Source organism: Ascidia mentula, chromosome 5 (assembly GCF_947561715.1).
Source record: "Ascidia mentula chromosome 5, kaAscMent1.1, whole genome shotgun sequence".
Taxonomy (NCBI): Eukaryota; Metazoa; Chordata; class Ascidiacea; order Phlebobranchia; family Ascidiidae; genus Ascidia; species Ascidia mentula.
The window spans coordinates 1,352,038-1,475,972 of NC_138570.1; the positions used below are offsets into that span (position 1 = coordinate 1,352,038).

The 123,935-nt window shown below is 40.1% G+C and overlaps 6 protein-coding genes across 8 annotated transcripts; 2 read left to right on the forward strand and 4 right to left on the reverse strand.

The window, feature by feature from the left end:
* Positions 1–1,077: 1,077 nt before the first annotated feature.
* On the forward strand, positions 1,078–45,904 carry LOC145901596 (A disintegrin and metalloproteinase with thrombospondin motifs 9-like). The gene is made up of 40 exons (XM_082989332.1): positions 1,078–1,684; positions 2,535–3,043; positions 7,842–8,025; positions 12,303–12,763; positions 16,886–16,975; positions 20,607–20,731; positions 24,714–24,754; positions 26,849–26,954; positions 27,543–27,692; positions 29,690–29,831; positions 32,044–32,160; positions 32,523–32,668; positions 33,744–33,807; positions 33,991–34,128; positions 34,244–34,381; positions 34,673–34,889; positions 35,030–35,220; positions 35,408–35,551; positions 35,682–35,788; positions 35,945–36,020; positions 36,143–36,298; positions 36,495–36,659; positions 36,827–36,991; positions 37,197–37,440; positions 37,622–37,782; positions 37,977–38,150; positions 38,361–38,939; positions 39,173–39,328; positions 39,441–39,617; positions 40,290–40,466; positions 40,602–40,772; positions 41,223–41,405; positions 41,638–41,823; positions 41,953–42,189; positions 42,312–42,406; positions 42,557–42,690; positions 43,486–43,577; positions 43,785–43,889; positions 44,154–44,253; positions 44,436–45,904. The coding sequence occupies exons 1-39, from the start codon at positions 1,468–1,470 to the stop codon at positions 44,244–44,246; spliced, it is 6,813 nt and encodes a 2,270-aa protein (XP_082845458.1). The 5' UTR covers positions 1,078–1,467; the 3' UTR covers positions 44,247–44,253; positions 44,436–45,904.
* A 168-nt stretch (positions 45,905–46,072) lies between these two features.
* LOC145901595 (dynein axonemal heavy chain 6-like) lies at positions 46,073–91,974 on the reverse strand. Its single transcript, XM_082989331.1, has 81 exons — positions 91,757–91,974; positions 91,264–91,445; positions 90,630–90,827; positions 89,924–90,093; positions 89,208–89,405; positions 88,737–88,881; positions 88,243–88,439; positions 87,810–87,933; positions 87,500–87,600; positions 87,061–87,190; positions 86,340–86,397; positions 85,921–86,056; positions 85,277–85,451; positions 84,678–84,805; positions 84,277–84,421; positions 83,712–83,966; positions 83,267–83,416; positions 82,805–82,933; positions 82,550–82,705; positions 82,220–82,321; positions 82,053–82,152; positions 81,575–81,717; positions 81,175–81,267; positions 80,987–81,106; positions 80,490–80,653; positions 80,018–80,192; positions 79,352–79,538; positions 78,613–78,749; positions 77,847–78,077; positions 77,309–77,512; positions 76,919–77,064; positions 76,445–76,676; positions 76,163–76,300; positions 75,785–75,940; positions 75,174–75,317; positions 74,638–74,795; positions 74,184–74,298; positions 73,835–73,996; positions 73,127–73,311; positions 72,738–72,855; positions 72,349–72,492; positions 71,902–72,103; positions 71,242–71,409; positions 70,961–71,109; positions 70,474–70,614; positions 70,043–70,252; positions 69,521–69,649; positions 69,238–69,338; positions 69,048–69,158; positions 68,516–68,747; positions 68,135–68,310; positions 67,736–67,843; positions 67,375–67,518; positions 67,040–67,166; positions 66,697–66,846; positions 66,268–66,480; positions 65,619–65,795; positions 65,179–65,370; positions 64,893–65,006; positions 64,468–64,626; positions 63,948–64,123; positions 63,714–63,879; positions 63,476–63,604; positions 63,223–63,338; positions 62,691–62,888; positions 62,280–62,451; positions 61,712–61,918; positions 61,276–61,416; positions 60,691–60,828; positions 60,101–60,317; positions 59,523–59,643; positions 58,972–59,077; positions 58,447–58,593; positions 57,193–57,401; positions 56,645–56,816; positions 56,055–56,245; positions 55,684–55,846; positions 55,215–55,368; positions 47,206–47,369; positions 46,856–47,078; positions 46,073–46,465 (listed from the first exon to the last, which is right to left on the reverse strand). Exons 1-81 carry the CDS (start codon positions 91,872–91,874, stop codon positions 46,362–46,364), a joined length of 12,666 nt encoding a protein of 4,221 aa, XP_082845457.1. The 5' UTR covers positions 91,875–91,974; the 3' UTR covers positions 46,073–46,361.
* Positions 91,975–93,135: 1,161 nt separating this feature from the next.
* On the forward strand, positions 93,136–97,674 carry LOC145901614 (dynein axonemal heavy chain 12-like). The gene is made up of 13 exons (XM_082989356.1): positions 93,136–93,425; positions 93,542–93,615; positions 93,747–93,911; positions 94,146–94,254; positions 94,459–94,617; positions 94,974–95,109; positions 95,363–95,537; positions 95,696–95,863; positions 96,097–96,202; positions 96,279–96,418; positions 96,558–96,666; positions 96,864–97,017; positions 97,105–97,674. Exons 1-13 carry the CDS (start codon positions 93,204–93,206, stop codon positions 97,248–97,250), a joined length of 1,863 nt encoding a protein of 620 aa, XP_082845482.1. The 5' UTR covers positions 93,136–93,203; the 3' UTR covers positions 97,251–97,674.
* A 146-nt stretch (positions 97,675–97,820) lies between these two features.
* Positions 97,821–103,008, reverse strand: LOC145901622 (microtubule-associated protein RP/EB family member 1-like). 2 transcript variants are annotated; one of them, XM_082989369.1, is made up of 8 exons: positions 102,778–103,008; positions 102,087–102,193; positions 101,849–101,941; positions 101,591–101,702; positions 101,223–101,315; positions 100,635–100,774; positions 100,147–100,317; positions 97,821–99,116 (listed from the first exon to the last, which is right to left on the reverse strand). In XM_082989369.1, the coding sequence occupies exons 1-8, from the start codon at positions 102,944–102,946 to the stop codon at positions 99,048–99,050; spliced, it is 954 nt and encodes a 317-aa protein (XP_082845495.1). In that variant the 5' UTR covers positions 102,947–103,008; the 3' UTR covers positions 97,821–99,047. The 2 variants fall into 2 exon arrangements, with proteins under 2 accessions (XP_082845495.1, XP_082845496.1); XM_082989370.1 differs by lacking the exon at positions 101,223–101,315.
* A 506-nt stretch (positions 103,009–103,514) lies between these two features.
* Positions 103,515–110,478, reverse strand: LOC145901605 (NACHT, LRR and PYD domains-containing protein 14-like). 2 transcript variants are annotated; one of them, XM_082989346.1, is made up of 16 exons: positions 110,217–110,478; positions 110,105–110,164; positions 109,815–109,886; positions 109,508–109,558; positions 109,191–109,286; positions 108,435–108,482; positions 107,655–108,046; positions 107,162–107,422; positions 106,433–106,800; positions 106,034–106,172; positions 105,728–105,864; positions 105,467–105,605; positions 105,065–105,166; positions 104,494–104,754; positions 104,053–104,214; positions 103,515–103,888 (listed from the first exon to the last, which is right to left on the reverse strand). In XM_082989346.1, exons 1-16 carry the CDS (start codon positions 110,290–110,292, stop codon positions 103,769–103,771), a joined length of 2,484 nt encoding a protein of 827 aa, XP_082845472.1. In that variant the 5' UTR covers positions 110,293–110,478; the 3' UTR covers positions 103,515–103,768. The 2 variants fall into 2 exon arrangements, with proteins under 2 accessions (XP_082845472.1, XP_082845471.1); XM_082989345.1 differs by having other exon boundaries at positions 110,090–110,164.
* A 589-nt stretch (positions 110,479–111,067) lies between these two features.
* LOC145901611 (rho GTPase-activating protein 39-like) lies at positions 111,068–119,016 on the reverse strand. The gene is made up of 15 exons (XM_082989353.1): positions 118,891–119,016; positions 118,580–118,705; positions 117,966–118,136; positions 117,180–117,224; positions 116,331–116,451; positions 115,549–115,963; positions 115,247–115,419; positions 114,817–114,934; positions 114,291–114,473; positions 113,572–113,645; positions 113,291–113,400; positions 112,870–112,959; positions 112,592–112,683; positions 112,278–112,447; positions 111,068–112,010 (listed from the first exon to the last, which is right to left on the reverse strand). The coding sequence occupies exons 1-15, from the start codon at positions 118,902–118,904 to the stop codon at positions 111,816–111,818; spliced, it is 2,097 nt and encodes a 698-aa protein (XP_082845479.1). The 5' UTR covers positions 118,905–119,016; the 3' UTR covers positions 111,068–111,815.
* Positions 119,017–123,935: the final 4,919 nt, after the last annotated feature.

Below are 123,935 nucleotides of genomic sequence, written 5' to 3' on the forward strand. Positions count from 1 at the left end.
CTGTTTAACGCCAACCTTCTGTTTGCCTTCCATCATCGGTCACTAATTACGCTTATCTCTCTATGACGTATTATTTGACCATTGTTTACGCAACAATTGACATTTAAAAGCACACAACACTTACTTTGCTGGGAGAATTCGCGTTTTATGTGGTTAGTGCTATAAAATGTGCATAACGTAACACTAAAACCAATGGTTTCAAGACAAAAAGGATTTCAAATATCCGCCCTGGATTGCACAAGAAACGCTGCATTGCATATAAATCAATGTGACTTTGGTCAGAGCAATAAACACAAAAACAATGTCTCAAAAATGAGGACCCAATTCACCGAATTCGCATAGTGTACGAGGTAACGAGAAAATATCTTGTTTTCGCCAACTTCGCGATAAATATGTCGTTTCTGCAAGTTTGCAAATATTTCGAGTTAAACTTTATGATCTTGCTTGCGATGATAGTTTTATGGGGGGGCGTTTATGAGAACGGCTTCGCGCGTCTCCGGTGCGCAATCCACAACACGGGCTGCTATGACAACGTATAAAGCTAAATTCATTTTACCTAGATCTTTTAACATTAGAAGACCATTAAACAGTTTGGCCTCTATGATTTCAGATAAGACATTTTTTTTAAATATGAACACTATTTTGGGGCTTTTTGGCGAAATTACAGGAAATCGGTTTTGAAATGATAAATTGAAGCGTGGTGTTGCTCAGGGTGTTTAGGGGGTCTTTTTTAACTTCTGTTCTTCAGTCTTGAGCCCAGAGGAGTATTTTTGTGCAACGCAACCAATTTAACCAGGAAAGTTGTGACTCGAGAACAGCGGGAGGAAAAAATTAAACAAAATATTGATATTCGTGTCACTCGCCTTTAGAGAAATGCCTCAACGAACAACTTGCCTGGGGAGAAAATGAATGCGTTTTGTGCAACTTGGCTTCGGTGGCGAAAATTCGAAAACAGAGACGAATAGTGGCGTTACAATGCCGAAACGCCCGTCGCTGTCAAAGGAATACCTAATTTGAAGGCATTAATTTGGAATTTTGAAAAATAACGTTGTTTTGCATTTCATGCAGATCGGGAAATAGGGTTGGTTTGAGGCTGATGAGCTATACGGTCTTATCTGAAAGCACTGGCCATTAGCGGACTAAGACTTCAACCGCACTTGGAGGAGTGACCACGTTTTATCAACCCTGAAGTGTCTGAGGAGGTGATAAGATCGTTTGCAAACGGGGAACAGGATTATTACACTTCACCCTACCTCCATTCTTATCGGGAAATGTAATAGAATGATCCTAGTTACCAGTTCTGACCAGATAGTATCTCGAATTCGGCCCGAAATACATCACGTACAAACGAACGAAGACGACACATCCTGCTAATAGCACCCGGGACGCAGCAATCAAGACCCGTTAGGGCAGATCAGGTTTTATCGGATATTCACACCGACAGTCAGCGTCGCATTTACCGCCGAAATGTTCAAGTCTCCCGGAAGAAGGAAAATGAAGAGATTCGCAATAACACCAGAATGCACCACGGTGCTTGGATTATTATCCCTATGTATGTTCACTGTATCCACGCACGCGACACTCGTGCAAAGACTGGACGCCGAAGGGCCGATTGACGCCGTGGCGCCGGTTTTGGACTCCGTTAAGATCGAACGAACCACGGGGAAGCAGGCAGCGATAACAGGTAGGATTTGGTTGATGCGCTTTGTGTCCCACAGTGACGACACAATGGATTATTGTGACGCATTTATGGGTGGAGGACGGTCAGGGGGCGACACCGCCTTCTGCACGTTCTGTATTGCATTGTTCTGAGAATCAAATGTTGGATCATAAACCATGCAAGTCACGTGATGCCATGGGAAAGTTTATTTTGGTTTCACTTTGATTTGAAAATATGGATATTTATTCATAAAACCGAACAATTGTACCGCATTCGAAAACTCATTCCCTTAAAAGAGGAAAATATGCGCTGAGATTTGAAGGTGAACGTTTTTGTAAAATCGTTGTTGCTGGCGGCGCTCGACGTCCAGGCGTTGCCCTGGACTTCGATGAGAAAATAAGAGAATCGCGAAGTAGGTGTTCGTGAAAGTCGATCCCCCACTTCCTAACCGAACGCTCGACGGGTCGCAATTACATCACGTGATCGGTGGGGGTGGCGGTCAATTGCGGGTTGTCTACCTGGAAATTTAATTTCTGAACCCGACAGCGAGGCAGGGTGAGGGATGAGGTTGAGCCACACACAACCTGGCACGAGCACAAACTCTCACGTAGTTCTGCACCTGCAATATGTGACCTTGAGCGTTTGACCGATGACCTTGACTTTTTACACAATACAGAGAAAACTTTCTCAATGAAACGAAACCAGATAAAATGTTTATTTTAATTGTGGTGCAATTGGAGGTTTGCCTCTTTGTTAGATGACAATGAATCAAGAATAAGTCTTTGTTTTCGTTCTGATTAACAAACGAATGTTTTACTTTTTGAACATCGTTTGTTGTCCCGTTCGATAACAAAGAGGTATTGTTTCGTCACAGAAAATCTGGCGCACGGTTTCCACGACAACGAACTGGTCGTTCCAATTCGACTCCATCACGTGACAGGGCATCCGGTCCACCACGGACGTCACTTCCGGCGGCGCGCTAGGGAGGACCACCCCAAGCGCCACCGAAGGAGGAGAGACCTCCACGACGACACAGAACCAAACCATTATGACGTCATGCGTCGCGCGCTTTTGGATATTATTCCAGAAAGATTCGCCAACGTATCAGTCAACGGTGAAGATGACGTCATGACTGATGACGAAGAACACTTGGATCACAGATTCGCCAACTTTTCGCTCCAAGCATTCGGGGAGAAGTTCCACCTGCATCTCACTCCATACGAGGAGTTCATCGCTCCCAACTACACCCTCCATTACATGGGGGATGCGGAGAAGGAGGGGTTCAAGGGGGCGTACCTGGACGTACCGCGTCATTGTTTTTACTCCGGTCACGTGAACGGCAACCCCGAGCACAGGGCAGTGGTGTCAGTGTGCAAAGGACTGGTAAGTGCTTGGTCTTAATGTATTTGTAACTTCTTGCATTTTTGTGGCAGTGTCTTTTCCTAAGAGAATTGATCCTTATTTGTAAACTTTCTTATCTACATTCTTAGTTATCTACATTTAATTGCTAAAAGTGCGAGGAGACAAAATTAAACGGGTTTTGCAAAGTCTTTTCAGCCTAAGCTTTATGCGGTTGGTACGGCCAGTATAAATGAACTATAGGATTTAAAACGTCTGCTTTTGTTGGTGTAAAAATAGTTGCAACCACTCGGAAACAAGACAGGTGTTGAAACTAATGTGCGAATGTCTGTTGAAAATGTATGCAGGAGAAGTGTGGCTGGGCTTTGTGCGATCCGCCATTCGATCGCTTTGACCAGCTGTGCTTTCAGTCTTGTTGTGGTTTTCGTATGAGACAGACGCAATTTAGGCATTCTCGTTCTGGAACGTGTCGCGCGATTGAAGCTGTTCGGCATTTTTTCGCGTTGTCGCTTAGAGATCCATTGTTAGAGATGTGTCTACGATGCGTACTTGTTATTTTTTCCGCCGCGCGAAAATTTTTAACAACAAGTTGCATGTTCGGAATTTAATATCAAAACCAGTCGTCCCGTTGTCTATATTCATCCGCGCGGCAAATTACAACGCCGGGACAGAAGTTCGTATCAGTCCGACAACGGACAAAAGATGTTTTATTCCGGCGCTCAGTGAAGCGTGAAGCGTCGGAAACTCTTGCAAACAGGAAAGCATTCTTCTTCTGTCGCTTCTTGGTGGCGCGCATTCTTTATCCATTGTTTCGACGTTCGATATCTTGACAGGCGCCCGAAGGAGATCTTCGTTTGTGATTGCGGTGGTTTAACGTAAGACGTTTCGCCGACAAACCGCTTTTACTGTGATTTGATTTTAGAATGTTCAAACTTGGTGTTTGCGATTAACGAGGATGACGAGCAAATGAATCGATAATAAAGGTTTAAAACTTTTTTGGTTTGAAAGGCGACGGGCACTGAATAAATGACTCTCTAATAAATGATTTTTGCGCAAAAATATAACAGACAGTTTGGTAAATGATAAAATGACTTAAATATCGACAGCATGCACGGTCATCGCATGCATCCAAGTCTTGACCAACAAGTAGCAGCCACCAATCCCCCCCTAGAAGCCACGTGCGCCCTTAAAATGACCCCAGTGCCACATCGTACGTCGGCCAATTGCAGGAGAAATCGCGCGAGCAGAAAAAGACTTCGGCGCGCGCGCGCCTGTTCCGTATGTGTGTTTATTTTCAATGAACCGGACGTGCTTTCTTCTAACGAGGGCAACGCGTAGCCGCGGGCCCTGCAGTAATTCTGCGCCCACCGCCTTTTATTCTTACCCGGTGCACCAGTTTTGATGACGTATTGCTGGAGGAATTTGCACGTTGCCGGCTCCGTAGTGTCCGGCTCATGGGATTTGGTCGCTCAGATTGACGGATTAGCCGGACAAGGAAACGGAAAGTGTTTCGTTTTTGGCACATTACCTAAGACGTTTTTTGCGTGAAAACAACGGTCGTTTTCGTAGAACGGACATTTCAACGCGAGTGGCCGAGAGTTTCGGAATTACAAATGACATTTTTCGCCCATTGTATTTGACCGTTGTGTGTTGCTAAACAACTGTAAGAAAAAAAACAATCAGGATCTTCCGACGCTTAACTTTATAAGTTTACACGCAGCACCGTTAGCAAATTTCATTGACAACTTCCCACTCACAATTTCCACATGACAAGTTATCTTAGTTTAAACAAACATAAAAATAGATTTGCCTCCCATCGCAACTGTAACAACAAAATCGCAGAGTATTTTCTCTTCTCCTGGCCACGCGAGAATTCCAAAGTTGAGAGATGGATTTGTTCAAATAGAGTTCTGGTCTTCAATGTCGGTAGCCACTCTATAAATCGCCTCACGCCTCAGAATGTAAATGTCACAACCCGTTTAGCAAAGATACGTCGCGAATACCTAGTGTTTTCCGGCATTGTGCGTCACATTCGGCGTCCATTGTCCATGGCAATCTTTTGGTTTGTGAGTTGAAAGTTTCCTACCATTGGTTTCTGTTATATTTAAACTGGCAACTTAACGCAGCTTTGGCGTTTTCATTGCGTGGTCTTGGCTATAACAGACGAACAACGGAAAACAATGCCAACTGTTTACTTTTCGAATGCTGTCTTTGTTCTCTGTCAACAATTGCCATTTATCTGTTAATGGAGTGCAGGCAAACTGTACACTTGCATATTTATGTTGCATTTCCACTCAAAACTAAAACGTGAAAGATAAAACAATGACAGAAGTTGTAGTCGTTGATTTTTGCAAAGTGGGTCGTTAGCATCCGAACATTTGTTACAGGCTAACCGAGCAAGCTCCGAATTGACCGTTAATCTTCCTACTGCGGTTTAGCAAATATCGGAAATCTGCCGCAAAAGGCAGCGTCGCGTAAATTCGTAAATCCGGCTTGTGGCCGCAAAATCGCACGGTAACCGCTCGCATTCTTACGGGCTTGTATCGCGGTTAGGTGACGAGATATTTGCTTATACAAGTTGTTGGTAGCTTTTCCATACTGTTTTTGCAAGGTTTTTCATTACATCCCAAAACAACCAATGGTTATATTGTTCAAATCGTCAACCATTGGTAATGGTGGTCGAGTTAATTGACTGCGCTTTCATGTTTAAGGTTGCGGCAAGACTGTTTATTGTGGAAAAGGTCAGACGCATATGATGTGGCAGAAGCAATTATCTCAATTCAATAGCAACTTATTTGAAAAGTTTTAATATTTGGCAGAATTTCCAATTTTAAATGAAAAATGTGAATGTTCTCTGTTGCTTGGTAAAGGTGTCTGTCGATATAACGTAATAATAACCGTGTTTGCGTAAGTGACGTCATGCCTCGATTGAAAGTCTTCCGCCCCCAATAACGATAACACGATCAAATTACTCCGCCCTTTGGCAATTGGATTCAAATTTTTGGCTCGCCCAAATGGTGCAATTTCTTGTAGCAAAGAAAACGTTTGATCTCCGTGGTTCTTGATTAAAGTGATGTGGAATATTCAAATCGCGTAAAATAAGGATTCTGAAATTGCGCAATATGTGGAGAAAGGGGCTGACTGCCGCAATCTCTTTGATTTTAAAACGTAAATGCTGGTCTGGTCGACGTATATTCGGTTTAAAATGTTTTTATGAAAGCCCCCGGGTAGATTAATATCTTTGTGGTTGCATTTTACACACGCTAAAGATGGACCCCCACCCTCTTGGGTTCCGTTTCACTGCATTATGAGGTGGGCGTTGTTTCGACTTTGCAACGACTTTCACTTGTTTAACGGCCAGGTGTCGTTCGACGCCCGCGTACAAGGAATCTCGCAACTATTTTACAACAACCCGCTCCGGGGGGGTGTGTGGTCTTGTGCAATGGGGTCCGCGGAGAAGCGTAGAGGGGTTTCTTATCTTGCTCAGCATCGCGCAGATAAGAAACCGCCCACAAGACCGCAAAATTCGACGGAAACGCTCCATAATCCGTTTAGCGACGAAAACATTCGAATACGCCAAGTTCTCTTAACAGATGGCGGACGGGGTAAGACCAGCTCTAAACCCCATCCCCCCAAAACTCGCGACATGCGCACATTCCAGAACTGTCGGGGTCCATTTGAAACGGTCACGCTCCCGCCACGCCGGTTATGAACGCACAAGGAGGCATTGTGACGAAACAAGGCTTGTAACACGATTGCAAATGAAAACAGTGAGCAACAAGTTGCAAGGGTATCTTTATATCCCCATCTGTGGTTGGTTGATCGTTGCGGTATTGGGATGAGGAAACGGGGGAGTTATGACGTGTTTTAACTTGAATATGTATTAAATCGACTTTGCAAGTGTGTGTTTGCATTTTGTTGCTGTGTTTTGTTTCTTTGGAGAATGTTTAGGTGCATTTTCGAAGCAAATATAGGACATGTGATCTCTTTTGCCAAAAACCATGCCCTCAAACTTCAGTTTAAGTTAATACAGCAACGGATTTACATAAGGCTAATCCATTATCATACAACAAATTTAACATAAATATTTACATTATTACCCATGGTCTCGTTTGTTTGATGGAACGTAACAGACATGTTTATAAAATGCGTGAACGCCAATGACACCTTCTCGTTTCGCTATTTACGCGACCTTGCTTGACCTCTGGAAGGTTGTCACTAAGTCGGTTGTAACTGGGTTGGATGGCATTTTTTAAATCTAGATAAAAATTTCTGCTTTTGTGTAAAACATAAATATCACAAAACGGTATTTGGTCAAAATTAAATGTCACAAATGCAAAAAGTTGATTGTTGTTTTTGATTTGTTCTGAAACGGAAACTTTGAGAAGTCAAAGCTAACCTAACTTGTCACACACCGTTTCATCAGAATAGTGTGATTGATCGTCCATTACGACGTCACAATGGCTACATTGTTATCCGACAATGCCAACGTCCAGTATAGGGGTTAAAGGGACTCTGGGGTAAACCATCCATTGGACCCAGGGGTTACCAATTAGGGGATAAAGCGCTGGCGGCTGATGTCAATAAAGCAAATTCTTCCTTTGCCTGAACAGTGACGTGTGTTTCTATGACGTAAACGCAAATTGGTTGATATCTGATTGTGTGTGGGGAAACCTGATATCCATTTGTATTAGGTTTGGAAAAACTGAAAATCTTCACTAATTCGGTTTAAGATTCACGGAGTTTGTCTGAGATAGAATTCGGATTATATTGGTAAATTTATGGCGAAACGTTTGTTACCATTGTTCTGTTTGTTTTACAGTTTGGAGCTTTCCGAACCGCCACCTCCGATTATCTTATTCAACCGGAACGGACGTTCAGTGACGTCAGCAAAGACGTCACAGAAGAAGATGGGGAGGAGGAGGAAGGGACGAAGCCCCACCGGATATTTAAGCGCAGCTCGCGGACATCTGAAAACAAGGGTCGCGAACTTTGCGCTTCCACGGGTAAGTTCTTCCATTAAGAATTCTTCATCGTTTAACTGAGAAGAAAGCGCGAAAATTATGAATGGAAACAGAACGTCGGTCGTGTGATGATCGCTCTGTAGATTCGAAGCCGGCGCTGAGTTGTATCTCACTGACAGACACACACGTTTGTGACATCACAATGCAAACACCGCGACGTCGCCTTCCCAGCTGCGTGATCGCGCCGTTTTGTTCCGTGTTACGTCACATAGTTGTCTTTGTTTTGTCACAGTTAGGAACGGTGTGATTGTGTTTTAAACTCGCACAATGTCAAGCCTGTCTGATGAATTGATGACACGTGGTTTAATGTTGGAGAGTTAATGAATTGCTTGATATTTTATGAAGCTCCTCGCCGAGGTTTTAGTAATTTTGCTTTTCAGTGAGGAATAGTTCACATACCACCACGCACTAACTCAAATTACATTCTTACACCTTCAGTTAATGAGACATTTCGCCTCAATAAACTGCACACAAAGTTCAAGCAACCCCCATGAATGAAGCCGTTTACTCGGTGGCTGCGGTGAAGGCAAAGCAAATATGTTAGACCGGCAGCATTCACATGTCGGGTCGGTATATAAATACACATCGTCGTATGAATGTAAATATTGAACTGGCGTTATGTGTGGAGACCACAAGAGTTTGTCAAACTGGAGTTCCTGCTTCGAGACGCACACAAGGCCATCTTTGTACCGACTTCCTTATTTGAGGCGATGAATTTGGGATAATTGCCGGTCACAAATTACAGCTTAAAGTCATAATTTCCTCCGCTAAATTACATCGTTGTCGGGTGGGAAAGACAGGTTGAGTGTTCTGAGGTGCACGAGGCCTTCAGGAGTGTGGTATAGTTATACGTAATACATGCTTTAAGTTGGTCCTTTTGCATTTTCGTAACCTGTCTTCAAATTAAGCCCGTTGATTTTGCGATTTTTAGTAAAAATCTTCTTGGACAAATTCTTGAAAACACCAACGCTTTACTGTAAGATGGCTAACGAAATTTTGTTAATTTTGATGTTCTCAAATGATTATTCTGACAATTAACCAACTTTTTTCGCATACTGTGAATGGCGAATCAGGGCAAGAAACACGAGTATTTAGTTTGAGATTCGACGCAACGCAAACCCGAGAAGACAGCAATAATGACGTAGAGTATTTCACAAAACCTCAAGTTCCCCAGGCATCTTGCCGACTTTTATCAGAAGTTTTTTCCCTTCTTCGTCCATCATTCAAGGCGCTTGGTTTCCGCAGTTTTGCTGAAATTCAAGAGATGTCCTTACTTTTTGGGTTCGCCTGTAAACAAAGCCACAATGTCACAGACCCACAGCCAGTCTCGGGAAGCCGTCAACAGAACGAGGCGATTTTCACGCTGACTGAACATTTCCCCGCAATTTAATTGTCTTGGCTGAATGGCCAGGTGAAAATTTGCCTGCGCACCTGACCCTCGAGACTCTACACATGGCAATGTTCAGACCGAAAACAATTCTACTGATGGTTCAATTCATTTTGGCGCTTTGGCATTGCAGTCGTTTTGTGTCGATATAGGGTTTGTAACTTTTTATATGGGATAATTCTCTATTAACATTAATGGGATTGCATTGCGTAACCTCAAAATATTCTAGATTTTGTGGTTTGTTTTTTAATCATTTACAGTGCAATAGACTCATTGTCTGCTAAATTTGGATCAACTAAAGTAGATTTTCCAATCAAATTCGACCCCGTATAGTATTGTCAGGCAGAATGCCACCTATGTCGAAAGCGGAAATTGAATATGGCCATTATTTTACACCCGACACGCCTAACAACCCAATAGCCTCGTCTTGACCCTTACATCTCCAGTATAGTGAGCGCTATCTGCCCAGTTTTGATCCATTCTAATCCCCCGCCGTGGAAATGACCTCTGCCGGTTCTCGGTGCGTGGACGGAGCGTTGACGGCCCATCTTGCTTCCACGTGTTGGAACCCAAGGTCAAATCGTGGCCTGGAAGGTCAGAATGTGGCACGACATTGGAAAGAAGTTGCGTCAAATTCGGTAACCAGGTCCCCATAAAGTAAACACGTGACAAAACTGTGACGTCGAACAGAAATTGGAGTTTCGGTGAAAACGCACAAGTTTTGGGTGGTCCGTTCTTTCACCATCGTTTACATCCAATATTTCCGTTCCAGAAACAGCGATTTAACATTTGAGCACAAATAAGCGTTTTTAGATTATTACATTGGTCGCGAGTATTCACCCTGTGCTATACATATGGCTTTTGAATGCAGTGTTGAGCCAATGGTGAATTTGTGTGAAATACGACCGTGCAGGTTCAACGAGCCGCGAAGCAGTTTACAACCGTTCTCGATCTTTGTTCTGTCATAAACAAGCCCATTGTTCTTCATTTTCATTGTCTTTATTGGCATCCTCCCCCCATTGAAATCTTTTCCCATCTATCACAACTATATTTCCGGGTGGACAATTGTCATCCGACAAGAATCGCTTGATATTCGAATAACCGATTGTCTTCTCATTATTACGCCGCCCACAGAGCATTGTAAGCAAACAATCGTACGCTGTCCAGAGAGACGACATTCTGGAATGTTTTTGCTTCTTTACTTGCTCGCAAACCACTTGAGGGACCGTTCTTGTCGCTTTGAGGTGAAACAAGACAGATCTCTCCTTTGCTGACCGGTTACCGTGCGATTTACGACCACCCACTGTCACGTTCGGCAGTTTGTGGTAAACTGCGGTCAGGATTGACGCGGTTTAAATGTATTGTTTGGTTTATTGAAGGTTTACACCCCTTATTGGACTCCCGCTTGCATTGCCTTTGTGACGTAACAAAATCCTTTGTGTGCCAGTGTTTGGTTTGGTTATGAGTGCGTGGTAGAAATTTGCTTGGCTTGTTCTGTGGTCAATATTATCCTACTAAATCATTTGCAATTGGCATTTAAGAGGCACAAAATACTTTCACAATTTCAGTGGTATTTTGCTAAATCAAAAATTAATTGCCACGGTAGCATTGGCACTGGCTCCTCAACCAGAAACAGACCGGCAGGCAAGAACATGTTCTTCTTGAGGGAATGTGCGCCACAGTAAAAACCGCCAGAAACACCTTAAGCACCACTTAACGTGGAGCAAGACTGGCGACGACAACACCAAGAATGACGACACGAACAAAAACAAACAAACAAAGTGGTGACTGGAACGGCGTATCGAGGGTACTTGATGAGGTAAACGGGTCGACTCGATGCGGCTCCAACAGCTCAACACGCATCGGGTCAACTTGTTTACATTGCACTTGCATGGCTGCTTTCATCTTCCCCGCTTAACATAATTTCAGCTTTGATGTTGCCCGCCTGACTGGAAACCGCGGTTTAAGTGGAAGATCTGGGGGCCAACCAAACCCCCGAGTAATGGGTGACGCCCCCAGGCCCTCTTGGGGTCCTTTACAAATTGTGGAGGGGCGAATTTAAGCGGTTTCCCCTTTTCATTCTGCGGCAGATTTGGGTAAAACGACACTTTCTCTACAGAGGGTTTATGCACTGAATAATAACAAGGCGGAAATTTTGGAAGTAATTGTTCGAGACAATGTTTACATAATTTTTTTAATTCTTGCCTTCAACTGTTGAAATATGTTGTTTTTTGGAATAGCAGCATGTTTATTCAGTGGAAAACTGTTTTTCTGATACGTAATAGCATATAAATGCGACTACAGCTTATCGTAAAATGCGAATTAAGTCGATGTTAAACTCGCTCGAGCGTTTCTGAAATGAGCATCAAATTAATCTGTTTGAATAGTTGACACGCAATAAAGTCCATTGTTTGACTTTTCCGGTTTCAATTGCCTTGTTTATTGCGTCATAAACCTGTATTGTGGCGTCCTGCTGTTTGTCAGCGTTAAACAAAGTCTTTCGACGTCACAAAAAGTATGGAAATTGTTACGACACAAACACTCTTTGCTGTATTTGATTATGCCACGATTGTGACGTATCGCGGAGGGTATGTTACGTCATAGCAATATAAAACCACACAAGAAAAGCAAGGAGAAATTTTGTTCAAACTATTTCATTGTTTGGAAACAACTTTCCCAACATTTGTAGAATCTATGTAACTTTCATCAACTAAACAATGTTAACCTGAAAGTTTGCCTTCTTCGGTCCACACACACGGTCACGCATTACATTAGGGTTGGTTGTCCATATAAATTAAGTTTTGTTTACTGGTCTGTGACTGTGACTGTAACTGTCTTCAACATATTTCATCAAATGAAACTTTTTGTTCAGACTCAAAAAGCGAAGAATTACTCGGCAACAACGGGGATTCACCCGATGCGAGACCATCACACGGTTTCGATGACGAAGTCATTCACAAACTTCAACAACAAGCAAAATCGTCGCGAAAACTGACGTCACAATGGCAACGTGCCCGCCTTCTAACCGACCTACGAAGATCACGTGATCGCGAAGCGTCCAGGACACGCCTTATAACCATGACAACCACGGACGCATCAACTCGATTCGATCTGTTACGAAAAATCGCTCTCATGAAATCCGCAAGATTCCGTCGCTCTCTGCCCGATTCCGAGCCGCTGGACCGTGACGTCACGAGCGATGACGCGACACGTTCGCGCACGAAGAGATACCTTTCCTACCCGCGCAACGTGGAGGTGATGGTCACCGCCGACAACACAATGCTGCATTCACACGATGACGTGGAACATTACGTTCTCACGTTGATGGCAATAGTGAGTATTTGGTGTTAAGAATAACTTTGCTTTTGTGTGGTTAAAATATGTTTTTCTGATTCGTTGTGTAGATAGAGGCGAGTGGGGCTGTATGCGCAAATTTTAAAATGCGCAAAGAATATTATTGCGAGAATTGCATTATCATGCGAATTTATAATGCCGACATTTCCGGCGCTTGGTCGTGGGTCGTGGGCATAACATAATTAAAAGCTAAACCAAGCATATGTTTGGTATGGCATCTCTTGCTATATAGGTGAAAGGCCCCAAGCTCAGTGTTTCCGATAGAGATTTGAATCCTCAATCTTTCGATATTGGGACAAGTTGTTCCTCGCACGCTCAAACATCCTTAACACGACTTACCACGTGTTCAACGCCTTGCCATATTTGTCTTATCCGTTATCTCTTCAAAAATCTAATTTTGCAAACTCATCGTTTCCTGCCAACGCAAAACTCCCAGGTTATCGAATTATTCCGGAACGATGGCAGATGTCATCACGTGACTGGTAACAACCGGCAGTCTTTTCTACAAGCGATTAGTCGCTTTTCGTGGAATCGACGCTCGAATCCAGATCTGATACACCGCATACTCCTGTCGTTATTACTGGAAACGTGAAGCCCAGAGCACAATGCAGCTGGGTGTAGTTCCGTGCCGCAGTCTGTCACTCACGGTGTGCGGTTATGACTGGTTTTGCTTATCGGTGTAAGCCGGTACGATATTGGTTCGCGCCTCCAACCGACGACCGACTGTAAGCGTACCGATGATAAATTGGTAACACGCTGGAGGTCAAGTTCAAGGTTACGAGCGCAATGGGCAACGAAACGTGAAGGAATATTGAAAAACAACATTAAATTATTTTATGTCGTAAAAACGTTTATGTTAAATAGACAAAGTTTTGTCTGAAATGGATTCTAACAGTTTTCGGATTACCATTTTCGTTATCGCCCATCAAATAAAATCCGAAAATTGGTCAAATTAAATCCAAACTGTGGTGTTTAAAAATCTAAAACGAACCGGAAACATTTAAAATAGCTCCATCGGGTCCGCGTGCCTGTTTTACTGCCCGTAAAATTGTTTGATTTCCAAATCGCGATAAGAATTTGTCGAATGATTGACGTCTATTTACAACCGCAGGCCAGGGAGTCGTAAAAATCTCGAACGCGTCCGGACGTTAGGTCTGTAGAAACGTTTTGACGATAACGATCGACCTTTAACCTTTCTGCAAAATAGAATCGCACGCGCGAATTATTGTGACGTAACAATGAAGTTGAATATGACGTCTCGAGGTTCGTGTTGCAAATTCGCGGTTTCCTGTTCACGTGCATCCTCTTGCTCCGGATCTTGGGGTGCGGGCCATGTTTGGCTCCAAAACATGGCATCTGGAACCCGAGGAAAGGTCTGTAGCAGTCCACACACAAATATGGAGGGCGGTTGGTAAAAAGTCACCTCGGATGATTTCTACACTATACTTGACACCCCTTCAAGCCAGAAAGCTCCCGACCAAATACAAGAGGGGCACTTGACAATCACCGCGTTCCAAAGAAACACTTGTGTGATTATTACGTCACTGTAGTCGCCTTGCTCACTTGGCATTCCTGAGACTTCTTAGAAGCTAGTTGAAAGTGCATTACGTAATGCACTGTTGCGAAGTTGCAAGAGGAAATGCAACGTTTTCACCATAAACTCGGGAGCGGGTTTCCCTTGTTACGTCATAAACCACTTGTGATTGTTTTGTGTTCGATTTGATTATTGAGCAAACAATCATTGGTTACAGGAATGGGGGGTAATGACACTGTTTCGCGTTGAACTTTGGGCTCGGTACGCGGGTGGTCTTTGAGGTTCAACGGTTGTTAACTTTTATTGATGTTTTATCGCAATATTTCGTGCTATTGTGTCGACGATGGAGGGCAATTTCCGTCTTCTGTTATTTGCTTTCTCATCTGCTGGGGTTGGGATCGTCAGGGTTGGACCCTCGGTAATCCAGGCAAAAATACTCCAACTATGATCTACGCTTTAATACATCACCACCTATCGTTAACATGTAACATAAAATGTTTCAATCTCTTGCCCGTTTGATATTTGAATAAAGCACATTTCGACTTTATAAACTTCAAATCACATCGAAGATACGTATTTTCGCTACCATCGCGGGTCGCCTTTATGACGACACACACGGGTTGTTAACAGGGTTCTGCGGTCGACTCCGCATGAAGTCATGCAGCAATGCCCCAGACGAAACTGAATCCCTGGACGATCATTCGTCGGTTAAGCGTAAGAATCCGAAATAACCACACTTCTACATATATTCAACCTTTCACTGCATCGATAAAAGTTGCCGCCTGGCCACAACTTCCCCCGCCCCTACTCTGCTCAGTGAACCGTGACGTGCGCACTGGGCCGTGCCACGCAGACGAGTGGTTCGAGATTCTCGTTCGATTGTGCGAAATCACACGCGTGTATCCGGTGCAGATGACGAAACCCAGAGCTCCCGAAGGGTGATTTGTTCTCACTGCATTTTACTTTACGTCATATTCTTGACTCGTGTTTTTTCCTCTGTGTCTTAATGTGAGGCAACGTGGGAACAGGGTCGCAAACTTGCGTTACGACAATAATTCTTCCTACAGGTTGCTTAGCCAGGGTTTATATGGTTGGTTTGTATATACACGCAATTTGTCCCTCAACTAAACATTCAGCAAAAACTCCCTACTTATTGTGTTCATGGTGCGGCCGGTTTTCTGCCTGTTTATGTCACAAATGAAACAGCGCGTGTCGCCTTCCTTCGACTCCCCTGCTCCCCAACTTTCGACCCGAACTTTTCAGACCAGATGCCCCCGTAACGCCCTCTTCCCAACACCTGTGGTTTCTTAACGCTCCAATTCTTAGGGACAGTGGAATCGGAAGCGACCTGTTTTCCAGGTTTCATCTTCTGCTTGAACATGTTTCCTTACCGGGATCATTGTTCGCAGTCGGTTGATCGCGTGTAAGATATGAGATGTCCTGTCTTCCGTATCATGTTTGTTTATCGCGCAAAACTGAGTTTGTGAAAAGTCTCTCATTTCCTTCCGGGATGATAACTTTGTAATGAAGCGTTCGGAATATCGTGTTCCTTTGGTTGAACACTTGTCAATGACCCGAACAAGAACGCAACTGTTATGGGGCAAAACGTTTTATTCAACTTCGAAATTATACCACGGTCACATTGACGTATACATGGTTTTTTTTTCCGAAATTTCTGCGTTGTAATAATGCTCTGAGGTTAGCACTTACTGTCAAACATACCCATTGTAAAAGATCAAGTTTGCGAACCGACATGTTTGCGTTTTGTGCCAATAGACACGAGGAAAAGTTACATTATTTGTTGAACCACCACCTGCATATCTAGTTGTCAAACTGTGGAAATACAGGTTTTCTTTACAATGAAATGTTGTAGTTCTGCCGCCGGTGGTCTCAGAAATTTGTGTTGTAGCAATTTGAATGATGTTTCCACCGCATCCGACATTTCTGTGGCAACCAGACTTCACGTACGCCACATTTTTCGCTAAATGTTGAAATTAAATGAAAAAAATTCACGTATTTCAAGTCACCAAAAAATTACAGCGCATTCAGCTGAAAATTTCGAAATTCTCAGCTATTTTGACGAAACTAAATGTTTTGGAAGTGATTCGTCCTGTTTGCATTTAATTCTTTTGTGGTGAAATCCCCGCTACCGTAACATGATACGAAGTTTTCCGATTAAGACCGACGTTTCCCGAACGCCTTTCAGTTGATTCACTGCCCTCTGTGTTGCGACACAATGCGCCTTATCCAATGTCAAGTGTTTGTGACGAGTTTTTGAATGGAATTGTTTGATTGTTTTGGGAAGTGCGGGAAAACAGGAAGTAGGTAATCTGAGGATGGGAATTTTATTTCCGCAGTTCCTTCATTTCCTCAATGTTGTTTGTTTTGATTTTCGCATTCCGGAACTTTTGTTTCAAAATGCGACTTTCTTACACTGTTAAGGATATTCCAAGTACTTTATCTCGCATTTTAAAGTCTTAAATCTACAAATATCGACAACGATTAGTGGCGTGCTTGGAAAAAAATATATTTGAAGTAATTCCTTTTACATTTTGTTTTTCGCGCAGGTCAACCACGTTTATCACGACCCAAGCATTGAGAATCTGATCAACATTGTTCTTGTCAAGCTTGTTATAGTGGGCGATTCTCAAATTGAGGTAAAGATATAGTTTATATTTTTTTATATAGATTGCCCCGACGTTTTTTTGACTGATATACAATTTTAAATTAACTGTCCTATGTTGGGCGCCAGTACAGGAAGTAGATATATTGCCATATGTATAAAAAGAGGTGTGCTGTGTTGTTCTTAACAACTATAACATTTTTATCTCAACCGGTTCTCAACCGCAGTAATTTAAAGAAACTGCCGCAACAGACTCTCTAAAAATCGACTCTTAATACCGACTGAGAATGTGCATAGAATCCCACTTAGCGATATTCGGTAACAATTTAAACCACCCGGATTGAGACGATTCGTTCCTGAAAACAAAGTCGGGGGGCAAGTGTCGATTTATGGCGGGGGCGCCCTTTTCTCACGGGGGTGCAGGCACTAGACCTTGACCAGGGTTGCAAAGCTATCGCAATTTCACCTTTTGGTACAAAAATAGATTCAATTCAACACACGAAATGGGTGGAAATTACTCATATAGCCACAGAATACCGACTTAGGCATTTACGATATTCCCATAATCTTCCTATATTCTGCATAAAATATAATCTTAGACTTGTTTTTTTAATGTTACGAAATTCAATTGTTTTATTTGATTGCGTTCACCATCAATGTAACATAGCCTAATACTACAAACCTACTACAAACACTAAAACGATTATTTAGCCGTCGCATCATCGATCATATTTCATATCAAAACTACTACCTATCGAACTTTGACGCATATTTGAAAACTTTGACCATGGTTCGTCATTCCAGCCAAAATATTTCGAGCTGTAACCTGGGGTTAAAACAACTTCAAGAAGCGCTTGACCTTCCGTTACTCCGGGTCATATCGTTCTATCGCAAAATAAAGTCGGGTTTCTTTGTATCTTGTTCCAAATCACGTGTGTTCTGGTACTCAAAGTCCAGGTGTGGTTTTCATCAACCCTGACCTTCGGTGACCTTCAGTGACCTCGTGATGGGTTGTGGGTCCGCAAATCTCAGTCTGATGTCACTGTTGGCTTTGACAAGAACTATGAAACTTTGTAGAAATGCAATGAAACACTTCTCTATAATGGATACTTTTCATGTGTAAGCTTAATATTGGTATATATTGTAATGAACAATCGTAAAGCATGTGCATTTTCTACTTGATAATTAAATTATACAATGAACAGTGGAGGTTTGCGTTTAACTTGTTATATCTCCATAAATATAAATAGTTATATCGCCATGAATAACGTTATATGTGGTCGATTCGCACCTACTCTAAAATATTCAACCCCTTGAAAATAGTTCCATCTTTAAATCCCTCCCCGAGTATTCCATTTCACTCGGCAACTTCTGACCCACTTGAGACAATACTCGAGACAAGTTTTAATCGTATTTACATAGTCGTCAGCATGGGATTACTCCCCTCGTGTTGAAACGGGACCAGATAGCACAGACACAGTTGCCTGTCGTCCCCAAACCTCCATATATAGTAGGACTGAGGTGAATTTTCCATCACCCTCAACGATCCCAGCCCCAGAGTGAAAGGGGGTCAGGTTACCACTGCTGCTAAGTGGGATCTTGGTGTAAAATTCATGCGGTCTTGTTTATTTAAGCCATCCAATTTAGGCGGCTGCGGTATTAGCGCGTGTTGAAAACTGTAACAAATCAACCAATCGGGTTCCCGCCAAATTTGACATCCTTCAACTGATCTTGCAAAGTTTGAAAAAAAATGAATTGAACGGAATTTGCCACCGGACTGAAAATATTTAGCTGCCGTACCCGCTTTGCGCTATTTCGTACACGGTAAAATTCATGGGTTTATTACATTGGTTTTAATACATTTGACTTCACAACAAAGGGAGTAATTTGTTTTAAAATTGAAAAAAGGTTATGTAAATGTCACTGAAGAGTTTGGTGGCTGTAACACAGATCACATCCCATAAATACCTATATCTTGACATTTTTGATTTAAGTTTTTTGTTAACTCCCATTCAAAAAGTAACCTGGAAAACGATAGGAAAGATAATAACTCAAAAATTGTATCGATCGACCTTTGACCTAACCGGTGTGAATTGTGCAAAGAAGTCGTCGAATCCGTTCCGCCCAATATTTTACCCACCCACGTGTATTTACACTGGCATTCAATCCACCAAACTCCCTCAACCGCAAAGCGTGAAGGTAAACCCGTATTAGGCCTTTAATTCCACTGCGTGGGTTGTTTGCTGGGGGTTTAGAGCCCCCTAGCTCCCAAATCCGGTCTGCAAACGCCCGATTATTCCACCGAGCCGTCAACGATTGTGACGTCACAATTCTGAAAGCGCGATGTTCCATAGTCGTTCTTTATGGTGAAAACACTGCCTACTGCGTCAAAAATCGCGCCAAGGTATTTGTCATGCGCTTAGAATTCACAATGGAATTGTTCCATCTCGTTCATGAGAATTACCGAACGATGCCATTCACATGAGAACTGTGACATCACAGAGGTAGCATTCTTTGAATCTCTTCTCACGCAATAAGTGGCCGCTTGAGTTCAATTCGTCTTGTGTTGTTGTCATGAAGTTCTAGTGCTTGAGTCGCACTTTTGGATTACTTAACTGAATTACTAATTGCTGTTGTGGCTGCGTTTAAGTGGCAACAATGAACATCAAAAACGTCTTAAAATTCTGTCGCAACCAAACTAACTTACATTAAACCAGATTGCTGCGCCAGACGGTACGCTAAATCCATCGCACGTTAAACTTTACCACTCGATTAAAGAGTGTGGTTCCATGAAACCAGCCATAGTTGCCAAAGTAAAAGTTAAACAACCAGCATTGTTTCATCATAGTCAATTCAGAAAAAAATCACTGCCCGATTTTGGATGTAAAGGATAATAAAAACTATATACTGGGTCTATATAACCATGCTACTCTGTCGAAACATCTATAGAGTTGCTTGTTTGATTGATGTTGTCAGCTTTACAGAGAATGCAAGATTCTGGTGTGCAACATTTTGTAGGCGTAGGTAATTGAGTGTGGTCGGCTTTTCACGAATGCACATGTTGTCTTTACTATACGCCCCCAAACAAATTAGGTTCACAACAAATAGTTTAATTAGAATTTTTCGACCACCTCCTGTAGCACGTGGAATTGTTCGTGAACGTGCGCACTTAAAGCGATTTGTAACATTAACCACAATTAACCTTATGGTTACGACCAGACCTTATCAGAATCCGCTTAAGCTCGACAACCAATTTCCTTCTTTTAATGTGTTTGGCAAGCCTTGTAATGGTTAGGACTTCTCAGAAACGCTTTCTTTGTGGTAGGAAGCTATTATGGTTTATTGCAAGAGATGTTTGCGTAGCTGTTTAAAGTGGATACCCGGGAATAGCAATATCCGATTCTCGTCTTTGATGTATAATAGCTTAAATTAAGTAATAATAGCTTAAATTAAGTATCAAATCAAAAACGATTCACAAACCGCTTAAAAAAATTCATTTTAGCTTTCATCTATCGTTCACTTTTTTGTTTTACATTGTCTTTGATTTTCAAATCGATGTCTTTAATGGGTGAATATTTGCTAAAACATCAACTGAGCTGTCTGCATGATCGGCATTTAACCTCACAATAAAATATAATGGGTAAATTGTGGTTTTATTTGCGCAGAATGGACCTGAGGTTGCGAGAAATGCCCACGTTTGCTTGAGGAACTTCTGCAAGTGGCAATATTCGCAGAACAACCCTGACGATTCGAATCCAAATCACCACGATACAGCCGTCCTTATCACTGGGTAAGTGTGGAAATTCTCTGGTGCTTTTTGTGCGTCCAGAAATGAACTGGTTTGAACGAGAGCATGTTAAGATATCGGCAGGAATTGGCTTTACATATTTGCTTCGTCTTTCGTACCGTGCAAAACCCAATTTACAAATTGCCGGCTCATATGCAGATACAACCAATTAGATGACTTCTCAGTACCGAAATGTCGCTTGGCAATCAGAATTAATTTTCATCTAGCAAAATTGCCCTATTAGAAAATTTAGTGGTACGACGACGTAATTATTACGTTAATCATACTTCAATCAAATTTCTACACCTTATTGGTACCCTGAACCGTCGTATCGTGCCTGTCACAAATTATATTAAATCTCAATCTAGTCAACCCTCCCTGGTTAATTCGGAATGAATGACGTTGTTTTTGGAAATGTAATACTTTATTTCTGGATTGTTTCTTAAATGCGACCAAATAAGGCAAAATAATATTCGTTTATCGCAGTGATTCCCAACCTTTTTGTGGTTGCGTACCACTTGGAGGTAAAACAATTTCGACGCGTACCACCTAGTTGAGTGTTACAAAGTAACCTGGGGGATGAAATAACGAACACTTTGAGATCACTTACGATTTCTTAATTTGCAAATTGCGAAAAGGTGCTCGCGTACAACCGGTTGGGAAACACTGGTTTGTCGCATCTGCAATTAACGGCTGTAACTGCTGTTATCGTCAAGATACCAAATATTCAAGCAATGTTATAAGGTTTTCAAACTCCAGCGGCAACAGTCATTAGTTCCATAAACTGCAATCCGTCTTGTTGAAATCGATTCAAGTTCTCTTTTCCTACCTAACTTCAGACTAAAGACACGGTTTTCAGTTTACACAGAAGCGTTGCTAACGACCCAACTTGGGCGTCTCGCGGCCCGAACGCGGTTATTAATCTAATTTATTACTGAGATTCTTGTTCGAGTCACGTTTCCTAGCCAAACCCCAAGATCACGTGTCCAATAAAAAGCGTTTCCGTGTTTTCGAACGCGCGATCGCGTCGGTAATTGTTACGTTCACAAACGCCGCCTGTATTTGCTAGAACTTGTTGTAAACGTGTGCAGTCATTTGTGAAGAACAAAAACGATTTATGTGAAAAGATGTTTCCAGTGCGTCCACGCGACAACAGTCATTACATTGTCTTGTTCCCACCAAGCCTTGACGTTTGAATAGAAAAGTTTACTTAGATCGCAGTGTTGGTTAAAAGTAGCGTTATCGTTCCGAAATGTCAATATCAGGTTGTCAACTTTTATGATATCATTGTGCAAGTAAAACCAATGGCTTTAAAGCTTGTTTCAGTTTTCCGGTAAGGTTGTGTTTTACATTGTAACGTTGACAGTTGTGTTGTAAGAGGCCAACAGCGACACGACTAAAATCGCTTTCAACCTTAGCTGGTATTACCCAATAAAGACCGTAAAGACGTATTCAAATTGTATACATAAGCCCTATCCATCACAAGACTATTGCCCCACGGTACTCGACTCCATGATAGATCGGAGCCTTCTATAACCTTAAGCCAGCCTTATCTCGGGTGAATTGTTGACCTAAAGCGACGCCGAACAAGGCAATAAAGTGTTGAACGAGGGAATACAGGATCAGACTTAAGTTTGGAGCGTCGCGTCATGGTCGGCATCGCCGTCGCGTTCGAAACCCCATGTTTGTAATGTCGCGGTTTGATCTTCCGGTGGGGTTTGTTAAATCACAATCGGTTATTGGTGTGAGGGAAGGGGGGTGTTGGCCCGCCGGTTTGTTTGATAAATTTGATTTCTTTTGTTGCGGTTTTGTTGTTATATTTTAGGTGGTTAATTCTGTAAGAAAAAAATTGAATAGGAAGAACGACTGAACAAAATTTACTAATTTATCTTCATAAATTTCTTCGCCAAGTGTGCTCATTCATCAGGCAATTTCCATTCTCAGATTAAACGCAATAATTTGTCAATTTTAGCAAGCGCAGTGCACTCTTTTTTGTTTTCCCTTCCAATCCATAAGCGGTTTGCTTGTGCTCTCGACCCCGGTAAACTTGATAGGAGAAATTGTTGCAAAAATAAAGGAATTCAAAACACGCCTACGTCACTCTTCTTACATTGCTTTTGAAATGATACAAGAAGTATTTGGGAATTATGGGATCGGGCGGCTTTGCATCCCTTCCCATATAAACCACCGGTAATTTAATCGTATGATCCTCGACCGATTGAACATTCCTTCACGTTATTCGTCGGCGTAAAACAAGGAACATGCCGGCGGTTTAGCGGGATTCGGCGGTTACACACGATCTTCGTGTTTTCGGCCTTCGTGGAATACGCAGCGGTTTGTTATTGAGTCGAAAACATATCGTTCGGTGGAATTCTGTGTCGATATTTTGTCGGTTGGGGATGGCAAAAAATTGGTGTTTAGGTCGCAACGTTACTAAAACAACTCGAAATTTGGTCATTGTTGCAATAATGTTCATAGATGGAGATGAACCAGTTAAAAAATGTCAGTAAAGAAAGAAAACTATTCAAAAAATAAACAAAAAACAGTTTTGCCATGTTTCCAAAAAGCTCAATTACTCACCTAAACTTCAGTAAAAGATTGCCAAAAACAAAACGATACGATCCCATTATGAAAAGATCGCGGTTTTTGGGATCGGATTAGACCTCCATGCCCGCCACCCCTCGCTATTATCGAACATTCCGCAGAGTTTTGAGAAAGTGAATTTTTCGGGGTCGCGCTCAAGTTAATTCGCCGCTCTGCGTAAACAAAGCATTGTTCTATGGAAGCGCGCCATTGTTACGTGGCAAGCCGCGAATTAAGATAACTTAAATCTCCGCTTTGATCTGAGGCTAAATGGGAAGATGAGGGGGACTTTGAAATGTTGTTTTTAGTTGATCTTATCTGAAATGTTCGGCTCGTACCGACCTGTATAGTGCATTAGAATGCAAGAGTTTTGCAATTGTTACTTTATCTAGCGCCACAGTATCGCCACAAATTCGACACGGTTTGGCGATCACAATACAACGAGCATTTTCAGTTCTTATTTAAATATAATCTTTGAAAACATTTGTATTGTTATAAGAATAAGAATTGCTTTTCCGGAAGATTTCCCGGTATTTTTCAAACGTTGAAAACAAAACATTTTTGTTGATTGTAACCAATATTGACAAGGAATGTATAGCATGTGCCCTCTGCATTGTAGCAACGTTAGAAACAGCCAACCTTAAGTCATGAAACCCCACTATGCAACCCGCCTCTACACACCCATGAATCACACAGCTTTCAGTTACAGCAACACAAAACCGGGTGAGCTTCTTGGGTCAACAACCTTGCAGGCCCCACCCATTGTCTTGGGTGCAAACGAAAAATTCTGGAAATAACTCTGCGAACTTCTACTGTTTGTGATGAACAAACAATGGAACATCTGTGACGAAACACGCACGATTTGTGACGTTTCGGTGGCTTGTTTGTGTTGTCAAGCCATATGCCTTCCACGGTAGTCACAGCGATTGTTCGTGTGCGTTGTGACGTCACAATCCTTTATTGTTGTAAAGCGGCGTGTTTGGGTTTAAATGTTCAATTTGGCATTTAAAGGTTGCTTGGCGCCGTTGGTGGCAAATCCAAATCCAACTTTTGAAAAAAGATTTTCGCTGAAGCGACTGCTAAGAGAAAAAAGTATAATGTACCTCTGTCTGCCACGTAAAATACTGCGAGCTACGTGGGAATCGTTGCGGTGTCTGGCTTGCAACACTTCGCTAATCAAATTTGCGGCCGTCTTTGATGCTTCAAGCGAACTCGCTCATCCACGAAATGAAAGCGACAGTGATATTTTCAACAGAACATGGTTTGTTGTGACTGCAGACGAACGGAAGCCTTTTATGACGCCCCACTTTTGTTGGCGATATATTTTTAGAACAAAGAATATCCAATGAAACCTTTACACCTCATAAAATTATTGTTCGTAACGTTTTTTTGTGTTTTTCAGGCAGGACATCTGTAGATCGACTTCGGCTTGCGATACCTTGGGTAAGTCGAATTGCTGTTTGTTTCCTTTTGGCAAAAATTTTGATTTATTTGTTGTTACGTCACAAATAATCTAATATTGGGAATTAAATTTCCAGCAATGAAATTAATCTTTTTCCCTAATTATGTCTTAACTGAATTCTATTTTGTACCAAAATGTGCTGTGTTTTTATGCACAGTACCTAAAAATTATTATCAAGATATGTATCAAGATAAAGGCACCGAAAACTGTTAGTTCCAAATAAGTTGCCCGTAAAGTTTGAACTCCAGGATTTAAGTCAACATGGTTTCACCTTCCTCATGATTCGGGTGATTCCCCAACATTCCGTTTTCTGGTTAAAAGCAAACAACGAATAATTTTTAAAGTTTAATGATACGATGCCCAATCAAAATGGTGGGAACCGTTTGACCTTGACGGGCGTGCAAGGTCAAAGACGGCCAGAATCGCTGGGTTTTCAGCTTGTAATTATGACGCGACAACGACACATTTGTGACGTCACGAAAGGGAAACCGCACGTTGGGCAAATCGCGTTGCGACGTTTAGCGTCGTCTCGATGCCTTAATAAGTAGTTTGGAATGGGCGACGCCTTCCTGTGTTGTGTTTTGGGGGAAATGCTGATTGGTCGGTTTCGAGGCAATTGTGAGCGCACAATGACACGAAAATGACCGAGTTCGACTTTTCAAAGGAACAGCAAACAACCAATTACCAAACATACGCACATGGCGCAATGGACTTTCGGGAAAAGTAGCTTCTTTCTAAAGAAATTTTCTAAAGAAAACGCTTTATGCATTTTTACATGCAAGTTTTGGTTAATTGCAAAAATGCAATTGATTTGAAAATTGCATCAATAAAGCTAAGGGTCACTACAAATAAATAACAACAGTAACACACATTGTTCCAAAAATCAAAGATTCTTTGAAATAAAAAAATCACTCGTCAAATAAATATTTAAGGAAACACTGAAACATGCAGTTGCCCCCGTTTCGAAGCTCGTTTCCGGACAAAATTAAAATAAACGAACCCAAACTAATCCAAAACCTTATTTTGATGAGTTTGATGGATTGGCTCTGGGTACCGTTTACCCAACCGACCCAATTCACCCAGGGTTTTGGGGGCTAACCCGGGTTAAATTTCTACCCTAAAACCCAACCTAATCTTATACAAACACAATGTGACGAGTTTACGATGTCACAAATCCGATTTACCGACGTTTTTCACGTCAAACTAACAGCGGTGATCAATGGCTTCAGCCTAAATTACAACTTATCTTCTCCTAACAGGATTTTAAGGCTTTTCGAGCTTTGTAGTAAAACGTTTTCTGACAAAGCATCACAAATCATAGCAATTTTTGCTGTTTTAAGTCAGTATGTGTTTAAATTTGGTCGACAAGTTGCATTATTGCTTGCTGCTTGTGAAATATGGCACTTAATTTTGTGCAGATTGTCTTACGTTCGTTATCACTATGACAACAAGAGGTGTAAAGCACATTTTAAATATTGAAAGATTTGTGTCATACGAAACACCACAAGCCCCTTGGAGTTTAGCAAATTTAAAGTTTCGTGCCAAGATTTTTACGCATTCTAACCACATTCGGCTCCGTGCCAAATCCGTCAAGTTGGTCAAATTCGAACAAAAGCATTCTTTTATATTGTCAGTTTGCATTGTTACCTAACACCTGTGTGATAGAGTTGAGTTACACGTTGGCATTGTTCCCTACCTCGATGCAAGAGGTCAGAGGTCAAATTTATGTCTCACTTAGGGTCTAAGTCTTCCGATAAACCCTCCAACCCCCAGTAAATGTTTAAAGTTTAATCGCAAACTAAAACACAAGAACAAGTTCACTGTCCTTTAATATATGCTCCTAAATTGTTTATAATCGAACTACCAATCATACGCGATTGTTCAGCAAATTAATATTATTACTTTAAACTGACCTTTGAACCCACCTGACATTTTCTCGCCTTTTCACCCTCGATCTTAAGTAACCTCTTGCCCATTGTGCCGCAACAATGGTGTTAAGTTACTCATAAACGAATTGCAACCACAAAGGCGTGATCCTGAGAAAATCAGATTAAGAGGACGATTTGTGTCTGCAGGACTCGCGGAACTCGGTACGATGTGCGATCTTAAAAGAAGTTGCTCCATTAACGAAGATAATGGTCTCAGCACAGCCTTCACCATCGCTCACGAAATCGGCCACGAGTAAGTGCGATCATGCAAGTTGGTGAAAACTGGGCATTGTTTGCTATTTGCATGTCCGCCTCCGATTTTAACAAAATGTCACCTTGACAACAACATTTTGGTGTGTGGACGTCATTATTCAATGCACGCCTGCCGATTTATCCGAGGATCCTATGCCTATTTCCACTCAACTGTACTTCAGTACATTATATTTATTACTTACACTTTTTATCTGCGTTTTTGTCATACTTTGCTGCAACAATAACACCATTTCTATTTCATGCATGAATGACTTATGTTTTTGGCTTGTTTTAACCGCATGGTGGCGTGCAGATTCAGCATGGTGCATGACGATGACGTCAAGTGCAATGTGACGTCACAAAGGTGAGAGACTGTGATATCATTAAACGTATTTTTGCGTCAGGTGTGCATGGTTTGTGTTCCTTCTAATCCTTTGTTTTGTCATAAAACCTGCACTGCTATATTTTAGAATTGGTAGAGACGGAAACGAAGTGTGGCTGTTAATCTTAACCAACTGCGTCTGTCTCTTTTCTTTGTTCATGGAAGAGCCTTAAATGTTACGTCATAATGACACATCCTTTACTACAGATTCAACGCACCCCACGACAACAATGAAAAATGCTTGGACGCTAGAGGGCGCGCTGTCGAGTTGAACGTCATGTCGCCAACCCTGGATCACAACGCTCGTCCATGGTCATGGTCAAAGTGCAGTGCCAAGTACATCACGAGCTTCTTGGAGTAAGTACTGGCATCCTTTCTTGGTTTTATTTTGACTTTAAATTATCAAGAATTTGGCAGACGGCCTATTGTCCATGCGAGTGTAAAGTGGACAAAAATGTTTTTAATCATAGTTTATGGACTAACGTTTTTTGCAATAGTTAACGTTTGAAAGTTGCAGCTACAAAGATAAAAAAACGTGTGCTAAAATAAGATTAAACTGTCGAATGAACAGCGTTTTCAAACAACCTGAATTTATACCAACTGGGGGGCCAGATTGGATGATCAAATGGGATAGATTTGGTCCGCAGGCCCAAGTCAGCTTTATCCGTATTTCTCGGGGGTTTATCTAAAGCCCGAATGTTCTTAGGGATTTAAATTTCCCCAGTACAAAGGTTGGGGACCAATCACATTCAAAAACATTTTTCTTTTACGTAAAAGAGAAGATTTACATGATAAGAGTCTTAACTGCTCTCTGTGGGTGCGGTTGCGCAGCTAGTCAAACAGCTTTAACGATTACGTCATTCACACACAATAACGTCATCCATTTTTTTTTAAATAGCGTCAAAACAGTACCTCAAGTAATTTCTTAACATGACAAGAAGTAGTATTTGGCAGAACATTACCATTTAATATTTTTTCTCGTTGGGACGAGTCACTAAGTTTACTGTTTCCATAATTGAATGTGGGTTAAGCGACACGTTGTCAACGCCCGTCGTATTTCAAACTGCAGCGGCAAAGCGAGCAAGTGGCGCCTTCGTAATGCAGCAGTAGCGCAGCATTAACATTCCTGCCTTTGATCATCGTCGGAAAAGCTGGTCGCCCCCTTGCTTCTCTACATTACTTAACTTGTTCCGCTCCAACGGTGGCTTAAAATTTCCTTTCCCGCATCCCTACCGCTGAGGATAAAGTGTTTCGACACGTGCTCTGTTAAGCAAAAGTGGCGCCGTTGTCTTTGTGTTGCGGTGTGTCAAATTGTTGCTTTACTGTGTTGTACACAATAGCGGCCTAAATTTCGCTGCCTTCTTCTAATAGCGGGTTACCTGTTCCAATTGGTTAATTGCCGCAAGCATTGCTTTTAATACGGGTTAGATGTAAACTGAATGTTTTAATGTGAAAGTGGCAATTTGAGTCCTTTTAGTTTAACGTGGGCGAACGATTTGCCACACTTGGTTAATGTAAGTATCGTCGTACCGAGCGCGGTCACCGGCATATGTGGACGACTTGGTCCTCTCTGTGCAACCGATTTATCTTCATAACAAACGCGGTTCCGCCCTGCTGATGCAAGCCTTTGACGGGATTTTGCGCTTTGCATTACAACCGGTCAAAGAAGTTAGAACAAAAACAAGGGGATTCGAACTTTCCACACGTGCTGTGAAGGTCGTTCCAAGGTCACTTTCATCATCCGCTGTCTGTCTTCGTAAACCTCTTTAATTTGGCCCGAAAAGAGCGAGCGTTTATTTACGTGACTGATTTATGGCAAGCACTCAGCCATTGGTGGCACTTGCCACGCCATGTGACACCCTGGCATGCGTGTCACTGTTGTCCTTTGCATGCCACATACCTCGCCTGTCTCCAAGGTAACGAGTGACGAGCTCACTGTAAATAAACAGCAGCAGCAAGCGGTAACCGGAGCAACGCACGAGGCTAGGAATAACGATAACAACTTGACTGATGGGATTCGGGGGCTCGTGTTAAAACGAGGATTACTTTCTTCAAACGATCCTTTGTGTGTTTCTTCTTCCTTGATTGGAATAAGTGCGTTTTTAGGGTAAAAAGGTACAATTTCTTGTTGCCCAAATGCGCTTACGTCACCGTACGACTTCAAACAAATTTCCGGCCAATTTTTACTCCTCTACTTATACTATGTTACGATCTTTGGTTCTGCCACTTTGCGTACGACTGTATAACGCAATGTGATTGTCAATGATTCTGTCACCATGGGTTTCTTGTCACCATCACTTGCATGACAAGTTTGCAATTGGATATTGTGATTAACAAAGTGTATATTGTTTCAGCAACGGCAACGGTCAGTGTCTGTTGGACAATCCGCCACAACGTGTCCTCCCCCTCCCAATAGAAGAACCTGGCGAGGTTTTCGACGCCAACGATCAATGCAGCTTTGTTTACGGCAAAGGAGTGACGTACTGCAACTTTATGGTGAGAAAAAACATAAGAAATTAGGTTTATCTTGAAAATGGATTATAATTACTTACACACAAACCAGGTCTGTTTAATTCTTACGGATTATTTTAATTCGATTCTATGAAACAAGCGGAAATCAATTAGATAAATTTGCTCGACATAATCTTGCACTATTTTTATACAAAAATGCGTTACCTCCGGTTTACCCTCCTCACCGGGGGCGTAAAAAATCGAAAGGAAAATCATTGTTGTCGATTCGCTGCACGCAAAATCAAGCTTAGCAGCCCCGAAAACGTGCAATTTGCACAATTTTTACTCCATACGGCACAGCTGTAACAACACTTCTCCGCCCGACCTAAAATTATAAGTGTTTACAAAAGTGAGGACAACGCTCTGTGGCCGCGGCCCAATGTTGCATTTAGGGGCCGCCAAATTGTGGCCCGTTGACCCCGTATCGGCGCCGCCGTCTCCTGATTGTACTGATAACATTGTGTCGGGTTATTTCGTGGTCGAAGGTTTATTGTTTTTTGGCTGTTTTCACCAAAACCGACGTTTTTGATTCAACCATTTTTCGTGTTCCTTAAAACCGACGAAACCTTACCTCCCCCCTCCCCCTCTCCCTGCACTTAGAATAGAGAAAAAATACGGCGATGCCGCAACATACATGCAATGCAGAAATGATTAGAAATGTTTTTGACAAACATGTCATATGTCATAACTAATTGTTTTTTCTTGTGTCATTCGCGTTGTTTAACAAACAAGGTGGTCCTCAAAGCGTCTTATCACATTTTCGCAGATAAGCAGGCAATAGTACATAAGAGGCATATCGGCAACATTGACACGTCCATTAGCGGTACGCCCCTTTATCCTTCCCCCCCAATCCACCAGCTGCCAAAATACAACAATGACGTAATGTTCGAGCTCAATTATGACAGCACAACGCGACATCTTTCGACGCTGGTTTTCATTACAAAGCGTGTGTTCTATAACGCGATTCATAACGATTGGTGCGAATCCTTTGAAGATTTACGCCAACGCATGTGAATTCTATTAACCGCGACTTGAACAGGAAGCGTGAGAGTTTTGGAAAGCTCTCGCGTTTCTTCGCGATTTCAAACAAACGTCGCGGTCTGTTTAACTTCTAATAGAGAGATTGATCAGCATGTTGTGATCTAACAATGGAGGTAAAGTTGGACGGGGGATGCTGGCTTAGGTGGAAAAAACTACACGAGAAAGTCAATTTTATTCGAGCGTGCAAACTTGAATACGGAGACCAAAGTTTGCATTTAATTATTATCCACCACAAGGTCATCTGACCATATTTGGCAAAGTCGCTTCGTTGCGTAACTGTCATTGACGAGAAAATGTTGTGATATCTTGGTTGTAACGAATCCCATCACGACACAGCACGCAATGTTGTGCTCCCAATAGAACAACAGAATGCAGTTTAGAGACGCAATTGCAATGTTGATTGGGCTTTTGCATGTTTAACTTGACTTTTTGCCAGTTCTCTATTAAGGAAATCTTGTTGCTATTCCACAAAGAACTGGATTAAAGTATTCGATTGCAACCCCCTTGTCTGTGAAACACAAGCCAGTAAGGCAATGCGTTGCAACGGACGATGTTAAGCCTTTAATTTGTCTGTCTGTCTGGCTTCGTGTTGAAAGATAAAATAGTATTTGACCGAATCTTGGAAGACGTGAAAATAGTGGTAGTTTAGTCGACAACGTTTTGTCCGAGGTAATTTCAAAAGATAAATCATGTTTTCCCCCAAAACACTTCATGTGTCTGCAATACTTCTGAACAATTGATTAAAACAGATTTGAGATATTACATATGCGCAAAAGAACCATAATAATCAATGAAAGCTGGGGACAGGTGTACACAGTTCGAAACAGGGTGTACACCTGTCTGCAGCATTCATAGATTTGTGATACTTATTCAACTGAGTAATGATTCTTCGACGCATAACAGGAAAATACTACTACACCAGGAAAATACTACTAGATTTCTATGTCACATAGGCTTATATGTGGAACAAGTTTGGAAAAAACTTTGTGACCCGGTGTAAAAGTATCTTCCCGCATAACACGATCCCTTTTATACTTTCAGTAATTTATGGTACACTATGTTGGACAGACTGACTGTTTAAAAACCTTTTTCGTTTTATCAGGTGCTGGTTTTAGACTTGTATTTTTCGGATAATTTTATACCCCTTTGTTCATAGTTCCAGAACTCGTGCGCTCGATTGTGGTGCGTGAGCCAGAACATCAGTCATGGATGCAGGACTCCCCATGTACCGTGGGCGGATGGGACGAGATGCGGAGACCGGAGCAAGAGGATGGTGAGTTGATGAGGATCATTATAAGGTGTTTAGGGAGCGGATGCTTCATTACCCTTGGGTTTTATTGATTGTGACACTTGGTTATCCTGCCCACATGGAACATTTTACCTGTTTCAATGAAAACTGTGTGATTCCTACACAAAGGAGAAGCAGCTTGAGTTGCAAGCGATACGACAATGGTTTCTGCAGTTTTGATTTATTTATTAATTTCAGTAAAAGTTTTTCAGAAACTTCTGCTTGAATAAATCAAGTGTTTTTTTAAAACGAAATGTGTTTTGTTAATTTTTTCACCCAAATTCTCATATTTTTTATTTAGCAACAATGAACTTATCTTGAATGCCAACAAATTTGTATTTTAACAGTGGTGCCAACAAGGAAAGTGCGTCCCCGAAAACCGCCAGAGGGTCCCGGTAGACGGGAGTTGGGGGGAATGGAGTCGGTTCGGAGAATGTTCCAGAACTTGCGGAGGAGGAATAAAAAGCGCCACCAGAGCCTGCGACAATCCAAAGTATGTGTGACGTAACAATGCAACACTTGTCAAAAGTAGAATAACTCACAAAGTCCTAAACATTGACAAGAAAAGTGTCCCAATATTATCAAAATATTCGTTTATTAAATAAGAAAAATAATGGCTCAGATCCAGTTTGGCTGCAATACCGTGGGGCGCGATGACAGATTTCAAAATTGACTTGCTGGTAGATAAATGGCAATTTCTAAGGAACCTTCAGGTCATCCAAAATGTCATTTCATATTCACACCTGCTGCGGAGAATTTCACTCGCCGTTACATCCTTCTTTGAAGTAAATTCACCAACACGTATTGTGTGGGAAAGGTCTTGATATATTTACAGCCCAAATGTGGCCGTGATATTAAGCACGTTTAAATCCACCTTTGCTGTCACATTGAACATTTCTCTTTCTCTGTTCGGTTGATTAACACCTGCCCGGAAACCAAGTAGATTTCCTGAAGCATTCGATCAGCCCCAACTAACCGCATTCTCAATCGATACCTCCCATTCATTACTCCGAACAGCGGCGTCCTTTCATGTGGCGAACAATCACACTTGTGACGTCACAAACACAATTCACCGCCAATCGACATTATGGCGTAACGCCGCTAAGCGCTCAGCACGAATAATGACGTTGAAAAAAGCGCGGTTTTGTGGATTTCCGTTGAAACACTTCAAGTTGAAGTGATGAGTGGTCGATCTTGAGGTGGTAAAACCACTTGTCGAAAGTCTTGAGTAGATTTCGGGAAGATGTCATCGTTCAAACTGATACCACCGAGCGCCGGATTATTAAACACACTTTCAATTGTAAAAAATTCAAACGGAATAACGCTATATGATAATAACAATGATAATTACATTTTATAAATGGAGTCTGTTGATATGACGACAAAATTATGTTGATTTAAATTATTGACAAAACTGCTGAATTTTGGTTTCAACTATTGTGATTTTGATGTTACGAACAATAACAGAGAAAGGTTCATAGGGTTTTTAACTGGCATTCTGGGGAGCTGTGAGTGGTTCTGGTTGGATTTTAGTCCAAGGTTCACATTGTAACTTTATTTATTTTTAGGCCTCAGTATGGAGGAAGATATTGCACTGGAAAACGAAAGAAGTTTCGTCCTTGCAACTTTCAGGTAAAACTGGAAAGTGACCACGTTTTTAGCTAAAACTCCTGTTTTTATTAAAAGTTAAACTGAATGAAGGTGTTTTTTGAGAACATCAACAACTTACTTTTATTTAATATTGATTGTTATATATTTATTACGTACGACCAATTCCCGTTGTAACTAAAACTAAAACAAGTTAACTTTATTTAGGAATGTCCTGACGACCGCGATTTTCGTGCCGAACAGTGCGCAGCTTACAACAACTGGGCTAGGCACCATAGACATCGTATACGGGGGGTGGCCCCCAACGCCAAATGGATTCCAAAATACGACGGGATTCTGTTGCAGGTAAAGTGTCACGTGTTCACAATAAACGCTAAACTACGATCATAAGGTTACAAGCTTCAGGAAACTTTTGGATTTCTTTCACATATAACCAGCTTCACGGTGTGCGTTTATGTAGGATCGTTGCAAGCTGATCTGTCAAGTGCAGTCCGAGGATCAATACGCTGTACCCTGGTATGTTCTCAAGCCTAAAGTCATCAACGGAACTCCATGCGGACCCGATACAACTGATATTTGTGTGGAAGGAATATGTAAAGTAAGTTGTTATGTCACATAAAATACATTTTTCTTCAATGCTTCTGCTCCGTATCTGTTGTAATTTTGATATGAACAGAAATGTAAAATTTAGAACATTTGCAACCATTGGTTGAACTTGTTCAAATCAAATTGATAGGAAATTAAATGACTTATTATGAAAAAAAAAGTTACTCCTGATGCAAGCGAAAACCTCCAGGCCAATTAGTTACATTTTTATGTTTAAAATAAAATCACCGAATACTTTTCAAAAACATCAGTTTCTACATCAACTTTCACTTGACCTTGACAGAGAGCTGGATGCGACCACGTGCTTAATTCTCGAACGAATGTCGACGATTGTGGGGTTTGTAATGGCGACAACAGTGCGTGCAGAACGGTGCAGGGCAGTTACAATGCAGGTTACAACATTGGTTACAACCAAGTTGTGGTCATACCTGCCGGAGCCAACAACATCATCATCACACAGAGATCATACACTGGTGACCCCGACGACTACAATTACCTTGGTAAATTAAATAGTGACACAAAGTTTTATTTTAAACATTTTTCCCAATTGTTGGAATGAATCACTCGCAACAGTAACTTCTCTATTTGTCGTGACGTCCTCGAGCTGCTTGTGGTTGAAACCTGATCGTCACTTTTTCAGCTCTTCGTGACGCACACGGCAACTACTTGTTGAACGGGAACCGCAGCGTGATGAAAAACAAGCACCGCATCCACCAGAGGTCGCGCGGGAGCACTAGAAAATATATTTACTTGTGTGACTACAGTGGTACGGATCGGGTGACTGAATCTGTCAACTGCACGAACGCGATTGGAATGGACATTATTGTAGAAGTAAGAAATTGGGGTTATTCTTAACATTTTTTGGTATATGTGTAGGTAGGTTTTTAACACCAGCTCACAGGATAAACTGTTATTTAGCTTGTAAGCTTTAATGTGAAACAAAGGTTACTTTTTGGGGAAAATCGGTCTCTCTTTATAGATTATCAATAAACTTATTGCGACGTTTTCACCCCTGTAGGTTTTATCCGCTGGGGACCTAATGCCACCTCACATAAGCTACAAGTACAACGTCCCAGTGACCGACAGGCTGACGTACAGATGGGATGCAAACGGACCGTGGAGTCCATGCAGCAGGGTCTGCAACGGGAAGACGAAGGCAAAGGTAAAGAACTTTTTCAACCAGCATTGTTTGTTCAAGTCGAAATTACATTGGTAAAAGCTGTTGTGGTTTTTAACCATTCTGGCTATTATCTGATTGTAATTCGATTGTGATTTCATTTTTGTTTCTGTAGATTCAGTGTGTACGATCAGACAACCAGATTGTGTCGGACAGACGATGCCAGCATATCGCCAAACCAAATTCTAATATAAGAACTTGCAACGCCAGATGCCAACTAAAGTATGTTCCAACTAGATTAGATGGCTGTATCATATTTATAATATGTTATTCTGTATTTTTATGTAATGTATTGGTTAACCACAAAATTCACCAAATTGTAACTATTTGTGCAAAAAATGTTTGCAAATTTAGCTTAATTTTCTGATGTATTTTTAGCTGGCATCCGAAACCTTCGGATTGTTCTGTGCGTTGCGGGACTGGAATAAAAAAACTTGACTTTCAATGCCGGAAGGTAAGTCCAATTATAGTAAAAAGTAATGGTTTGGAGAATAAATCGTGCCTTTATGCAATATTTTGCAGCACAGTAGATTGTAAAATGGGTTAAAGTTTCTTTTTACAAAATTTTGTCTTTAGGTTTCCAACATCCCGAGCAGTAGCGTTCCCAAGACGTACAGCCGCAAGGTGGAGGTAGTGAGCGACTCGATGTGCACTCAACCGAAACCACGTGGTGTGGTTGTGTGTGAAGGGGAATGTCTTGAAACCGCCTGGCAATACGGGGAGTGGAGCCAGGTAGGCGGAACAGCCGTTGTACCTAAATATCAACGTAGTTGGTGAATTGTAAAAGTTAAAGGAAATGTGGCTAAAAAAATTAAAGAGTAGTTGTAAGGTTTTTGGTATTTAAGATATGTAATCAACTCAAACGTCCATACGACAGGAAAGAATTGGCGATACCACCACATTATACTCATACCTCATAACATTTCAGTGTTCCCGGAGTTGTGGTGGTGGAATCCAGACAAGATCGGCAAATTGTAGCGACAGTAAAGGTCGTCAGTTGCCAGACTCCGAGTGTAATGAAAGGGACAGGTCTGCTTCGAGGACTTGCAACAACCTCGCCTGTCCACAATGGGTCGCATCCGCATTCTCACCGGTAAGTGGTGGCTTGTGGCGGAGGTTGTGGGTTCAAATCCCAGTGCCGCTAGATATTTATTATGTAAAGCATTCCGTGTTTCTGCAACAAAATGTATTACTAGTTGTCAATTTGAAAAAATATTTTTTTTTAAACCGTTAAACATACTGCCACTTTTATCAATACAGTGCATGGTGACATGTGGCACTGGCATACGACAAAGGCGTGTCTGGTGCAGTGCCAGAGGCACAGTGCGACCGGATGGCGAATGCCACAGACGAAGAAGACCATCGACAACCACGATATGCAGGGAAAGGACTTGTGCCAAATGGCAATATGAGGCCTGGGGACCTGTAAGTTATTCTCTTTTGTAACAAATGCACTTTATGCAAATGCTAACTTGTTACTGGTCTAAAGAATCATGAAAAATGATCCCCATTCTTTGAAAGAAACAGAAATAAACACGAGAATGCAAAAATAATTAATATGTTCACCGCTTGAACTGATTAGTTTATAAATTCAACAGCTTTTGTAACGTTATTCTTACTTCACAAACAGTGTTCTGTGACGTGCGGTTCCGGCACCTCTGTTCGTCTGTACAATTGCGTTGGTCCTACCGGACGCAAAGTGGATGACGACAATTGCGAAACTGCCCTCTTGCTGAAGGATACGCGCCCCTGCTTGACGTCACGAAAGTGTGACGTCACTGGCGGTATTTCAAGGACGTACAATAACGACAATAGTCCGTCGGTTGTCATGCGAGGAATGGCGGAAAGGAATTTGTACAGAACAACCACTGGAGGTCAGTAATCTATTTTTTGCTTTGACGAAGATATTTCGACACAATGTTTTGAAAACAAGCGTCCCAAATTAAAATGACTTATAGGTTGCGAGACCGTCATAGAATCAGAAAATGTATCTCAATGTGCATAGACATAATTTAATACGTGGACAAATCCATTAAAACACTTTTGAATTTCCAGGTTTCACAACGACTTTACTTCCGCCACCAGTACCCACCCTCGCAACGACGACGCCCCGATCAGCGCGTTCAGGTTACCGGGGCAACCGATACGAGAACGGCATGATGGTGGTAAACCGAAACCGCATGGGGGCGTCGTGGAGGACGGGATCCTGGACACCAGTAAGTAAATTGTATACCTTTAACATTGTGTCAAAACCTTTGAAATGCGAGTTTTTAGCAGCCTGAAATAAAGACCTAAAGCAAATGCGGTACGATGTAATAGTTGTCTAAAACTTGACCAAACAAACACGTGCTAAAAAGTTAAAAACTCCACACAAACGTAACTGCCATTTACATCCATGTGCTTTTTTCAGTGTTCTGCCTCGTGTGGCATCGGCTACAGGGAAAAGTACGTCAGTTGTCGTTACCGGCTGGGATCCACGGAAGCCGATGAGTCAATATGTGATCCTGCAGAAAGACCCGCGTCAAGGGAAAGTTGTGAACTCAGATCTTGCTTCGGGGTTTGGAGAACAGGTTCCTGGACGCAGGTAAAATGTCGATGTTAAGTCATCAACCAACTGCAGTAAATCTTTTGTTGTTTTTCAGTTGTGTTTGCACTCTGTCATGGCCATAATTTTCTTTTAAATAAACAGTGCCGGAAATAATTTTGGGTAGACAAAGTAAAAGTCGTTTTAATCTTCATATTCCGGTTAACCGATTTGTGTGTACACAAGGCTTAATTCAAACTTTTCTTTCAGTGTTCGAAAACTTGTGGGGAGGGAACCCGTACACGTCACGTGAGATGTGCCTACGAAGGTCTTTACTATGACGACGACCTGTATTGTCCGAACGACCCGCGTCCCTTGAAATGGGAAGTGTGCCAAGTTCAACCTTGCGCTACAACAGCAACATCGACAAGAACAATGCCTACAACTACTACAACAAGACCTACAACAACAACCACTACAACAAGACCTACAACAACAACCACTACAACAAGACCTACAACAACAACAACTACAACAAGACCTACAACAACAACCACCACAACAAGACCTACAACAACAACCACTACAACAAGATCTACAACAACAACCACATTGACAACTACATCCACGACAACAACAGCAACGGAACGTCCGACAACCACAACTCCTTCCATTACAATAACAGCAAGAACAACAACACAACGGACAACAGAAACCTCCCCACCAGTACATGTCGACGTGATCAAATCACGCAAGTCGTATGACGCAACGAACACTGTGGTTCGTGGAAGCGCAGAGGAAGGAGAAAGAAGATCTAACGGAAGATGGATATCTGGGACGTGGTCACATGTAAGTTTGGGATTTTTAAACATTTCTGTTTGTGTGGTTGGAACAATATTGTCGTTTCTTGTCGGCATGGTAGGTTCTTGAAACCTGAATGTAACCATGGCCTCGTAAACAAAAGATAAAAATACAATCAAGAAGATTTAAATTGCTCACAAATAATTGTGTTGTCTTGAAATCCTGGTGTGATACAGAACACCCTAAATATTAATAAACCTCACACGGTTTTATGTCGACAGTGTTCGTCAACGTGTGGCGGAGGTACAAGGAAGAGGGTCGTGGTGTGCCAATCGTTGTCAAACAACGCTACATGCGGAGACAGGGAAAAACCCCTCAGCATCGAACCTTGCGAATCTGATCCCTGTCCAAGATGGAAGGTCGCTTCCTGGTCAAAGGTGAGCAATGACGTCATGACTCATGACGTAAAACAGTACGTCATTCCGGTGTTAAAGTTCATTGAGTCGATTTTAATTCTCCAATAACAATCTGTTGATTGTGACGTCACAGTGTTCTCGCTCTTGCAACGGCGGACAGAGGAGCCGATTGGTTTTCTGCGTCATGGCTGACAATCGACACACGTACAACCACCGTTGTGACGTCATGATGAAACCTCTCGACTTGAATGTTTGCAACCAGAGATCGTGTCCAAACCACCACAGGTGGCGCAAGGGAGCTTGGGGCGCGGTACGAAAATTTGACTACGAAGTTTATGAGTCATCGTTTTTATATTGACGTGGTGGAGTGACGTAGGCAGTAGTGACGTAATTCGGGGTTAGGCTTCACCTTCGCGTGGTGAAAACCGAAAGGTTAAGGGTTCGAATCCCAGTGGTCGTTGGTTGGTAAATTGTTCACAATTTTTCTCAACTTCTTTAAACCAGCACGCTCAGTCGAAAGCACACGTGAAATATGCCATCTTTAGATTTGCACACTTATATTTTATTATCGGAACAAAACTATATGCTGTGATTTCATACAATATGATGTTCGGTGTTTTGTGCGTTTATGTTTCGTTGTGTTACATTCCATGTTTTTACTCACAATATTTATCGTACTTGAAACTTAATATAATTGTATCATAGAAACAACTACAAATGTATAGTTTGCTTATCACCACCTGGATATCTCTTGACGCTACATGGACAGATTAAATTCTTTACCCTCTTTCAGTCGTGAACAATCATCGCAAAACCCCATAGACTTGTTGCTACCGCAAAATTTATTTGCGAAAACTCACTGGGCAAAATACTCGCGAAAACAAATTTATAATTCTAGAAAACGAAAATGACCGCAATTGAAAATTATTTATTCTGTATGCCATTGTTTTATTACTCAACAAACATCAATGTTACGTCACAGTGCTCTGTAACGTGCGGACGAGGAGCGAAAAGAAGGCAAGTCGACTGTGTGGGTCCGGATGGAAGAGTAGTTCCAGACGCACAGTGCGCCTCCTTGCGGCGAGGAAAACCGCGCGAAGTTCGTCGATGCGTGAAGCAACGAAGGTGTCCGCGGTGGAAGGTCTCACGGTGGAGCAAGGTGAAACATTTAACCTTGAAACATGAGAAATCGTTGTACAATGTGATACGCTTTATTTTTCGCCTTTCGAAATCGTACAATAATTCGACAATGTTCCCATTATTTCGTAACAATCGAAACGCTTGTTCTTTGCAGTGTTCTTCGAGCTGTGGCGAAGGCGTCCAACGTCGACGTGTAAAATGTCGATACAAACGGAAGGTCGTCAACACAATGCTTTGTGGCGTCACAAGCAAGCCAGATCTCGTCATGAGGTGCAACGTCACTGATTGTCCGTCGTTCGAGTGGACGTTTGAGGACTGGAGTCAGGTGGGATATTAAGTGTAGTTATTGTTTTTTAACATAAAAATATTTTAAACAGGATTGCTCTTTTGACATTAATTAACGTTTTGGGACAATCTTTGGATGTTGTTTGTTATTCGAATTTAGTAAATCTGTCTCTGTTCCCTGACAATTTATCACAATGTGTAAAAAGTTTTATTATCAAAGAATCATTCATGCAAACACAAATCCTTCCATTTGAGCAAATTATCATCGACACTATAAAGTTGATTAACAATTCTAAACCTGCAAATAAACAGTGGCCATCTGTCTGCAGCTTACACAATTCATATTATTGGCTCCACTTTGCTTATCTGCAAATAATTATTTTGTTATGATAGGGTTTGCAAAATAAACGACTAATATATGCATTATATTCCTCAAAGTTCAAAGGTTATTATGGTCAAGTTCAATCTCAATATTAAAAAAATATTTAAGTGTTCGAAATCTTGCGGGGAAGGAATTACGACTCGAAGGATCACGTGCCGAAGAACTCCAGACATGCGATTGGTCGATCCGAGGTATTGTGACCCCGCTCAGAAGCCAGATCAACCAATCACAAGACGAGAATGCAACAGAGGGCCATGCACAGCCCGATGGAATGTCAGCCCCTGGTCAGAGGTGGGAAAGAAATCAACGATTCCTACTCATTTGGATTGAATAAATATACCAGCAATTTAATCAGCTGCTCGTTTTTAATCCAAAATAATACACTTGTATTAAAAATTCATTTTTACCCAATCATTGTGATTTTTGTCTGATATTCAGATATTTTCGCGAAACCATGAACCAGTGCAATGCAACCTAAAAAAATGAAAACCCGAAACCCTATTTTTAACTTCCTTGTTTTCAGTGTTCGAGATCATGCGGGCCGGGCATCCAACGTCGCAACGTCACGTGTTCTTACGTTGACCCGAAGACGTATCGACAGCGCGAGGCAATCACGTGTGACCACGGGAGGAAACCTTACGGAATGAGGGATTGCGATCGGGGAAATTGCGGATCAACCGTCTTGTGGCGGATCGGATCCTGGTCTCAGGTAATTACCGCGAAATGGAACATTTGTTCCTCATATTCCCTGATTATCGGTGCTTTTTTAGGCATTAAAACGGCAACCTTTAAATGAACACTAGCATTTATTTTACCTAAACCATCAACTATTTGTTAGTGTTCGGCAACCTGTGGCAAGGGGACTCTCGTGCGCAGCGTAGTGTGCACAGACCGCGCCACCTTGGCACCGCTAGCTGACGCTGTTTGTGAAGCTATCCCGTCTTTTCCACCGGAGAGAGTTAGGACTTGCGAAATCGAACCATGCCTTCCTACGTCATGTCGACACTTGAAGGCGCAACAGAGCATCGACCGTGACGCCGAATATTACTTGAAGATTCAGGATCAAATGAAAAAGGTAAAGGTTGCTTACTTACAATGTTGAAAATAGCAGGTCGTATTGTAAATGTATTTTTGAAAACTAATAACGATTGCATACGAAGAAAACGGCAAATTAATGTCCAATAAAATTACATTCAGATTTACTGCAAGGGCATGCGTACCTCTCATCCGACCGAGTACCTCACGCTTCCAGCAGGAGCGGAAGAAAACTTCTCCGAAATCTACGGATACAGGTAGAAACAAAACATTACGTTATGTCCAAAGTCAAATCATTGTTGCCTTAAGACCTGCTGACTAGAAAACTTGTTACAGAGTTAGAGATCCAATTTTTTTAATCGTTTTGCTGCGTTAGTTCAGGTCATTGCAACTTCCTTGCTTTTCAGGTTGATAAACGCCGACACATGTCCCAATAACGGTTCCAGGAACGATTCCTGTGCTTGCCACCACGATCGACCTGACGCCGGCAAAACCCAATTCAGCAAAGTTCGATTTGATGTCGACGCAATGAGGATTATAGGTACAATTTATCCTGACAAATAAAGTTGGAAATTGAAATGTTGCTTTCAAGCCACTTGCACAACTCTGTGTTTACTGGTGTTGCAAAACTTGTGCTTCTTGTTGATCAGAATTGTTCTTCTGGCACTCAAGTTTCTAGTGTTTATTTGAAACCGACGTTTCGTCTGCCATCCGGCGAGACTTCCTCAGGGTTATGTTAGCAATATAGCAGTATATTTCTGCTTCTTGTTTTAAAAACATTTTTAACTGACTAATTTTGCTGAAATAGCACAGCTCACCTCAAACAAACTTTATTTCACCGTAATTGAATGAAATTCTTGCATTTTAGTGTATAAATATTCTGCAAGAGGTATTCTAACGAACAACCTTTTCTTAACTTAACATTTACTGCAATATAGCAAGGGTATTTCGTAAAAGTAGTAGCTTTTGTCTCTGCTTCTGGCTGCATAATGGCGGCAAACCATTTCGCTTGGTCGTGAATGTAGCAAGGTGACAAACGTCACACTAGTTGCAATGACCTAAATCCTTGGCGTCATTTACTTTTATGACCTGGATTAAACGGCCTTGTTGACCTGGATTAAGGGCTTAACTTTTTTGACAGGAGATTATCAAATTTACCTTTGTGATTGTTTCAGGTTTTGTCAAAAGCTAGTAATATTTTTCCTATGGTGGTCGTTGCTTTGCTTTTAACATACTATTTAGTCCAGGTTGGCATGTTGTATTTTGGTTACACAGTACATTTTTTCGTACTTTTGGTGTCATTCCACTGTAAATTAAATCGATATTTTTCTTTCAGCAAATGATTTCTCTTTCGCTTCGACAGTGTATGGGTTGAATGTAGCTTTTGGCGTTGCAGGGGATTGCTACAGCCGAGTTAATTGCCCACAGGTAACTATATAAATACATAAATACATATATACGCTTACCCTCGAAACTACCCTTATATATATTGATAGTTTACACAATTTTACTGTTGACAATGTTTTAATAAAACAATGAACAAAACGTGCTCTTTTGAAGTCGATCGGACAACCGTATTTGTACTTGGATATTATTTTCGCATATGCACAAATTTGACCTTACATGTTTTTCAAGGGCAAGTTCCGGGTAAATTTGGAAGGAACCGGTTTCGTTGTCAGTCCGTACACTACGTGGCGCTCTTACGGACGACAGTCGGTCAGAAGGACGCATAAAAGTCATGTAAGTGAAAAACCCTCTACCTTGAAAACATCACTTTTAATATAGAGCTCAAAAATTCCTCAGTCAGATGGAAATACAAAATACAATTACAATTTCTTTTTGGGGCATCAAAGTGTTTCGCTTAGTTTGTGTTTGAGAAGATGATGCTCGACTTGTAATCAACACGAATTTACGTAAAATGTTGTGAACTAAATGCTATCAGTGCTGTGTGGCTGTCAACTAAATGCACCTAACTTACAGTTTTATTTGTATTTGTTTCTTCAGAGTGGAGACGTTGTGCATGGCACATGTGGTGGCTACTGCAGTAGTTGCCTACCTGATCCCAAATATGGGTTTCTGCTTGCGCACGACACCTAGTGGCGTGGTAAGTTATCAAACTTACACTTTTTGGTCGTTTAATCGTATTGTGTGACACTCTCTAATTGGAAACCCCAAATTGTGTGACAACTTCGTCAATTGGCAAAAATTCTTGGAAATAAGTTGGTGGTGAAAGGCACACAGTTGCACGCAACAAAATTTATTGATAAATGTTTTTTTTTTTTGCAGAACCATCGAAAGGTTTTCAAGCTTACCTCAAACGTACAAACGTCAAAACTTTATTTTTCATTTTTCCTGCTATAATTATTATTATTATTTTTTTTCTTAGTTTTTTTGTTTATTTTAGAACAACTGTTTGTTTCATTTATACGTCATAAAGTATTTAAATTTTTGTGCCATTTTTATATATGTTCCAATCAAACCGCCAGATGTCGCTGTGCACAATCGTTTTCCTCCACTTTATTTTTCTCGAATCTCGTCGCGGACCAAAGCGGTTCGCCATTTTTGTATGATGTCACAATAGAAAATTGTCACGTGATTGCACTAATCGATCCGTCGCTTAGAAAATCGTGAATTTTACAAAATTTGTTATTTTGGAAGTCTTACGTTTGCCCGATGATGAACAGTATGTTTTGCCATTGTTTTGCAACAAATTGTGGCTGTTACGTCATACTATCGAGTGACGTGAAATTTGAAGTTTATATTTATTCGTCGCAAAGTATTTTTACATCAGTATTTATTATTCCCTTTTCATAAGTTTAAACCACATAGACGTCATTATTACGTCACAACCCCCTGAAGAATACAGACAATGACCTGAAACCGCTCCTTGCCACAAAGTATTTTTGACCACTTAACCTCGGGTGGTCGCTGTTTTCAGGGCTCGCGTCGTTTCGCCGTTTTACTTTTGCGAATCACGTGGTACGATGCGCACGACTGCCTCCCGCGTCACGTGACACACACATACACTTGCCTCTGTGTTTGGCGCCAACCTCCATTGCCAACCGCCCGTTGTCCCACAGACCGTGCCTTAGTACCGACATGCAGTACCTGAAATGCGGGGTTCCTCTCAGCTGTCTAAATTTTATGCTCTCGCCTTTTTGTGCGTTGATATAATATCTCTGTGCGTTAACTAGTCTAATTTCATCTTGCATTTTGGGCTCATGCAGCTCGCCTTGGAATATGTAAATTGCCAATAATGAAGCAATTAAAGTTTCAAATTACGTGAAACCACATAAATCGTCAATGTCACAATTTGCGTTCCCGAACTAGGCAAGTGGTTGTGGCCCAAACCTCCTTCCATAAACTCTGCCTCCCTTAGATCAAAGCTGTTGTATTTTGCCATAATCAGCATCCAACTATAATCACCTCACCTCTGTTTGTGTCGCCTGCGTTCATCTTTCTTTGACCGTTCTCGTTACTTTGTTCGTCGATACTACGCGTTTCGGCTGCTTCGCATAGAAATCATTTTATTCAAGGGCAGGTCCCTGCGCTCATCCGACAGCGCGGTCGCTGTTCCATCTAGTACGCTTCACTCCCCTTTGCCTGTTGCTTTTTGCTCTCGCGTATTGAAAGTTTCGCCAAAAATCTTGTAGTTTCTCAATGACGTCACAATTGTCTTGACATTGTGACGTCGCGCGGCGCTTTAACTTATTAGTGACGTGCTGTTGTTGTCGTATCTGTGATGACGTTTCAACTGTTGCACAATTTACGTCGATTTGTAATAAACAGAACAAAATGTTATTCCCCGCGTGTTGGTTTCGGAATATTGGAGTGTGAAGGTTGCGTGGGTAAGTGACGTTTTTCTATTTTACTTTGAAAAGCTGTTAACAACTTCACTGCAATGCGGTTTGAATATGCAAAAATTGGTTTATATGCGTTTATTATAGTTGTACAAAAACACAACGTCAAAACGAAATACATGTTTCTCGAACTTGGATATAAAAATATGTTCTGAATAAAATAAGGTATAATTTTGACGTCACCTTTACCTTGCGCAAAGGATTGAACCTAAAATAAACATCGAAATTTGGAATATTTGCTTCAATCGCGTTAAAAAATGAACTGAGCACAAAATACCTATGATATATTTACAATGACGTAAGAAACAAAGGCACAAAAACGATTAAACTTTATCACACATGGGGATTTTCCCTAATCGGCCAGACCACAGAGCAGTGCGGATCCTCTGGATATCCAGAAGTCCGGATGTTGTTGGGTTGGGAGATGCACGGACACCACAAAGTTGGTGGAATGTCCTGAAAAAAAAACGCATAAAGTTGAATGCTAATAATTATCCAAAGAAAGCTGGTTTATGTTGGTAATTAGCAATCTAGTTCACTGATAATTGAGCTATGATTGTCCAAAGAAAATCTATTTATGGTTCCTGAATAGATTTTACACAACAACAAATTTGCAACCACCCGATTTGAAAATTAGGACCTTCAAGTTTCTCAGTTTCGCACTAAACTTTTCTGCTCCACATTTTCGGAGGGAATACGTTGAGCCATTATGTTTTTATGGACATTTATTGGTAAACTAGATTTCTGGGGAATATTATTAGTACATTTGAAGTTTGCATTACCCCAAAACAATTAAATTGTTTCTTATCTGCCAAATTTTTCGATCTTAAGACAACGGGAACCAACCTGTGGTGGAGAGAACCCCTGCTCTTGCTCCTGTCTTGTAGAGAGGACACTGGTAATCCTCAACCGGAGAAGCGAAATCCATCTTCGGTTCCATGTGGAGGAGCGGCATCCTCTCATTCATCACTCGATCCCTCTCTGACGTCATCAACATCGTCTCCGTATCGAAGCGGAACGCATCAGTGAAGAGTCCGTGAACCACCACGCCATCCGTGATTTCCGGGAGCTGGAAATAAGATAAATATCATGAGGACAATGTTAACTGTCCCAAAGCTTGTTTGCAATAAAAAAAGTGATTCAGCCAGTGGTCACCCAACGGTCAATTAATATTCCATAAACGTTTTATCATCAACCTCTTTATCAGCTTCCGGTTCCTCTCCAAAAGCAACTTGTTGAAGTTCTTCATGATATTCTCCCTGATCTCGGAAGATGGAAAGAGGATGGAAATGGAAACTGAGGCGATCAATCGGATAATCGTAAGTTCTTGCGTGGTTTTGAAGCGCACCGGTTAAGAAACCTGCAAAAACATACAGGATCCTTTTTATCGGATTTTGGCAAAAACAAAAATAGGCATAATTTGGCATATTTGATCGGATTTTTTCAGATTTAAACCGGTCAGAACCGGTTTGGGTGGCTACTGGAACCTCCAAACCGGTTTAATCCAGTTTTTGAAACGCAAAACTTTTGGCCGATTTCCGGAAAAACACCAAGACTATAGCCTTTCCTTTTTATCGGATTTTGGCAAAAACAAAAATAGGCATAATTTGGCCTATTTGATCGGATTTTTTCAGATTTAAACCGGTCAGAACCGGTTTGGGTGGCTACTGGAACCTCCAAACCGGTTTAATCCAGTTTTTGAAACGCAAAACTTTGGGCCGATTTCCGGAAAAACACCAAGACTAGCCTTTCCTTTTTATCGGATTTTGGCAAAAACAAAAATAGGCATAATTTGGCATATTTGATCGGATTTTTTCAGATTTAATCCGGTCAGAACCGGTTTGGGTGGCTACTGGAACCTCCAAACCGGTTTAATCCAGTTTTTGAAACGCAAAACTTTTGGCCGATTTCCGGAAAAACACCAAGACTATAGCCTTTCCTTTTTATCGGATTTTGGCAAAAACAAAAATAGGCATAATTTGGCATATTTGATCGGATTTTTTCAGATTTAAACCGGTCAGAACCGGTTTGGGTGGCTACTGGAACCTCCAAACCGGTCTAATCCAGTTTTTGAAACAAAAAACTTTGGGCCGATTTCCGGAAAAACACCAAGACTATAGCCTTTCCTTTTTATCGGATTTTGGCAAAAACAAAAATAGGCATAATTTGGCATATTTGATCGGATTTTTTCAGATTTAAACCGGTCAGAACCGGTTTGGGTGGCTACTGGAACCTCCAAACCGGTTTAATCCAGTTTTTGAAACGCAAAACTTTTGGCCGATTTCCGGAATAACACCAAGACTGTAGCCTTTCCTTTTTATCGGATTTTGGCAAAAACAAAAATAGGCATAATTTGGCATATTTGATCGGATTTTTTCAGATTTAAACCGGTCAGAACCGGTTTGGGTGGCTACTGGAACCTCCAAACCGGTTTAATCCAGTTTTTGAAACGCAAAACTTTTGGCCGATTTCCGGAAAAACACCAAGACTATAGCCTTTCCTTTTTATCGGATTTTGGCAAAAACAAAAATAGGCATAATTTGGCGTATTTGATCGGACTTTTTTCAGATTTAAACCGGTCAGAACCGGTTTGGGTGGCTACTGGAACCTCCAAACCGGTTTAATCCAGTTTTTGAAACGCAAAACTTTTGGCCGATTTTCGGAAAAACACCAAGACTATAGCCTTTCCTTTTTATCGGATTTTGGCAAAAACAAAAATAGGCATAATTTGGCATATTTGATCGGATTTTTTCAGATTTAAACCGGTCAGAACCGGTTTGGGTGGCTACTGGAACCTCCAAACCGGTTTAATCCAGTTTTTGAAACGCAAAACTTTTGGCCGATTTTCGGAAAAACACCAAGACTATAGCCTTTCCTTTTTATCGGATTTTGGCAAAAACAAAAATAGGCATAATTTGGCATATTTGATCGGATTTTTTCAGATTTAAACCGGTCAGAACCGGTTTGGGTGGCTACTGGAACCTCCAAACCGGTTTAATCCAGTTTTTGAAACGCAAAACTTTTGGCCGATTTCCGGAATAACACCAAGACTGTAGCCTTTCCTTTTTATCGGATTTTGGCAAAAACAAAAATAGGCATAATTTGGCATATTTGATCGGATTTTTTCAGATTTAAACCGGTCAGAACCGGTTTGGGTGGCTACTGGAACCTCCAAACCGGTTTAATCCAGTTTTTGAAACAAAAAACTTTGGGCCGATTTCCGGAAAAACACCAAGACTATAGCCTTTCCTTTTTATCGGATTTTGGCAAAAACAAAAATAGGCATAATTTGGCATATTTGATCGGATTTTTTCAGATTTAAACCGGTCAGAACCGGTTTGGGTGGCTACTGGAACCTCCAAACCGGTTTAATCCAGTTTTTGAAACGCAAAACTTTTGGCCGATTTCCGGAAAAACACCAAGACTATAGCCTTTCCTTTTTATCGGATTTTGGCAAAAACAAAAATAGGCATAATTTGGCATATTTGATCGGATTTTTTCAGATTTAATCCGGTCAGAACCGGTTTGGGTGGCTACTGGAACCTCCAAACCGGTTTAATCCAGTTTTTGAAACGCAAAACTTTTGGCCGATTTCTGGAAAAACACCAAGACTATAGCCTTTCCTTTTTATCGGATTTTGGCAAAAACAAAAATAGGCATAATTTGGCATATTTGATCGGATTTTTTCAGATTTAAACCGGTCAGAACCGGTTTGGGTGGCTACTGGAACCTCCAAACCGGTTTAATCCAGTTTTTGAAACGCAAAACTTTTGGCCGATTTCCGGAAAAACACCAAGACTATAGCCTTTCCTTTTTATCGGATTTTGGCAAAAACAAAAATAGGCATAATTTGGCGTATTTGATCGGACTTTTTTCAGATTTAAACCGGTCAGAACCGGTTTGGGTGGCTACTGGAACCTCCAAACCGGTTTAATCCAGTTTTTGAAACGCAAAACTTTTGGCCGATTTCCGGAAAAACACCAAGACTATAGCCTTTCCTTTTTATCGGATTTTGGCAAAAACAAAAATAGGCATAATTTGGCATATTTGATCGGATTTTTCCGATTTAAACCGGTCAGAACCGGTTTGGGTGGCTACTGGAACCTCCAAACCGGTTTAAACCAGTTTTTGAAACGCAAAACTTTGGGCCGATTTCCGGAGAAACACCAAGACTATAGCCTTTCCTTTTTATCGGATTTTGGCAAAAACAAAAATAGGCATAATTTGGCATATTTGATCGGATTTTTTCAGATTTAATCCGGTCAGAACCGGTTTGGGTGGATATTGGAACCTCCAAACCGGTTTAATCCAGTTTTTGAAACGCAAAACTTTTGGCCGATTTCCGGAAAAACACCAAGACTATAGCCTTTCCTTTTTATCGGATTTTGGCAAAAACAAAAATAGGCATAATTTGGCCTATTTGATCGGATTTTTTCAGATTTAAACCGGTCAGAACCGGTTTGGGTGGCTACTGGAACCTCCAAACCGGTTTAATCCAGTTTTTGAAACAAAAAACTTTGGGCCGATTTCCGGAAAAACACCAAGACTATAGCCTTTCCTTTTTATCGGATTTTGGTAAAAACAAAAATAGGCATAATTTGGCATATTTGATCGGATTTTTTCAGATTTAAACCGGTCAGAACCGGTTTGGGTGGCTACTGGAACCTCCAAACCGGTTTAATCCAGTTTTTGAAACGCAAAACTTTTGGCCGATTTCCGGAAAAACACCAAGACTATAGCCTTTCCTTTTTATCGGATTTTGGCAAAAACAAAAATAGGCATAATTTGGCATATTTGATCGGATTTTTTCAGATTTAATCCGGTCAGAACCGGTTTGGGTGGCTACTGGAACCTCCAAACCGGTTTAATCCAGTTTTTGAAACGCAAAACTTTTGGCCGATTTCCGGAAAAACACCAAGACTATAGCCTTTCCTTTTTATCGGATTTTGGCAAAAACAAAAATAGGCATAATTTGGCATATTTGATCGGATTTTTTCAGATTTAAACCGGTCAGAACCGGTTTGGGTGGCTACTGGAACCTCCAAACCGGTTTAATCCAGTTTTTGAAACGCAAAACTTTTGGCCGATTTCCGGAATAACACCAAGACTATAGCCTTTCCTTTTTATCGGATTTTGGCAAAAACAAAAATAGGCATAATTTGGCCTATTTGATCGGATTTTTTCAGATTTAAACCGGTCAGAACCGGTTTGGGTGGCTACTGGAACCTCCAAACCGGTTTAATCCAGTTTTTGAAACAAAAAACTTTGGGCCGATTTCCGGAAAAACACCAAGACTATAGCCTTTCCTTTTTATCGGATTTTGGCAAAAACAAAAATAGGCATAATTTGGCATATTTGATCGGATTTTTTCAGATTTAAACCGGTCAGAACCGGTTTGGGTGGCTACTGGAACCTCCAAACCGGTTTAATCCAGTTTTTGAAACGCAAAACTTTTGGCCGATTTCCGGAAAAACACCAAGACTATAGCCTTTCCTTTTTATCGGATTTTGGCAAAAACAAAAATAGGCATAATTTGGCATATTTGATCGGATTTTTTCAGATTTAATCCGGTCAGAACCGGTTTGGGTGGCTACTGGAACCTCCAAACCGGTTTAATCCAGTTTTTGAAACGCAAAACTTTTGGCCGATTTCCGGAAAAACACCAAGACTATAGCCTTTCCTTTTTATCGGATTTTGGCAAAAACAAAAATAGGCATAATTTGGCATATTTGATCGGATTTTTTCAGATTTAAACCGGTCAGAACCGGTTTGGGTGGCTACTGGAACCTCCAAACCGGTTTAATCCAGTTTTTAAAAACGCAAAACTTTTGGCCGATTTCCGGAAAAACACCAAGACTATAGCCTTTCCTTTTTATCGGATTTTGGCAAAAACAAAAATAGGCATAATTTGGCATATTTGATCGGATTTTTTCAGATTTAAACCGGTCAGAACCGGTTTGGGTGGCTACTGGAACCTCCAAACCGGTTTAATCCAGTTTTTGAAACGCAAAACTTTTGGCCGATTTCCGGAAAAACACCAAGACTATAGCCTTTCCTTTTTATCGGATTTTGGCAAAAACAAAAATAGGCATAATTTGGCATATTTGATCGGATTTTTTCAGATTTAATCCGGTCAGAACCGGTTTGGGTGGCTACTGGAACCTCCAAACCGGTTTAATCCAGTTTTTGAAACGCAAAACTTTTGGCCGATTTCCGGAAAAACACCAAGACTATAGCCTTTCCTTTTTATCGGATTTTGGCAAAAACAAAAATAGGCATAATTTGGCATATTTGATCGGATTTTTTCAGATTTAATCCGGTCAGAACCGGTTTGGGTGGCTACTGGAACCTCCAAACCGGTTTAATCCAGTTTTTGAAACGCAAAACTTTTGGCCGATTTCCGGAAAAACACCAAGACTATAGCCTTTCCTTTTTATCGGATTTTGGCAAAAACAAAAATAGGCATAATTTGGCATATTTGATCGGATTTTTTCAGATTTAAACCGGTCAGAACCGGTTTGGGTGGCTACTGGAACCTCCAAACCGGTTTAATCCAGTTTTTAAAAACGCAAAACTTTTGGCCGATTTCCGGAAAAACACCAAGACTATAGCCTTTCCTTTTTATCGGATTTTGGCAAAAACAAAAATAGGCATAATTTGGCATATTTGATCGGATTTTTTCAGATTTAAACCGGTCAGAACCGGTTTGGGTGGCTACTGGAACCTCCAAACCGGTTTAATCCAGTTTTTGAAACGCAAAACTTTTGGCCGATTTCCGGAAAAACACCAAGACTATAGCCTTTCCTTTTTATCGGATTTTGGCAAAAACAAAAATAGGCATAATTTGGCATATTTGATCGGATTTTTTCAGATTTAATCCGGTCAGAACCGGTTTGGGTGGCTACTGGAACCTCCAAACCGGTTTAATCCAGTTTTTGAAACGCAAAACTTTTGGCCGATTTCCGGAAAAACACCAAGACTATTATAGCCTTTCCTTTTTATCGGATTTTGGCAAAAACAAAAATAGGCATAATTTGGCATATTTGATCGGATTTTTTCAGATTTAAACCGGTCAGAACCGGTTTGGGTGGCTACTGGAACCTCCAAACCGGTTTAATCCAGTTTTTGAAACGCAAAACTTTTGGCCGATTTTCGGAAAAACACCAAGACTGTAGCCTTTCCTTTTTATCGGATTTTGGCAAAAACAAAAATAGGCATAATTTGGCCTATTTGATCGGATTTTTTCAGATTTAAACCGGTCAGAACCGGTTTGGGTGGCTACTGGAACCTCCAAACCGGTTTAATCCAGTTTTTGAAACGCAAAACTTTTGGCCGATTTCCGGAAAAACACCAAGACTATAGCCTTTCCTTTTTATCGGATTTTGGCAAAAACAAAAATAGGCATAATTTGGCATATTTGATCGGATTTTTTCAGATTTAAACCGGTCAGAACCGGTTTGGGTGGCTACTGGAACCTCCAAACCGGTTTAAACCAGTTTTTGAAACGCAAAACTTTGGGCCGATTTCCGGAGAAACACCAAGACTATAGCCTTTCCTTTTTATCGGATTTTGGCAAAAACAAAAATAGGCATAATTTGGCATATTTGATCGGATTTTTTCAGATTTAATCCGGTCAGAACCGGTTTGGGTGGATATTGGAACCTCCAAACCGGTTTAATCCAGTTTTTGAAACGCAAAACTTTTGGCCGATTTCCGGAAAAACACCAAGACTATAGCCTTTCCTTTTTATCGGATTTTGGCAAAAACAAAAATAGGCATAATTTGGCCTATTTGATCGGATTTTTTCAGATTTAAACCGGTCAGAACCGGTTTGGGTGGCTACTGGAACCTCCAAACCGGTTTAATCCAGTTTTTGAAACAAAAAACTTTGGGCCGATTTCCGGAAAAACACCAAGACTATAGCCTTTCCTTTTTATCGGATTTTGGTAAAAACAAAAATAGGCATAATTTGGCATATTTGATCGGATTTTTTCAGATTTAAACCGGTCAGAACCGGTTTGGGTGGCTACTGGAACCTCCAAACCGGTTTAATCCAGTTTTTGAAACGCAAAACTTTTGGCCGATTTCCGGAAAAACACCAAGACTATAGCCTTTCCTTTTTATCGGATTTTGGCAAAAACAAAAATAGGCATAATTTGGCATATTTGATCGGATTTTTTCAGATTTAATCCGGTCAGAACCGGTTTGGGTGGCTACTGGAACCTCCAAACCGGTTTAATCCAGTTTTTGAAACGCAAAACTTTTGGCCGATTTCCGGAAAAACACCAAGACTATAGCCTTTCCTTTTTATCGGATTTTGGCAAAAACAAAAATAGGCATAATTTGGCATATTTGATCGGATTTTTTCAGATTTAATCCGGTCAGAACCGGTTTGGGTGGCTACTGGAACCTCCAAACCGGTTTAATCCAGTTTTTGAAACGCAAAACTTTTGGCCGATTTCCGGAAAAACACCAAGACTATAGCCTTTCCTTTTTATCGGATTTTGGCAAAAACAAAAATAGGCATAATTTGGCATATTTGATCGGATTTTTTCAGATTTAAACCGGTCAGAACCGGTTTGGGTGGCTACTGGAACCTCCAAACCGGTTTAATCCAGTTTTTGAAACGCAAAACTTTTGGCCGATTTTCGGAAAAACACCAAGACTATAGCCTTTCCTTTTTATCGGATTTTGGCAAAAACAAAAATAGGCATAATTTGGCATATTTGATCGGATTTTTTCAGATTTAAACCGGTCAGAACCGGTTTGGGTGGCTACTGGAACCTCCAAACCGGTTTAATCCAGTTTTTGAAACAAAAAACTTTGGGCCGATTTCCGGAAAAACACCAAGACTATAGCCTTTCCTTTTTATCGGATTTTGGCAAAAACAAAAATAGGCTTAATTTGGCATATTTGATCGGATTTTTTCAGATTTAAACCGGTCAGAACCGGTTTGGGTGGCTACTGGAACCTCCAAACCGGTTTAATCCAGTTTTTGAAACGCAAAACTTTTGGCCGATTTCCGGAAAAACACCAAGACTATAGCCTTTCCTTTTGATCGGATTTTGGCAAAAACAAAAATAGGCATAATTTGGCCTATTTGATCGGATTTTTTCAGATTTAAACCGGTCAGAACCGGTTTGGGTGGCTACTGGAACCTCCAAACCGGTTTAATCCAGTTTTAGATGAATGTTTGGAGACTAACCTTGCGGGAAGAAAAATCCTGAAATCCAAAAACTTTTTGGGGGTCCCTTCTCAACCCAGCGCTGTGTAAAGTGACATCGAAGGACCATATCCTTAACCCAGGATCCCAGTGGCTTTAGTGACGGGAAAGCCGCTGCTTCCCACAGCCCTGGCACCTAAAACACATTATTTTGTAGGTCAACGCCATTCTGGGTGTCAGAAAAATTTGTTTGTTGTAAACATTCTTTAAATTTCCCACCAATCATAACAAGACAATACACAAATATTAATTAAGTCGCATGTTCAAATTAATGTAACACAATAAATAGTTCAAAATATTAGCTGAGCTCATTGCATTAAACAATGCGATAACATTAAACAAAAAAAAAAACAAAAAAAAACACGCTGCAACATTTTAATGTTTAATTGGGTTTAGCATTAGGGTTATTATCTTGAATCACAACTACAAAATGTCGACAAATGTTAATTACTTGGTTGTTCAAAAAGCTCGTGTACATCCTCTCCATCTCTTCGCTCATAACAACAAGTCCAGCTATCGCTTTTTTCAAGGTTTGCAGCGAGTTTATGATGACTTTTAGAAGCTTCTTAAATCTTTCTACCTCCTGTTGCAACACCGTAGTGAGGGAATTCACCCTGCGAGATATTATCAGGTTAACTGAAGGAATTCATGTTTTTCATGTTTGTTTGATTGCTTTAAATAAAAAACTTGATAAAAAAATACCATCACAAATTGCGTTTCCAAATAAATGTACATGACGATTTTTTATAGTGAGCTGCACACAGAACCATTGCTTCGACCCAATATGTCTCATCAGTGCAGCCTAAAACCCACTAAACGAACCTTCCCTTGGCGTCGAGTTTGAACATTGATTGTTCAGCCGAGTCCATGTCCAGTTTAAAGATGTTCACCTTCTCCAGGATGCTCTGAGCGAGCTCCTGGACGATCTCGTCACTAGTTTTCCCTCCTCCTGCGGATGAAAGACGAGGTTGCACTTCCAGAATCGTTGTAACGAGATTCAAAGTCTCTTGTCGCTGGAACAAGAAGAAATTTATTGAAACGAAGAAGAAAGAAAAAAAAAGATAAACAAATATTACATCTAATCACTCGTCTTCTAGTCTCACATGTACATATGTATGCATATTTTAACTTCTGGAGATTTTGCAGCTTTTGTATCACATTTTTTAATGTACCCTACACTTATTTCAAGATTGTATGCAAATTAATACCGTTCTCACGCACTTAGAGTAAGGGGTTCATTAGCAGACATGAAATCGGCGCAAAAATGTCTGTCGCCTCAAGCCAGAAAACACCGATATGGCACAAAAATTTTTGTATTCTTTTGTGCATTTTTAATGTGTGGCCACATTTTCATATTCTCCCTCTTATCCAACAACCATATGTTTTTACGTAATATAATGATGTATTTTTACCTGGAAAGCGAGGTTGGCGTTGTCGTGCATTCCGAACACCTCGGGGTCGTCGTTGATCGGAAGTTTGTTGACGTAATCCAGATATTCCTGCATCTTGTCGAAGCTCGGGGCAAAGTAGACTCCGGACTCCGAGAACTTGTATTCCGGATCGAGAGTGTCCTCACGGAAAAATCTATTTCAAAACAAAACGTTGATTTAGATCACAAGAATGGCAATTGTTTCGATTATTTCCAGGTCAAAAACTGTCGACTTTCTTACTGGAAACAAATATATTGCGCTTTAAAAACATCATCAATGTTTTATTGAAATATATTCTGTAAAAGATTTCCATGATTGTGGTATAATGTATAACAGGTGGAAATCATTAAGCAATTGCAACAGAATGGGGAAATAAATTCCAAATTTAGTTTGTTTTGCAAAAAAAATCCAGAACCTTTGTCCTTGTCCTTGGGTTTGTCGTTACATGGATCAAAACACAGACTAGAGAACGGACTCTTGGCTGAGCGCGGCGTTTGAAAGATCAATCGACTATTTGCTAAAACCCTCACCGAGAAAGGATTGTCCTGAGGCATCTCTGGTCGATCGCATCCGTTACTCTTCCACCGTACGTGATTTCTCCTGTGATGTAGATGAGGGCGTCCCATGGGATCCTCTCATCCAGGCAGAAGAGCTCGAGGTTGAGAAGACCACACTCCCTGTCGCTGTCAGTGAACTCGTACCGGATGTTCCAACCAAGAGGACCAAACTTCTTCCTCTCCTGGAGGAAAAGATGAGGATAAGTTGAAGTTTTTGGAGTTTGGGAATTCTTTCAAATTATTTCGAGATTGTTTTTTGTGCCGCAAATTCATATTGTTGTAACAAAATAAACAATTGAAATTATTATCTAACTATTAAAACATGCATAGCAGCATCAGTAATAATTTATCTAACTGTATTGCATTGAACAATGTAGTGGCGAAGCGAACAATCCTGCGACATTTTAATGTTTAAACAGGATTCAGATCTCAAAAGTAGAAACTGTTGTTCGGGTCAGTTGTACTTTTGGTAACCTTGGCTGTGTGTTAAGAATTACTTTAAATTTGGTTTTTCTACGTACCCTAACTCTAACCAAACTACGTACAATAAAAGTACTGACGTAACAAACATCAAATAGGAAAAATTTCTGACTGGGTTGTAACTTGGGTGCGCATTATTCACGGCTTTCCTAAATTGGTTATTGTGACTCCCAATGTTTATTGGATTTAATAACATTTTCAGCGATGTTCTGCAAGTTATTGATTTAAAATTTAAAAGATCAAACTTGGAACCGTTCTAAATCAATATTGTCTGTGTAACCATGGAAATAAATATAAAACCCAGTAGGTCACGGTTCGAAGGAAAAAAGACAATTTATTGGCGGGCACCACAAACGGGAAAAAGTTGGCCGGCCATTAGAACCTATTTTTAAGCAAATCGTGGTCGTGAGTTCGAATCTCTATTTTTTTCGTCGCTGGCTTGCCAGCGATAATTCTTATTTTAAATGTTGCTAATGTGGGAACTTTGTTAGAACTGTGCGACAGTTTCTATGACGCTACACATGCATAAATGTGACACAATAACCTTTGTAGCGCGCAAATGCTTAGGCAGTAACAATTTGGTCGAAAGAGTTTTGAATTCTACAGAACTTTTCCTACCACATAAGTCACACTGCCAATATTTTGTAATAGATTTACCTTCTGTGTACATTTTCACCGTTGCAAATTACTGCAACTATACCTTCAATATTGGCAGTAACCCCTATGTTTGTCTGTTGCCTATTTCACCTGAATAGCGGCGTGGAAGAAGCAGATTCCGAATATCATTCTTCTCCAATTAACGCCCAACGCGTTGTCCTCGAAGAAAGTGGTGGTGATCGACGCAAACGCTCCCCTAATGTTGGAGCGAAGACCTTTGGGAGGTTCGTTGGTTACCTAGCAACCAAATACAGGTTCAAATATCACCGTGAAATCGGGAAAATGTCCGGAAAATCCTGTCACATAATTTTGCTTAGAACTGGTTCGTTTCAAAACGCGTTATATGCTTCTTGTAGATTTTAATTCCAAAATTTGCAATAAGGTATATCCCAGAAAACGGAAGAAGTCACATCTCACACAAACTTTACGGGTCAAGGTGGCATGGAGGTTAAGGTTGTGTTAAGCCTTATTTCAGCCTAATCCCGGCGCAATATACCTGTCCTAACACATTTCCACAATTGTGCTACTGTGGTAAGTGTATCGAAACGGCTCTATTAGGGTTTTTGCAGGTGGGGTCGGCAGGGATTCGAACCCACAACTTTCGTATCAACTCACCTTCACCGATCCCTGTAGAAGTGTAACAGGAAAGAAGTTGGTCGGCATCGAGCTGAGATAAAGGCGGAAATCTTCATGAACCGCCTCGGCCGGAAGTTCCTTGAATCTGTAAGGTACAACAGGTAATTAATTACAGGTTTACGCATTTTTACGAAAGATACTTTTACACCGGGTCACAAAGTTTTTTCCAAACTTGATCCACATATAAGCCTATGTAACATAGAAATCTGTGAGAATATTAACGCTACGATTTCGTGTAGTATTTCAAGTTAAATTTATAAATGAAAATAACAGCTGGTTGCCCTGTTTACACCTAACCATTAAAATTCGCACAGATTTCTGTTTTACACAGACTTATATGTGGATCAAGTTTGAAAAAAACTTTGTGACCCGGTGTAGTAGTATCTTCCTATTTTTACATTGTTAACTTCCAATAATAGAATTTCTTTTCAAATCAATTATAGCAATCTGTTTTATTATAATAATAATAATAGATCCGTAAAAAGTGTGTGAGCCTTTTAAGCAAATTTATCAGTTGACGAAGTACTTACTCTTTATATATTTCCTCGAGCCTCGGCATGAAGGATTTTGCCAAGTGACAATTCTGCAGGAAAACCCAACCCCCAGTCTCACGTGCCGTGTTGATCATCTTCTCGGCGATCGGACCCTGACCTGTTACGTCATAAAAACAAACATGACGTCACCAAGTGACTTTATAAACGTAATATATAAATCGGATGTCAATCGATGAAAATGCAGGTTTACTGATCTGTGTGGATTAGGAAAATTTTAACAAACCAAAGTTCCATTCAAAAACAATACTGAGCATAGATTGTTAACAGGTAACTCTTTAGGAAAAAGATTCAACTTTGACATCACGTTAAGTTGCAATTAAGCGGAACTGAACAAGGAAAGTCGAAAAACGACATCTATTATCGTATGTGTGGAGATAAACCACAAAAGACAACCTGGCAAATAAAAAATCAAACTAAAAGCACTTGTTGAACAGGACCAACCTCGCAACATAAAATTTGAATTTCTCCTGTTCAGCAAATGCTTTATGCGTGTACTATTAAGTAATTTTAACCCATGTTCAACTTCAACCACAGAAATCAAGTTTAAATCGAACCTTGTCCGAGCGAAATCGCCTGCAGTTTATCAACGTATTCCCGTTCCTTGGCAAAACGCATGAACGCCCCCATGGGGTCAGATCCCGTGCTGAGAACGAACACTAGAGGCGTTAAACTCGTCATGTCGGCGTACAGTGACGTCAGAGTGATGGGAGGATTCTCCACGAATGCTTTGCCGCTGTTCGCTACAACGAAGTCAGTGGTCGTGGACACGACCTGTAACAAAAATGATGCCGCATGAGCTCTCTGTGTTTTGTTAAAAAAAAACAGGTCTTTGTTTCCTAATGGGTGTAATCACCGGATATGACGTAGTCAGCGGCGTTGTATACGTCATGCAGTTGTTTTCGAAATACTTTTACTATGAGTAACCTTTCACAACATTGGCTTAAAAAAAATTTTGAATTGACAGCATTGTATGGCTGTGAACAATTCATTGCTCAAGGTGCGGAAGTGTGATTCAGAGTAAACTGCATTAAACTAACCAAGGTGATCTGGTAGAACGTCGGTCGTGCACCTTATTTCTGCTGCTTCATTGTTAGTATATCATAGTGTGAAGTTCACTGTGTTTTTATCAACAAACATTTCAAACCTTTTCCTCCTTAAAAGTCTTCACCAAGATGAGTTTCTGGAACATGGTGAGTTTTTCCTCCCAGTGTCCGATGTTGTCATCCTCCTTCTCCCCCTCCTCCGGAGTTGGAGGACGAACGTACTCTGGTGGTTCGGGATTCTGGAAAAACGAAAAATCCTTTAAAACCACGTTCATTGTATTTCGTGGCTGCTTTGAGAGATTCCTTGGGCTTGTCTACTGATGGAATTACATATATGGGGAAATCGCAAAACGCCTCCACGTACTTTGCGTCAAACCATCTTTCCTTGTTTGAATATCAGAGAATTTGCACCGACAATACCAAAAACATCATTGCATTCAGAAAAGATACTGATTATTCTTACAAAACCGTAAGCGAAAATTGATATTTCTTCATAAATCAACTGACATCAATCAGAGACTAACAGCTTTATTGAACTATTACATCCATTTGTTCCACTCACAGCTTACAACAAACCAGTACCTTCTCACAAAGTATTTCAGTTCTACCCGTAGAAGCAACATTTGTATCCTACACCCAACTACATATGACAGTTCAACGAATTCGATTCCACATTATTTACTCACAGAATAATTCTCCCACTGTTCGGGGTTCAATCTTATTTCCAACTCCCCCAGAGCACAATATATCGGAGTCCTCAGTAGATCCTCGGTCAAGTTGTAAAAGCAGGGAAGGTTTTCTTGCAAATCAACGCACTTGATCCAATCCTGCACACACAGCACGTTTATCCCCCACCCTCTGATGATTACGGATCCGCGCAAGCTTCAGGTGATATTGGTCAGGAAATAGCGGCATTAAATAAAAGGTTAATTGATGGTAATATTTTGAAGATTTTTGTAACCGAAGTATAATGACTTCGCAAATAATAAAACACAATCAAGGACCTATCTCCAAGTAACCGTTACTGTAACGATTGGTTACGATCTATTTAGATTTCATGCGGTATTAAAATAGTACAACACAAAGCGCTTTCAAAATTATGACGTCACAAAGGTTACGAACTTCTTCGGAGAGCCAATCGACTTCGGGTTTTGGAGGTCGTATCTTGTCGATCCCGGGCGCCCCCCTGAGGAAGTAATTCCACTCGGAATCTTTGATCAATCCCTTCTGTCTCATGATGTCGATGCAAACCATGAAACTGAAGATGAGTTTGTGACGTTCGAACAATCCCCGCGCCACGTTTCTGTAGATCGCGAACGTCGTTTCTTCCTGTGACGTAACAAAAAATATAATTTGGTTGTCATTGAATGTAATCATATCGATGTATTTTTGCGATTTGTCTTCAGGAACAACTTGAAGAGCATTGAGCTGCAGACAAGGCTACTGTTTCGACTTGGCAGGTTTTATCAGTGAAGCTGGAGAGTTTACAGCCGACAAAGTGTAATAGTCTCTGTCTAGCTAGTTAGCCGGCATGACCAGAGTCACCAGCAGCACTGGTGATGACCGAAACAGGGTTCACAATAGTCTACAGCTAACAGACCATTATCGAAATAATTGCTTAAACTCCAAAAGCATAATTTATACCCTAGATTTTGGGAAAAAAGTTTTGAACAATTATCAAATAACGAACCAGCAACGTCTTCAATCTCTTGTCAAGGGAATCTGATTGCTCTGCGTTGGTGATTGTCGTGTTGAAGATGTTGTTGAAATATTGAAGTGAAAATTGGTACATGGGGTCAATTTCACTGAGCGATGCGACGACAAAAAACAACACAGAACCTCGGGTGGCAACGGGACGGTATCTGAAACATTAAAATTGGTGTTTTAGTGTTATAGAATGGTTAAACGTTACTAAAAAACGCCAAGAAATGCGGCCAAAAAGAAAGTTTGTATTTACAGTCCTTGTTTTTATTCAATTTCAAGTGAAACCAAACAAAAAATAAACTGAAACCAGAGTTTACATGACAAATTGTCATTAAAACTACCATAGGGATTAAAGTACAACACATATTTAACAATTTAAAAGCCTTATTTTCCTCACTTCTCTCTGGCTTCCGAGATGTTGATTTCAGTTGCCTCCGCTTCCTCCAACCTCTTCGAGATGACTCCGGATGTCAGCTTGGATTCGTTCAAAGTGTTGATGAGAGTCTCGTTATCCAGGATGTTGCCTTCCGATGTGAAGAGGAGCTTCAAGATTTGATCCTCAATCGACTTTAACTGAGCCTTGTCAGCGTTGATTCTAAACGACGTGACGTAATTAGTAATGACGTAATTATCACGTTTAATGTAGATTAACTTCGTACCTAGAACTATGGTTTATACTTAGTTAAAAATTAGTTAGGATTGTTATTAAACAACATATCTAATTCACGGTATTGTAAATATCATCGGTCAAATCGTGACGTCACGTTACCAATGGTTGTCATTAGGACTTCAACAACAAGTAATAGTTATTCGTAGAGTTAATTCCGTTCCGCCAGGCACGACAATGTATCAGCATGTATAAAATTTGTCAGACACATTACTTTCAGCGCCTTACCACGTGCTTAAGGTTTGTTGTCACAAATAATCACCTGAGTATGAGTTGGTTTCTTTGTTCCTCGAGATCGGGACGTTCGAGACGAACGACGTCACTAAGAATCTGATCTTCCAACCCAAGTTTCGTAACAGTAAAGTTTATGATGGTTACCTGGCAACGACAATAGTAAAAAAAGTTTCGTGTTTATTTTTATTCTGTGTTGAGAATAGTTTTCGAAACAAATACCAAAAAAGTTTCCGCTTAAATTACACCACAGCTGTACACGCCCCATTTCCCGGGACAATTACCTTGATGCAGACTTCAGGCAAGTAGTGAGGATTCGCCATCTTTGTTGTCATGTAAAATCGGAAGTTCTTGTCGTAATCGATATCGGAATCACCCAAGCGAATCAACATTCTCCCGCCCGACATAAAAGTCTACAAACAAAATGTACGAATAAAAAAGTGTTTCCCGACAAAAAAATAACTTCTTCAAAACAAAAATTATTAATTTTAAGTTAAGCCTAAAATAACAAGGAAGCTTTACTTGTTTAAGCAGGACTGGTTCAAGAGCAGGATCCAAGGACTCCTCCAACTCCTCACAGAGCACCGGCATCCCAATCCTGATGGAGTTCTCCAGTGTCCGGAGGAAAGTGGGATCAGTGAGCTTGATCACCTTCAGTCCGTTCTTCGTCTCTTTGTTTCGTATCCATCTGATAAATGGGTTGAAATTATGATCCGGTTGTTTCTTGTGATTGGAAATACAAAAACTCAAGGTCACCTGTTCGCCTGATCCTGTGGGTCGATCATGAGAGGCCATCTTCTTGCTCTGGTTACCATGATAGCGTTCTCCGTAGATACCGTGTCACGTGGTAAGCCTTCTGTGTTCCATTGTCGGATTTCGTAAGCGTCGCCGAGGATCTTCACCAAACTCAGGTTGTTCGAAGTTGGGAGATCCTGGAGGAAATATCGGGAAAATTAAATTAAATCAGTTCAAGTCTTTTTGTCTTAAACAAAGGAAAATGACAAAAAAACAAACATTGTGAACGTTTTTTTATTCAATATTCATAGTTGGTTGTTCAAATCTGAAACAAACTAAAGTTTAAAACTTAATCCCACAAATACATTAAATATTTGTTACAAGAAACAATAATCTTTGACAGAAATCACCTTCAGTCCCAAGCAGGAAATGACAAAAATACAAGTGTGGACGCAAATAACTCAATTTCAAAAACACGCTTGAGCCACAAGTAAAAAAAACTTTTAAACCAGCTTCATTCTACAATCGGGATTAAACTCACCAGTTGTTTGCATGTCTGCGTCCATCCTTCCACAAGCAAATCCCTGTAAGTGGAAGTAAAAGCTCCATAGTAAGCGACACAAGCGGCAGCGATGAAAACATCCCCGACCACGTTCCCGATCTGTTGTTCATACTCCTCCACTTTCTCCTGCCAACGAACCTGAACACAAACACAGCATTACGTCATCAACTATTACGCAAGACATATAGTGCTATTCGTGCTGAAGAAGTCCCACCGGATGGTTGACGAAACGTCGGTTTGTAATAAAAATCTCGAAACCTTGTGCCAGAAGAACGGTAGTTTAAAATTACGCAAGACATTTTTCACAGGAATTTTTATGGTATTTCCAATCAAGTTAATTGATTCATTAGATTAATATGAAAAGGAAAGAATTAATTGTTACTACTTCATAATGGTGACGTCACCTGTTCGTCGCCAAGGGCAGCGGTCAACTTTCCAGCTCTCTTCATTCGAGCGGCAGTGAGTGACATCGTCTTCATGAGTCGGTCTTTCTCTTGTACGCTCTCGTCGTACGTTGCCTGAAACACAGTTTATTGTTGTAAAAATACAAAGACTTCATCATTATTCTGAATTTATTTTTCTATTTATTTACGTGTTTATTAAAATTTTACATTTATTTTCGCATAGTTTATAACTTCTCCATTTTTTTCCTACTTTCCTAATTACAAAATTAAAGACACTTTTACCCACCTGGAGTTCGGCAATCTGGTTTTCAACATCCTGAAGTTTTTCCTGCTTCTCGCGCAACGCCGACATCGTGACGTCAAGTTCCGCTTGAGCGGCTCGCAAACGTTCGCGCTTTGGCTCCACCTCGCGGACGACGTTTGAGTAGGTGTGCATCGCCCTGACCCACATACACATAGAACGGCAAGCCTTCGAAACCTGCAGAACATCGCTATTATGATGCGTTGCATTGGACTAACCCGTTAGTCGGGATTCATGAATGTGTTTTTAGTCCCTGTACTTACGAGCGCTAAAAGTTTAGATTAGGATGATCAACAAATGCATGTTTTTTTCTTGTTCAACAATAAAAAATACGAAAAAACAAGATATCTTAGCGCAAGATCGCATTAAAATCGTAGAAGCATTCGCTTATTTATGATATTAAGAACGTAAAAGTTTTTATTCACCCTTTCGACTTTCTCCGGTACAAAATCCGGGTTCCCCATGTACTTGTCCAACTTCTTGATGATTCTCTGGGAAATGTTGTCCTTGTCGTATTCAAGCAGACGTTTGAGAAAGTTTGGATCACCGAGTAAAGTTTTCGCTGTCGCCCAATCCGGTTTCGAGTTGAGAAGAGTGCAGATCTGAAAAATACGAGTGATACAGTTCTTGTAAGACACCAAAGAAAATTAGTTAAACTAAAAAAAGCACAATTTTGCCGCGTTAAATGGCATTGTTGGCATTTTTTATGGCAACTATTTCATATTGTGATTTTTGAAACTGTTGAAACAGTTCTAACGTTTCCGAAAGCACAACGCGGTAATATTTCATGCAAAGGCATGATTGGCAGGATCGCCCCACTGCGCAGGTCCTTGCCTGGCGATCACAGCTATCGTATCGCGATCGTTAGGCTGTTCCAGCTATGCTGCATATGCCTGGACTGCGAAGCCTGTAAACCTAATGCTTCAGAAAGTGGTAAACTATCTATTAAAAAAGTAAAAATAAAAACTTTGATCCGGTCCTCGGTATAATAAACGTGAAATTATATCAAATTGTATCTAGACCCAAACGCGGATGAATATACACACACACACACGACGGCGAGACAACACTTACCGCTTCCATGACAGTCATGACGAGATCAGGTGGTTTCGCGAAGACTTTTATCTCAGCGATGTCACTTTTATCCAAAGAGTCGAGAGCTTTATTGGCGCTGTGTAGAACCGGAAGCGCTTCGTCCAAATCCTTCTGAGCGTCATCAGCAATCGCTTGCGTCTCTTCGGCTTTCACTTTCGCCACCGCTTCGTCCTCCAACACAACTTTACGCACCTGTTATGACGTCATAGTGCGTGATTGTTTAAAAACAATACGAAAAAGATTGGGTAATTATTTAAATATTCACAATTATTTCTAGATATTGCGCTGTAACCAGTAAGTAAAAAAATTCAGCCAAGCATTTAGACAATTCAATGACCGTATGTGGAGTTTAACTCAATTTAAAAATGTTTATGTTTGAAGAAATGTGATTGGCCAATAATTGATCACCTGATCCGCTTTCTCTTGATCAACCGCAAGTTTTTCCATCAATTCTTCAGTTTCGATGCTTTTTCGTTTCAGTTCGGGTTCAAGGGCTGTGAGTTCTTCTTGCATTGAGTCGACGAGGTCGTTTGTTTCAAGAAGTTTGCTCAGACCGGTCTGGATAAAAACACAGTTGGCTGAATAGAAGCGAGTTTCTAAAACACTTTTCAATTCTTAGACAGGAAATATTCTCTGATCATAACCACATAAACACTACAATGTAGATTCGAATAATGATTAAAAATTTCGTACAAAAGTTCATTTAGAATAGTTTGGAAGTTGATTTTAACTGTTGTAAGAAGTTGTGTACCTTGAACCTGTCCCTGGCCGTAACCAGTTGCTTGCGTTTCTCCTGGAGCATCGTCAGGTAGAGGTTGATCAACTCCAAGTATGATGTTGGCGTTGTGTAATAATGACGACGCAATTCCTTGTAAAACCTAATAAACAAACACTTTGTTCAATCTTGTATTGAAAACCCCATTTTTAAACATCCAACCACATTAATTTGTTAAATACATGGATGAAATGGCTGAAAGCAAAAAAAGATAAGAGTATTTGACCATTGCGTTGAGAACACGTGATTTAACACAACCAAAGCAATTCATCCAAACATATGAAACTATTTCATCAAACTGTAACACTTACTTTTCAGCCATAGTGTTGACACTGGTGTGAATTTCGACGCAAAGTTTTGATATTTTTTGTTTCATGTCGTCATCAAGGTCATGAACTGGACCAAGGAAGTTCTGGGACACGCTCAGTAGCGCCTCTTCTGGCCATTGTACAAACCTAAAAATCGTCAACATTTTTTTTGAGAAAAGTGCCAACATATTCAAATTTTATCCCAATAATTGAATATTATTGAAAATGGCAACAGAAAGCAAAAAATAATTTTTGCGCATATATTGTTTGACATACACTATGAAACCTGTTGTCAAAAAATAATAATTTGCAAAACACATAAGACTGGACGGATGTTACAAACTAAATTAGAAGGAATAGTTACCAGTCAATGGTGCAACAGTTGACTAGGGAGGGGAACATTCTACATCTGGCACGGAAAGCGTCGCCCACTGGAGACATGCAAACCACAATGTGGAGATTCTGACGAACTCTGCGGTGAAACATATGACAGTTTGAAACTGGTCAGGATTATTCAGGGCCCGAACAAAGTTTTGGAATCACGAATTTTTTCAGTTATTTTGGATCTTTTGTCAAATCGTTACCGCCACCAACAAGTAAAATATATGAAAAAAACAACAACATAAAAGTAGAATTATTGTCGCAAAATCTTTCAAAATTAAGTTTTGTCTTCTTTGTAAAACCGTCACCGCCCCCAGTTTAGCAAACCCTGTTTCGGGAAACTACAAACACTACGTAGGAAATAGTTTAACAAGAAACCCACCTTGCGATAAAATGTTGGTAAACACCGTCCCTATCTCCCTCAGCAATCCCGAAGTTTTTCGCTATTGGTCGAATCGCCGCCAGAACTTGCTCCAGTTCGTCCTTCTCAAACAGGTTGGGTACTTCCCCAGAGTTGAGAATGTTGTTGATGTCTTCCAGAAATTCCTCTTGGACGATCTGAAAGAAGCAAAGAGTTCAGGAACAATTCTCTGCAAACTCATCATCAAAGCTCGGAAAAAAATTATGATCGTTCTTGATTGCAGTTAACGCGCTCAAAAGTACATAAAAAACGTGCTTTCAAACATTCCAGCTACAAGGTATTTTTTAACACATAATAAACTCTTCAATTGACTTTTGCATCATCATCATTGTTACGTCATACTTGGGTATCAGTGAACAAGAACACCGTATCTTTTCCTTCGACGCCAGCAGTGCGGTAAACCCTCCTCAAATCCTCGTGGAATGATTCGTAATTATAACCACGTGTCAATTCGATCTGGATGCACTGGTAAGCGCACACGTGACACGCTAAGCGGGTGAGAGACTGCTTGCCACACCCACCAATTCCGACCAATAGCGCGTTGCCACGTTGCGTGACGATCATACGAACAATTCTGCAGAAGAACGTTTTTTTATGGAAATTTGACAAGTAAACTGGTTTGGAAAGCAGAAAACAAATTTAAAATAAAACAACCGTATTTTTCCAATTGTGGTTTGGGTACAAAATACAACGAAAGTACCATGAGTAAATGTCTATCGCATTATTTTTTAATTATTACATATTTAGAAGTGTTTGTTACGTAAAGATTGATACGTTCTACAATAGTTTGTACTTCAGGTTGTGTTAACCCACAAATTGAGCATTTCGTTAAACTGTTACGACCAACTGTAGTTAAAGTACAGTAGGTAAATACCTTGAAACGTGGTCGATCGCATCCTGGAAGAAGACCAACTTCATCTCTTTGGAAGAAGAGAGATTGTAGTCATCCAAATAATCTTCGAGGATCGTTTTCACTTTTTCCATCCTTGAATTAACAAAAAATATGCCAAAACAGAAAATATGTCAACACATGACGTCATTTAACGTGTGACGTCACCGCTTACCGGTCTGATAAGTTTTCGTAAATTCGATCCTCTTTGGCTGCACCCACTTTGAGGAAATCGCCGAAAATAATCGGTTTCTTAATCATGTCCTCAGGTTCAAGCTTTAAGAGTAAAATAAGGCCTTTGATATTTTGCTATTAGTTCAAACCCTTACCTTGTATTGCATAAAAATTTTTAATTATGCTTAAAAGCGAACCACATGTAGCCTTACATAATAAAAATATTGCACGCCAATATGTAAGGGTATTTTGGAAATTCTAGACAATTGCAAAGACGTTCCTACATTTTGTCCGAAGTGTTTGTTCGCCATCTCAGAGAGGATGTGATAGAAATAATTCTTGTCCTCGCTGTTGATCAAACGATCGTGAAAAACTCGGAGAGATTCATGACAGAATAAGTGGAAGATTTGAACCTACAAAAAGGAACATTTTCGTCATCTTACGTCAAAACTTTTGCTTACTCTGTTTCTCTATTACGTCACGTTACGTCAAACTTTTGCTTACGTCACTTGCACATGTATCAGAGTGAACTTTTAGCCAACAAGAGCAGTAATGTGTACCACGCGTGGGCGTTAGAGTGCAACATGGTTGTGGTATCTGATTTAAGGCCATTTAAGATTGTGAATGTTACCACAGTGATCAAACAGTGTTGGCTATCAACGTTTAAAAAAGGTTAATATGCTGTTTTCTGTTGTTTTCTATCGGCAGTAAAACAAAACGTAAGTTGCCCACAATCACGTAGGGGCAAAAAAACATCATTAGATTTTATTTCCTTTCTGTACAGAAACTGTCACCCACAACCCCACCTGCTCCCTGATAACCCCGGGGTCGGCTCTCAAAATTCCCTGGACGCATTTAGACAAATCCCGGAGGTTGAACACGTAGTGGGACTTTGTTGGAGTCGGTAGAAGGTCGGTCGACATCCTGCCGTATATTTCAATTGCTGCGTCCACCATGTTTCCCGCGCACTGCTTCACTGCGGTCGGAAACTCTGCCAGAAATCCGCTCATGATCGCCTGTAGATCAAGATACAGATGAAAAAACGTAACTTCTGCCTGAATACGTCATCATGTTGCTCTAACAATACGGAATATTACGATTTCTTTCTGTTAAATTGTTTATTTTTCCCGTATAGCTTTGTTTACATGCACAATACCCAACAGCCACAATCTAACACAAATGGCTAATCCAGCTTGGCTGTGATGCCAGAAAACCTGACAAGACCGAACAAACTTACGTTAAAAATGGTTTTAAGGTTGAATTCGGACGGTGAAGGAAGGCAGAACATTCCAAAATGTCGAATGAATCGGGGAGTTACCGGGTTTCTGCCACCACCAGGGGGCGCGCAAGCGGCAGCAATCGTGACGTCTTTGATAATCTGCAAATGTACATTGGATTGGATTGGTGACCAAGTAGAATAGCAAGCGCAAAATCCTACAGAGACAATGTACTTGTAAAAAAACATCACGCCCAGGGTGTATAATGTGGAGCAAGCTAGGGCTCGATACGGTCGTTTCAAAAAATGCCTCCAATTTCTGGGTGAGTTGAAGCTTGCAAAACATTTGTGTATATCAGCTTGCTTATCAGCAAACCGTCAACTACATTTGTCATCCAAAACTAAGCAATATACAGTATTGCAGAGTTCGTCCAATCGCAGGGCAGTAACCAGCACACATCTGTTTATCCATAATTATCTTCCACATTTAAAAGCAGATTCAACCGACCTTCCAAAACAACTTCTCCCTGTCGTAAAGTCCTCCAAAGTCCTGATATTGTCTCAACAATTCAATCGGAGGCTGACTTCCGTATCTGTCCAACTTGGGCATGTTCAAATCGTCGACGAACACAATCACCCGCTTGCCCGAGGGAGCCCCTGTTACGAGAAAGCAGAATCTTTTGACGTCGGTGGATTTTGGTTAAATTATAAAACAAATTATAAATAATCATTGAGCTTTAATTTTAAAACCATGTATTTGGTCAACATTGGCTACATTTCGATACTGACCGATAATATTTTTGCGTTTTCTCTCCAACTTGGCTTCGAGGAACTCCTGGGTTCGAATTGATGACGTTTGAGCCGAGAAGTTCATGTAGACTGTGACGTAATTGCGAGCGTCCGATATCGATTCGAACATGCCACGTGCCACGACCGATTTTCCGACACCAGTGCCACCTGCCACAACAACCACATGTCAAACACTGGATTAATGACACAAAGTCGTGACAAATCTTCACATAATCTGGGGATAAGTAAAATGACATATTCAGCATAAAAACATTTTTTTAAAAAACAAGATTTTTCACTTACTTTTCGTATAAATGCAACGCAGCATGCAAATCTAAACCGACTGCAAAATTATCCATGTAAAAAAATACGTAACTAACGCATTTTGCCTTGCAGTTGCTGTCCTAAACTATTTTAATAACCTACGGTGCGGATGTCTTTAGAATAACAAATACTTGGATTTTGCGTGTTAGTCACCAGAATATCACGAAAACCCGACTGAGCTCCTGTAACTCAGGCGGTAGAGCGTTGGGCTTGGTAAGCCCAGGGTCGCGAGTTCAAACCTCACCGGGAGCTTAATTTTTTTCCGATATCGCTCTAATTTGTCGGGTAAAAGTGACTGATCCTGCTAAGCTGCAATGCCTGTAAACCTATAAATACCAGTGTATAGGACGGATTTGTTGATCTCCAGAAGTTTGTCCATCAGATATCCGTATCTCACTGTGTCTATAGTCGGCACCAGCATATCGAAGAAGGGCATCTCAGTGTTGTATTTGAAAGCCGGCACAATCCTCTCCCATAAATCGAAGCGTTTCGTTTCGAAATCAAGATAATAACTGAACAGGTCGGCACTGGCTGGAAGCTGGAAAAAATGAAAGACATTAAATGTGTTTTACGATATTTGCGTGTCGTTGCAACAGAAAAAAGGCATTAGGATATGGCCATTTGCAATATTTTCCGAAAATATAAAAATGTAATAACAAATATTTTTGAACATTAAATTAAGAAAATACCTTTTTTTGGTCAGTAATCAGTGTATGTCATGGAATGGTTTGTTCATTAAAAGGTTTCTTTTACACAACCTGCATTTAACCACCAATTCCTCACCTTAATTTCTGGATTGTCCTCCATCTGTGACCGAACAAACGAATCGAATTGATCGATGCAGTTCTCTGTGACGTTTCCAGCCACAGCCCACACGTAAGAGAAGATGAAAGCGTTCGCCACCAACTGATGAAGTCGGATCGGATCCTGGAAGCAAGGTTTATATGTGAGCAAATTGAGCAAATTTTATATAAGCTGCAAACAGGGCCTATTTCATATCAGTGCAGCTTAGTGACTGGCGACATTATTACCCGCAACAGTTTATATCTTTATTCAATTGTAGTCACAACAAATGATGACGTCAGTGGTTGCCAGCTTGCGATTGTAGGTAATTTGCGATTGTTGAAACGCAACGTTGATCACAAAGGAGAAGAAACCGGATTATGTTTCACCTGTTTAAGATCCGGACCCCCATTACCGAGTAGAAGAGATTGAAGGAGTGCACACAGACATGACACCTTGCTCATTCCAACTTGGGGCATTGCTTGTGTCAAGTTCTTCTCCACGTATCTGCGCATCAATGTTAATGATATGGTAGTAGTAAAAAGAGTATGTTGAATTCGTCTTTTAAACCGCATTTTAAAATCAACAGAACTGCTACCCTCCTATACAATAATTTTACAGCTGTGTACATAATGTAACGAGCTGATTTATTAGGAATATGTTAATGAAGGACCGTATGTATTTCAGCAATGTTAAAAGTGCTGACAAGGGTGATTTTCAAACTTAAGGCTTTATAAATTCAGTTGAAATCCAAACAAAACAGAAAGCAGTCGCCAACCTTATCCCGTCTTCAATGTAAGCGTCGAAAAGATCCAGGATAAACTTTCTCGTTTCATCCTTGATTTTTGCCGACATTTGTTGTTTGAGCCACGTGGTAACATACGGCCTCCAACCCAGTTCGTTCGGATCAATGTAAACCATCCCACATCTCGATACTGTGGCAGGAGAAGCAACGGCCAAATCCTGTAATGTGAAGGTAAGTTTTCAAAGTCAATGCGTTGGAATTTGAAAGTGTCGATAATTGTTGTCAATAATAAGAATAATCACAACCAATAATAACGATAATTTCAGCTTTCGATGGAATTAAATTATTCATTTTTTTAGTGGAGAAAAGTTGCAGTCAAATTGTTGGAGTTGGAAACTGCCAATAAGCCAATTTATTATAAAATAATAAAGTTTGTTTGTGATAAGTAGTTTCTTTTGCCAGAAGAGCTTTAAATTGGCTGAAAATTATGCGTGGTGGCGCCAACAACAAGGAGATTGTCAGTTGTTAATAATATTAATATTTATAATTGACAATAAATACAGGTAACACTAAAGTCAAAGTAAGTTGAATATCCTTCTTACAATAGAGGTTTACACTGAATTGTGATTTCTGTCAAGTAGTTTTGAGCGAGATTGTTCGGTGAGAAATCCGGCAATGCTTTCAATGCCAACATCACAAAATTTTAATAACGACCTGGTAAAACGCACCACATAACCTTACCTGTACTTCGAACAACATGTGCATGCTGTCAGAAAGTTTAATACGCTCGGAGTTGGCAAGACACAACATCTTGTTGTCATCCAGCACTGTGTTCATATTCTCAATCCACAAAGCGTCCACTGGACCGTCACAGATTATCCACTTGTGGTCGCTAGAGGTGTCCTGTGTATGAATACGCTTCATAAGTTATTCGGTTTTAGAAACACCAAAATTTGTAAAAAGGCAAGTAAAAATCAATTTGTTTAAAATTTTTGAAAAATCTACCCCTGTTGGCACTTTTCATATGACACATTTAGATTGGTTGGTAAAATGCCACGTTGAAAACGTGCCAGTGCCACATGCCACCCACCTGTACAGCTTGTCTGACGCTGATTGCCATCAAACCATCTTTCCATTCCAGCGTTAGTTTATCTTCCTCCCCGTATAACTCACCCATGCTTATGCTCTTAGGGTTCAGGACGGTTCTGAATCAATAAATCACATGGACTCTCACAGCATAGCTTTGTCAACGTATAATCATTTATGGCAAGTGAGCAGCTGGTCGCAATTTCACACGGACATGTATGCTGTTAATTTTACAATAAAATTGCTCGATGACATCAACTTCGTTAATACGCCGTGTCAGTCTCAGGTTTATAACTTTCAGTAATTGCTGGTGCATTTTTTTGGACAGACTGACCAATCATTGCAGCACGTGGCCGAAGCTCGTGCGAATAAAGTTTTTAAACAGTCAGTCTGTCGGAAACTACGCACCAACAATTACTGAAAGTTAATGACATCAGTAAGTCTGCACAGAAACTTACGTCTTGACAGGTTTGTACTGAGGGTGCTTGTGTCCATTCTTGTGCAGCCCAGCAAGAGTAGCAGCCAACATCTCATACACCGTCGTCTTTCCTCCACCCGTCGGCCCAACCAACATCACACCGTGACGTACTATCATGGTTTCGTAAAGTTGGATCACCTACGTCATAACATAACAAGATGAATTATCCAGATTGTTGTAGAGGCTGCCAGACATAATGTTGAATTTAGTCAACAAGCTTTTCTGACTAAAAAGTGTTTCTGCACTCGATGTGTTTCTCAAAATCTATTGCAAGTTTCTAAATGTCAGTTTGTTGCAATCGAGTTAAAACACGTTTTAATCTCATATTTCTGTGCCGAGTTTGTGTCCAGTTGGGTTAACCAAAGGATCGACGCTGACCGAAATGTACCACAAAGTGGAAATCTCTGCGACTGCTAGTGCAAAAGCTAGCACAGTGCTACAGTCACCAACTGCACCGATGAAAAAAAGCTACTTTCTGCAGCTCTCAAAGTTTTCATATGATGAACATTGTGTTACCTTCTTAACAATGGCAGCGATTGGTTGCAATTCGGCCTCCACAAGACAATCCTTGATGGTGGATTCGAATACTCCATAATCGTGTTCTGGAATCTCGATGCCGGGGAAAAGATCCGATAGAATAGCTCGGAATAGTTGAGCGTCCTGTTATGATGTCATAAACCATGTTTATGTAACCGTGTACCACGAATGTTTAAAGGCATCTTGCTTTCTATTTAGCTTTTTTGGTGCGGTTATAGTATTACGTTACATACATTCAAATGTCAATGGGTGCTTTTATTCAGATATGAGGCCAAAGGCAAACAATATAATCTTATTATTAAACTTGCAGTGACTTCAAACACAAACGTTCCAAGAGAATTTGCAGAGATTGCTTTTCAAATATATCATTTCCATTGGGAACTTTATGAAAACACCCCAAGTATTTTGTCGGTAACATAATTAAACCGGTACATTGGGTCTACATGTACGGAACTACGCTGTGTAAGTTTCTTAAAGGTTTTGGGCCCTAATAATATGCTTAGAGAGTCTTACAATACAATTTTCAAAAACCTTTGGCACAAAATTTAAGTTTTGTTGTATTATGGATGAAAACAACAAACAATTGTTACCTGGACCAAGAATTTCGGCAAGTTTGAATCACGTAACGCTCGAATGAGCACAATATCCTCGTGAATGGCCGGATTTTCACGCTTGAGTGATCCTGCCATGACCAGCACAGATTTGACCGCACGCATTCCGAAATCGTAGTGATCTTGTTGGGAAAGCTGTTGACAAAAAAGGTAAGTAACACTTTATCCCATTAGTGAAAAAATATTTTGCACAAGTACTAAAAAGTATAATATAATTTTATAATAATTAAAATTTAACAAGCAAAAGCACTTAAAAGTTTACCCAGGGTACAATATTTTAGTGACAAGACTGATACAGTTTCCCAAATATCACGTAAATGATAAACGCACTTGTTTTACCGCATTGTTGCGTCATACCTGCTCAGAACACAGCTTGTACATCTGAACCATCTTTTGCGAGAGTGCTTTGGAAGATTCGAAACCTTCACTGTACAAAATCACCTCAGCAATCAGTTTGTAGTCAGGTACCATCATAGCTATGGGTCTGAACAGCGCCTGGAAATGAGGAGTTTCTTGTAAATGGATCATAAATAAGGGGTTGAAAAAAAAAATTATTAAACAAACAAACATAATACACCCGCGAAGATGCGTCTATTAGCGCCTTTTCCAACCATATTCGCCCACAACCCCATTGCCTACCTTCAAGTTATCAGGCAGCTCAGTTCTCCCGGCGTACCCAGGGTTCATGGTGATGAAAGCGGCACAGGTCGCGTCCAATTTTATTTCCCGACCTTCGAACATGAATCGGGTGGCGCGCGCTGCTTTCGCGTTCCTGATTGTCAGAAGTTGCTGAGCGATGACAGAAAGCACCTCGATGTCGATACGGTTGAACTCGTCGAAACAACACCAAGCTCCTGATTGGGCGAGACCGCTGCACGTGATCAAAAGAAGAGGACCAGTGATTTGGACGAAATACAGACAAAACAAAATTCAAAAAATATGGAAAAGTGCCAACATAAAAGCGGAAAATTGGGATTTATGATATTCTGGGTGAATTTAAAATGAATTTGCCCATCATACTAAAAGAAAATGCCAACAATATTGAAAAAAGTACATTAAAATAATATATATTTGGGACAGAAAAGGATAAAATTTCGTTTTTCGCTTCAGTACCTGAAAAATCTTCCCATAATCTTAAAGTCAAGTCCTTCAGAACAGTTGAATACGACACATTGTTTAGCGAGAGCCTTCGCAAGATCCTTGGTCGTTTCGGTTTTTCCAGTTCCCGCTGGTCCAGCTGGAGCACCACCAAGGTCAAGCTGTAGAGGTCACCAAAAAATTAACATCCCACTGACAATTTTCGTCTGTCACTTCATTTGAGAACTTTTGGACATTTGAAAAGTAACATTTTCTCTGTCTTCTAAAACCTAATTCGCCAACTATGAATCAGCGGTTTTCACTCACACTATACAACGCACTGATTGCTGTTTCAAGACAAGCATTTAAGAAAATTGACATCAAATATGTAATACAATCGGTCTCCCCAGTCGTAAAAACTCGCACCTGTAGCGCCCCCATGAGGCAAAGGTAGCACCTATCAGTGAGAGGAGTGATGACGAGTCTGGGACAAGCTCCAAGGTATTCGTATCCGTATATGTATTGTGAACCTGCACACCGCACTGCACAGTCATCTATATCTGATTCCCAGTAATAACGGAGTTGTCTCAGCCACTCGAAATTGGTCGGGCTGTCAACGTTCATCCTGACCTGTTAAGTTATAGATGGAAAATTAGGGTGATTGTTATGAGTCTTCTTACACACATGTAAATTAGGGTCTTCGAATAAACCGATGGTGCATTTTATCACCAGTGATGTTTTTGTTTGAGTCCGGAATGTAAAAAATACGTAACATCAGAAGAAAAATTACGTAATAACACAACTTGATTTCGATTGAAGGTTAAATTGTGTTCATTGAAAGTAAGTTACAACGCACTATAATCCCAATGTTACGAGTATTTATGAACAAAACCAAAAGAAAGAAAAAATTGAAAAATTAATGTTATGAACATGATGGCAAATTATTGTCGTCATCAACTTATACCATATCGGTGATGATGTCACGAGCGTGGACGTCAACAGTGATGAGAGCTGTGATGTTGTTACGGTGCAGTTGGGGAATTTTCGTCCGGACCAGTGCAGCGAGTCGGTTGAGTCTGTCGAAATTAACTTTCTCGAAGCTTTTCAAACCTTCCTCTGGTCCACCTTCCACCTCGCCCGATAATATCTGGCTCACCTCTTGACACCACATGGTTTGGGAGATCGTCAACACAACCTGGTATCAAGGACGGTTCTGTTTACTTCGCATCATTTCGGTCAACTACTGGGTTTTCTACTTTGGGCTCTGGGGTGGTTGACAACCACGTGATAGGGTAATGATCACGTGATAGGGTAATGGCCACGTGGTAGGGTAATGATCACGTGGTAGGGTAATGGCCACGTGGTAGGGTAATGGTCACGAGGGTAACAGTGGTGTATCTTAAACAGGTCACATATTCATGTGGGCTAATATACATTTATATGGATTGTGATTGGACAATGTCAGCCTCAGCTTTATTATTACTATTTTATTATTATTAGTAGTTGCTGGTGCACTATTTTGTACAGACTGATTACTTATTGGCGCGAGTTTTCGCGAGCCTATATCCTTACTTCATCCAAAAGAAACAATACATATAAGTAGGTGTGTCGTCGATACACCTACATTGGTGTTGGAAACAAAACCGCATTTCACCACATTTTACTAAATCTCAATGGATTTTCAAGTCCTTCATTTCATTTGGGAAGATATTTTTATCGTGATGACGTACCTGCGACGGATGAGCGGTACTCCATTCCTCTCGGGATTTTTGTTGAAAGTCGGTGATGGCAAACTTGGACATTTTCCTCAGGTTAACGACCATGGCCTCCTCCACTTTACCCAACCAGTCCTCCACGTTACCACGGGCTGTTTAAGGAATGGTTTCAGTTAAATTCCTGTTTTTGAAAATGTTTGAGACACTTTTCCTACAAATCAAGTGTTGTCCATATCTCTATTGTTGATGTTATAAAATGCCGAAAACGTAGAAACTTAAAATTAAATTGTCACAAATGGACACCAATTAAATAGTTGTCATCCGCATCACATGTAGGCAATATAAAGTAGGCAAATACTGCGATACTGAAGATGAACGGGTGGGCAAAGTTCTATGGCCACACAAACGAAGACCTTGCGGTACGACAAACGAATTTTATACATTAGCTGTTGAAACATCTGTAATCAAGTCTTTCTCGGACATAAAGCTAACACGAGTTCCTCTACGCATAAACATCCATCTGTCCGCATAATGTCATTTGTTCTGTAGCCATTTTGAGTTACGGGATATAACGCCCGAATTATTCTGATATGTACCAGCAAAACAGCACCACCCCACTGTCCTCCATGTAACTCCCAAAAAATTTAAATTCCATCAGGACAACGGAAGCCGAAAAAAACAATATTGTAAGTTATACAAAATAGTTCAAATGGTGAAGGTATTTCAATAGACAAAAGCCATCGACACGCATCACCTTTCAATCCCTTTCCAAGACTAACATTCTCTCCTTCAGGTGAAATCATGGCAATGATGTCGTTCGTTATTTGTACTTCTTGTTTCTCGCCACTAGGAGTCGCCTTTCCGTCCCCGCTCACAGCGACCGTCCCGAATTCGAGGAGGGCAATCGCATCGAAACATTTGCGGAGATGAGGTTGAACGGCCTGGGTAGGAAGAAGTTGGTGTCGTATTAAGAAAAGACTTGATTGATTTTAGCTATGTTAGTACGTAATGTTACTTTATACAACATGTGGGAGGTAAAACAATAAGAGCATTTTATAAAACTACGAAACAAAGTTACAGGCGGTGATTGGCAACATTGGTAAAGTCGCCTGACCCAAATACTAATCACAAATCCTGATCGGGATTCGTGGCCAGGATATCCTTGGTTCGAATCCCGGTTCCATCAAAAACAAATAAATAAGATAAAGGACAGAGTGGATGCCAACATCGACCCTCAATATTTGATTGTGACTGGCGTTCGGAAATCAAACTCTGGGGAAGTTTTAGGAGAAAAAAACACAAACAGTTGCCAAACTTGTAAGGATAAAGACAACACAACTCTGTTTTCATTTTCAGCAATTAAGGCTGCATAATCTGACGTCATCACGACCATCAAGTGACGTCATAGGTCACAACTTGCCTGTGGATTTCTTGTCTGAGCGAGAATCTCGAGTAGTTCGTCATTGGAGAGGAAATAAAACCTGGAGAAAATGACTCGTTTCGACTCGAGGTAAGCTTCAAGACATTTCTGGATCTGGTCGAGTAGAGCGTTGTTGTTCTGGAATTGTTCAACCAACCCTGGTTGCGTTGCGGCTCTGTGGAAAGTGTGTTGTCAGCTTTGGAGGTTGTATTGGTATATAATTGTATAACGAGGATAGAATTGCCCTTGATAACTTTGTGTGTCCACCTGCCTAAGTATAATTGCACGGCCGCGCATAGCTAAATTGAATGAGCCAGGTGGTGAGGTGCAGCAAGGAAGATAAAAAATCATTAAACCGAAAGCGATTTGCAAACAATGAATTCATGATAGTGGAACAGCATAACCATGTATTGGGTTCACCAGTTCTTCAAAAAATAAACCTCCCCAGTGCCCATGAAAACTATATAACCACCTGAGAGCATTAGGGAGTCGGTTGACTTTGCGCATAATTTCCTTCCAAGATTTGTCGACCGTCATAAACATCTTAGCTTCGGCCGGTAGTTGGCGCTGTATGTCGGGAGCACTGAAGATCGACTCGAGGTAGAGCCAGTTGCGTTGGCATGTCAACCATTCATCCTGTGTGATGTCACAAACATCCATTAAATACTTATATTGTGTATTCAGCTACAGGTATGTTGTTAGTTTACTTTGAACTGGAAAGTTTACGGATTTGTCAGCTTTTTTTGCTTTTCAACCACTGAATTTTGAGCTTTGTTTTTACCACATATTTCTACGACTTAAGTATTTTTGTTTTTTTTACCCGGACTTTTTTCGTCTCTACTAGGTCTGTATGGCTGTTTTAAATGTGTGTCATATATGATGACAAAAAAATAGATGTAATCTTGTAGAATTGGGCTTTTCCTCAACAAAGTTAATCGGGTGAGGACGTTATTAGCGGGTTGAACTTACCAGAGTGTCGTTCATCAGGTTGAGTTGCTTCTGCCAATCGTCGACCTTATCCTTGATCGGACCTACGTAACGTGATGACGCAATCGTTGCCACGGAGACGCGGCTGTCGTCAAGTTGTACCTAGCAACCGATGAAATATGTGAGATTGACATACTATGTTATTCATTGAAACATGAAGGCATTTTTACCTGAATATCGTCAGTTCCACCCAGGATAAAGACGTCCTTGGAATCTCTGTGAGGAAGAACCGCGAATTCAGTCGCCTTCCACGAATCTTCCACCTGTTCGTATCGGAGTTTGTTAATTTGGGCAACGGAAGCTTTAATGTTCAGTTTTGCCATAAATATGAAAATGTATCGCTTTGACAACAAATCCTGATTTTGATAATATTTTTAAAAAAAACTGTGGGAAACGACCAAGGAATATGACAGCAAATATTGAAAAAAAGCCTGGCTGTTCTTTGTGTGTGTATTGGAATATGACAGATACATGTGTTTGGTTGTCACGCGTTATAACTTATGCGAGGTTACTTGTGGTCAATTCCGTGATTGCATACCGGGGTAGGGAATCAAACCCACCACCTCCTACCTTCTTAAGCATGGTTTCAAGGGACGCCTCCCCAGACGCTTGGCCAGAAACCTCCTCAATCGCTTCGGCATTCTCGAATGTTCCCCATTCGTTGAGGTTTCGGAAAGTCAAGGATTCGTCTTCACCATCGGCGTCCTTTGAGCCTAAAACACCCAGCGATTAATTTAATCTTGGACAAACACAAAATACAGTTTAATCTAATTGTCAACAGCGATTGATTCATCGCCAAAATTGCTCATCCTGCTGTCTGTCAAACGCATCGAATTGAGATCTGTTTAGGTGAAATTCAGGCCCCGCATTCGTTTTGTCCTAATCACCCCCGCATTTTCTTAAATTAGCCCTGGCAACGCAGATGAACAGAGGAACAAAATGAAACCTCCAGGTTGACCAAAAACCCACGCAGAGCCAGTGACCGACAAAAGAAACTCATTTTTACCATTACAATAATAAGGACAACATTGTTTTCTCATTCACTTACTCTGTCCTGGCGTCGGCAACTTCTGACCAATGACGGTCTCTATCGCCTCCCAGTGGCGAGACTTCAAGAAGGGATTTCGCAAATTTGTTATCACCGGCATCTATAGTGTGACGCAACAGTGAGTTACGCTGTAATGTTGGTGAGCTTCGGTACGTTTATTGCCCTACCTTGTCTCGCATATCGTTGACTTTGCCTTTCAGCACGGGTACTACGTCATTCGGGGGAAGTCCCTTCTCGAGTTGGTGGGAGAACTTTCCATATTTGGCAACCTGGCAACGGAAACGGACGTTTTTTTAAAAAAAAAATGCTTTATTGTTTCATGCCATTTTTTTAAAGAAGGGATTTCACGATAATGTGACCGGTTGCAAAAGTTTTAAACCAACCATGGCTTTTTTCTGGTTGTGAGTCAATTTTGTCTTTTCTTTCAATCACAAACGCACGCAAATGTGCTTTGGGAGCCCAGATATTGTACTTTGAACACCGCAATAACCACTGACCTGCATGTTCATGTTTTCTGGTTCCAACGAATCGAACTTCACGTCCAACCACTCGTTATAAAGAACATCCCACTCATCCAACGAGTTCCAGAGCAGATCTTTCAACTTCAGTTCAGCGTGGACTTCCTCCAACTCGTCAAACTTCGTCGCTTCGACCTGGAAACCCGAAGGTTTGAGGGTTTACCAAATCCGTTTAATAACATGTAGTTGTATCGGAGACGTTCTGAAGCAATCCATCATCAAATATTGTCAAACCTTAAACTTCTTCTGATATCCCTTGTATTGGAACGCTCTCTTCTGCAGCTCCTCCATGGATGTAATCATCTTCTGAATCGTTCCTTTTACTTTGGTTTTGTCCGATTTGTAATCGAGAATAAATGGATCCTGGCCAATTGGCAAAAACAGGTAAAAAAGTGCGTAATATGTAAGAATCAAAACTTTTTTTTATGAAACTCATTATTTTTTGCACGTAATGGCTAAAATAGCGATTGCTCAGGCTGAATGACTTGTTTCTTTTCATTCAAAACACATTCAAGTGATAATGCAAACCATGTTAAAACGATAAAATTCACTTTAAGGTTAAGTAACTGGTTGAGGTTAAATAACACCCAAAATACAGTAAGAATCATTTATTAAAACTTTTTTCTCGTCGTTACTTTGGCATTTGAATGAACTAATAACATGTGTTCGGTTTTTAGTCAAGATAAAATTTCAAACCTGGCTTTCTTGTTTAATGGCCTTGACTTCCTTTCCAAGTTCGGCGATATCCTTATCCAGGTGGTTGCAGAATTTATCGATATTTGCATCGCGTTCCGATACCGATTTATCGATCGCGTTACGCACGGTATGTATCGATGGACGGAGGGTCTGAAAGAAGGTATCGTATCGGTGACAAAGGATAATTCGAAACTCGGAAATTATTGACCATTTCCTGAAGTTGTCAATGAAAAAAATGTTGATGAACTTCAGTTCAAAGGAAAAGTTTCCAAACCGTTAATTTTACAGGTTTCGCAGCCCAGGCATTGCAGCCTACCTGGATTAGCCACTTTTTGCATGAAACATTACTGCGCGTTTTCAAACCATATATTTTTTTAGCACTGAAGCCAATACATGTTTAGCTAAAATTACTTTCTTGTAGTAATATTGAACAACAAAATCATACCTTGTAAACCGCGAAGTCTTCGGGCGGTGTTGGGACTTCGTATTTATCGATAAGGTCGTACATCATCACCACGATACTGGACATCTCGTCGAGCGGTTCGATTCTTTCCTGTATCTCATCGAGGAAGGAAAGCGAATCAACAAACTCGATCGTGGAAGCCGGGACCATTTCCAGCTTAAACTGGGCGTCTTGGGCCTCCGATATGATGGCGTCCATTTGGCGTTTTGCCAGTTTGGGAAGGAGTTCGTTGATGGCCTGCGGTAGAGAATGAATGTGAAAATACGTCCACAGTATTGAAATATAATAACAAGGATTCCCAAAAGTGGATTACACAACAAAATACGAAGGGTTCTGTCTGGTTTCAGGTAAATATAGGCAAACAAAACTTGTCTGTTGATCTTTTGAGCAATAATTGCATGAGCACCGGGAAAAAATGAAATAAAATACGACAATTTTGGTGAAAAACGTTTGGGTTCAGCAGTCGTAGCTGTGTTTTATCCAATTTATTGTAAGTAGTAGTTTCAATTCGTTACGCAAAATATTTCCATTCACGCATTCCTTTTACCTCCAGACATCTCAATGGGTTTGGAATTAGTCTGTCTTTGAGTTTTGTGGCGTCGACGAGCAACATACCGAGTGGTCGCTTGCTTTTAATCGAAACAGCTGCCTTGTGTTGGTTGTGATAACGGTCCAAAGACTCCGAGAAAAACCTGAATTAAAATAACTAAATGTGTTTACGAATGTTGTAAATGTTGTGCTGGTTTGAAACTTGCAAGAAAGAAGCCAAATAAGGTAACTGGGAGGCTTATAACAATGATATCTGTCTCACCATAAAAGCAACCACATTAAAGAACGTAACCCTAACAACAATGATGTCATAACCGTTAATCGAATAAACATTGCCTTTTTTGGCCCCCAAAAAATGGAGTAAAATTTCAAAAAACTTCAGTAAAGGTTGCAACGTACGTGACATCATGATCGTCATCATGTATCTTCCCGAGGTCGAGGAGTTCGTTTTCACGATAAAACTCGTGGAAGTGGGAGAGGGTATCGGCGTAAGTATCAGCTGAGTGGAAAGCACGACTCGCACATTCCTGCAAAGCGAGATTTTGTGATAATGTAAATTATCACATCCAGGCTGTTACTGTTTACGGTTTTGGAAATAAATAACATTATAGTATCAAAGTAATGTTGGTCATACAATCTTGTTAAAAACTCGTAAAGTTTAAGCATATACCAGTTCTTTTTGATACCACAAGCAACTCTTTTAAAAAAAAGCGGTCGTATCTAATAAAGGGCAAACCGGTTCGTCGCATTATCAACACCAGGGTCTGAACCGCCGTCATGTAACCATGATGATATATGTAAAACTTTCGACGCAAAATATTTAAACCTTTGAGAGAAATGCAGACAGGTGTACACACTGTTTCGGTCTGCAAATTCTCATCTGTCTATGATATGTACACCTGTCTGCAGCTCTCATTGATTTTTGTGGCTCTTTTGCACATATATGATTTGAGAGCGAGTTTTTAAGAAGTGTCAACGGAACTCGCATGTCCACAAACCTTGATATTTTCAACGAGATCCAGGAGATGTCGATCGTCCTCAAACATGGCTCCCAATGAGGGGCCGTCCCCACATGTCTTCTCTTCAAACTTATTGTTTATGATCGGTCGAGTGAAAGCCTCGAAATAATAATCCGTAACCAGGTTGGAGACGGATAGAACGGTCTCTTGGAATCTACATAAAAGTATTTAAACGTTGCATGTTTAATAAGAGGATTCTGCATTGTCACTCGTATATTGCAGGACATACACTGTAGGACGTTATAATAAAACCCTTACAAAACGAGTATGATAATATATTCGATAATATCCGATTGTGTTCTACAACCTTATTGCTCAAATAATTGTTATCCTTTCCAAAACAAGTTAACAACACGCTGTTTACCCAAATTACTACAAGGATGAGGACCGAAAACCCGAACAATGCAATTTTACCAAGATTTGTCTGTTAGACAGTTCGTGGTGCTAAAGGTCGCGGGTTCGAACCCCACCGGGATAGAAATCAGTCAATTTGGATTTATCGGGTAATCGTGGTTTTGATCCTGCGATGTCTGCGATGTCGTTTCGTTCCCAGGTAATTCATTTATTTTATTTCGGTCACAACCGATAATTTGCAAAACTGACGAACACTTGTCGTACCACACCTTGTTATGACGTCACCGAGGATCTCATGGAAATCATCCACACTGGGGAGGAAAGAGAGATTGTGGACTTCGAGGTCGAACTCTGTGAGGAAGAGGGGAGGGAGGACTGGAGACTCCTCTTCCTCATCAACCGTTCCTGTGGATTGCCGATATTTTATTTTACTTTTGGAAAAAAGGGAGATTGAAGGAAAGACCAGATTGTCGACCTTGCAATGTTACGTCATCGCTTCTACAAAATGTGTGTGAACTACTTTTGACAAGATTTCGAAAATAGTGACTACAACTATCCGTAAGCTTGCTTATAAACTTGTATTTTGTTTATCTTATAAAACATTTCTATTTTGATGCAGCAGCATGCAGCTGCTTTACAATTGATTTTAACACCAACGTCTCGCAAACTCCTGCAACAAATATCCGACCTGGTATGGTGGTAACAACAGTAGCGCTTTCTTCTTGTTGTGCGGGTGGTTCTTCTTCCTAGAAAAAAAAACGATACTTTAGAATTTTTTGCAAAACTCAGAAACTTAAACACAACACACCGTCTGTTGCTATGTTCATGTACATTCTAAGGCCGGGTTTCAAAATCCAAAGTCAAATAGATAAACGCCGTGGTAGTGTTTCATAATGTCTTGGTTAATTATTATTATGTTCACCACTTTCAAAACTTAATTATTTTACAAAATTACATATTAGTTCAGTACACAGATGGAAAACCATTGGAATTGTTTGTATATCCACACAATACACAGTTGAATACAAAAGCAATGCGATACGTCGGTATTGTCACTTCCTTTGTAAAACATAACATCTGGAATTTAATCCTAGGTACAGGATTTCCACAAACACAAGAGCTGTACAAGTCATGCAGTATTTAGCTGCGACTCGATCTCCATAAAGTTTTAATATACGTAATCTGTGGCATCAACTTATCATAAGATTAGTATACTGTATGAAGTCACATTTGTTTTCGAAAATCTTGACCTCAAACCCTTCACACCGCCCATCAACCACACACACAAAACTCCCATCACAGAGATATCAGTATAGAAATAAATTGACACATCGCAACGTGCATTCTTATTTGTGCCGTTGATTTTTCCTCATTTCAGTAAAATCAGGTTTGTTGCAATATTAACCCACCTTGTCCCAGTTCCTCAACGCATCCTCACTCGGTGTTTGGTTGAGTTGTTCAGTCAGGTAGTTGAGCAACGTAGACACAGAGTTCACGGCCAACACGTGCATCGTGTTCACAATCAAGTAATCGGACAACCTGCATTTATTTTGTGCAACGTTGTTACAAGCAATTCCTTGAACATTAAGGTGTAAAACGCGATTCACAACATAACATATTTTGTGACGCTTTATGATTTGAGTTGTGCAGTTTTTAGGTGTTGCTATATGAGCTACTTTAAGCATAGAAAAAAAACGTTTTACTATTAGTTCACATAACTGAGAACGGTCACAGTCTGACCTTACTGCGCCGGAGACGAACCGCTTTTACACAAGCACGGTCCAATGCATTTGTTTGTATTTGTTATTTTGGAGTGATCCGACAGTAACTACAAAGTCGAATACAAACCTGATGAAACTCGTGAGTCTTCGACAGTGGGATCGCTTATTTGCTTGTTCCGTGTACGTCATCTTTTCGGGGGCATCCCCGAACATGTCTTCGATCTGTGACTGTTGGGAAAAAGAAACCATTTCAGTAAAAGTTATTCCTATAAATTAAGTACACTTCACAGGGCGCCTGCATGACTGGATAATCCTAGTGGTTTTATCGGTGCACATGTTATATTTTATGTACCATGTATATTGTTCACGTGCGCAGTAATTTTGCAAAAAAAAAGGAAATTTGATATGATTCATTTTACAACTTCGTTCTGACCTACCTGTACAAGCATGGAAGACCCAGCAGTCCCTGGGATAGGTTGTCCGTCTTCCCCAATCATTCCAGGACTTTCAGTGTCGTAGAAATAATCGTCTGGTGTGAATCCAACTTCCAATAACGCGGTTCTGAAAATATTCACATTGAAATATAAAATTTGTTAAATTAATGGAAGTCTGGCCACGATTTTGCAATAAAACCATGTGATTTTTTATCACATTACCCGGAATTCGAACCCACGTTAGATTGGGGCTACCCAAAGTTTTATGTTCTGTGATCCCTATTACGGCAAAGAAAGCTCGTGTTTGAATTCAACTGTCCTTATGTGCCAAGACAATAGGAAAGAGCATTCATGTATAATATATAGGTATTTAGCCTACTGAGTGATGCTACCCATTGCCCGTTAAGATTTCGTGGCAGTACAAACGCATACATACCTGCATGCGCTCCTGACAACCTCTTTAACCAAATCCCTGAACTCGGAAAGTCGACCTTGGACTTCAGACAGTTGTTTAAACTGGGCATCGCGGAACTGTACAAGTTGGTAAGTGTAACCCTTCTCAATGCGACATAATCCCATATCGCTAATGCGGTAACACATTTCTCTCACGTTGAGCAAAGCCGGGCGGAGTGACTGGAAAATATCACAATAGAAATATGTAAGGTGTACGCTTCAGTATAAGTATAATATGGCACTGCATATAGATGCAAATTCTTTAAGCGTATGCTGAGATTAAATGACATGACACAACTAGACAGCATTATATTATGCAGTATGTTAACATATCTGATATTCCGCTCAATATGATTGTAATATTCCTTGTGCAGCTTTCACCAAAATTTAAATGCCGCTGATCATTTCTTCAAAACATCTCGTAAGCTACGTGATGTGTTTCAAGCGTAAACATTCGAATGAATCTCAGAAACTTACCGGATTCAGTAGGAAGAGATTTTCCTCCAGAGCCTTCCGACACTTTTCTTTCTTATGATGTCGAACGTTTCGTCTCCACACAGCAAACGCCTTCCACTTCCGGAAGAGGTTAAAGGTTGGAATGTTCACCAGTTGACAATAATATCTACAAAGTACATCAATGTTACAGAGGTTTTGGATGAAAGGGTTTGGGTTAACATTTTTTGCGTTTAAAGGCACTTGCAAAATAAAGATTTTGCATTAACCATGGATTTGAACTCTTTTTTTTTCTAAAAGTCATTGAATAAAATGAAATATCGGTGAAATAATCGCTCTGTCAAAAACAAGCTGGCATTCCTAATGGTGTTTTAAATAGAAGCTGGTAAAGGAACGAATATTGCAACAAGATTAAGATTTATACTCAGTTCAAAGTAGCTATTTGTATGACATTAAAACCCAGGGTTGATTTGACTGGAAGTAAACTTTACACACCTGTATTCCTGTTCCCAGCGGTCGAGGTCAGTGAACTCTGTTTCGCCGCCGTGAACTCTAGTAACCCCTTGCACACTGATGGTGGAATAATCGTCTGGAATGATGTTTTCGTGCGTCACAATCCGAAGGTTGTATGGAGAATATTCATTGGATGAATGACCCACACGCGGCGTCATGTATAGAAACCCGATCCTTCTGCTGCAGAACAAGTACATAAATTGAATAAATTAAATGTGTTTTTTACTTGACCATCACTATATTACTAAATTGATCAGAATATGGTGCAAGCAATGGTAGGTGATATCAAAGAGGTGCCAACCACCTTTAAAGTAGCATTGGCCTTGGGAATAAACAAATTATGTTGAAAAGGAGTTCGCTGTGCAACATTTAAAATATACTGTCAGTTTAAAATACCAACATAAAAAATATCCAACTAGAACTAACAACTACACAATTTTTAACCAAGCAATATAGAACACATAACACATAACAAAAGACAAAATGTTCATTATATCAACTGCCGTTGATAAATAATATTTTTTTTCCTTTTTTTTTTCAACAGTAAAAAAATTCTTCTCAAATAACCTAGGTTGGCCTTGGAATCCATTTTTTACAAAACTTTTAGTGCAAAGATCCCAAGACCAAATACGGTTGTCAGTGGGATATCTATATGTTTACAAAAACATTTCTAGTCAAACAATTTACAGCAGACTTACTTAGTTTTCACAATTTCAATAATCTGTTGTGGTTCATGGATGTCAGCTTCAATAATATCTTCAACAGAAAGCCTGAAGATTGCTGCTGGGTCCAGGGTGATCGATCTGGCACGCGAACTTCTTGAAGAACCGGCTTTCTTTGGATGCTTGGGTGGGATTGGTGACAAACGCTACAATAACAAGTGTATGACTTAAATTGTGACCTGTTGAGAAGCATGGATATGTTAAACCACTTCTTTCTACAATCTTATGTCTCCAATTTTTGAAACATAATTTTTTTCTATATCATAATTATTTTATTAGGCTTCCAGAGTAACTATAGTTACTTTGTATTGTCAGAATCCCCTGATTGCCATAGCCAACAAAGACATAGTAACAGATTTTTTGAACAACATAAAATCCTAAGTCGCTTGTTTGACAAGGGTTTCATAGATGTATATATACATGTATATATATATTTAGGAACACAATTCACGGATAAACTCATATTCATAATTCTGAGAATAAAAAGACTGCCCCATACTGTTATTAACATCGTCATGTTTAAACTGATAATGGCATAAGTTTTTGCCGAAACGTTTTAAACATGGCAATGTTAATAACAGTAGAGGGCAGTCTTTTTATTCTCATAATTATATATATTTTATCTGTAAAATATAGTGTACTTGCAATAAATTTACAAAACTGGAAACACATCAGGAAATACCTGCTTCTCCATAGATCCATGCATCTGTCTTGTCTGGTATGCAGGAGTAATGGAAACGCTTCCAACAGTTGCCGATCGCTTGCGAGAAGTCTCCCTCGTTGTTGAAGGAGGTCTCCACCCTTGTCTCATCATAGCAAGCCTGTTTTGCTCTTGAATGTAGCTTGGTTGATTGTGGGCTTGAAACAGAGCTAGAGTGGGCTGAAAGAATACAAACCAAGTGAAAGGAACAAGAAAATATATCCATGAAAAATATTACTGTTGCTGTCAGGCATATTGTAATTTAATAGTCTGTTCTTCTGGCACAGCCAAAAATTGTTCATAATGTGCACAAACAAAAAATAAAAAGTGGAAAAAAATAACCAAAAACATATATTGGGTTGAATAAAATTACATGCAAACATATCAATCCGATGAATTAAAATAAATAGGAAACCATATATGTATATATATCATGATACAAAGTTGTACTAAGGTGTATATAAACTTAATATTATGTAAAAACATTATTATGTCACCAACAGACATATTCAAACCGTTCAAAACAACTTGTTGCCTCCATTTACTGACACTACACTTATATATATTTTAAAACTATGGTTGCAAATAACAATCAGTAAATAACTCTTATGCTCACCAAGGGTTCCAGACGAATTTCTTTTTGCTTTTCTCTGGTTGTCCTTTGAGCTTTAGTGATTCTTCGCAGTCCCACAGTTGCTGTGTTGTAAGCTGTCGACTGTGCCGGTGCCATTGCGTAGAGGCGAGCTTTAAGTTTTGCCTCATCCATGACAGTACGTGGAAGTACTATCTCTGATGCACCTGAAAACACCAGTTGTGTTTGTTGCAATTGACAACCATGCTATGTATAATAAATGAACATCCAAACACACAAAATAGTGACCTTTTGTAGTGACCTTTTGCTTAAGTTTACTGATGGAAAAGGATAAACTTAAATTAAAGTTCTATGTACTGTAATAAAAAGCCATATGTTGATATACATTTTAAAAAGGAAACTTTTCACATAATACCATGTTATTAATTATGAAACAATGTGAAAAAAAATTACAAAAGTGAATCACTTTAAATTATTGCCAGTGACAAGTAAGGATATAGAGCCAGGGCAAAAGTACCTGTGTTTGGCCGATGGCTTTGCATCGTTGTTGTTCGACTCACAAGCTCCGGGGGCGGTCCAATATTCAACCCATTAATTTCACTGTGACCGAGTTGGTCAACAGTAGACTCAGCCATTCTTGTTCGTTATTCGTTTTCCAACTTCGCTTTATATTTTCAGTCAAACCAAAAAAACTACATCTTACTTAGGTCAATAGCAGTCCTTTTGTAAACTTAAAATAACGCTAAAAAGTAATTAAACAGCTCAAATATACACGTAGGAACGAAAGCGCATTAACGTGAAGCAAAACCAGGTCAAGAGATGGAGACCCCAATGCGTTTCTATGACAACATTTTAGCGACACCGAGTGTCTGTTTCTAATACGCCACAAAATTGGTAATTTTTTAACTGGGGAACAAAATATTTTGAAATATTGATTTTTTAGAAAAAAAAGAAAAGGTTTTTGAAAAACCGTATTAATGATAAAAAGAAGGAGCATTAACTGCATTTTTGGATGTTTTAAAAGGATTTCTGAAGCTGACGGTGTTATTTGTCACTAAAATATCATTTAGTAATTCCCAACTGGATTACAGGCAATACCTGGCTGGGTTGCAACGCATGTTTATCCGTTGATTTAGCAATCACGTGCGAATGATTCAGAACAGCTCTGGGTCCCTGTGAGAGACAGACTTGATGATGGCTTGCAGTTTATAAATAGACAGTGGTTTGAGACAGATAAATGCATGCAACAGCCATTGCGCACGTCTGCACTCTCTTTGTTTGGCAGATGGAGTTTTACAGCAAGAGTGCAGATATGTATGTCGTATGTTCGTTCCCAGAGCAAGATATCAAAGAAGAAAAAAAGTTATAGAATTAAATATACATTCTAAAAAGCAAAGGTTTTGTGAAATGTCAACTTAAATAGTAAACACAATACAAGGAGAATATACTAACTGTATTTGCTTGACGTCAAACAACCTCATATCCGTCAGGGTTTTACTTAATATTACAGCTCATAGTAAGAGCAATTAGTTGAAAACAACGCTCAATTTTGCAGTGAGATGGCTCCAGGATAATTTCGCGTTTTGCAAACAATAGATTAAATGAAGGACACCCAATGTTGTTTGGTCGTTCTGTAAACAAAATGTTATAAATGTGGTGTACATAAACAGATATTAAGGAACAAACAACTTCAGATACGGTTGTTTTGTAACATATATAAACAGAACAGGTATCGGATTGTTTTTGTGGCGCTTGAAGTGGGGGCAGACACAAGGTGATATTTATTGAAGCCCGTATTTTTGCTTCTCATAGGTTTATTTACTTCAAATACATAAAATAAGTTGTCTGGGATTATTGTTTTGATTGCAAATAACAACTCTTTGAAACACAAAGGTCAAGGATACGCAGTGTTTTTATAAATATATAATTTTGTTTTTTTACCGCTGTTTGAACAACTTGTAAATATGAGTCTTTTCACCGACGTGAGTTTATTTCCAATATCTGCTGAGGAGGAAGAAAGGCAGCTGATGCTCGCCATCATGGAAAGCCTCCAACCGACCGGACATGAAGAAATACCGGAAACTGAACACAGCCAAGACGATAAAGAAAAACCGCCAGACGTCGCTAAGGAGTCCACTGCAAGCACTTCGAAACCGCGGAATTTTAAAAGATCAAAAACAATGGTTGTAAGTTGCTGATGTGATAAGACCAAGTTGATTTCACTTTCTTCCGTCATCTTTTCCATCTTCGGCTTAGCGCAACTTCAAAGAACAATTATTACAAACAATTTCTCTGTCCACAGTTGTTCGACGACAACGAAGGGGAATCCCCTCAAGCTCAACTGCGACGATCTATGTCGATCGGAAACGGGAGTCCGTGAGTCCAGGATTCTCGTATCATTATTTTGAATGGCGATTTACAAACTTTCTTTTAGCGACTAAGCTGGACAAACCTTGCTTCAAACATTTTACTCGTTTTACGCGAATTATACACGTTGACTTTTCCAGGCCACGACCTACGTTTCTGACCGACTGCTGCGAAGTGAAAAGCGCCCTGGCGGCAAGAAACAAAGAATATATTCGCTGCTTGGTGGCGTCTTGGGGCAGAGTAACGTCACCAATCCACTCAGCTGTGGTCGTCGGCCACAACCGATGCCTTGGTGAACTTCTAGAGTAAGTGCAATTGTGGTACTCACAAATGACAAGACCAGTTTAAGCATAAATACGGAACCGATTTAGCACCTTCAATATCTTTCTTCACCAAATTTGTTTGGGTTGATATTCTGAGAGAACCTATACCCAACGTCATAGCTTTAGCAAGATAGCTTTTATTATTACGAGATAATTAAACACAACTGTTTTGGGTGTTGCGCTTGTTAGTAACCATTTTGGCTTTTCTGTCTACAGAGCTTTCCCGGACTTGATCAACTCCACCAACACGAACGGGGAAACCCCGTTGTACTTGGCCACTTACCACTCACATGAAACAGCGGTGAAGCAATTGCTACAGAGCGGGGTGAGTCTTAATACGACTCCGTTTTTAATTCTTGTTGATAAATTTTGGCAACTTACCCTGTGACGTATCGATTTTCTCCTCTCACTTTGGGCACGTTCATAAATGCGTTTGTTTCGGGGTTTAAAATCAGTCGACTTTCCCGTGTAGACAGGACAACTTTTAACACAAGTGGTAAAAGTTTTTTTTTGCATTCTGTTGTTCAAGGCCGACCCCAACGTTGGGAGAAACGCCCATGAAACGCCCCTTCTCGCCGCCGTTGATAACGACTGTCGCCATGTGGTGCTGGAGCTTGTAAAAGCGGGTGCTGACGTCAATCGGCCGTTAAACAGAAACTGGACGGTTCTACATGAAGCGGTGTACAGAGTATGTCGACCGGTTTAGGGCACAAAAAACGGGGTGGAAAAAAAATTATGTCCAAAAAAATCTGTGGTGGCCAAACCCTTTTTTTGTCTTGCAGTTTTCAAAATCAAGATTAAAAATCACTAATTGCACCTGTCTAGAAAAAATGGTGGTTTAACCACAAGTTGTACTAATGTGGCCTCCTGCGTTTTATTTTATTCTCGTGCTTAAGCTGTTGTAATAAACAACTTTTCCATCAACATGCCCTCATTCAACACTAGACTGTTGCACAACCAAGCGCTAATCTTCGCTATTACGTCATTATCCCCAGGGATACGATTACGTCACCAACACTTTACACAGGGGATATTTTGCTGCAGGGTCACACAGCGAGCTTGCAAGTGTTGCTCCAGAACAAAGGAGATCCAAACATCCGGGACTGTTACGGCATCAGTCCCGTGTTCACTAGTGCCGCATGCGGAAGAAATGAGTGTTTGAAGCTCTTGTTACAATCAGGTAACGAGCACCTATTTAAATGCTATATTATGCAGAAAAATTAAATTATAGAAAGGGAAGGATTTCTTGTGGTGGGTAATTGTATTGGAAATTAGGTTTTATTGCCTTGAAATAAGTAAGGTATTTTTCTTGTTAGCTTAATGCCAACATTTATCATTTAGAAAGGCTTTTTTTACAAAGAACAAGCGTTTGTTTGACTTAGAACCAATAATTTAACCTTCACTTTTTATCATTTGATGTAATTTTGCCACAGGAGGTGACCCCAACCTTTGCGCGGCAAGTAAAAGTGCGCCACCACTCTACGAAGCTTGTAAGGAAGGTCACCTTGATTGCGTCATCACGTTGTTGGAAAACGGCGCCAATCCACATCTGGTGAACTGTGATGGACTTTATCCCATCCATGTCGCTTCAGCGCGTGGCTTTGAAGAGTAAGAATCCGATGAGTGGTAAAATATAACCTACACTGTAGTGTGTAAAAGATAGACCCCGCAATCCACAGCATAGTGGGTAGCACAATGAACATGGTGAAACGAAAGTCAAATGAATTGTAGGCGGAAGATATTTACATTTTTTTGTTCTATCGCAGGATAGTTGAAAAGCTGCTGCCCATCACAGACATCAAAATGGCCGAAAGTTGCGGAATGAGTCCAGTGCATTCGGCGGCAAAAGGCGACAATATTGAAATCCTGGAGATGCTGATTAATCACGGATATGACGTCAATATTAAACTGACTAGGGATAAAATCACCTACAGGTAACAATGCACATTTAACCCGATTAGGGCTAATTGCATTCATTCACTTGTTGAATACACGCACTACTCGTTTGCTCTGTTAAGCGTGGTGTTTTCGAATATCAAAGATGTACTGTTTTCTTCCGTTCTAGCGCGTTTATCTCCAAACTGTAAACAAAAACCATAAATTGTCATAGCAAGAAAATCGTATTTCGTTCTGTATTTTGAAATTGACATGACGAATTTTCATGCAGAGATCGGAGACAAACTGCTCTCTTCTTTGCCGTTTACAACGATTCAGAAGAAGCAACAGAAATATTACTCCAGGCTGGCGCTGAAACAGAGCTTGACTATGTGAAGGTGACTAATAGAATTTGCACAGTAGATTAAGGTTTGCGGGGATGTTGGACAAAAGTTAATCCGGTCTTGCTATCAGCCTCTGTTGGTCGCCGTGAGCCATAGTCAGTACGATATGGCCGAACTTCTTCTGTCACACGGGGCTGATGTAAACGCGTGCTTCAACGAGGACGGTGCATATTTTCCAGCGTCGGTTGCATTCGCACTGAGGGATTTCAGGTAAGACCACTTGGGCATTCATAATGATGTGACTTTTTCGCGTATTTTATATCAAGTATCTTTGTATTGCCTACATTTTTCTGGAAGTAGAATGTCTGCCTTTCTGCGCGTTTCATTTAAATTTCTTTTTTACTCTTAGAATGTTGAAACAAGTTCTAATTTCCGGATGTGACGTCACTAAATGCCTCACGTGCGCCATCGGTGGTCAAGATCATGCTCGCTTCACCAGTTCGGAACGCAGGCAATCCGTGAGTTGATATTTAATTGGAGGGGTGGCGTAATTGCCCTCTTTATTGTCGCATTCAAGTTAACTTCGTATTAACCCCCTGCTAGTCAACAGCAATGCGTACATTCCTTATATGTTGTTTGGTATTGGACGGCCGTAATCCGCTTGCTACATTATTAAGCTTTTCCTTTTTTGTTGAAAAATTATAATATTTTCCAGTTTTGTCACTTCTTGACGGAAGACCACCAAAAAGTTTGGTGCGGTTGTACGGTTTTGTATCTCCTTCAGTTTGTTGGAAACGTAAAACTATGTCATCAAATTCTTAGCGCCGTAGAGAACAGCGATGAATGGGAAGACATCAAAAGACTTACAGGTAATAATTAGATCCTGTTACAATGAATGGAAGAAAATGCCAAAGTGTCAATAAATGGTAACAGCTAAATTTTGTGTTAATTTTTAGATAATCCCAGGACATTGCAGCACTTATGTCGCCTCCAAATCCGAAAATCTGTTGGAATTCAGGCACTACGTCACAGCACAACATTCGCGTCCCTCCCAATTCCAGGACCTTTGAGCAATTACCTCATCTACAGTGACGTGCAATGACGTAACGGATTGTTAAATTAGGGATCAGGTCACGTGGTGTCAACAGCGCCCTCAAACGGGACTTGCTCTTTTGATTGGGATATTGGAATTTCTATTGGACAATGCAAATGTCATTGTGGCCTGACAGGCTCGCGACAAATCGACAGTCGGTTATATCCATTTGCGCAAACGATTTGCAACACTTATTCCGGAGGCCGGCAACCTTTACCTGGCCTCGGGCCAAAGCCAAATTCTGCAACGTATCAGCGGGCTGTACTATTTTGGCACTAACAAAACATCGTTCTTTTTTTACGGCCTGTAGGTTGCCGACCCGTGATTTATACGATACATGGAAATAGCACTGTCAATATGATGGCGGAAACTCTGGATTGTGACAATAGTCTATACTTTAGGACTTTTCTACTTACATCTACTGAAATGTGGCTCACTACTGTGACATGAAAATACAGACTAAAACGTTGGTTTCCAGCCTAGGGTCCAAAAGTTTCAGGGGGCTCTAGGAATCCCCTGTTTATTTAGGGAGTTTACCACTTTTGTTTGTTAAACACGGTCGTGTTATTTTGAAGGATAGTTCGCGTGTGCAACAAAATTTTATGTCCAGACGGTGAGGTATGTGATAATTTTTGTGGAGGTTGGTCAATGAACAAAGGTTGGAAACCACTGGCCTAATGTTTCAATTTCTATGCACTTTGTGCAATTTTAGCCTTTTACCAGATTTTGACTTTACGCCGGACTCTTCTTGTAGTTATTCCTTCCGCATAAAATGGTGCTTTTGTATATGCAAAAGTCGTGCTGTTGTTTTGGGGGAAATGTTTGCGTTTGGGTCTTTTTTAGTAGGAAAATAACAAAGTTGTGAGGGTTTGGAGTTGAACTTGCCATCATAGGAACTTTTGTGTAAATATTATGCATCAGTGTTTGTTATTTGCTTGAATATTAACAAAACTTAAAAATGTCTGTTGTGCCTTGGTGAAACTCACTTAAGTTTGATAATTTTCTTTTGTCATCAGTAGCTGTTGGGTGACCTCTGAAGTAAGCACCCAAAAAAACTTTTTTGATTTTTTTACATTATCTGCAACAGTGATGAACGAAATAAAGAAGTTTATACCAAGCAACACATGTGGTGTACATTTCAAAAATAGAGAAATTATACGATAAATCGTGGAGATGAAACTTAGTAGCAGTGCTGGAAACATGTATAGCAGTTACCACTTAAACATTTATGAGAAGGGATTAAGATTGTCCAAGTATTGCCTAACATTCTTGAAACAGGTAAGTAAGTTAATACAACTTGATTTGTTCATTTTATACAAGTTACAAGGATTAGTTAAATCTACTTTAATCCAACATGTTTACTACTTTAATTGTTAAAAGTATTAATATCTGTCATACATCACTACACAAATGGTTTACATGGCAAAAAAACATGTGCCAGATTCATAAATAGCCACAACGGTAGACAACATTATTTGCTGTGGACACAAACCACTTGAATGTGGTGATGACAAAAGGTGTGCTTTGTAAACAAACTTTTCTAAAGATCGGCAGCTACTGGGCTCAGAATAAAGGTATCTCCGCAGCTTTCTCAACATTAATTTAGGTTTCCTTTAACACGGACCATGTACAGAACGCTAAAACATTTTCATAGGACTTGGCTTTAAAAAGAAAAATATCAGGGATGAAAGGAAGTTTGTACCATAGTTCTAAACAAGCACTGGACAATTTTAATAATTAATGTGTCATGTGGTTGATTCCAAGAATAAGGTTTTGTATAACTGATCATACAGTGCGGCAATTACATCAGTATTCATCCTGTTCTTGTCCAATTCCATTTGGTTCAACTTCATCTTCAGGAACTTCAAAGCCCTCCTACCAGGCCAAGCAGAATAATTAATAGACAACCACCAGCATATTTTTCATAAAGATTTCAAACTTAAGTGCAAATAATTCAAGACAACTTTCAATAAGTTTTCATGGGTTGTATACTCTATTCTTTTTAAAAGGCTTAATAATTACCTGTAAGTGAAATGCAAATAAAACATTGTCATAAATTCTTTGACCTTGGTGATAAATTTTATTGCCCTTGTTTAGTACTAACACACTGCCTGCAGGTCGTGACTATTTTATGGAACAATTCTGTTTCTGTAAGCCTTTCCTTTTCTGTCCTGTTTACAGGTTTAAACATGTGCAACTCAATTTGTCACTGAAAGTTTTCATGTGCAAATCAACATAACCTGGTATGTATTTCAGTTTATTACAATCAACTAGAAAACTCAAGCTGTGGAAGCAGGGCCAAAGAACTTGAAACAGAAACTTTGTATGCAATCAACTGGCATTATAATAAAAATGCCCTTTTGACACATTTCAAATCTTTCACTACTATCACATAATAAGTAAACTGTTATTGTCCTGACATTATTGCTGTAACTTGGAAGTCACACTTGATATACTGACAAACTATTAACATTGCTCTTAAAGCTCCACTGGGTCTCTCCCAATAAGAATTGTATCTCCTTCTGCATATTCATCCTGAAATGTACTCCCTGCTGCAAGGTTTTGTTGGAAAGCCGGGTCTGTTTCCATACTCCAATGGCCCTTGCACATAATCAAAGTAAGTGTTAACTTCACTTTCAACTGAGCGGCAGTTGTAAGCAGGCACTTACATTAACAGCTATTTTCAATACATACAAACTTTCCTACTGTCGGTTACACAAAACTAATTAAAAAAACTTTTACCTTTTAAACCAAAAATTAAAGTCCAAGATCTCTAATCATTACCTTGGTAGAGAGTTAAAATATGACAAATGAATATCAATTATTGGCCCAAACAATACCTTAACAAAGTCTGCGAAGCCAATACTGCTGTTAACTGAATTACTTTAAAACTGTGATGACATACCTCAGTGGCATAAAGAATTGTTGTAATTTTTGAACACATGTTCTGCATTTTATCATCACAGTCCTCTGAACTTTCCATATCTTGACATATCACTTCAATTTGTCGCAGCTTTCCAAAGTAGAAATCTCTTTCCTTTTCCAATGCTTCAATTGTTGTCTGTAGTTCTTCATTCTAGTGTAGTCAAGAAAAGTTTTGTTGAATCAATAAACATGCTTTTGGAATAAGAGAGAAACGTGAAACGGTTAATTCACCAGCTGACTAAACTGCATATATTTATTGAAGGAAGCATTAGTAATTAACTTTCAATCAATTTTCATTTGTTTTGCAAAAACAAACACTCCTACTGACCACAACAGCAGAAGTGTTCATGGCACGCAAGGCAACATCATCCTATTGTGCAAGCCCATACTTGGTTATATCCGCCATCATATTTCAAACCATATGATCATTTTACTGACCATCTATTTTTACAAATTTGAGGAACAAACCTGTTTGGTAAAGTCAGCGACCTCCGCTTTGAGGGATGTAATTTCTTGGTTGCTGACGACGGAAGTATTAGATGGGATACGCTGAGGTGCGCTATTCACAGATGTCGGTGGATGCCTGCTTGCGACTGAAGTGCGTGAATCTGAATCAATTCAAAACGTGTCAAAACATTCCCATACAGAAACAAACACAATAGTGTTTTATCTGTATACAACATGGGCCACTTTAACCCAGTAGAGTGGGATGTATTTAGCCTACACATCAAAGCAAAAGTTTAATAGAAGGTATTGTATGTTTACATCATATGATGTGTTGTTTTTTTCTAAAACAGTACTTTTATTGCACTATTTTTTACTGGCAACTTCACAGGTTGACTATAATGGCATAAACTTTCATTAAAAAAATACATATCAAAACCAAACAGCTTTGCATGCAAAGATAGCAATCAACATAGTGTATATGTGCAAAAGCAAGGTGTCTGTCATTACCACACATGGAGAACAAAATACACATATGTGTACAAAAAAGCAAGCATTAGTGCGTGAAGCAACCGTATGGTGAAATTGTGAACGTGCTCAGCACTTATTCACCATCCTGGGGTGTATTGGAAGTATCGGAGTGATTTCCGTTCACTATTTTTGGTGATTCCTTCTTGCTTGACTCAACATTTACTATTGGTTTGACTAGCATTCACAAAAATACAGACCCCTTATCACAAGCTACATTGTTAACTACACACATAGCATTAGTGCGCTATTGATTACAAAATTATTCACAGCATGCAGATTATCCAAGATGCTATCATCGGTAAAACGAAAAATTTTAAACTTAAAGGCTGCTTAATTTTTATATGACAGAGTCAATGAGTAAGACATGCATGCCTGTCCGAGCGGCTGCGCACAAAAGCAACAAATCAGCAAGATCATAAATTATGCATGGACACCGTTGCACTACTTACTGGTGGCTGATGGTTTGCGCGAATCCATTTTGGGTGCAGAGCGAGCTTGAGGAGTTTTTGAACTGGTCAGGGAAACTCCGTCCCTTGCTGCCACCGGATCATATTCAAAACCCTGACAAAAAATCACCAAAATATTACTATTCTGCTAAAAATATTTTTTTGAAATGTTTGTTTTATAATTATTGTGTTTTAATTGGTTTAAATTGTATACCAGTTTTAACCCAAACCCACAAAATTTAATAACATTGCTATACCCACCTGGTAGTTGGCATCGAAAAACTTCTTAAACCACTGAAGAAACTCAAAGTTGTCTTGAAATCTTCCTTTTACTAATCTTTCAACAGGAATCACCTGCAATAAACCGAAAAATTTCTATGCTAAACATTTATATTCAAACAAACATATTTGTTACAATGCAGTGGAGTAGAAACTAATTGTAATGTATATAAGTTAATATCCCAAAACAGGAAATAAATAATTCAAGGTGTTTTTTTACCTTATCAACACCTGTCTTCTTGAATACATCTTGTAATATCTTGTAGTTGGCAATATATTCATGCTCTAACTTTGAGTGCCACTTAACTTTCTTCATTGGCACTCTTCCTGTTTGTAGTAACACAAATTTTACATTGCCAAAATTATTCTTAATTTGCATAGAAGCAAAAGAACGGTAGCACCTGCAGGTAGTGCTGTTTTTAGTTGTATTTGGACAGTAGCAGAGCAAACCATAATATTGTGACCAATTTTGTAACAACAAAATATTTTTTTCACAAGGCAACAATTTTTATTTAGTTAGGGATTCTGGTTTAATTACAGCAAGATAATAATTATATGTAATTTGGTTATACACAAAAGCTTGTCATAATGCCCAAAGGTTGTGAATCACAATTGAACTACATCAGTGGTTCCTAACTTTATGAACCAGTGACGTACTAATCCCCAACAAAATGATACAGCACAAACGAAAATTGTCAACTTTTTACAGAAACTTCCTTCAAAAGAATGATAATATATTTGTCTACTCCAACATTTAAAAAGCGCCATCAAGGAGTAAAAATTTAGAAATGCGAACCAAACTCCAAACACTTTGGGCTCTACTGTACTAGTTGGAACACATTTTAACATTTTAAAGTAAACGCAAAAGAAAAAACACAAAAGTATGCACAAAGACATAAAGAAAAGCTTACCAGATTCCATAAAGAGCATGTGCATAAACTGGCAGTAGACAGCCCCAGTGCATAATTCCTCAACTTTTTTTAAGTTTAAACTTAGACTGTCATTGACCCAACGAACAAGTTCATGTCGGCTCAGGTTATCCGATGATACAGAAGTTGACGTTACATTCACAGCACTCATGTTCAACAGCTTATCTTTCAATCATTGGTTAACTAAAACTAATAATTTGCTTAAAAGGAACACTTGCTACAATATATTTTATGTTAAATTTTAGTTTTTCTAACCACCTTATCACGTCAGCATTATATGTTTACTGTTAAATCAAAATATTTTTTTAATTTTAGAACTTCAAAAATATTTTTTTCAAAAAACACAGGCTAAGCAGAATTGTACAGTTGGTTAAACTCACTTACTACATTGATTTGACCAAATGTTTTTTATTTACGACCCTATTACTCTACACGTATCTAAGGTTCTACATATATGTATCTACGGTTGCATTATTTTAAATTGCGCATGAACAATACACTTACAATTCTTTTAATTTTTACACATGCGAAAACAAGCAACAAATACAGCACGTGTTCAGCCGAAATTGTCCACGTAAATTCTTGCTGAAGTTTAATATCAATTGTCACTGAAAGAAACAGCAAAATCTCGAAATTTCTTCTCTACTTCACATCTGCGGAAAGTTGAAAATTTCAACAACCGCACTCGGCGGCATGCTTTCACACCGGTTCGATCATTTAAATGTATTTTATTGGTAACGACAGTTTAAAGAAATAAATAACACCCAAGATGTGACAACTTTTCAAAATATCAAACACAATTTCTGACATAAATTAGAGCAATAATAGAGAAAATGTCTAAAGTGACTACAGGAATCAGCCTGTGCAAGTCTCTTTTTTCTGTTGATAAATAAAGATCTTATACTGGCGTTGATCATCTTTTACTCCTTTTGATGTTCCAGGAATATAATATAATTTAGAGCAATTTATGAATTCAGTGAAACTTTTGCAGCGTTACGTCATCTTCAGCATCGAAAGTTTTCACTTTCATCTTCAAGTCGTACCCGAAATCACGCGAGCTGCCGTCACGCCCGAATACCCACACCTCAGGTCTCTGGTACAATGTAAAAACAAAGTTTTGAATGTTAATATTGGTTGAAAAGCAATTGCCTACTTATTTTGTCAAATAACTTGAAAAAAATGCAGTATTTTATTTCCTGGTATATGTTAGAATGCGCAAGTGCTTCCTTCTAACGATTTTAAAAAAGGTAACCGTACCGGTGGGTGCATATTGCAGTAGTGGCCATACAATGCGTTGATTTGTTCGTTTGAAATGTCACAATACGCAATGTGGATTCTTTCAAACTTGGGAAGAAGTTTGGTAAGGGAAGATGTTCCTGCGCATCCCAGCCAGCATTCAACCAGTCTGATAGCTTGGAACTGAAACACACGTATTTATTTCGGTCGCGATGCATTCTCACTGTTACAGAAAAGTATATGAATGTTTGCTTTTCTTACAAGGCAACCTGTAAGACAACTAAAGCATGACATATTTCCAAAACTTGTTCAAACGTTGATAAACTTCTTCGAGACTTTTTGAAGCGAAATTATAGAATAGCTATAGGCTGCCATACACTTACCGCAATAACTATTTAAGGCTTTACGTTTGATGTATTATGTGATTGTAAAGAAGTGGGAAGTTTTAAACTAGGTTCACACCTTTTCCTTAATACACGAAATTCCATTGGCCAGACGAACAAAGCTGTCAGCATTGAAAGCAACCTGGTCCATATCCACGTTCTTTAGCGGATTTTCCTCCAAATACTCAGCGGCAGTCTTGAGAAGGCGTAGAATGCTTCTTACATCGCTACTGAACACGTTCAAGTGAATTCCAAGTTCAACACAGCCAAGTTTAAAGGTCTGCGGCAAAGCACGTTTTGCCACTTGGAGTGTGAAGGAGTTGTCATCAGCTTCTCTTACCTGCGGCAGAAAATGTATTGATGCGAGTTTTCCGTCTTTCATAAAATCACAAGGGGTGCCAAGCACGAATTTACTTGGAAATCCATAAAAATAAAAAAGCATCTCGCCGCACGTTTAAGAAATTTGGGGATTCAATTCAATTTTATTTCGCACAAAAAGAACTTAAACACGTATAAACGAGAAAATATGTAAAACAAAATGGCACGGGCACCGTCAACTCCATATGGATGTTTGAGCCGTCACGATGACAGTCATTATGAAATAAAATATCCTTAAATTGAATAAAATAAAAGTTGCAAGTTCAACTCACTTGGTTGCAGAGCTGCAGCAACATGTAGCTATCGAGGGATTGGCGTTTGAATTGCATGATGGCCGTTGTCTTCAGGATACCTGCCCGCTTTTCCCAGTTGGTCTGCAGAAAGTAGTTTGAAGTTGCAGCAGACAAACATAGGTTGGAAAGCATTGCACAACAAATATAGTAACGCAGCTTGTGGTTCAAGCGAAAAGTCAGAACTGTGTTAACAACATCATACATAGCGGTAATGTTTCGTGCAATCACAAGATTTGCAGGATCGCCCCACTGCGCAAGTGCTTACTTGGCGATCACAGCGATTGTATCAGGATCATTAGGGTTAAAGGCTTCGCAACCCAGGCATTGCAGCTATTGTGGCCAAGGTACAACATCAAATATAGTTTGTATTCCTTCACTGACTTTGAACTTGTGAAACCGGGTAAAGTTGGATTCGAACTCGGCCATGTTGTGGACGTTCGTGAGGCCGTACATGATCTTGGCAACCACCTCCCATCTCGCGTCTTCCACAAGGAGTTGCTCAAACTTATCGAAATCCTCACTGCAAAAAGATTTACATTAATGAATGCTGAAAAAACGTAGATTTAAAAGAAGCATTAGTTTAACTTTACGATGCAGAGATAGGCTGTGGAAATACTTCTGGAATTTTTGTTTTGAACTTACTTTGGGGCAAAGAACATGAGGTCAATGGCAGTGAAGAATTCTTGCCAGATCATGTGTGAGAAAGAGTAATTGTGATCGCCCTCCAGCACTCTGAACTTAAGCTTTGTACTCCCATCCAAGTAAGTAAACATGAATGCCTGAAAAATAAGAATAAAAGATTCAGAAAGTTCGAATGAAATGTACATGATGGATAATCGTGTAAGTGTTGAACAGCTCGAAGGCCCAAGAAAAAATATTGACTATTTGCTGAATAACTTCAACTGTTTTCAAAATAAATCGAACATTCTTTGAACGTTGCCCTTATACCTGGCATCCCCCCTTGCTCAAACCAACTTTGCTGATGTCATCTCGTTTAAAAACTCCCTTCTTGCTGACGAACCCGTTTCGTGCAAGACGAGCAATTTTGTTCAGTTCCCCGTCCCCATTGTTTCGCATGTGGGCAGATCTACAATTACGTTAAAAACAGCATTATGACGACATGAATTTCGTAAAACTACAAGAAATTCGTAAAACTACAAGAACAAACAAGCATAATTGGTATGATACACAGTTAATATAGTGCAAGCTGTGATTTTGCTGTAAATATTTCGCAATGACATTGGCTTTATCACAAAGGTTGCAAAATTTTGAGAAATATTGTAGTAGCTCTGCATGAATATCCCCCGCCCCATTAAAACACAGCGAGTGAAAAACAAATAATTTCACCTCAAATATTTGTTCAACAGGAAGGTCATGACCCTTGTGATCGTGTTTAACGGGGGTTTCCCGCTTTCGCTCCTCCTGGAGTCTTTGAACAACACGGCGTAGAGAATGATGCAGAACACGGGAACGTAGCAAGCTGTTTCCAAGTCGGGATCTTCGTGCAAGATGCTGTTGACGCGCCCGCAGTCGTTGCCACAAATCTGGTGGCCGAGTTGCTTCTGTGAGTCGTTGTCCAATCCAAGGATACGGATGACTGCACCCGGTCGGTAGTCGGGTGAAAGGTCAAACGCCTGACGAGGTCGGCACGTGACCAGGACCTTCGCTTCGGTCAGAAGGTTTCCGCTTAGGATGGAGCGAAGAAGAACACTGGCCTGTTAAAATGTAGCCTTGGTTACTGGAAACATCTCTTGTGTCGGTTAAAGACGAAATATATTTATCAGAAAAAATCCGGTTATAACGACAGATGGCTGTGGTTGCGTACCACTTGGAGGTAAAACAATCGGCGCGTACCACCGAGTTGAGTGTTACGAAGTAACCTAGGGGATGAAGTAAAAAACATTTGGAGATCACATACGATTTTATAAATTCTAACTATTTCCGCAAATTACGGAAAGGTGCTCGCTTAACTCCTGGAATGCCGTCGCATACCACTAGTGGTACCACCGGTTGAAAAACACTGGCTTAGGGTTTATATTCAGAAATAAACTAAAAATCTAAACGCTTCACACTTACTTTTTGTGAATCTGACGGGAAAAACCGGGGCACGGGACTCAGTGCAATGTCGTCAGCATTCGCTTCGTCCAAGCCGTCAAACACCAACACAATGTACGGGTTCTTCTTGATCTCTTGGAGGATGATCTTCTGTTGATCCTCCGTGAACTCGTCGCCGTCCGAGACTCCGTATTTCAGGAGGAATTGGACGAGACTGAGCTTCTCGTCGAAATCGATGTCGCGGATGCAGATGTAGAAAACCATCTTTGTGGAAGGAAGAATCTGCAATTATATTTCTTTTGTTAAACGCACATTTTTTACCGGTCGAAACAGTGGAGCCAATGTACTTGATTTCATGTCAAAAAGTAAGTTTTCTTTCTGTCGGGCTGGCATTTGGCAACCACGTTTAAGCGGCCGACCCATATACTAAGAAAGAAACCTCATCGGGATTCAAGATATCGCGGGTTCGAATCCCGTTGTGGAAAACAAAATCGTTTATCTAATATGGCCCCACCTCGTGGTCGAGTGTCATCTGTACAAACTTCCGCGAAAAGGTGCTCTTGCCAATACCTGCTTGGCCAGTGACGAGGACCCGATTCCCATGGACATTGAGAAACTTATCTCGGGCTGGGCCGTACTGAGTGCTGTTGCCCGCCTCCTTGCGGGCGTTTTGCAAAGCAAGTGGAAAAATTTCTTCCATGGTGACGTCACCTCTTGGAGCGGACTGTATCTCGATGTGAGAGCGCCTCTGGCGGCCTACAGGTGCTTCAGATGTGTACTGGCGGTCCTGCTCACACATGAGCTCGAGTTTGACCTTCTGCAAGGGCTGGTCAAGGTCAATGGGTGTGTGATTTTCGCCGCATGCTTCTCTGGCACGTTGTTCCGCGCCGCGAATGAATTTGTCAACTGCACAGTAAAAAAGGGTAAGCATAACTTTAATGGTGTTACTCCAATAGGAACAATTTCTATGCGACTGTAATTTCAAAATACTGCGTATAACCTCTTACTGTTGAATGTAGGTTAGTTTTCGCTTAACAAGAACATTTAGTTTTTTCTTTGCAAGCAAGGGGCGTTTAAGGACTGCAACTATTCACTCAAAAAACATCGGAAAACACCTACTTTATTACTTTGTTCGATTCAAGACATACCATGACAATGCGGTTTGTTGTGATTTAAAAGTGTGATTGTTATGTCACACACGGGCCAAAGAACAGAAACAATACAATGGCAAATAGACCCGATGTGGAAATTTTGTTACATGATATTCCACCGCACGTGCGCGTGAACGACGTACCTGTGTTTTCGTGGTAAAGTGGATTCGAGAGTTCTTGTCGTTCCAAAGCTGAAACAATCGATAACAATGGTAAGATGTTGTTCTAGTAATTCAAGGACAAAAGGTTTGTCACAACGGTGTTGCGCCAAGCTGTTTCGTATACCGTATTTTACGGACCATAAAGCGCACCCGATTATAAGGCGCACTGTCAATAAATTGCTTTGATTAGTTTTTTGTTCATACATAAGGCGCACCGGGCTATAGAACGCAACGTATTTTAAGGAGTATGGGTTACCGTATAAAGCTCATTAAACAAAAACTTGTTACGTAACAAATGTAAGCAAGTCACAATAGTATGAATATCACAGTTGCTAGTTGTTTTTACCGTAGTTTATTGTGTAAGACGGTGGTTTATTTATAATAGTATCGGTACTGGTTTTGAGTGTAGGCAATAAAGCACTACTTGATCCATACATTAGGCGCACCGGCTTATAAGGCGCACGATCAATTTATGAGGAAAAAAAGGATTTAAGTTGCGCCTTATGGTCCGTAAAATACGGTATTGTGAAATATACGAAAATGAGTGACATTTTAAAACCATTGTTCTTATTTGTATTTAACTTTGCTTTTTAAATTACATTTTCCATATGACTATACTCTAAAATACATCACACTGAATTTAACAAATCAGAATCCTAAAATTGACCACTAATGAAATCAAAAACCTGAAATCAAATTGTAAGATACCTAATGTATCAGTTAACAAGTGCTACTTACAGTTAGGCTGGGATTGGTAGTAGTGGTTATTGACGTGGTTTACTACGTCCCCTGCATGCAAGCTTGAAACGTTGTCGCAATTCAGTGCACCACGAGCTACAAAATTTTGCAGTTTGTCAAGATTTCTGTAAAACCCTTTGGACAATTAGCCATAACCAATTGTAGACATATGGCATCATTAAGATAGTTTTTCTTTAAAAAGAATTCGTTTCTGTTTTGCTATTGCATATACTCAAATCTGCCATATTCTAAATTAGATTTACCAACAAACACATGAACACATTTTTTTTAGGACTAGCCCTGTGAAATTTACATACCACTTGCTGGAGGCGTGGAAAACGCAAAGACACATTCATTGTTGTCGGTGTCTGCAAATAAATGTTTGCTGGGTATACGTTTGATTATTCACGCCTTTGTTGGCGATATCGTCCAAAAACAAAAAAAAACGGCCTTTTTTTATCAGTTATTCAGCACCAACTGCTTCTTACCAGTTTATTTGCTGGTTTATTTTGCTTAAAATAATGTATTTGCTTGCATTCTTTTGAAGAGTTTTGGGGTTGTACATTGCCAGACACTGTAATTATCCAAGGTTTTTAAAAACAATATAAGGAGAATAACACCCACCTGCACTGCTTGGCAAAGAACTGGAAAGTTCGTTTTGGGAGATAATGCGTCCCATCGGAGGTACATTCACACCTAAATCCAATGAAAAACGGTTTTTGCCCAAAATATAGCCACAAAGACTGTCATAGCAGCACCCAACATATGCTGGCACCGTATTACGTGAAATTAATTTAGAACCGAATGTATATGGTGGATGTTGCATTCAATAGATAAGAGTTTTAGATGCCTTAGGAGTACTTAAATGTTATGAACTTCTGGAAAACCGTTAAACACACTTTGTGCACACTGACTGCTGGTCTGGCGCTGTCGTGATGTCATATTCTGTTCGCTGCTGTTTCGAAACAGTGGACCTTGATACAAAAAAGTACATATCAAAATGTTCACAACTACAAGACGACTCACTTTTTTTCGGAGTGGTTGCGCTTTGACTGTTCCGACGACTTTCTTTGTCAGTTGAAAAATAGTCGAACTTTTTCATTGTTGAATTTACATTTATAAAATTTTGAAAGTTGTGTAGGCTATATCTCCGTGACCAACCAAATTTGGGCAATAACACGTAAAACTGTCACCTAAACATGTATTTGCAACTTTGAACAGATTGCAGTTGTAGTCAACAACCAATCATCCCAATTTTCATACAGCAACTCATGAAACGACTGCAAGATTAGCGTATCTGTTAAAAATCTTTCTGGCAACTGATCAGCTCGTTGGCCGTTGTTAAAAAGCGCGACACGCCTTTTTCTGAATGGCCTTATGTACCTTGGTGTAGTGTTACAGGCACTAATGTTATTGTTTAGGTAATAATAAATGCTATTGTTATGTCACCTATACGCCCACGTATTTTGCGATGGGGTCGAATGATGTAATGCTACCATAAGTTGTTAGTTTGCTGAGGATACTGTACACGCCAGCGTACAAGTTTTTGCATGTGGAAAAGTTTAATAACCGCAAAAGAAGCTTCCTAAATTGCCGTAAAGCTGTAGTTTCACAACCTTTCCTGAAGTCGGCACCTCTGCGGAATTCACCCATTAATGGCGGCCAACCAATGAGTGACCGCCACGTATACTGCAATCAGCCTTTCTATCGGATGCTTGATGGGGGATCTTATCATATAAAAAGAATGTGCCCTTTTTTAGTTGTTTACAAGGGGTCGCTTTGAAGTTTATGTTTAAATAAGGACTCATGGAACTTTCTCTTTTTAATTGGGTCGCGGGTCACATTTTGAGGACCCCTGTTCAGAAACATCACTGAATTCTTACATACGGTTAGTCTGAATGCGAACAAACGTCATCATTTCAATCTCCGAATAACTTTTAACTTGCTCGAAAAAGCAAACGAACGAACAAAAAACAATAACACAGTGAATCATCCGCTGGGTGGCGCTTTCACCACGCGATGGCGCTGTAATACGCGCCGAAAGAAAAATTCAAGCCGTTGATGATTGGAAACATAAGTTGCTGGAAACCAACCAGAATGAAAAGGTAGTCGCCTATTTTGGTAAGGAACCGTGTTGTTTGCTAGCAGTAACTACTGTATACAGTGTATGATATGCCGCCTGTTTTCGTCATCTGCCCAGCGGAAGACAAATTCGCGCGCATGCGCACTACAGGCGATGGGGGAGCGGGGGGCATAACCCAAACAGATACAACGAGCAGACTATACATAATCAAGGCGCGGTTTGGGTGATTCCCCCGCGCCCGGTGAAAATATTGCATCGAAACTTATTGCCAACATGATGACATCATCGCCTCCCGATTAGCGACGTCATAAAATCATACTTGGAAGCGAAGGTAAAACAGTGGTCAAGGGAATATTCGGAAAAAGTGAAACGAAATATTTTGCCAAAAAACTCGAACCGAAGGTATGTGACGTCATACACGATGACGAAATCATACATGATCGCAACGTCACTAAAGCGTTCCTTCGAATGTTAAAGCTTCGGGCAAGTTTGGACTTCAGTAATCTCACGCACACCCATGACGTAATCCCTGATGACGTGTTTCACACTACGCCTTCCAGGAAGGAAGTGTCGTAGTGGAGGACAAGCGTTCGGATAAACGACATTTCTTTCCTTGTGTTCTCGAATATAATTCTGGGGTCGTCGGATTCGCATCTCAAACAGTTCGGAGCCATAACCATGGCGAGGTTACTCGCGTCCATCTTCGTCACGCGGGAGTTCGGAGGCTGAGCGAACACCTGTCAATCAAACGTCACGTGGTTAGAAAGTGGGCGGGGATTCAGAAATTAGTGACCTTTTTTATTGTGCAACGATAAGTGGGAAGTTTTACAGAATAAACTGTTTGTGTAAAGTAGGTTTATAAATATATTCGCGCAGCATAGAAATGTTGAAAAACACGTCTATGTTTGTTTTCTTGTAAAACACACAAATACGATCGAACACACGAGTGAAACGATTGTCGCTAAAACTTTTCCGTATTTGCCTAAAAAAACACGACAACACACCTGTAGAAACTTGATGAGATAGGAAAGACAGAGTCGGTTAAGAGGAGGTAACTGGTTTACCACCGACACTGCGGCCTCCGCATTGTCGTAATTCTCAACGCACATATCATACCACGCAGGTGGAATCAGCGGCTCCTCCAACTCACGATACCACAGTTTCAACAACGAGCCTGCAATTATTACGTCATAAATATATAATTGTCTCTATGACGACACAATGTAGTTAGATTGCTTTATCTGTTAGAGGTCAAAGATAAAGCTTGACGTTTGGGACCAGGTTCCTGGATGAAAAACCGGCGGATATGACGTCATACCTGGTACGTGGGGATCGTGAAGGTTTTGGGGTTTTTCCCATTTATCGATGTGAGCTTTAAGTACGTTCACTTCGTCGATATCACCTGGCACTCTGCATAAGATGATCATGAATGTAGTTAGAAATAAATGAAAACACTTGGAGTGAGGTTCAAAAAAACGTGAATCTTGTACACTTTTATTAACTACATTCGGTTGGAAGTTTGCTAATTTCGGACTTTGCACATGTTGTAATAAAACTACTGAACAATGAAAGCCACAAATGCTGAACTCTTATTACCTGAAAATTCCTTCGGTCTGATTTCCTCCAAGCCTCAAAACTTCTTCTGATAAAGTTGTGAGAATCCACGGAAGTCGGCGTTCGGGAAATCTACACAAATAATCAGCAAAATGGAAACAGTTCGCCAAGCAAAGTTTGCAATATGGGATTTCTAGACAACGGTAGTACGAAAAAAGTTTCCTTAATTTACTGTGTCGTCACAATGAAAGGACATTCAGTTTTTAACGCAATTGACATGGCTACACATCAACCACAGCCTACACAAAAAATGATCCCGACCCCAGGTTTTGTGATCTCAGACTGACGTACAAACAATCTTCATTTATTCAGAAGTAGCAAAATCGTCATCACAGATCACAAGTTGTAAGTTAAGACAAAATGCGCAACATTTCAGTAATTGCCTGCATTGTGTTCAACCAACCTTTCCTGTTGGAGTTCAAGGACTTCCTGTAAGGTGTTTCCAAACATGGAAGGATTAAATATGGAACGTTTCGCTTGACCAACCTCATCAGCCGTAGGCTTTTTGTTGCCCTGGTTACGAAAATAGTACCGTGTTTGTTACGTCACAATATTTGCTTTTTTGTTTGTTTTTGATTATTATATTTCTTACCAACTGTGAGCAAACGTTGCTACTAAATCAAAACAACATCAACCAACTTATATTTAAACTTCTTGCGCAGAAATACAGAAACACCAACCTACCCTCTTAGCTCCCGTTTGGTTGATTTTTGCCAGTCTCTTGCAACACACGTTTGCATACAGTGAAATTTGCACACCTGGAAAACAAACGAGATATTTCCTAAAATTTGCTTTACCGATAGACAAAACAAAAGGCTGGTCGGAAATGAAGAAAACACATCGCGCCTTGTGCTGCTACAGACTCAAAACACTAATCACACCCAATGGGCCAAAGAAGTTCAACAAAAATAATGAAGAAGAAAGCTAAGTCAGTGATGACGTCGGCCTGACAAATCGTTAATGATGACGTCGCTGCTGTGCTCCCATGTTGTTGTCACGCGACATGCCTCTGGCTTGTTGCGTGTTGGTGCTGCTGCTGTTTCCCTTCTGCCTGCTCAGTCCTTTATTACCCTGACGCTTTTCTTGCATGCACTCATTGTAGTACTGATGATGAACGCAGTTAGTGTTCGAAACGTTTACTATTTCTAATGTATAACAGCATTTTAGCTTTGGCTTTCATCTTCAAAGCTAAGTCAACAATACATCTGGACAACCTAAGTAGAAAACTGGCAAGATTTTCTACAAGAGTCACACCAAGCTGCACTGATGATACCTTATAGGTCGAAGCAGTGTCCATTTGTATGCAGCCTACATAATTCATATTATTGGCTCCATAATTATTTGTAAAAAGGGTGTAAATCGTTGTATTCGGCACAGCACACATTTAATCCATTTGTTCTAACCATTATCGTCGGGTAAGTCCAAGTGGGTGAAAACGTATCCTTCTAAATAGTTATAGAACTTGCTGGAAGGAGGGAAAAATGCCAAGCTCATAGCAAGCAATTCCAGCCCCTTTTCCATTGAATCTGGTTTGGGGTTTCCAGTAGTTTGGCGGCAAAGTTGGATAAAAATCTCATCTCTTAAACCTAAAAAGGAAGACGTTATTTATGACTATATATTATACCTATTTCTATCATAAATTATACGAAAAATAACGCCCGAAAACAAATTGTCCTTTTCAAAAACGTAATTTGAACAACTTGCTGCTTACAATAACTACAGTAACCATCACAACAAAGTTATTTTTTTGTTAAAAATAAGATCAATTTAAGTATAAGAATACATAAACGAATCGTTTACTGTTACTACTTATTTGTCCACTGAAATTAAAATACCCAAATTTACACAAAAAAGTAGGTCATAGGTTACGATGGTGAACTATCAACAAATTACGTCATGCGTCAAGCACTATGACGTTATAATTCTCACTTGCGTTCTGCCAACCCTTGGTGATAATGTCGAGAGCGAGTAGTTCAGTTTTCTTTGCTTTTCTGTCGCCCATGTAAGCCTGGATTAGTTTGAAAGTTTCGCATGCTTCCTTCTTCGTCTGTTGAAGGAAATTAATTTTAGATTTGATGTTGAAACGTTAAATTTAAGTGGTATCTTTACATTATTTTACATTGGTTCGAAATACTCTTGCAAATGCTGCATATATACTTACATAAATGTAATATTTTTATTGTCTATTTGCGATAAAAGTTAAACAAGCTGGTGAAACGTTACAACTCACATTGATCAAAGATATTCATAAATCGTTAAAATTAAACAAAACGTCAATCGCAGTGAGCAAGATTGACAGCGTCCACTTTAATAAGTCGCATTCGTTACGTCACAAGGCACGTTGTTTACGTGACAATACCTGCTTGTCTTTCGTCATAATCATCGGTTTCCTTATCGGTTCTCTGGTCCAGGATAGCATTGTATGGATGGTGATTTTCTTGCGTAGCAACCCTTTGGTGTGTACGTTTAAGTTGCTTTTGGCGAACGATTCCATGTTTACTTTTTCCGAACCGCGCTTGGAACGACGGAAGTCTATTAAAAGAATTGATTTGTAGTCATATAAGCGTCTATTTATAAATTTCCCCCCAAAAGGTTAACGGTCGCAATATGCTTAAAATCGATCATGTATTAGGTTCAGTTTCGTTTTGTTCTTGGACATACCTTTTTTGGGTGGGGCACTTTGCTGGGGAAAGCTCTGGCTCTTGGACAGAGCGGTTGAATTCCGCTCTCCTCCACTCTTCCTCTTTTCCGGAGGTTGCGACTCAATAGGGGATGAGGGTTTTTCATCCGGCATTAAATCGTACGACTTCGACCTCAAGTAATTTCCATTCCCAACCAGTTCCCCTTCCGAATGCAGGTCGGGCATTGTGGCGTTGTGTTGGTCGGCCGATAACTTTATCTGTTTGGGTTTAATTTCCGTGGAATCGAGCGAGCCCTGGCCGTCGGACGCGTTCCAGTTGGAGTCGGCGTTAGGGTGGTTCTCCTTGTCGCTAGGTGTCGCCGCCATGTAACCTCCGATTGTGACGTTTTCATAACTTGGGTTGGAACACGCGAAGCTCGTACCTTGCTCCGCAATCTACGATATATAAAAACTTTTAAATATTCATGATTATGTATTACAAGAGAGAGTTGCATTAACTTAGCTGTGCTGCAACACAAAACATACTTTCTACAAAGTGTTTGGGGCTAATATGCTACAAATACATGAATATATATAAATAAATGACACTAAGACAACTGTTTTTATGCAGATTTTTTAAGTGGATTATGAACAATGAAGGATGAAATGAAAATATACACAATCTGAGGAACAATGATATCTGTAATTTGTGAAGTTTCAAAACAGTGGATGAATTAATGAACTTGGTTTGCGTCAAGTCATTACTATCAGAAACAGGTTTAGTCATCCGCATTTGTCCTACATATTATCTGATGTTGCAAACCTGGGAATCAGTTGACTTTCGTGACTTTCCAGCAGATGTTCGATGACGTTTTTTGTATTCCTGAGCTCTTTGTGTGGGCGTCATATTCGTATCACTGTCACTACTTCCAGTTGAATCTCTCCTGGGGGTCAAATATACAAGAAAGTTATTTTCATTGATCATTAATATTAATACTACCCTTTGTCCTTTTTGTTGAATTGAAATTTTCTGACAAATGTATGTTTGGCCAAAATAATCAATCAATACCGTATGCCTTTGTTTTTATGTTTGTTCAAATTCAATAAGCTTGGTGATGGGCTGCAAATTTACCCAACCAACACCAGTCACATATATTTCCCTGCTTGTGTTTGTTTGTTAAATAAAAGCTATTAAACCGAGACCAGATATGGGTTTGACAACTGATTATGGCATCACAGGTAACTCTTAGATGACATTGGTTTACAGAAGTGGTTGATATTAAAGCCCTTTATAAATGTCCACAAGTGTGTTAACACCTAATGCGGATTACCAAGCCATGTCAACAGAGATACTAACACAAGACATTGATATCAACAGTATTATCCGAGAACTAAGAGGAAATTAGTGTAAGTAGATCTAAATATTTTAATCCACCGCATAAATTGATCAACATTCCAGCGCAATCCAAAGAAAACCAACAGATGTTGTCAAATAAATAAAGATATAAATATAGGCACAATTGTGCATTCCCTTCAGATCAATATCCTGTTCTTCATAGAAATCGGACGTATGCACATACGGGCCCAAATGAACAATCAAAATAGACACAGATACAAATAGTAATAAAAGGTAACAAAATTCTATGCATAGTAACAAGTTATCTGTACCAACCTGCCAGAGAGTTGCCCACTGTTGGTTCTGGACCCCATAGTCCGTCTGTTGAAGAACATATCAAGAGTCATTGTATGTATCACACTACACACAACCTATAACTATACTAAGTGTAACTAAATTGGTTGTAATCAATCCTAGGCAACGTTCTGCAACTAAAAGCAAAGGATAGCCAAGTTTTATGGCCAGATCTGCACATTTGGACCATTCTAAAACTAAGCCTTCACATATACAACAGAACAGTGCAAACAAATTAAAGCTGTTTTGAATAACCAAATATAAAAAAGCCACACATTTGTCATGCTACATTTCAAACTTTCAGCAGAACATCATCAGACAAACTGACTAGCTAGACTGAGGTAAGATACATTACCACTTTGAAATTAGGCCAACCTTGATGATAGGTGGCATGTGTCATTGATAAGAGACCAGGAAATGTCTATGTTTTGGCAACTCTCGCACAGAAACAAAACATGAATCACGAGAGAGGAAATAGGGTTAACTTTACATGGGAACGTACACGACTAATTTGGAAAACACGGAAACAGATGACAAGATTGGAGGATGGGAATCGATTGATATTCTAAACATTCTACAATTTATGTGCAACTGAATTTGTTTTTGTTTTGAAACATTGATAAAATACTACATCCTTTTCTGACAATATTGAGCACATTTATCACATTTTGCAAAAACTTTATAAACCACCTTATTAAACTACCCACAGTTACTAATTCAAGGCCATCAAAAAGCTTTAACTTAGTTAAGAAAGCATAAGTGTTGTACCTGTGCCTAGGTTTTGGCTTGACCCCGCCGTCACCATCTGTTTCTTGTTTCAACTTCTGTAGTTTTGATAGAGGAACAATATCTGCCCCCTTGGGTCTGTGCCACACTGTCCGCTGGGTGCTCGCATTGTAGTAATAAAATCTCGAAGTCTTCTGGTCAAACAATTCCCACCTGAATAAACAAACATATTTAAAATTGAATTCAACTTCCAATAGCCTTATTTTTACAAATGCAGGCAAACATTCAGAATGTTGTCACATTAAAATTAAGTGACAGAAGATTGGATCATTCATGTCCATGAACAATAGGATATAACACCACAAGATGAATTATCAACTACAGTACCACGCTAATAAATTAGACATGACTAGCTTGTTTATAATTAGTATTGCATGCTAATGAGAAATTGGTAACCAATACAGCCAGCCAGCAACAAATTATTTAGATAAAAAGTAATGATCTGTGTTCAAATAAAAGGGTTGTTTTACATAATCTATCATGGAAAATTTCCGTAGGAAAAATAATACAACAAAATTTCTGCTTATTATAGAAAGTCACAATTCACAAAATCACCAAAAATTAGTTTTTACCGGTAAAATAGGAATAGTACTCACCACTGATCATCTGATGACTGCTTGTATGAAACATCTGGTGGAGGTTCCCATACACATTCACCAGTAATCAAGTTAGCATACATCCTTTCCCTGGTGCGAGGTTCTACTATTTCCACCCATTCCGCCCTAGCAGAGAAAACATTTGTTAAATACATGCACATTTGTACATCAACATTGGCAGTGTTAGCCACTAAAAAATAAATGCTCATCAACCAACACCTTTAAATATGACCTAACCTGCACAAACATAACAAGTAAAGTGCATTCCCACATACTGATCATTGTTCAGACAAATCAGAAAGTCATCTTACCCCATCACAGTCATTTTAGTCCAAATCCCAGTTGAAAGCTGAGTTTCTGAACAGTTTCCACAAAACAGAAGAGACTTTCACAGACAATCCTAAACTTCTTTACCAGAAACCTAACTTAAGTTGCCTGCGTGGTAAAAAAAACGGTAAATGGTAATTTTGAAGGCGTAGTCACTACATGCAATCCGCCAGAGAGAACGGAATCTGAAGTCACAACAAAACCACAGAAAACAAAATAATAACTTACACTCCCAGCAATTACGCTGACGGCGACTGTTTTACAAAATGCAGGCGCCCAGGTAATGGTCGCATGCGGTACCGGCAATTAAGTCAGATTTCACAAATGCAAGCTTTGGACGAAAACAACTTTTCGACAGACCGGCTTTACTAAGCGAACTAAACTTACTCCACATCCTGAATCTGCGGTTTGAAAGATGGAGTGGAGTGCTTTTGTACTTGTCCTGCAACCCGCAGAGCTATTATTCGATATTTCAAGACCACTTCGTTAATTTTTTCTGTCTACTGCTTTGTGTATCCATGCGGGGCTTTAACAAAATCAGCATTTTGGAAAACACAATTATGGCGACACTTTCCTTCGTTGTAGGAACTACATACAGTTATTTAACTTTGATCATTTTGCAGCACTTTCACACGAGGATACGTATTTAACGCGTGGAAAGCAACAACACGGAGCGTTTTTCATTTGAACTAATCGAAGCCTACTTAGCGTTATTGAACTCGCTTGAGTCAGCCATTGTTTTAAGAAATGGTCTGTTTTGTTTGTAAGTACCTATTGTTCTGCACTGCGTACGCCTTCCAATGGAGCTCTTGGTAAATGGAAAAAAATCTGACTGGGTCTTTCGCTAGTTCTGTACACAAACCTTCTTTTGTCTTAACCATTTTGCCTACACCCATACAAAGCCATTCATATTAATATTCCATGAGCATTAGCACCAAAGTTTGCAGTCATTAGGCATTTCGGGACAGTCGATGCTTGTAATGGGAAGCTCAAATTGTATTTAAAAAGCATTTACTTGTGACAGAACCCAACTACCTTAGCTAGGCTAAAAAAGCAAGTCCCCAAACACAGTAAAATATGCAACACCCCTCTTTGCCTTGCTGAATAAAAACACAGTGACGTCACTCACAGCACAACTGGTAGCCTGCCGTCATATCCGCTTTAAGAGCCGGTCTTTGATTAGCTGCTGCAGTGTGTGCAGCCCACACGCGCCTGTGAGATGTGCAGTTGAATGTAGGGCTTCGGGCCAATGCAAGACGGAAACGGGCAAACCGCATCCAATGGGTTTAATGCGTGTTTGTCGGGAGAGGAAATAAGGAGTTGCGGGTGTATGGCGCTAATACAGACTTCCCATTTTGCAGCGCTGCTCCAAATGGAATAGGTTAAGGCGAGGCTACGGGCACCTTATAAGCACATTGGAATCCCACCAACTCCAAGTTGCTAGTTTCTACTCTCAGTTTATCCGACCGTACAAAAGTCCTAAAAACAAAGTACATTGCCCATCCAGCCGTAAAAATGAACTTGGCCTATTTAACCGCAACCAAACTGTACTGGAGCGCGCATACATCACCGGAATTCAGACAGGTACCAATACAAGTCAACTATATGTAACACAATGCGTGTTCAACCACCCACCATTCCAACAGCACCCACACAATCTATATGTGCGCCTTGCAGACTGTTTGCTTAGGCGGCAATTCCTAACTTACGTATAACACATGTACGTAACTATCAATGTAATAAACACCTGAATGACACAAACCTTATCCGCCATGGGGATATCGTCCAGTTACAGACCAAGAGTGCGATTACAGATGTTCACTGGTCAAATAGAGAAACGCAGTGCGTTGTGTGCTACGCAGTCCATAAAGTCGAAAAACATACGTTTGGCTGCAAAACAAACATTGTTCACATTTTCTTGTGCAAAAGCATCATAAAAATGCCACGGGCAAAACAGGTCAAAGCTCTTTGACCTTGCAAACATTGCAGTTGCAAAACGAAGTTGCACAATAAAACGCATTTTGCAAACAAACAAGTTTGTTCGAATTATCGTTCGTGCTGGAGGGTGCAGCGAGTAAATGATTAACTACAAAGTTATTCTGATAGACGCAATACTTGGAAGTGAGCGGCAAATAACGTGTGTTGTTTTACCTGTTTATCACCCTAATTAACTTACAAACTTGCAAACTATCTTGCAAAGGTCGGAAAAATGTACACGTAATTCCATTGTCAAATTCGCAAACCTATTTGTGTTAGAAATAAATGAAACACATAAGCATAAATAAAAAAACACTTGCTGCATCCAGTTGTACCAAAAGGAAAAAAAAGTACCAACCATCAATATTTTCGTCAAAGCACCACATTCACTTTTACTAACGGCGTAATTGCACATATTTTGGTCAGTTTTCAGCTGTTCCATATAAGAATATCAATAACGTCCAAATGTTACCAATTTCTCCAGGCTCCTCTCCTTATATCAAACAGAATGGTCGGCTTAATCTAAAGATTGATTTCTCAAATTAGGCCTATTTTCATTCGGTCAACCGGGCACAATGTTAATCGCAAGCCAAATATTGATTTGGCTAAAAACGGAAAATTCACCATAACTTTGCAGTGACAATCGTTTGTTGGAATTATGGATGGAAGTGCAAAGTTTGGCAAAAACATCAACATGCGAGCAGTTACAAAAAAACGATAACAACTGTCCGAAAGAATTTGAATGTGGCATGAAACCAAAACAGAAAACAACGCCATGGAAACAACTCGTTTCACTACGGAACAGTCTCAGCGTTTCTACTTTCGACAGCTTGTGTTAATCTGTTACGTCACAATGGACCTTGTTCACACCACTGTGTTGTAACATGAATACATAATGAAAGAATGAGAAGTGTGGAATGGGTTCTTTATTGTCCACCATTAAACACTGACAAAATATAAAAAACAAGCATTCCGACGCCAATCATAGAATTTATCAATAACTGACCTATTTGTGTCAAAGTTTTCTGATGACTGATTAAGCGAGTTAACCCCAGATATACCAAGATAGCAGCAAAAACGTATTATCTGATAATAACTGTTTGTCCAATCTCCTCGCGCACTTGGAAGCACAATAGCAGGTACTCAAAATTAAATATTTGTTTTCGAAACACATGGTCCTTTTCTCAAAACCAAATCTAGCGATTTTCCCGACTGTGTTTGAACCAACTGCGAGCGCCACATGCAATACCAAAATACGAACCCTTCACAGCTTGCATTGAATTTACACTATACACATTAAATTTAACTGTACAATAAATCACACTTCACTTGTACAGAAAACAAATAGCAACTGAGGGCCATACAGCACTGGTAAGAAAGTAGGACAGGCGGGTCGTATATATGGTGGCAGTAAGAATAACATGCTGTTACAAAACCTACATCGGCTAAATCCCTCGTGGTACGAAGTATGCACAACACATGCCATTTGCTATCACCTTTGGGAATTGGCGGAGGTCGCTGTACATATAACAGTCCACTGTCTTCGGTTCTACGAGTTATTTTTAGATGTTCATAACACATACAGTGTATGATCATCACAACAAAAATGTGCTTGAGCAGCTTTTGGAGCAAAATAACTTATTTTTATTGACATAAAAGTCTGTTATGCCGGGAAAATGCTTTGGCTCAGGCAAAGAAAGGAAATACTTAAAGCGGGTTGGATCGATTCAAAAACAATTTCAAGCGTGATAAAAACACTAATGTTCCGCTTTTATTTCCCTTACTTGGTGATTTTAATTGCTGTAAGTGAACCGACTATTAAGGCGATCCCACGGTACGGGGAATGGGATTAAAGACACGATGTGACCAAAATGGTCATACGTGTAATTAAACACAGTCTGGTGGTGTTATGGACAACAGTGCGGGGACTCTGGATAAGTTTAATCCATGTGTCATCTGAGAATGGTAGTTTGCTTGATAATAATTAGAGTAGGTGTCATAACTTTATGTTCGATAAAGTGCGAACATATTTATAAAGTTCTTGTACGCAGGTTGTCGCATAAACGTACACAATTGCATCGTTTCAGTATTGGAAAGTTTTAAAATACCTTTTAGAACTTTCAGACTTTTGGCAGTTGTGTTGAAGAAATCCTGGCTTCTATCACTTCCGCGTGCCTAGCACGTTTTTTTACCACCATTGCAAACGCACTAACATTTTCAAAATGGAACAAAACAAAATCCATGAAATGTCCAACGACATGTCACGTGGTTACCTGGAAAGGTCGGGTGGGCGGAGCCGCCATATGTCACAATTGCACCTTGTGTCGTCATAATTTGAGGATGAATCGGTTAGGCGATGGGCGCGAACTGTTAATCACCACAAGACTGAAGCAACTTTCAACCTGGTATCCTTTCCATTCATAAATATCGTGTGTGAGGTAAATCGGACACACAGTTTCTCCACAGTTAGTACGTACCATCACTTACAAATATATCATTTCAAGCGGTAAGATTAAAGGCGGGCTCCAAGATGTCTGGGGTTGTAAACCAATGAAGCTACATAACCATAACAACATTTCTATCGAGATGAACAAATATTTATCTCCGTGGCCTAAGCAGAGGCGTAATCCTGTTTGACGTCAAATCTGGCGACGACATCTGGCGAAATGTCTTAATTACTTCAGTGTTGGTGCAACAGTAGAAACGGTTGCAACCATGCAGAACGACCGGAAATCGATATTTACGAAAATTGCAGGTCATCCGAGTACAAGGAAACGAAGGCCACGCAAAGGTAAACACGTATGAAGTTATTGGGGTATTGAGGGTTTCACACTTATCGCTTAACAATCTTTACAATTCGAATAAGTTCACGCTTATATTCCAACGGAAATACATGAGAATATATTGCAACGTTTCGCATAAGTCGTACAGCAGCAAGCTGCAAATGCACTTTTATAGAAGTTGTACGGTAGCGTTATGGTACCCAAATGCGTGTACAGGTCTACCTCATCTAAACAGCAAAAAAACAAATCACAAAAATTTCGTTGTGTGA

Coding starts and splice junctions, on each gene's coding strand:
- LOC145901596 (XM_082989332.1), top strand. CDS start 1,468: ATGTTCAAGTCTCCCGGAAGAAGGAAAATGAAGAGATTCGCAATAACA. Junction 34,890..35,029: donor CGACGACTACAATTACCTTG/GTAAATTAAATA, acceptor TCACTTTTTCAG/CTCTTCGTGACGCACACGGC. Junction 37,783..37,976: donor GGACGGGATCCTGGACACCA/GTAAGTAAATTG, acceptor TGCTTTTTTCAG/TGTTCTGCCTCGTGTGGCAT.
- LOC145901595 (XM_082989331.1), bottom strand. CDS start 91,874: ATGGCTGAGTCTACTGTTGACCAACTCGGTCACAGTGAAATTAATGGG. Junction 84,422..84,677: donor GATGACGATCATGATGTCAC/GTACGTTGCAAC, acceptor ATTTTAATTCAG/GTTTTTCTCGGAGTCTTTGG. Junction 68,748..69,047: donor GCGATCGACCACGTTTCAAG/GTATTTACCTAC, acceptor GTTCTTCTGCAG/AATTGTTCGTATGATCGTCA.
- LOC145901614 (XM_082989356.1), top strand. CDS start 93,204: ATGAGTCTTTTCACCGACGTGAGTTTATTTCCAATATCTGCTGAGGAG. Junction 96,203..96,278: donor CAGAGCTTGACTATGTGAAG/GTGACTAATAGA, acceptor TCTTGCTATCAG/CCTCTGTTGGTCGCCGTGAG. Junction 97,018..97,104: donor AGACATCAAAAGACTTACAG/GTAATAATTAGA, acceptor GTTAATTTTTAG/ATAATCCCAGGACATTGCAG.
- LOC145901622 (XM_082989369.1), bottom strand. CDS start 102,946: ATGAGTGCTGTGAATGTAACGTCAACTTCTGTATCATCGGATAACCTG. Junction 102,194..102,777: donor CATGCTCTTTATGGAATCTG/GTAAGCTTTTCT, acceptor TACTACAAACAG/GAAGAGTGCCAATGAAGAAA. Junction 101,316..101,590: donor GCGCAAACCATCAGCCACCA/GTAAGTAGTGCA, acceptor TGTGAATGCTAG/TCAAACCAATAGTAAATGTT.
- LOC145901605 (XM_082989345.1), bottom strand. CDS start 110,292: ATGAAAAAGTTCGACTATTTTTCAACTGACAAAGAAAGTCGTCGGAAC. Junction 107,423..107,654: donor AGATGACACTCGACCACGAG/GTGGGGCCATAT, acceptor ATATAATTGCAG/ATTCTTCCTTCCACAAAGAT. Junction 106,801..107,161: donor TCCCGTCAGATTCACAAAAA/GTAAGTGTGAAG, acceptor ACATTTTAACAG/GCCAGTGTTCTTCTTCGCTC.
- LOC145901611 (XM_082989353.1), bottom strand. Junction 114,935..115,246: donor TTATGACGAAAGACAAGCAG/GTATTGTCACGT, acceptor TTCCTTCAACAG/ACGAAGAAGGAAGCATGCGA. Junction 112,448..112,591: donor TCACGATCCCCACGTACCAG/GTATGACGTCAT, acceptor TAATAATTGCAG/GCTCGTTGTTGAAACTGTGG.